Source organism: Humulus lupulus, chromosome 6 (assembly GCF_963169125.1).
Source record: "Humulus lupulus chromosome 6, drHumLupu1.1, whole genome shotgun sequence".
NCBI lineage: Eukaryota > Viridiplantae > Streptophyta > Magnoliopsida > Rosales > Cannabaceae > Humulus > Humulus lupulus.
Window position 1 is genome coordinate 6,721,829 of NC_084798.1, and position 144,179 is coordinate 6,866,007.

A 144,179-nucleotide genomic window follows, 5' to 3' on the forward strand; every position below is an offset into this window, starting at 1 on the left:
AGAAACAAAGGAATGTGTAGCACCAGAATCAATCAATACAATTGTTTACCGAGATTTTCGGAAACTATATTAATGAAAAATAAGTGAGGTTAATGATATGGAATTTAGAAGATAAAAATAGGATTTTTACGTGGTTGGGGCATTAATGAGCCTTAGTCCACGAGTCAGTTGTATTAGAGCTTGGAAAGTCTCTTACAATGGAGTTTTTCTCTATGTTTTGACAGAGTAACTGTATATAAGTCGAAGAGAGATCCCTTCTCCAGTGCTCTATCACCTGTATTTATAGTCTCACAGGAGCACTGGGCTTGGGCCGGGCATGACCCAGGCCCATCAAGGATATGAGTACCATTGGCTTCTCTGTCGGAAGCCCAATACAAAGGACAAAAATACAAAAGACTAAGAATTATCAAGGCCCAATGGGGCAGCCCAAGAACTATATTTCGCCCGACAAAATAGGGCTTTTGGTCTGGGCATTCCGAGTTACGAGGCAGATTTAGGGGACAAAGTCAGTCAGTGCACTGGCAGCACAGGTTTGAACCAGCGGCGTGCAATCCCGAGGTGGCCTTTTCCGCAGGTGAAAAGTGGGGACAACCCCCGCGCGTCATGGGGCGGCTTCAGGGTCACGGATGCTTTTTCCTGCCAACCAGGAGGACTTGACCCGGGTTCGTTTACCTCTGTCCCTCTTCATTTACCGCAGGCCCGGATTGGTTACCAGGATCCGGGACCATTTTGCATACACCTCTACTGTAACCCCCAACTGTCTATACGTCTCCCGGACTATCGTCCTAGATCATCTATCCTGGACACTGTCCGGGTCTGGACCCATACTTGGGCCATCGTTCTCAGTCATTTCCCTGCTAAGTCCAATTGCCCAGAATGTGGGCCTGGACCACCGTCCTGGGTCCAAGGTAGGAAATGGGGATAACAACAGTAAAAGGAAAGCCAGGGCTAGAAAGCTAACCTGTCACTACCGAGGGACTAGCCTCGGCCTCTGCCTGCGTCAAAGTGAATACTTGAGCTAGAGTCAAGCTATCCACTTTCCCTGCTTCACCTTTCTTCACTGTTTGGCAGTCTTTCCTGCGATGCCCCACTGTTCCGCACACAAAACAAGCTTTGGCCCGACATTCACCCAGGTGACTCCTTCTACACCTCGGGCACTCTGGATAGGTCCGCCATGCCTCGCCGCCACCCTGACGGCCACCCCGACCCCTCCTATCAGGACCAGCAGTGGTCGAAGTGTCAGGAGTCTTTCTCTTGAAGTCACTGGGGCCTCCGCCCCTACCTGTCTCTGAATAAGGAGGCATCACTCTGCGGCACTCGCGCCTCACCGCACTTTCCTTCCAAATCTTGTTCTCCGCTTCCTCAGTGGTAAGAGCCTTCTCAACGACCTAGGCATAAGTTGTTCCTCCAGGTACCGTTGTAATCCTAACATCCCGGGCTATCATAGCATTAAGCCCCTTGATAAATCTATCTTGCCTAGCAGCATCAGTAGGCACAAGTTCTAGTGAAAACTTCGCAAGCCTGTCAAATTTTAGGGCATACTCTGTAACAGTCATATTTCCTTGCACCAAACCCACAAACTCATTAACTTTTGCTACCCTCACAGCAACAGTGTAGTATTTCTGGCTAAACAAGTCTCTGAAGCCTTCCCAACTCAGAGTAGTGACATCCCTGGTCTGTGAAGCCACCTCCCACTAGATGCGGACATCCTCTCTCAACATATACGTGGCACAGGCCACTCTGTCATGTCCCTCTATCCTCATAAAATCTAGGATAGTAGTAATCATAGTCAGCCATTGCTCGCCCTTCAATGGATCAGGTCCCCCCCTCAAAGATTGGAGGTTGTTGTTTCCTGAACCACTCATATAACGGCTCCCACCTATTTCCAACCTCTCCTGACTGTACAACCAGTACCACTGCAGGTGGGACAATAGGGGCAGCACTCCCTGATGGAGCCTGTTGACACAGTAGACGAATATGTTCATCTTGGCTCTGTAATCGAGCTTGCATATCTGCCATGAGTTGCTGCAAGTTCTCAGGCACTGGCGGAGGAATCTGGCCCTGGTCATCATCCCCGGTCCCAGACCTAGTGCCGGCTAGTCGCATATATTTTCTTGGACGCATAGCTATTCAATTCAATCTGCAATCAACGACTCGGCAGTCAGACCATGATGACAGGGCAAAAGCTTCTCCAAAATCCATTAAAGGAACATAACCAATCACAAACATTCAAAATATAGGCACTCATCCACATGCACCGGTTGCTGATAAGCATGCCCCAACATTACCACACCACAGCTAAGATAAAAGCATTCACCAATACACAATATAAAGTTAATCATTCAAATATTCATTTACATGCACTGCGATGCTGATAAGCATGCCTTAATATTTTCATACAGCAGTCAAGAGCCAGGCTCTATCAGTATCTCATGCTTCCTATTAATCCAATAAATAACAACATTCATAACTCATTTCAGGCATATAAGCATATAAGCACATATACACATTACCAAACCCTGAATCGAGCTTGTCTCTAGCAGCGAATGTACATGCCCAGCCTGTCTTCAGGAACCCTTAAACCTAGGACGCTCTGATACCAAGTTGTAATGCCCTGGATAGCCAAGACCGCTACATTGTGTACTTATAAAGGTGCAGGACTTGCTAATCAAGTCATTTAATTAAAAAAAATGTGTCACTGACCATGAATGTGCTAGTGTTAAAAAGGGTTTTGGTCTCAAAAGATACCGTTATCCAATAAATTAGCATTTGTGACGTGGAGAGTAATCTCTTGACACGTGGCTGACACCTGGAGCGTCTGCTAGAGTATCGACCAGGAGACACACCAGAACCATGACAGACCTGTCTTTACCACGACTAGACTGGTCGGTGGTTCCGCTGGCAAAGCAACATTTATAGAAGATCTTATGAATCCCGAACTTATCTCATGCAATCTTCTTAATATCCCATGATTCAGGGGATAATATCTGTAACAATATTGGGCAACCCTCCATGAGCCTATAAATAGCAAGAGATGGCTCATGGGAAGGGACTTTTGGAGCCCGGAAATCATAGAGATTATAGAAATTATCTGAGTAAACTTGTATTGTTTATGAGGAGTGTTGAAACTCATTGAACCCAAGTTCTCTGATCACACTTTTGATCCCATATCAATATCATTCTAAGTGGACGTAGGCCATTACCAGATCCTGGGGCCGAACCACTATAAATTACTGTGTTTTCTTTACTTTTGTCATTACGTTATTATCTATATATATTCGTCTATATCATTCATATTTTGACTCCGTGTCAGTTGGCTAAATCGTGGGTCAACATTCTGGTGCTTTCATTGAGAGGACGATTCATCGTTGTTGATAAAACTAATGGCGAAAGCAGGGAAGAAAGCTGCTCAGACCGCCGCCGCTGCACCGTCGAATCCGCCACCTCCTCCTCCCCCTGCAAGCATGGCGGAAGATGAGCCGCAACTAGATTTTGAAGAGGAGGAAATGGACGATGCGACTTTGAGGAGCACCTTGGGCACGTTGCAGGAAGAGTTGGCTAGTCTGAGAGCCAATCAAGAGACTGCCGCAGAAGCTATGGCAAGGCAGCAGCACGAACTTGATCGTCAGCGGGCGGAGTTAAGCGAGAGACAAGCGGAGGTGGATCGCCGCCAGACCGAGGCCATGGCAGCCCTTGAAGCGGCCTTGCTGTTGGCCAGAAATCAGGCCGCGCCTGCCTCGCAGCCTAATCAACCTGAAAATGGGCCACCCCAGGGAGGTCCCAATCCTAGCCCACCGGTCCATCCTTCAAGTCCGCAAAGGCCTGAACAGCCCCAGATGCCCCATGACGACGTTCCACTGGACCCTGAGGCAGATCCTCCATCCCACGCTGCTCGAGGTAACCCCCCGCAGCAAAGGCAGAATAGGGCCGAGCGACAGCCTCGTAGTCCTAGACGCCGCGAGAATGATGGGCCACACCAAGCGAACAGGGGTCACTACCCTCCTGGTAACAGGAGAGACTCGGAGTTAGGCTCTGCGGTCCGTGGATCCCAACGGCATGATAATGCACGGGGACATCGCGACCAGCGCAGGCCACCCTCTAACGCTCGGGGTGTTTCTGCCAGAGACGGGAATAGAGGGAACAACCAGTCTTACCACAGCCAGTCAAAGTTCAAAGATGGCCACGGCTACAACGAGGCTGACTCAGGCAAGGACAATGCTGATGGGAGGAACGGAAATAGAGGTAAGAGCAGGAGCCAAATACCTCAAGATGATCAACCAAATAGACAAGATGCTAGGGGGCAACCCAGGCAAAATAATGTCTTCAACCGGCTCGGAGGTAGCGAGCAACGGAGAAGAGAGGAAGATCTAAGAGACATACTCAATGATCGTCGAGAGAAGCATGGTGAGAACATCCCCCCAGCAGCAGAGACCATAGCTATTCCTACTGCGTTGCAAGCCCAGATAGACGCACTAAATCAGGCTGTGCAACAGCTGGTCAGAGGAAGGACCTCTTACATCGACCACGATAGAAGAAAAGGCACTCCATTTATCCAAAGAATAGCCAACGCAGAGACTCCCGGCAAGTTCAAGATGCCTACGCTCCCAAACTTTGATGGATACGGGGATCCCATCTCGCATGTGAATAAGTTTGAAATCCAGATGGACATTCAGAAAGTGTCCGAAGACGCTCGGTGCAGGATCTTTCCTGCAACACTTTCTGAAGCCGCACAGGAATGGTTCTTTAAGTTCCCACCTGCAAGCATAGTTTCCTGGGAAATGTTCGTAAGGGAGTTCTACAGACAGTTCTACGCAGGTCGTGTCCACCCGACCGAAGCAAACCAACTGGTTGAGATCCGCCAGCAAGATGGAGAATCACTAAAGGATTACATCCAGCGCTTTATGCGAGCGGCAGCCAGAGCAAAGACAGTCGGAGACGAAGGAAAGATGATGGCTATAACCGCGGGAGTGAGGCGCCGTTCGCCCCTATGGAAAAGTCTTCGTAAGGATGGGGTTAGAACCACCCCAGGAGTTCTTAGACCGAGCTGATCGGTATATCAAGCTCGAAGAAGCCATTGCCGATGATGGAAAACCCTCGAACAAGGGTAAGAAGGCTGCCGAACCCGCCAAAGCCGCCAATGGCACCAAACCAAATGGCAACGGCAAGGGCAACAGAAACGGCAACGGTAATGGCAAGAATGGTGGGAAACAGCCACACAATGAGCCTTCCACCTCCGACAATAAACGAGCCAAGGGTAATCGTTATGAACCTAGGTTCACTAACTACACTGCCCTCGTTGAGTCTCGAGGAGAGGTTTACCAGGCCACAAGCTCTACTGTGCCCTACAAGAAACCTGGGCCCATTCGAAAAGACATTTCAAAAAGAGACACTACCAAATTCTGTCGTTACCATAACGACTACGGACATGACACTAATGAATGCAACCAGCTAAAAGACGAAATTGAGTTCCTCATTAGACAAGGACACTTGAGAAGGTACGTACGGGCCTCGGGAACTTCCCAACGAGAAGCTCCAGGTGGCAACGAGCAGACGTCCACACGCCAACGCTCGCCACCATTACAGCCTGCCCCCGTAGCCGGAACACTTTTAACCATCTGTGGAGGCCCACACCTCGCAGGAAATAGCGGAAAGGCTAGAGAACGATATGCTCGAACTCTACGCCACGACCAGGATATCGAGATGATGACTGTGGAGGACTGAGCGCCGAAAAAGGCCCGCTCAGAGGAGTGCGGGATAACCTTCTCTGAGGGCGATGCCCAACACGTCCGGTTCCCACATACCGATCCGCTGGTCGTAGATATCCAAATGGCTAATATGATGGTAAAAAGAGTATTGGTCGATACAGGAAGTTCAGTGAACATCCTGTATAAATCAACGCTGGAACGCATGAAGCTGTCCGTGAAGGACTTGGAGCCCTGCAATCAAACCATATACGGCTTCTCGGGAGAAGGACTCGCACCAGCCGGAATGATCAAACTCCCAGTGACAACGGGTACAGCGCCTGCCTCAAGGACATTACTCGCCACTTTTGTAGTGGTCGACTGTCCTTCAGCATATAACGCCGTTATTGGAAGACCCATACTGGTTGAGCTAAGGGCCATCATCTCCATGTGGCATCTAGCCATGAAGTTCCCAACGGACGCAGGGGTAGGATGCGTTTTGGGAAACCAAAGGGAAGCCAGGGAGTGCTATAACGCCTCGATCACAAAGGCAAAAAGTGGAGCATCGAGGAGCGCTACCCCAGAACGATTGCAGATGACGGAAGACAGACAAACCCAATCAGGTGGAAAAGTCACCAAATAGGGTGTTGCCCAAAGTGAGGATATAGATTTGGATCCTCGCTTTGGGGATTTTGAAGAAAATGTTGGACCCGTCGAGGACCTGGAAGAGGTCCAGCTCGATGAAAAAGACCCGACCCGAATCGTAAGGGTTGGGAATAATTTAGAACCTACCGCAAAGCAGGCGCTGGTGGAATTCTTGCAAGAGAACCAGGAAGTTTTCGCCTGGTCTCATAAAGACATGGTCGGAATAGATCCTGCAGTGATCAGCCATGTCCTGAACATAAACAAAGTCTTTCCACCGGTGCAACAAAAAAGAAGGCTGCTCGATAAAGACAGATCAAGAGCCTTGAAAGAAGAAGTCGAAAGACTTAAAGAAAATGGGTTCATCAGGGTGGCGTTTTATCCATCGTGGGTCTCCAATCCGGTGCTGGTCCCCAAGCCTAACGGCAAATGGCGGACCTGTGTGGATTTTACAGACCTCAATAAAGCCTGCCCAAAAGACTGCTTCCCACTCCCGAGGATCGACCAGTTAGTCGATGCAACTGCTGGGCATGAGATCCTTTCGTTCATGGATGCGTATTCAGGCTACAATCAGATCAGCATGCATCCCCCTGATGAGGATCATACCAGCTTTCGGACCGATACGGGCTTATATTGTTACAAGGTAATGCCTTTTGGACTAAAAAACGCAGGTGCGACTTACCAACGACTGGTCAACCACATGTTCAAGGAGCTGATCGGAGTAAGCATGGAGGTATATGTGGATGACATGCTGGTAAAATCCAAGAAGGCTAAAGGACATGTGAGGGATTTGCGAAGGTACTTTGATGTGTTAAACAAATACCATATGAAGTTGAATCCCCTCAAATGTTCCTTTGGAGTCGGGTCAGGAAAGTTTTTGGGGTTTATAGTGAATTCAAGGGGAATCGAGGCCAACCCCGACAAGATAAAAGCCCTGATCGATATGAAGTCGCCAGAAAAGATCAAGGATGTCCAAAGCCTGACCGGAAGGATAGCTACCCTTAGTAGATTCATCTCAAAATCAACTGACAAGTGCGTTCCATTCTTCAATCTACTTAGGGGAAATAAGAAGTTTGAATGGACAGAAGACTGCGAGCAAGCATTCCAGACAATAAAGGCTCATATGTCGCAACCTCCCATCCTATCAAAACCAATCGAAGGAGAGACTTTGTATATTTATCTGGCGATTACCGAAGTTGCTGCTAGTGCAGTACTGATACGGGAGGAAGAAGGCGTGCAGAAAGCTGTTTACTACGTCAGCAAAAGGCTTATTGGTGCAGAATTGAAATATCCACCGATCGAAAGATTAGCATATTGCCTAATTCTAGCCTCCCGAAAGTTGCGACCGTACTTCCAAGCCCATCCTATCACGGTTCTGACCGACCAGCCCCTTCGGCAAGTCCTCCAAAAACCCGAGGCGGCTAGACGACTGTTAAAATGGGCGGTCGAATTGGGACAGTTCGACGTAACTTATTCACCGCGAGCAGCAATAAAAGGGCAAGCCTTAGCCGATTTTATTGCGGAGTTCACTGAACTCCCGAGTAACGAGCTGTGCAAACAGCCTGAAGCTTCCATGCCTCAAGACAAGACTCCTTCGTGGAAACTATTCACAGATGGATCATCTAATGAATCTCACGCTGGAGCGGGAGTGATATTGATAACGCCCGATGGGCATCGATTTCACTGCGCAATCAGGTTTGACTTCGCAGCGTCAAACAATGAAGCGGAATACGAAGCACTCCTCGCTGGACTGAGAATGGCCAGGGATATGAACATAAAAGCGCTCGATATTTACAGCGACTCTCAGCTGGTCGTGAATCAAGTCCTGGGAGAATATCAAGCGCGAGGGTTAAAAATGATGGCCTACCTTAACAAAACAAAAGATTTGCTAGCACAGTTTACAAAATACACCCTCCAGCAGATTCCGCGAGACCAAAATTCGAATGCAGACGCCTTGGCCAAACTTGCAAGTGCTAAAGATGCTGACACCTTGAGCATAGTCCCAGTAGAGAGATTAAGTGAACCAAGCATTGATGCGACCGAAGTCAGCATGGAAATTCGAATAGAAGATACATGGATGGCGCCTTACCTGGAATATCTGACAAATGGGACATTGCCAGCAGATAGAAACAAGGCCAGAACTCTGCAAAGACAAGCTGCTAGGTACATACTGCTCGACGGTGTTATGTACCGAAGAGGATATTCAATGCCACTGCTCAGGTGCATTACATCAGAAAAAGCTAAGGAACTCATGAAAGAGGTGCATGAAGGCTTTTGCGGAGATCACGCTGCGGGGCAGAGTTTGGCGAAAAAAATTCTCCGACAGGGCTATTTTTGGCCAACGATGAACGAGGATTCAATGGAGTACGTACGAAGGTGTGATAAATGTCAGAGGTTCTCCAAAATCCCACGAGCAGCTCCAAACGAGCTAAAGCAGATGCAGAGCCCGTGGCCTTTCGCAATATGGGGAATAGATTTAATTGGATCACTGCCAACAGGAAAAGGAGGAGTAAAGTACGCAGTTGTGGCAGTCGATTACTTTACAAAATGGGTCGAAGCTGAACCACTCGCAACCATCACAACCAAGAAAGTTCTCGACTTTGTCATCAAGAACATTGTGTGCCGGTATGGTTTGCCCAGAAAAATAGTATCAGACAACGGAACCCAATTTGACAGCGACCTGTTCACCAATTTCTGCGAAAGGCATGGGGTAATTAAGAGCTTTTCTTCAGTCGTACACCCCCAAGCGAATGGGCAAGTCGAAGCTGTAAACAAAACCCTCAAGGACACCCTGAAGAAAAGACTTGAAGAAGCTAAAGGAGCATGGCCAGAACAACTACCTGAAGTCCTCTGGTCGTATAGAACATCTCATCGAACAGCCACAGGACGTACCCCATTTTCCTTAGCTTATGGGTATGAGGCCATGTTACCCGTCGAGATAAATCCCCCCTCACATCGGCGTTTAACGTACGATCAAGAGCAAAACAGCCAGCTAATGCTGGAGTCCTTAGACTCAATTGATGAGATACGAGAAAAATCTCAACTCCGAGTTGCTGCTTATCAGCAAAAAGTCGCCCGGTACTTTAACTCCAAAGTTAAAGAAAGAAGATTCAACATCGGAGACTTGGTGTTACGATGAGTTTTCTTGAATACCCGCGACCCCACTACTGGCGTGCTCGGACCTAACTGGGAAGGACCTTACCAGATTGAAGAAGTCCTTCACCCAGGCACCTACAAACTTGCACGCTTAAACGGAGATCTCGTTCCACGTTACTGGAATGGAGAACACCTGCGCAAGTATTAACAATAAACAGCCCTTCTTAAAGGACTGGCTTGTTCAAATTTTTCTATTAATTTTTACAAGTTTTGCAAAGAGGGATAGCCACGGTGTATGGCTAACTGCTCGTATATGTAAGATTCTATTTCAGAATCATTCGTAAAGACATGATTAGTCTATTTTTAATACGAAATTATAAGGGACTGTGCTCAGCCAGTCGTTCTTGCCAACCTTTGTGAATTTACATTTACAAGTATTTGTTCATTACGTGTGTTGTTTTGCTGTATTACAAGTATCATTTTTCCGCACGAACAGGAATGTTCGGACAGGCCATGGTCAAGGCAAGTGACCAAGGACCTAAAGCTCCTCGATCACTTGGGGGGCATATAAGGCACATCGATAGCAAAGCATACTCTCAAGGTATGTAAACACATGAACAAAATGAGTGAAAGCATGCTTCAAGTACTTAGAGTATTTTTTCAAAATATATGTTTTGGTAAATCATGCCAAAGTACTATGCTAAGTTCGGTCATACGGACAAACGTTATAATAAGTAAAAATATTATAGCACCAAGAGTTAAGCTTTTACACCGCAAGCATTGCTGCTTGAATGTAATTGTTCAAACAAAAAGATTTACTGCCCGTGCAGCAAAGTTTAAAAAGAAACTATTGTTTTTACATTGCGACCCGTGGGTCGCATGTTCAAAAAGAAAGAAAGACAGTTAAATAAATTAAGAGGCATGGGGGGCAGGAGGATCCTGGGCAACAACCTGGTCAGTCTCTTCCTCGATGGTTTCTTCATCCAAACCAACGACGCTTGGGGTTGCAGGAGTCGCAGCTCTTGCCTCCTCTTCAGCCAGTTGAGCAGCGCACCGAGCCAACTCCGCAACTCTGACTTCCTCTGAAAGGTAGCTAAAGTCAGCACCCTGATTGTGTTTCCAGAAGTTATAGAAACATCGGAGTGTCGTCCTTTTGTACTTTTCCAGATTCTTGGAGTTGTCAAGCTCCGACTGCTGCACCTTGCCCTCGAGAGTGGCAATAGTCTCGTCCTTAGACTTGACCACCCCCTCCAGATGCTTGATTTCGCGGAGATGAGTTTTGTTGTACGACCGGTACTCTTCCCTCAGCTTAACCGCTGCATCTTTTGCAGCTTCAGCCGCGGACAGTTTGGTCACCGCTGCATCCCTCTCTCGGACCACCGTCTCCAACTCCTTAGCATGTTTGGCCTCAGCAGCCGAAAGCTCCTCAGCCGCCTTCACCTGATGTTTCTCGAGAACTTTAGCCTCAACCTGCTCAAAGTAGGCCTGGGCTCGGGTACGAGCAGTAATGGCAGAAAGTAAGGCCTATAAACGAAAGAAAAATAAGTCAAGACTTATCACGAGGGCTGAAAAAACAAAGACTCGAGGAATAAAGAAATACTTACGCTGGAGATCTCGTTCAGAGCCCTGTTCAGGATCTGATCGACTGGTAGCTCTTCAACTTGGATCATAGCGGCCCCAACACGCTCACCTTTGCCTATGCGTTCAATTCGATCCTTAGCGGATCAGATGGTACGGCTCACGAGCCTGGCCTCATGAGCCTCTTCGCGAGAAAGATGCTCCCTAGCAGGCGCAGGTGGAGGGTTGGACCGAGCAGGGGTGTTTTGCTGTTCAGAAGGAGCTGGAGGAGGGGTAGGAGTTCGCCCAGTTGGCGCAGGACTTTGCCCGGTTGTTGTGCCTTGACTGGTTTCACCAGTTCGTTTCTTTGTCCTCCGTTGAAGTTGAGGGACTTCCTCTTCCTCTTCGGCCTGGTACATGTCAAAGATATTGGGAGTCGACATATCTGCATGAAAATAAACACAAGAGGTTAGTAAGGGAAGAAAAAGGTGAAAGTAAGTAATACAACAGAAAGAAGATAATAAAGTGAATACTCGAGCTACAACTACTGGTCGCTATACTATTGACTCTATTAATCATATACTCATTTTCTGGCATGAAGAAGTTTGGCCCTAGATTTGGAGCATATGTAAAGTTACCATCCCCGTCAAACATGTGACAGGGGATTGGCAGACCATTTAAAAGCGAAATAACGTTACCATTGTCATCAGAAGACTCTTCCAAGTCAACAACTGGTTCTGTGGCCTTTTCTTTCCCCTTGCCTTGGGGAGCAGAAGGCCTTTCTGCAGAAGGGCTGCCTGTGGGTTCCCTGATCGTAACTCCTGTTGGCCTCCTCCTTGGAGAGGGCACAGGAAGTTGCTGCTCGGGAACCCCCCCGGCAGTGGGTTCGTCCGTTTCGGACCCTCTATTGTCATGGCGAGGAGCCAGAAGGCCAGACGACCTCAAATTCTTTTCTAGTGTCAAGGTCTTGACACATTTGGTTGCGGCAGACATCTTGGCCAGAGTATCAGACCTCGACACCATGTCTGGTGTTGGGGTCGGGCGCAACCAGGGGCCTGAAAAGCAGATCAAGTTTGAGAAATGACGAAAGGAAATACTCTATGATAAAGTATCGATCAAGGCAAAGACAAATTTGTACCTCCTCTCGCGAAGGCCAAGTTGTTACTGGATATATCCGGAGTAAAGAAGTACTCCTTGTTGTAATGTCCCACGTTTGATATATGGGTAGTGCCACTCAAAAACGTCCGGCCAGTTTCCTGATGGCAGAAGTGAAAAAAGCCTGTCCCGTTGTGTTGAGGATTGGACTTGAGGTCAAAGAGGTAGTTAACCTCATGAGGTGAAGGTTCTGGCCATTTGTTAAGTTTGTACAGGACATAGAGTGCAGCCAACATCCTATATCCGTTAGGGGTTATTTGAAAGGGAGCGACGCCGAAATAATTGGCCACCCCCACAAAGAAAGGATGAAGAGGGAGATAAGCCCCCGCTTCAATGTGATACCGGGACCAGGCGCTGTTTGCTCCTCCTGGACGATTAGCCCTCTGCTCCGCAGTAGGACGTGTAATGGTTACCCCCGTTAGGGGGTATTTTCTGAAGCAGTTGGCGACCATCCGAGGGGTCATCGAACTGACTGGAGGAGTGTACCACTCGACATCAGGCGGATTGCGATGACGAGGACGAGCCCTAGTTTGGATATTGGGGTCAGGAACAAGATTCTCTCGGCCACTGGTCGAGGGAGCCCCCGCCTGCGAATCAGGCTGGGCAGAAGAAGAAGGGTTACTTTCAGATTCGGGCCTTTTCTTGCCAGAGGATTTTGAACGGGCCATTGAAGGAGAAGGGTGCGGTCTGGAAGAGGCTCGTGAGAAAGGTATCTGGTGGATGCGATCGGCTGGTTGTTCTTCTCCCTTGAGCAGTTGGGCGAGGAGGTCTTCGTCGATGGGTCTCTCACCTCCCCACAAATCTAGCATTAAAATCTGCAAACAGAAGAATGGGGAGGCGAGGTCAGAGGAATCTAGGAGATTCTTAAAGTAGCGTTGGTCGAGTATAAAAGCTAAGCCTTTATATAACAGCATTCTAACTAAGTCTCTCTGTGCAAACAGTTTAAAAAACGGACCAAAAGAGTGAAAGTGAAAAGTTTTCCTGAAAAGCTTTTTCGACTCCCCTTACGGCGGGAAAAAATTATTTCTAACTGGCTTAAAAAATCGAAATGCTACTTCGATCCTACGTCCTACAAAGCACTGATCCTGGGTTTTAAACCTACTCATAAGCCTACTTTGCCTACAAAAACATCTTATCTACAGGCGTTCAAAAAACCAGAAACCAAGAGATTCAAACAGTACACCATTTAAAATCATGCACCACGAAAGGTTAGAAGCGTGGAGTTTCAAAGTAACTTACCAAGGAAAATGGTCGTGAAGATGGAAGTGAGAGTTTCATGAGTCAATGAGCCCACCGTCTGATCCTACAGCACAAAGGAAGGTTCGCCGGAGAGAGTAAAGCTCTGGTTTTTTAGGGTTTTTGACAGAGAGGTGGCGTGCGTAAAAAGGAAAGAAGTGGTTCAAGTAACCTTATATAAGTTTTTCTTTGGTATTCAAAGGGCGTGATCATTAGTTTTCCATTTTCGAAGTATGGGGAAGCGTGATGGCCGTCAAAATTGTTTCTGGGAAACTGAAAAGCCTTGATTAGACAGGAGTGGTTTGCTTTTTTCAAGAACGCACGAAGGGCTCTGACACGTCAGGAGGGGTTACCGAAGGGTCGTTCGTTCAAAGTTTATTTACTGTTCGTGGTAAATAAACTTTGGGGGGCAAATGTTATCCAATAAATTAGCATTTGTGACGTGGAGAGTAATCTCTTGACACGTGGCTGACACCTGGAGCGTCTGCTAGAGTATCGACCAGGAGACACACCAGAACCATGACAGACCTGTCTTTACCACGACTAGACTGGTCGGTGGTTCCGCTGGCAAAGCAACATTTATAGAAGATCTCATGAATCCCGAACTTATCTCATGCAATCTTCTGAATATCCCATGATTCAGGGGATAATATCTGTAACAATATTGGGCAACCCTCCATGAGCCTATAAATAGCAGGAGATGGCTCATGGGAAAGGACTTTTGGAGCCCGAAAATCATAGAGATTATAGAAATTATCTGAGTAAACTTGTATTGTTTATGAGGAGTGTTGAAACTCATTGAACCCAAGTTCTCTGATCACACTTTTGATCCCATATCAATATCATTCTAAGTGGACGTAGGTCATTACCAGATCCTGGGGCCGAACCACTATAAATTACTGTGTTTTCTTTACTTTTGTCATTACGTTATTATCTATATATTCGTCTATATCATTCATATTTTGACTCCGTGTCAGTTGGCTAAATCGTGGGTCAACATATACACTTTATATAATTAAACAGTTTTACACATGGGATCCCAAAAAAAGAAACAGTGTTGAAAATTTGGTTTGCAGAATCTCCAAAATACAAACAACCATTAGCCATTCTAAGGCAAAATAGACATTTCTGGTTCTCCTGTTCCTGCCTTCCCCTCAACCGTGGCGGCTGAGCAGCTGGTCATGTACATTCAGCTCTCAGAGCTCTCCAAGTCAGGGCTGATCAAGTTTGCCCTTGTCTTTACCTACACCACGTAGCACCTGTGAGCTAAGGCCCAGCAAGAAAACATAATATACATCACAAACAACAATAGCAGATAATTAATCCTTTAAGCATGATCAAACGTTTAACACTCATATTAATCATATATGATACTCAGAATCAAGGATGCAATTATACATTAATAACAATCAAGTTTCATGATTATCAGGGCCAACAACTTAGGCTGCACCCTCTGTTTACCCCACTGACTCTGGCCCACTTAAACTAAGCTCAGTGCATAATAAGCTGTCCTCGACTACTAGTGGCCAAGCCGCGCCCTGTGCGCTAGTGTAACCTTGGCACTCTTAGGCCGTTGGTTTACTGTTTACATGGCGTAATACCATCCTTTCAAAGCATACATATTAGGGAACCCTTAGTCCCATTACAATTATACAACCCGGTCCAGTTTCCTTACCTTTAATTTCTACATTCACTGACTACGAGCGACGTCCCTCGAGCACGATCTGTTTCCCGAGCCCTAGCTTTAACACCTAGTCACAACCAAGGTAATAGATTCCATTAATATTCAAATAAATGTTTCCGGATATAATGCTAACTTACGGGATATCGAATTCCACTAAACACGGTGGTGAAATCGATCCCGAGCACCCTAGGTTAGATTCCCGCGCTTAAAATCCCCAAAAGATCAAGAATGCACCTGAGGGCTGCGACCCTTGAAACCTAGCCGCGGCCCACCCCTAAAACAGAACCCAAGCCACTCAGTGGGCAGACACGCGCTGCGGCCCTGCCCTGTGGCGCCGTGGCGCTCCCCTTTGGCTGAGCCTCCCTAGCTTCCTTGCTTCGTAAGGCCGCAGCCCACCCCTTCGTGCCCAGAAAATCCACCATTTCTAGCATCCTAACCTCATTCAAAACCACCCCAAAGCACCCCTAATTCAAAACCCATTAATCACAAAACTTTTAACTTGATTCTAACAGCATAATCCAATAGAAATCCAGCTTAAAAACCTACTAAAATTCCATTTTGATTCCTGAAACCGAGCAAAACACCAAAAACCAGTCATGCAAACTCAGATTTTAACCTCTAAATTACGAATTGAAGCTTACCTTCTTTGTTGAACCACTTCCTTGACAACTTTTGAGCTAAAACCCAATCTCTTAGCTTCAATTCAGCCCTTAAACATCAAAACCATAAACACCTTAATATTCAGCCAAAAACTCAGAGTTCTTGTAACGCCCTGGATAGCCAAGACCGCTACACTGTGTGTTTATAAAGTGCCAGACTTGCTAACCAAGTCATTAAAGTAAAAACGTGTTACTGAAACAGTAGAGGAACTAGGGTTAAAAGTGTTTTGGTCTCAAAAGTTACATTTTCATTACAAAACATTGTTTCGTTACATGGGATCCCAAAAATGACAGTTTAAAGGTCATTTACAAAATTTACAAGGTTTAAATACATTAACAGCCATACTAAGGCAAAATGAGCAGTTAGGTAAGCTCTGTCCTGACACACTCCTCGATCATGGTGATCGAACGGCTGGCTATGTACATTTCACCTCGGAGCTCTCCACCTCAGGCCTGGTCCAGCTTGCTCTTGCCTTTACCTGCACCACGTAGCACCCGTGAGCCAAGGCCCAGCAAGAAAACACAACAATAATAGAGCATGCACATCTAGCTGTCAAGTCAATTACACATATAGCATCTCATAAACTCAAGCATATCAATAGTCAAGTATTTCATATACTAAGCATCCCAGCTCATAATACACAACGCACAGACGATAACCAGGGCTAGCGCTCACAGGCTGCTCCCTCTGTTATCCTATTGTTTCTGGCTCCCAGTGGCCAATTCGCGCCCCATGCGCTAAATTCATGAACGGTACTCTTAGACCGCTTATACGTGTCCCTTGGCATAATACCAACGATGACACAATACACCTCTCGGGAGCACTTAGTCCCATTCACAACCATACATTCGGGTGCAGTGTTCTTACCTTTCAATTCACTGGTTTTCGATGCCACGTAGCCGCAAGCACGGTCCTCTACCCCGAGCCTCTCCAAAGTCCTTAATCAGAAATTCGACTTGAGCTTCCTCCAATCCAAGCTTGAGCTAAATTCCACCTTAACAAACCAGCTGAATTCCATACAAGAAAAACCATGGCTATCTCTCAATTCTTTCAAAAAAAAAAACCAAATTCAGAACTTAACAAAACAGAGACCAATCCCTTACCTCAGTATAAACCTTGATATATGCTTGATTCCACACCCTTAAGCCCTTCACTAGCCTCAAAGAACTCAGTTCAGTCCCTCTCCCACTTTGCTTCTTAGGTTCTTGATTCTCCCTTTCCTTCTTGCCCTTTCTAGCCTTCCAAGACTTAACTTCAGTTATACTTAGCATAAATAAATCGTACATATCCTTTTCCCTCAGCCAAAGACTTCTATATCACTGCCAAAAGACCTTCTTAACTTTCCCCAAATATCCTTTTCTAACTAAACCTCAAGGGTACACTTGTCTTTTCACCAGCTTTGCAATTCTACCACTCTCCCCATAAAACTTGTTACTCTCTAAGGTTACTAATAGTTACGCAGGTTACCAAATTACCAGTTACCAATATCTAGCCTTCTAGGACCGTCTCGGCACGTGCATCACATTGGTATTACAGCACCCACGTGATACGATTCACACATCACAGTTATCACATAACATAATTCACACATTCATATAACATGCTTAAAATCATAATAATCATACATAATTCCCATCATGCCCTCCCGGCACACTAATCAAGGCCCTTAAGCCTTATTAGTGAATTTGGGTCGTTACAGTTCTTAACACCCAAAAACAAAACTCAATTCTTACCTTGATCCTGGTTGAGTGTCCCTTAGTTAGAACTAGGCTAATCCTTCATAAATTCAGCTCAAACACAGAATTTCCAGTTGAGTTATCCTTAGATTTTTTGTAGTTTCCTTAAGAGAGAAAAGAAAGAGAAGAGAAGGAGGAGATATGTTAAAGGGTCGGTTGTGCCTTTTGTTCTACTGCTTTCCATTAACTTAGTCTAATCTTAGCCAGTTAATTCAATCCCGAGGCTCGGGGTATCGAAAACGTCCCCGAGGGCAAAATGGTAAAATTCCCCAATATTCCCGCCTAAGCTTCCTATCCTCAAATATATCTCCATATATTTATTTCCATAACCCAATAACCCAAATAATCATCTAGTACCCGAATTACCCCTTGACTTGCCCCAATTCAAGTATTTAGCCCCGTTGTGACTTCCTGCTAACTAGCTCCCTAGGATCGCCTCAACTCGCACACTACAGATCTACCCACATAATAATGTGGTTCTCACAGATATAACATTTAACCACATTTACATTCATATAATCATACAAGCATGCTTATCATATATTCATGCATTAAATCAATAAATTCACACATAAACCAATTATGCCTTCCCGACGCACTAATCAAGGCCCTTAAGCCATATTAGTGATTTTGGGTCGTTACACTAGGGTTGTGTTCCACCAATGAAGAGGGTTCCATACTGAGCTTGAGGTAATATTCTAACCATAGAAACTCTGGTTCTTGCACTGTTTTCCATTTGATTTTCAGCAGAAACTTTGATTTGGATAGTTAGAATTGATGGGAGTTTTTGGTCAAGATTGGTTGGGTTGTGATGCTTAGGACTTGTAGAGTGGATATTTGGGTTCATTTGGGAGTTTGAATGAAGTTTGGAATCAGGTTTTGAAGGTTAGAAACGGAGAATTCAAAGGAGGAAAAAACCAAGGCTGATCATCCTGGTCTTAGCGCTACAGCGCCCAAGGGAGGGCGCTACATCACTAGCCAGAGCCATTCCTCCCTGCTTGTAGTGCTATGGTGCTAGGGGGGCAGCACTACCCTGTTTTTCCAGGTTCCTATTTTGGGCACTTTTGATGGTTTTTGGCTCGGGGCTTCAATTCCTAAGGCTCGGGATCGAATCTACTAACTGTTTGGGTACGATTCGAGGTCCCGGGAGTGAAGTTTAGGTCAAGAACCTTTTATTGTTCATTTTCATTGATGAAAGTTATATTTGGTTATGACTAGGTGACCGCTAAGGAATCAAAGGATCGATCGTTTTCAAGGGTTGTTCTTTTACTATTTCACGCTCGAACCATAGGTAAGAAAACTACACCTAGTATGTGACATGCATGGTTATTAATGAGGCATGTTGAGTGCTATAAATGTTGACATTGATTGCATATTAAATGCTTAGCAATCTTGCTTATCTGTGAATGGAACTGACCTATGAGTCAGGAATCGGCAATGGTGTCAGTACTGACTGTGAAGTTGTGACTTATTAGTCAAGTTTGGCAGTAGTACTGAGCACTGGTCATATGGCATTGGCTTATGAGTCAAGAACGGTACTAGCGTGTTTAACGTAAGCCGAAAAGATTAGATCTAATCAACATAAGCATTATCATCATAAGCATGAAATGCTTGACCGACCTTAAGTTTGATGAAAACAAAAGCTCTTGTCTAGTCTAAATGCTAGTTACCTAAAGCCAGAGCCAAAAGGCTAAGGTGACTGTAACGCCCCACGTCACTATGGCTGCTTCCTGGAATGAAGACTGGCCCTAAAAACCAACACGAATCTTTCCAGCTACATGGGGCGTTTGAGTGACCGACATGTCACATGGCTTAGGGAGCGGATCCCCAGATATAGACTTATTAACCATCTATTTAAGGAGCAGAACCCTAGAGATGGACTTATTAGCCATCTATATAGGGAACAAATCCTTAGAGGTTGACTTATTAGTCACCTGCCCAAGGTTGTGACTCCATGGTCACTCATCTGGTTTAAGTTCGTGACTTACTCATCAGTCACCATCTGATTAGGACTATACGCCCCAGCATGATTATTAAAATCTCGATATTATTTGATTAGGGTTATACGCCCCAGCATGATTATTAGAATCTCAACATTATCTGATTAAGGCTACAAGCCCCATCATGGTTACTAGAATCTTAAAGTGATATTCACTCATCTGATTTGGGCTACAAGCCCAATATGATTATCATAATCATCAATTGATATTGTATACATGCAGTAATGAGTTTTCTTGCGGAGCCTTGGCTCACGTGTGCTATGTGGTGCAGGTAAAGGGAAAGAAAAGCTCACTCAGCCTTGAGTTGAGAGCTTAGGTGGCGATGTGTACATATGCGACCACTTGACCACCACGGCCAATGTGTTTCTCAGAGGAACTAGGGATTAACCCTATATTTTGCCACTTAGGTTGGCGGGTTGTAATTTTTACACTGTAATGATGTAACGACCCAACTATTCTAAACTTTGGACCATTAATGGCTACTATACTAATCTTAAGAAAACGTACATATGAATTAACCATAACTTTATTTAAAAACTGTAAAGTAAAGGTTAAATACATAAAAATTCATTTAGGATATGGTATCCCATTGTTTTGAAAACAAAACATAACTTAAATAAATTGGTTATAAAATTAAGTGCGGAAAAATAATACATAGAAATCATAACTAAAAGACTTAAAAACTTCATCCTCGAATTGAACGCGCAATCCACCGATTCCATCCTACCTCAATACACATCCTCAAGCTGCCAAGAATCTTTCCGCCGCCATAACTATTTTCCTGCATACATAAACATAAAGGAATGAGCCTAATGCCCAGCAAGGAAAATCTACTACAAGCATGAAACATAATCATACACATAACTATAAGTTATAAACATATAACATATATCTATAAAGACGTGCATCATATAAGACTATACTATTAATGGCCATTAAAATATGTGATAAACCATCTACGTCCCCTTTCTAATATCTGAGGTAGGTTAGATCACATGGTAGGTTTATGATAACCCATCTACGTCCCCTGTCTAATATCTGAAGTAGGGTAAATCATAACCATAAAACATAAGAAAACATAACATAACATACTATAGCATAACTTATCATAACATATCAACATAACATATAAGCATATAAAACTATCATATTTTCCTTACCAAAATACCAGGATAATGAGAACAAAGTCGGGATTTTGGAACACTCCTAAAAACCATAATAGAGAGGTGAGTATACTAAAGAAAAGGGATGAAAAGAATGAATTACACCATCGAAAAGATACTTACCAATAAGAATCTTACGTTCAAGATCTTAGATGCCTAACCAAGAATAGAGAATACGAGTTAGGATTTGAGTAGAAAAACTATAAGAACAATACAGAAAGGAACTAGAATAAGGAATACCTTTAATGCTTCTATGACCGAACTATACCTCGAAACCGAAATACACTATAACCTTACTTCCCAAGTGTTTATTAAGCTTATAATGATTAAGTTTATAACCTCAACCCAAGTGTTTATCACTCTATAGTCTCACTAGCACCTGGAAGGCTTTGATTAATGCTTGAAGAATGAATGAAAAGGCTTGGTGCTAGGTCCTATTTATAAAGTTCTAGGAATAAAAATCTTCCTTTTGGCTTTGAATAAAAATAATGAATTTAATTGAAAATATTTGAATATCCTTCAGCCAAAGGCTTAGGACTTGGTCAAATTGTTCAGAGAGATTTAAGGAGTCAAAACTTGATTTTTAAACAAAAATAATAAAAACAAATAGAATCCAAACTTCTAACTCCCTAAATCTCGTATCTCTAAACTCACCTGCAGTAAAATCAACATATCTAGAGCTGTAGAACTCCGATATAGACTCTCTTTATACAGTTAGAAAGCTAATTCAATTATCTACAACATTCTAGAAATACTATTTTTTGAAATTCATAACATAACTGGGTAAAAAATAGGTTGGAAGTTACAGTATCCTAAAGTTACGAAAAATCTATTTAATTATCTAAATAACAACCTAATAAAATTGTAACAAATGTGATGCTCCTAACAGATTCTGGTGAAGACTAAGTCTTATATTTCTCTTATTTTATCATTAAAATAATAATTCCTTAATAACCATGCATATGACAAGTGTCATATTCCTATTGGTTCTATCTAAACTGTAATGCCCCAAATTTCCTAATAAGGTTTAGGACCTTGATTAGGAGGTCGGGAGGGCCATAATTGATTTATTATGATATCTAATGATCATATGCGTGTTAATGTGAATTATATTATTATATGATGGTAAATGCATGCATATGGGTGTATTTATAATGATAAGGGCATTTTGGTAATTTGGCCTGATGAGGGCATATTTGAAAATTGGGTGCATATTGTAATTTGTAAATGAGATTTCATTATTATGGAGATATATTCGAGCTATGCGGCATGAGACGATCTTAGATTATGAGTTAGCGGTTTTATCATAACGGGGTCAATTTTGGGGTAATAGAAATGTTTATTTGCTGATAGATTGGGAATATTTGATACCAGGGTGAAATTCTGGAAGTTTTGACTATAGTGTCCCCGGGGGTGTTTTCGGGACCCCAAGCACTAGGTTTTATTTGAGGTTACTTAAGCTTGAAGTAGCTTGACAGATAAGAACATACGTTAGAAACTTCTCGTTCTCTCTCAAAACAGTCCGTTTTACCGTTTGAGCCTTTTTGAGGGAATCTTGAGTTCTGGGAGTCGGAATCAAGCGAGGGTCAAGACATAGCGATCCTAGGAAGGATTAGAAGTTTCTTAGCCGAAGGATTTGATGAGAAACAACCCAATCGAAGGTAATCTAAGTTTGAAGTTTTAAGTTTTTAAAGTTTCTAAGCTTAGAATTGGACTTTGTTAATTGTTGAGTTTTTGGTCGGTTTGAGCTTTGGGTTTTGAGGGTTTTGGAGTATTGGGAAGCTTGGGAACTTTGATTTGATGATTGGGGAATGTTTGGGTATGTTTTTGGAGGATTTAGAGTGCTTGAAACACGGTTGGTAATGGCCCAGGGTTGGGGGCCGCGGCCCTGTTCTTGTGCGCCGCGGCCCTAGTTCGATGAAGCAGGTGTCAGGAATTTGTGCTTGCTGGGCGCCGCGGCCCAAGGTGCTAGGGCCGCAGCCCTTGCCCTGTTTTCACCCCGTTTGCTCGTTTTGACCCCGGGAACTTAGCTATGGGCCTCGGGAGTGTCCCTACTACTTGGATTAGTTTGGATTGATATCTTGGGGGCTAGATATTGGTGTGGAACCTTTGATTATCATGTTATTAATGGTGTTCCATATTTGGTTATGATTAGGTGACCGCTAAGGGTTTAAAGGTTGATCGTTCTCAAGGATCGTTCTTATATTGGTACTAGCTCGAATCTGAGGTAAGAAAACTGCACCCTGTGTATATGAGACATGCATGGTTATTATTGATGCATGTCGGTTGATTATTATGTATGAGACATGCATGGTTATTATTGATGCATGTCGGTTGGTTATTATGTATGAGACATGCATGGTTATTATTGATGCATGTCGGTTGATTGTTATGTATGACATGCGTGGTTATTATGATGCATGTTGGTTGATTAATGAGTATGACATGCGTGGTTATTATTGAAGCATGTCGGTTGATTACTATGTATGACATGCATGGCTATTCTTGACGCGTGCTGGTTGACTATTAAACGTGACATGCATGGCTGTTATTGGTGCATGTTAGATTGCTGGATTTATTGCATATGATGCATGAGAAACATGTGATTAGGACATGCCTCATATACTGAGTATGATATCGTTCAGAGCTTGAGTCTCTGTGTTGATGCATGGCCCTAATAGTACTAATACATGTTTAGTAAGCATGCTAAATACCTCGTTTATGGATATGGAATATGTGATATGTGATTGGTGGCATGTCTTACTAGTGAAAGACACTGACTAGTCAGAGACCGACTCTAAAGTCGAGAATCACGCATTGAATGGCTCTATGACATTAATGCTAGACCGACCCTAAAGTCGAAGAACTTATAAGCGCTTGCCTGGTCTACGACCAGATGACTATAGCCAAGGTATATGACCCCGGTGACCGTTTGTCACATGGCTATGGGACGTTGTCCATAGTTTCGACTCTAGAGTCGTGAGGAAGGTTATGTTGGTGACTAATCACCTTGCACCTGTCCTAATCAAACTTAAGAAAGAATCACTTATCGGTAAAGCCCTGGTGACCCTATCGTCACATGGCTAGAAGGAGCGATGCTCATTATTGTGACTTTTGGCTATTGTCACCTATTTGCTTGGACTGATAGTCCTGAATGGTTATTATGATCATTGTTGATATTATATCATGCTTTATTGGGTTTTCTTGCTGGGCTTCGGCTCACGAGTGCTACGTGGTGCAGGGAAAGGCAAGAGGAAGCTGGACCATCCTTGAGTTGGAGAGCTTAGGTGATGACGTGTACATATGCAGCTGCTCGTCCGCCACGACCGAGGTTTAAAATGGAACTAAGGTTGAACCCTGTTTTGCCGCTTAGAACGACCTGTTGTAAATATTTTCTGTAATAGACTCTGAGATTATATTTTCAGGATCCCAATGTATATGTTAAACGTTCTAGTGAAACGTTACATCTTAACCAAAGTTTTTAATCCCTAAACCGCTAATCATACTTAGTTCACGATTTTGGCCAAATGACTCGATTAGCGAGTTTAGCACTGTTTACAAGGCACACCGTAACGGTCCCTGGAGTTTGGGGCATTACATAAACCTTAGGAATAACCATGTTCATGACAAGTGTCATATTCTTATTAGCTCTATCTAAACCTTAGGTTATAATAATTATCATATTAATAACCAGCAATATTAATCAAACCTTATGTTATAATTAATATTCTTAAACTATAGGTTAAACTTATAAAATCCATAACTATTGCTAGGAGTTTCCAACTAAGTCCCAGCTTGAACCAAAATCCACAGTCATAAACATACTACAACTACTACTAGCTATTACTATTACTACTACTATCTAACTAGCTAAGTAAAGTTCTTGGACTCTACAAATGACAATTTTGGAATGTAAATAACTTGTAAACGTTTTTATGGGCCCATGTACAGTTTTATGTTTTTAAATAAAATATATAATTTCCTTTTGATCGAGATTTTTCATCTTAGCCTATTAATAACACATAGATGCACGTTTATAATTAAATGACTCGGTTAGCGAGTGAAGCACGGTTCAAATCTCACAGTAACAATCTTGGAGTAACCAGGGCATTACAATTATGAACAACATTGAGTTCGTGATAATCAAAGATATTCTTATTTTTCATATGCAACGATCATCAAATCCTTCAAGGAGGATTATTGATGGTGGACCGAGCAAAGGAAATAAGGCTAATACTACCAAACATGCTAAAGGAGAAGCTGCCTTAAGCTTCTTCTTCTACTTCGAAGAGAAAATGAGAAAGAAATTCAAACAAAAAGAACAAGAAGTACATTGGCAAGACACCAATGTAACGACCCTAAATTCGCTAATGAGGCTTAAGGGCCTTGAATAATGTGTCGGGAGGGCATAATCAGGTTAATGTGATTTGAATGATTTTATTGATTTAAATGCATAATTGTATGATTAGAATGCTTGTATGATTATATTGATGTTGATGTGGTATATATATGGTATTCGTAAGAACCATATTATTATGTGGGTAGGTTTGCAGAGCACGACTCGAGGCGATCCAAGGGCTAGATAGCAGGAAGAGTCACAGCGGGGTTTATGTAGAGTCCAAGAACTTTACTTAGCTAAGTTAGATAGTAGTATTATAGTATGTATAGTATTATCTTTGTTACTGTGGATTTTTGGTTCAGACCGGGAATTATTTGGACACTCATAGTAGTACTTATAGACTTTCTAAGTTTAACCTATAGTTTAAGAATATTAATTTTAATCTAAGGTTTGATTATATAGCTGATATTAAGAATAATATTTATCATACTATAAGGTTTAGATATCAACCAATAGGATTTTAAGCACATGTTATGAATGGGTAATTAAAGATTAAGTATTTTGGAGGATTAAATTTAAAAAGGAGTAAAGTTTGAATGCAATAGGGTTAGTCAGCAGCTTTGAATACGTTGAGGGCTTAGTCAAGGCTGTTTACTCCATTCAAACTTAGCTAAAAATGTGTAATTTCATATTTAATTAATCAGCGTGTGCCGATATATCGCAGCTATAGGGGGCGATATATCGCAGCACATAGATACGGAAAACACGAGACGATGCACGGTCGCCTCGGGCATACTGGCCCAGGCGATATATCGCCTACAGGGGGCGATATATCGCCTCCTTCAGTGTATATTCAAATGTTTTTGAATTATCTTCCCTTTCAACCATTCAACTTCTTCATAAGTCCAGCATCTTTTGAACGAGTCTTCAGCCTCTGCTGAACGATTATTCAAATTATTTTCACCTAAAAAGCTATTATTTTTATTCAAGTAAAATTAAGATTCCTTCATTCCCAAACTCTATAAATAGGACCTAGTACCCAGCCATTATTCACCTTTTACTCTAAGTTCAGAAGCTGTAAGTGCTAGGAGAGTGTGAGAGTTAAACACTTGGGTGGGGAAATCATAAGCTTAATCATCATAAGCTTATCAAACACTTTGGGAAGTAAGGTTCTATAGTATTTCGGTTGTGGTGTAGATTGGTCTTACAAGTCTTTGAGGTAAACCAAAACTTTAGTTCATTTGTTTTATGTTATGTTTCCCTTCTCTTAGTCTTCTACTCAGTCTTCTAACCTCATTCTCATTTTGGTTAGGGAATCTAAGTTCTTGAGCACATAAGTTTTGGTAAGTGTGACTTTCAATGGTTTAGTCTTTCCATTCCTTTCATTTCTTCTTCTTCAAATCTACTCACCCTTTATATATGGTTTTAGGAGTGTTCCAAAAGTCCCAACTCAGTCCACATATCCCGGTAACTTTGGTAAGGAAAATAGGATAGAATCTATATGTTTTATGCTTATGTTATCTTATGTGTTATGTTATGAAATATGTTATAAATATGTTATGAATATGTATGTTTGTTGGCTTGGGCATATGACCCATATGACTAACAAGACCCCAAATGGGTTATGGGCATATGACCTACTTAGCTAGTAGGACCCCACTAATCCCATGGGCATATGACTTGTTTAGTCTATGGGACCCCAAATAATAATGGCCATTATAATAAGTGTATGTATTAAGTATTATGATATGTCTTTACGTTTATTACGAAATTTATGTTTATGACTATGTGTTAGATTTTCCTTGCTGGGCATTAGGCTCATTCCTTTATGTTTTATGTGCAGGAAAATAGCTTTAGAGGCGGTAAGATTCGTGGACGCTTGGAGAATGTGTATCGATGGTGAATGGAGTCAAGGAGCCGAGCGTTATTCGATTCGAGGATGTAGTTTCTGTTTTATGTCTTTTTACATGTATTTTCCGCACTATTTATGTAATGTCTTTTTATTTTAAACCATGTTTTGTTTTTAAAGACAATGGGATCCCATATCCTTCTTGGTATTTATTTTGTAAGTAACTCTTATTTTTTTACCAGTTACTTAATAAAATTATGGTATTTTCGCAAATGTGAGTTCTATTAAGGATTGTAGGTATAGTTTCGTTAATGGTCCAAAAGTCTAGATTAGTGGGTCATTACAGTTTAACAGTTGACTTTGGATAAGTCAGGGGTATTTTAGATATCGGGTAGTTATTTAGACTATCAGGTTATGAAAATAAATATATGGAGATATATTTGAGGTTAGGAGGTCTAGGCGGGAATATTGGGGAATTTTACCGTTTTGCCATCGGGGGACGTTTCCAGCACTCCAAGCCTCGGGATTGACTAAATGGGATAAATGATAGACATAGTTAAACAGAAGCTAGTGGAAAAGAAAATTAGACCGACTCTTCTTCTCTCTCTCTCTCTTCTCTTTCAAGGAAACTAGGAAAAACACAAGAAAACAGAGAAAAATTGGAGGATTTGAGCTAGGATTTCAGTGGGGATTTAGAAGCTTAGCTCAAGAATTATCCAAGGAACATTTAATCAAGGCCAAGGTGAGAATTAATTGTGTTTTTAAGGTTAGAAACTCTGAGTTTTTCTGAGTAGTGAGATAATTGTGATTTGGATGTTTAAGGTTGAATTGAAGCTGGAAGCTTGGGAATTAATTTGGATTTTGCTTAGAGAAGGGGTTCAGCAGAAGAGGTAAGCTTCAATTTGTGAATGAGAGGTTTAAATTCGAGTTTTGCATGGCTGGTTGGGTGTTTTGAAGTTCTTGAGTTAGTAGGATTTCAATGAGTTTTAAGTTAGGTTTTCAGTTGAATTAAGTTGTTAAAGTCATTCTAAAAGTGTTGGGATTAATTGGTTTTGAATTAGGAAGCTTTGGGATGATTTTTGGGTAAGTTTTAGAGGTTGATAATGGTGGAATTTCTGGGCACGAAGGGAAGGGCCGCGGCTCTGTTCTAGAGCGCTGCGGCCCTAGGATGCAAAGGAGCCAGGGAGGCTCGGCCAGGGGTAAGCGCCGCAGTGCCCAAAGGAAGGGTCGCGACGCGTGTCTTCTTTCAGGGGTGGCCTTGGTTCTATTTTAGGGCAGGGCCGCAGCTAAGCTTCAAGGGTCGCAACCCTTAGGTGCACACTTGAACATTTGGGGATTTTAGGCACGGGAATGTAGTCTAGGGTGCTTGGGATCGATTTCCCCACCGTGCTTGGTGGAATTCGATGTCTTGGAAGCTAGTATTGTACCTGGAAACCTTTACTTGAATATTAATGGAATCCAATATCTTGGTTAAGGCTAGGGCTCGGGAACGGATCTTGCTCGAGGAGCGTCGCTCGTAATCAGTGAACGCAGAAACTAAAGGTAAGAAAACTACACCTGGTTGTATATCTGTAATGGGACTAAGGGTTCCCTAATGTGTATGCTTGAAAGGATGGTATTATGTCATGTAAACTAAACACTGAACCAACGGCCTAAGAGTGCCAAGGGTTACACTAGCGCACAGGGCGCGGCTTGGCCACTGGTAGCCGAGGACAACTTAATATGCATTGAGCTCGGTTTAAGCGGGCCAGAGTCAGTGGGGTAAACAAAGGGTGCGGCCTAAGTTATCGGCCTTGATTATTATGTGACCTAGTTATTATGTGATTTGACTGTTAGTACGATTAATTGCATTGTTGATTATGAATATGTGTTAAGTGATTAATGTGGAATAACAAGTGTTTGGTCATGCTTGATGAATTTACTATCTGTTGTTATTGGTTGTATTGCCTGTTGTGTTTTCTTGCTGGACCTTGGCTCACGGGTGCTACGTGGTGCAGGTAAAGGCAAGGGCAAACTTGATCAGCCTTGATTTGGAGAGCTCTACGAGCGGAATGTACATGACCAGCTGCTCAGCCGCCACGGTTAAGGTTTAGGCAGGGACGCGAGACCCAGAAATGTTCATTTTGCCTTAGTATGGCTGACAGTTGTCTGTACTTTAGGGAGTCTGTAATCCCACTTTTTTTTTAAACTCTGTTTCTTATGGGATCCCATGTATATAACTGTTTTGATTATATAAAGTGAAACTTTTGAGACCAAAACCTTTTCAACCCTAGCTCATACATGTTTAGTGACACGTTTTTAAATTAATGACTTGATTAGCAAGTCTTGCACCTTTATAAGTACACAGTGTAGCGATCTTGGCTATCCAGGACGTTACAACCAAATTCTGCAAAGCATCTTAGAGCATGACCTGATTATAAGTACACTAAAGGGGGAATGTTTCCAACTGCAATGAGACTAGGAATCGGGACAAGATTGTCAGGTATTCAAGGCAAATGGAACCCAAGATAATGAAATATTTGTCTTGGATGCATGTGATTTTTGATGATGAATCTTCGGTTTTATATCGTTGGACCAAGATCTACTAAACATGCATTTACCTTTTTACAACATTTTAGCATTGGGAAAGCCATGAAGGATGAAAAGCTAAAGCTTGGAATCCGACAAGGGTTCGTATGAGATAAGGCAAAATGATAAGTTTGAATGAATTTTGAAAATAAATCTATTGTTTTAAGACAATGTTTATTTTATTCTGATTTTCAATGGAAATTTAAATTTCAAGTTTCCTTATTACATCAATGTTGACCCGCGATTTGGCCAACTGACACGGAGTCAGAATATGCTTGATATTAATGAAAGTAATGAGAAGAACGTAATGACAAAAGTAAATAAGACACAGTGTTTTATAGTGGTTCGGCCCCAGGATCTGGTAATGACCTACGTCCACTTAGGTTGATATTGATATAAAAATCAGATGAGTGATCAAAGAATTTGGGTTCAATGAGTTTCACTAATCTATCAAGAACAATACAATATTCCTCGGATAATTACTATAATCTCGAATGATTCAAAAGCCAAAAAAGTCCCCTCCCTTGAGCTATCTCTTGCTATTTATAGGCTCAAGGGGGATTACAAAAGATTGTTACAGATATTCTTTCCTGAATAATCGGATACTCAGGAGATTGTGTGAGATAAATTCGGGATTCATAAAGATCTTCCCATAAATGTCGCCTTGTACACAGAACTATCGACCAGACTAGTCGCGGGTAAGACAGGCTTACACTGCTTCTAATGTGTCCTCTGGTCGATACTCTAGCAGAACGTTTCCAGGTGTCAGCCACGTGCCTAGGGATTACTTGCCACGTCACCAATGCTAATTTTATGGATAAAATTTTCCCCCCAAGTTTATTTATCACGAGCAGTAAATAAACTTTTGGACGAACGACTCTTCGATAACCCCACCTGACGTGTCAGAACCCTTCGTGTGTTCTTGAAAAAAGCAACCTACCTCTGTCCAATCCCATCCTTTCGGTTCCCCAGAAAAGATTTGGACGGCCATCCCGCTTCCCCATACTTTGAAAAAGGGAAACTAATGATTATACTTTTTACTATCAGAAACAAACTTATATAAGACCTTCGAAGCCTTTATTTTCTTTTTACGCACGTCATCGTCTTCACAAGAAAACCTAAAATCCTGAGCCCTTAACGTTCCTGAAGACCGCTCCGTCTGCACTTTCAGGACCCCATTCGAGAGCTTCTTGATCTTTGAAGATCTTTCTTCCATCTCCACGATCACTTTTCTTGGTAAGTTTTCGAGTTCCCACGCTTCTAATTTTTTGTGATGCATGCTTCTGACTGCGTACTGTTTGAGTTTATCTGCTTCTGGTTCGAGACGCTTGTAGACAGAATATTTTGTAGGCGAAATAGGGTTACGAGTTAGTTTAAAATCAGAGATCATGCTTTTTAGGACGTAAAATCGAAGTAAAAATTCGATCTTTAGGCTAGTTGAAAAATAAAAATTTTCCGCCCTAAGGGGAGTTGAAAAAGCTTTCTCAGAAAAACTTTTTACTTTCACCCTTTGATCCATTTTTCAAACTGTTCGTGTAGAAAGATTTAGCTTTTCGTTAGAATGCTGTTGTATAAAAATTTGATTTTTATACTCGACCAGCGTTATTCTAAAAAGCTTTTAAAAGTTTTCTATCCTCACCTCCCCATTCTTCTGTATGCAGACTTTAATGCCAGATTTGTGGGGAGGTGAAAGGCCTATTGATGACGACCTTCTCACCCAACTGCTCGAGGGAGAAGAACAACCAGCTGACCGTGTCCACGAGATCCCTTTCTCACGATCTTCTTCCAGACCCCATCCTTCTCCTTCAATGGCCCGTTCCAAATCTTCAGGCAAGAAAAGACCCGAGTCTGAAAACAATCCAAATTCTCCTGCCCGGCCTGATTCGCAGGCAAGGGCTCCCTCGACCAGTGGTCGAGAAAATCTTGTTCCTGACCCTAATATCCAAATTAGGGCTAGCCCTCGCCATCAGAACTTGCCTGATGTCGAGTGGTATACTTCCCCAGCCAGTTCAGTAACTCTTTGAATGATTGCTAACTGCTTCAGGAAATTCCCTCTCACAGGGGTTTCCATTATACGTTCTACCGAAGACCAGAGGGCTAACCTCCCCGGAGGTGCAAACAGCACCTGGTCTCGGTATCATATTGAGGCGGGATCTTATCTCCCTCTTCATCCCTTTTTCGTGGGGGTGGCCAATTATTTTGGTGTCGCCCCCTTCCAAATAACTCCAAACAGATATAGAATGCTAGGCGCACTCTATATCCTGTATAAACTTAAGAAATGGCCAGAACCTTCACCCCACAAGGTCAACTATCTCTTTGACCTCAAGTCCAACCCGCAACAACACGGAACGGGTTTCTTCCATTTTTGTCACCAGGAAACCAATCGAACATTCTTGAGTGACACAACGCATATCTCGAATGTGGGGCAGTATAATAAGGAGTACTTCTTTACTCCGGATGTAACCAGCAACAACTTGGCCTTCGTACGAGGAGGTAAGCGTCGTTTCTGACTGGTCGATACTTTTACTTAAGGTGCCTCCTTTCGTTTTTCTCAAATTGTAATCTGCTTTTCAGGCCCTTGGTTACGTCCGACCCCAACACCAGCCATGGTGTTGAGGTCTAATACTCTGGCCAGGATGCCTGACGCAGCAAAAAGCGTCAAGACCCTCGTGACTGAAGAAAACTTGAGCCTGTCTGGCCTCCTGGCTCCTCGCCGTGAAACGAGAGGGTCCGTGGTGGACGAAGCCACTGCCGAGGGGGTTCCCGAGCAGCAACCCCCCGTGTCTCCTCCTCAGAGGAAGCCAACGGGGATTATTATTAGGGAGCCCACGGGCAATCCTTCCGCATAAAGGCCTTCTGCTCCCCAAGGCAAGGGGAAACAAAAGGCCAAAGAGCCAGCTGTGGACTTGGGAGAGTCCTCTGATGATAATGGTAACACTATTTTACTTTTAAATGGTTTGCCAATTCCCTGTCATTTGTTCGACAGGGAAGGTAATTTTACGTATACTCCAAAATTAGGGCCAGACTTCTTCATGCCAGATAATGAGTATATGACTAATAGAGTCAATAGTGTAGCGACCAGTAGTTGTAGCTCGGGTATTCACTTTGTTGCCTTTCTTCTGTTGCATATAATATATTTTCATCTGCCTCTTATTCTTATCAGTTTCCTGTGCTGACTTATTATGCAGATATGGCCACTCCCAATATCTTTGACATGTACCAGGCTGAGGAGGAAGAGGAGGTTCCCCAACTCCAGCGGAGGTCCAAGAGAAGAACTGGCGAATCCAGCCGAGGCCCTCCAGCCAAGAAGGGTCGAACAGAAGACCTTCCCAGGGACGCGCCAACTGGGCAAACTCCGGGGCCAACTGGGCAAACTCATCCACCAGCTCCTACTAAGAAGCAGACTCCTCCTGCCCCACCAAACCCTCCGGCTGCGCCTACTAGAGAGGAAATTAATCGTGAAGAAGCTCTCGGGTCCAAACTCATGAGCCATGCCCTTCGATCAGCCAAGGATCACCTTGACTGCATTGGTAAAAGTGACCGCGTCAAGGATACAATGGTCGAGGCTGAAAGCATGGGGGCTGACCAGGTTCTGAACAGAACCTTGAATGAAATCTCCAGTGTGAGTACTTCTTCACTTCTTAAGCCTTAGTCTTTTATTCTTCATAGCAGGCTCTAACTCTTTCCTTTGTTCACAGGCCTTGCTATCTGCTATCACTGCTCGTACCCGTATCCAGGCTTCCATCGAGCAAGCCAAGGCAAAGGCCACTGAGGGGCATCAAGTGAAGGCGGCTGAGGAGCTTTCGGCTGCAGAGGCTAGGCACGCCAAGGAGTTGGAGGCAATGGCTCGAGAAAGGGATGCTGCAGTGACCAAATTGTCAGAGGCTGAAGCTGCAAAAGATGTCGCAGTAAAGTTGAGGCAGCAGTATCGAGATTCCAACCAAACCCATCTTCGCGAGATCAAGCATCTGGGAGAGACACTCAAGTCCAAGGACGAGGCTATTGTCACTCTTGAAGGCCAGGTAAAGCAGCTGGAGCTCGACAACTCCAAAAATCTTGAAAAGTACAAGAGGACGACGCTCCGATGTTTCTACAACTTCTGGAAACATAATCAGGGTGCCGACTTTAGCTGTCTTTCGGAGGAAGTCAGGGCTGCTGAGTTGGCTCGCTGCACCGCCCAACTGGCCAAGGAGGAGGCAAGATTGAGGATCCCTGCCTCTCCAAGCATCGTTGGTGTGGAAGAAGAAGAAGTTGTCGAGGACGCGACCAACCAGGATGCTGCCCAGGACCCTCCGGCCCCAAATGCCTCTTAAACTTTCTCATTATTTTTTCTTTCTTTTTGGCTATACGACCCACGGGTCGTGATGTAAAGACAATAATTTCTTTTTAAACCTTGTTGCATGGGCAGTAAACCCTTTTTTCCTTTACTCGAACAGTTCCATCCAAGCAGCGATGCTTGTGGTGTAAAAGCTTAAATCTTGATGCTATAATATTTTTATTTATTATAACATTTGTCCGTATGACCGAACTTAGCATAGTACTTTGGCATGATTTAACAAAACATAAATTTTGAAAAATACTCTAAGTACTGTAGCATGCTTTCACTCATTTTGTTCATGTGTTTACATACCTTGAGAGTATGCTTTGCTATCGATGTGCCTTATATGCCCCCCAAGTGATCGAGGAGCTTTAGGTCCTTGGTCACTTGCCCTGACCATGTCCTGTTCTAACATTCCTGTTTGTGCAGAAAAATGATACTTGTAATACAGCAAAACAACACACGTAATGAACAAATACTTGTAAATGCAAATTCACAAAGGTTGGCAAGAATGACTGGCTGCGCACAGTCCCTTATAATCTCGTATTAAAAATGGACTAAATATGTCTTTACGAGTGATTCTAAATAGAACCTTATATATACGAGCAGTTAGCCATACAACGTGGCTAACCCTCTTTGCAAAACTTGTAAAAATTAAAAAAAATTTAATACAAGCTAGTCCTTTAAAAAGGGCTGTTTACTGATAATACTTGTGCAGGTGTTCTCCATTCCAATAGCGGGGAACGATATCTCCATTTAAGCGTGCAAGTTTGTACGTGCCTGGATGAAGGACTTCTTCAATTTGGTAAGGTCCTTCCCAATTGGGTCCGAGCACTCCAGCAGTAGGGTCGCGGGTATTTAAGAAAACTCGTCGCAACACCAAGTCACCGACGTTGAATTTTATTTCTTTAACTTTGGAGTTAAAGTACCGGGCGACTTTTTGCTGGTATGCAGCAACTCGGAGTTGAGATTTCTCTCGTATCTCATCGATTGAGTCTAGGGACTCCATCATTAGCTGGTTGTTCTGATCTTGGTCGTAAGCCAAACGTCGATGTGAGGGGGGATCTAACTCAACAAGCAACATGGCCTCATACCCATAGGCTAGGGAAAATGGAGTATGTCCTGTTGCTGTTTGGTGAGACGTTCTATACGACCACAGGACTTCAGGAAACTGCTATGGCCACGCTCCTTTAGCTTCTTCAAGTCTTTTCTTCAGGGTGTCTTTAAGAGTCTTGTTTACGGCTTCGACCTGCCCGTTTGCTTGGGGGTGTACAACTGAATAAAAGCTTTTAATAACTCCATACCTCTCGCAGAAATCGGTGAATAAGTCGTTGTCAAATTGGGTCCCGTTGTCTGAAACTATCTTCCTGGGCAAACCATATCTGCATACAATGTTCTTGATGACGAAGTCAAGAACTTTCTTGGTCGTGATGGTTGAGAGTGGTTCAGCTTCGGCCCATTTGGTGAAGTAATCAACTGCCACAACTGCGTACTTTACTCCGCCTTTCCCTGTAGGCAGGGATTCAATTAAATCTATCCCCTACACTGCAAAAGGCCACGGGCTCTGCATCTGCTTCAGTTCGTTTGGAGCTGCTCGTGGGATCTTTGAGAACCTTTGACATTTATCACATCTTCGTACATACTCCATTGAATCCTCATTCATTGTTGGCCAGAAGTAGCCTTGCCTTAGAATCTTTTTTGCCAAACTCTGCCCCCCAGCGTGATCCCCGCAGAAGCCTTCATGCACCTCCTTCATGAGTTCCTTAGCTTTTTCTGGTGTAACGCATCTGAGCAGTGGCATTGAGAATCCTCTTCAGTACATAACACCATCGACAAGTATGTACCTAGCAGCTCGTCTTTGTAGAGTTCTGGCTTTGTTCCTATCTGTTGGTAGCGCACCATTTGTCAGATACTCCAAGTAAGGCGCCATCCATGTATCCTCCATTCGAATCTCCATATTGGACTCAGCTGCTTGTATGCTCGGCTTACTCAGTCTTTCTACTGGCACAATGTTCAAAGTGTCAGCATCCTTTGCGCTCGCGAGTTTGGCTAAGGCGTCTGCGTTTGAATTCTGATCTCGCGGGATCTGCTAGAGGGTGTACTTCGTGAACTGGGCTAGCAGGTCCTTTGTTTTATTTAAGTAGGTTACCATCTTTAATCCTTGCGCTTGATATTCTCCCAGGACCTGATTCACCACCAGCTGTGAATCACTGTAGATATCAAGCGTCTTTATGCTCATATCCTTTGCCATTCTCAATCCAGCGAGGAGTGCTTCGTATTCTGCTTCATTTTTTGATGCAGTGAAGTCGAACCTGATGGCGCAGTGAAATCGATGCCCTTCCGGCGTTATCAATATCACTCCCGCTCCAGCATGGGATTCGTTGGATGAACCATCCGTGAATAGCTTCCATGAAGGAGTTTTGTCTTGAGGCTCGGGCGCATCAGGCTATTCGCACCGCTCGCTGTCTGGGAGTTCGGTGAACTCTGCAATAAGATCGGCTGAGACTTGTCCTTTTACTGCTGCTCGCGGTGAATAGGTTATGTCGAACTGTCCTAGCTCGACTGCCCACTTTAACAATCGCCCAGCCGCCTCGGGTTTTTGGAGGACTTGCCGGAGGGGCTGATCAGTTAGGACTATGATAGGATAGGCTTGGAAATAGGGGCGCAGCTTTCTAGAGGCAAGGATTAAGCAATTTGATAACCTCTTGATTGGCGGATATCTCAATTCTGCCCCGATCAGTCTCTTGTTGACATAGTAGACTGCTTTTTGTGCACCTTCTTCCTCTCGCACTAGCACCGCGCTGGCAGCCACTTCAGTAATCGCCAGATAAATAAACAAAGTTTCTCCTTCGATCGGCTTTGATAAGATGGGAGGCTGTGCCATATGAGCTTTCAGCGCCGGGAATGCTTGCTCGCAGTGTTCTGTCCACTCAAACTTTTTATTCCCCCTAAGTAGATTGAAGAATGGGACGCACTTGTCTGTTGATTTTGAAACGAATCTACTTAGGGCTGCGATTCTTCCGGTTAAACTTTGTACATCTTTGATCCTTTCTGGTGACTTCATGTCGATCAGGGCCTTTATCTTGTCGGGGTTGGCCTCGATTCCTCTTGAATTTACGATAAACCCCAAAAACTTCCCTGATCCGACTCCAAAGGAACACTTGAGGGGATTTAATTTCATTTGGTACTTGTTTAACACATTAAAGCACTCTTGTAAATCCCTCACATGCCTCTCTGCTTTCTTAGATTTTACCAGCATGTCATCCACATATACCTCCATGTTTACACCGATTTGCTCTTTGAACATGTGGTTGACTAGCCGTTGGTAAGTCGCACCTGCGTTTTTCAGTCCGAAGGGCATTACTCTGTAGCAATACAAGCCCGTATCGGTCCGAAAGCTGGTGTGATCCTCATCAGGGGGATGCATGCTAATCTGGTTATAGCCCGAATATGCATCCATGAATGAGAGGATCTCATGCCCTGCAGTAGCATCGACCAGCTGGTCGATCCTTGGGAGTGGGAAGCAGTCTTTTGGGCAGGCTTTATTGAGGTCTGTAAAATCCACACAGGTTCGCCACTTGCCGTTAGGCTTGGGAACCAACACCGGATTGGAGACCCACGACGGATAAAAAGCCACCCTTATGAATCCATTCTCCTTTAGCCTTTCGACTTCTTCTTTTAAGGCTCGTGATCTGTCTTTATCGAGCAGCCTTCTTTTTTGTTGCACGGGTGGAAAGGTCTTGTCTATATTCAGGACATGGCTGATTATTGTAGGATCTATCCCAACCATATCTTTATGCGACCAGGCGAAAACTTCCTGGTTCTCTCGCAAGAATTCCACCAGTGCGTGCTTCGTGGTAGGCTCTAAATTTTTCCCAACCTTTATGACTCTGGTTGGGTCTTCTTTGTCGAGTTGGACCTCCTCCAGGTCCTCGACGGGTCCAACATTTTCTTCAAAATCCCCAAAGCGAGGATCCAAATCTTCATCCTCACTTTGGGCAACACCCTATTTGGTGACTTCATCACCTAATTGGGCTTGCGTATCAACTGCCATCTGCAATCTATCTGGGGCAGTACTCTTTGACGTTCCACTTTTCGCCTTTGTGATTGAGGCGTAGCACTCCCTGGCTTCTCTTTGGTTTCCCAAAACACGTCCTACCCCCGCATCTGTTGGGAACTTCATGGCTAGGTGCCATATAGAGATGACGGCCCGTAGATCAACTAGTATGAGCCTTCCAATAATGGCGTTGTACGCCGAAGGACAATCGACCACTACAAAAGTGACGAGTAATGTCCTTGTTGCAGGCGCTGTACCTGTCGTTACTGGGAGTTTGATCATTTCGGCTGGGGCGAGTCCTTCTCCAGAGAAGTCGTATATCGTTTGATTGCAGGGCTCCAAGTCTTTTACGGACAATTTCATGCGTTCCAGTGTTGACTTATACAAGATGTTCACTGAACTTCCTGTATCGACCAGTACCCTCTTCACCATCATATTAGCCATCTGGATGTCCACGACCAGCGGATCGGAATGTGGGAACCGAATGTGTTGGGCATCGCCATCAGAGAAGGTTATCTCACCATCCTCTGACCGAGCCTTTTTTGGTGCACGGTCCTCCACAATCATCATCTCGATGTCCTAGTCGTGGCGCAGAGTCCGAGCATATCGTTCTCTGGCCTTTCCGCTATTTCCCGCGAGGTGCGGGCCTCAACAGATGGTTAAGAGTGTTCCAGCCACGGGGGCAGGCTGTAATGGTGGCGAGCGTTGGCGTGTGGACGCCTGCTCGTTGCCACCCGGAGCTTCTCGTTGGGAATTTTTTGAGGCCCGTACGTATCTTCTCAAGTGTCCTTGTCTAATAAGGAACTCGATTTCATCTTTTAACTGGTTGCATTCATTAGTGTCATGTCCGTAGTCGTTATGGTAACGACAGAACTTGGTAGTGTCTCTTTTCGAAATGTCCTTTCGAATGGGTCCAGGTTTCTTGTAAGGCACACTGGAGCTTGTGGCCTGGTAAACCTCTCCCCGAGACTCAACGAGGGCAGTGTAGTTAGTGAACCGAGGTTCATAACGATTACCCTTTGCTCGTTTGTTGTCGGAGGTGGAAGGCTCGTTATACGGTCGTTTTCCTCCATTCTTGCCATTACCGTTGCCGTTCCCGTTGCCTTTGCCGTTGCCATTAGGTTTGGAACCATTGGCGGCTTTGGCGGGTTTGGCAGCTTTCTTGCCCTTGCTCGAGGGTTTTCCATCATCAGCAATGGCTTCTTCGAGTATGATGTAGCGGTCAGCTCGGTCTAAGAATTCTTGGGTGGTTCTTACTCCTTCTTTTCGGAGACTTTTCTAGAGGGGAGAGCAACGTTTAACCCCTGCGGTAATGGCCATCATCTTGCCTTCGTCTCCCACTGTTTTGGCTCCAGCCACCACTCGCATAAAACGCTGGACGTAATCCTTCATTGACTCCTCGTTCTGCTGGCGAATTTCGACTAGCTGGTTTGCTTCGCTTGGGTGCACTCGACCAGCATAGAACTGTCCGTAGAACTCCCGTACGGACATTTACCAAGAAACAATGCTCGCGGGAGGAAACTTGAAGAACCACTCCTGCGCAGCTTCAGAAAGTGTTGCAGGGAAGATCCTGCACCGAGCGTCTTCGGACACTTTCTGAATGTCCATCTGAATTTCAAACTTATTGACATGCGAGACTGGGTCTCCATATCCGTCAAAGTTTGGAAGCGTAGGCATCTTGAATTTGCTGGGAGTTTCGGCGTTAGCTATCCTTTGTACGAAAGGAGTGCCTTTCCTCCTATTGTGGTCGATGTAAGAAGTCCTTCCTCCGACCAGCTGCTGCACAGCCTAGTTGAGGGCGTCTATCTGGGCCTGCACTGCGGTAGGAATCGCTGTGGCCTCTGTTATCGGAAGGATGTTCTCGCCGTGCCTCTCGCGGCGATCATTGAGTACATTTCTCAGGTCCTCTTCTCTTCTCCGCTGCTCGCTACCCCCGAGCCGGTCAAAGACATTATTTTGTCTGGGTTGCCCCCCAGCTCTGGCTCCTGCCTTTACCTCTTTCTCCATTCTTCCCACCGGCATTTCCTTTGCCTGAGTCGGCCTCATTGTCTCCGTGGCCATCTCTGAACCTCGACTGGCTATGGTGAGATCGACTGTTCCCTCGATGTCCGTTCCTGGCTGAACCATCCCGAGCGTTAGAGGGTGGCCTGCGCTGGTCGCGGTGTCCCCGTGCATCATCGTGCCGTGGGGGGCCCCGGACCGCAGAGCCTAACTCTGAGTCTCTCCTGTTTCCAGGAGGGTACTGACCTCTGTTCGGTGGGTTCGGCTCATCATCCCTACGGCGCCTAGGGCTGCGAGGCTGATGCTCGGCCCTATTCTGCCTCTGTTGCGGGGGATTACCCCGAGCAGCTTGGGATGGTGGGTGTGCCTCAGGATCCAGTGGGACATCTTCATGGGGCATCTGAGGCTGCTCGGGCCTTTGCGGACTCGAAGGCTGGATCGGTGGGCTTGGACTTGGACCCCTCTGGGGTGGTCCATTCGCCGGTTGGTCAGGTTGCGAGGCAGGTGCAGTCTGATTTCTGGCCAATAGCAAGGCTGCCTCAAGGGCTGCCATGGCTTCGTTCTGGCAGCGGTCCACCTCCGCCTGTCTTTCGCTCAATTCCGCGCGCTGCCGATCAATCTCCTGCTGCTGCCGTGCCATAACTTCAGCGGCATTCTCCTGATTGGCCCTCAGACTAGCCAGCTCTTCCTACAACGCGCCCAGGGTACTCTTCAGCGTTGCATCATCCATTTCCTCCTCCTCAAAGTCCAGTTGTGGCTCATCCTCCGCCATGCTTGCAGGAGGAGGAGGAGGAGGTGGCGGGTTCGACCGTGCAGCGGCGGCCGCCTGTCCAGTTTTCTTTCCAGCTTTCGCCATTAGTTTTCTCAACAACGTTAAATCAAGCTCTCAATGAAAGCACCAGAATGTTGACCCGCGATTTGGCCAACTGACACGGAGTCAGAATATGCTTGATATTAATGAAAGTAATGAGAAGAACGTAATGACAAAAGTAAATAAGACACAGTGTTTTATAGTGGTTCGGCCCCAGGATCTGGTAATGACCTACGTCCACTTAGGTTGATATTGATATAAAAATCAGATGAGTGATCAAAGAACTTGGGTTCAATGAGTTTCACTAATCTATCAAGAACAATACAATATTCCTCGGATAATTACTATAATCTCGAATGATTCAAAAGCCAAAAAAGTCCCCTCCCTTGAGCTATCTCTTGCTATTTATAGGCTCAAGGGGGATTACAAAAGATTGTTACAGATATTCTTTCCTGAATAATCGGATACTCAGGAGATTGTGTGAGATAAATTCAGGATTCATAAAGATCTTCCCATAAATGTCGCCTTGTACACGGAACTATCGACCAGACTGGTCGCGGGTAAGACAGGCTTACACTGCTTCTAATGTGTCCTCTGGTCGATACTCTAGCAGAACGTTTCCAGGTGTCAGCCACATGCCCAGGGATTACTTGCCACGTCACCAATGCTAATTTTATGGATAACAATCAACAACAATTTGTAGTTACTTTCACAAGTAATAAAATCTTATTTCTTTAAGTGGATGTAAAATGTGGGGTGGATGTATGGAAAATGGGTTATACCTATTGAAACCAAACGAACTCTATATACTAAATAATGAGTTGTTTAAGATAGCTAAACCTAGGACCGTTAAACGACAAAAGGTCAAAAATGTTAGAAATGACGTACCTTTGGCATTAATATTAATAAAATGAATTAAATAAATGTCAAAATTATAATTGGTTAATTTTGACAAGTATTTAATTAATTATAATTATTAAATAATTAAAATAAAATGGGTAACTAAAACTTATTTTATGTCCTAGCTAATTGCCTATATATACTAGTGTTATAGAATGCATTTGACAAGGTAAAAATTCACTACTAATATTCTATACCTAGCTGCCCACTATCTCTTGGTTTTCTCTCTAGGAAATCTCTTCTCATGTGTTGAGACTTGCCCACACAAACACTAGGTTGTTTTAGAGAAATACTTTGAAGATTGTGGTCTTGTTTCAAAAAACGGTTTGGATTCCTTGCAATACCTAGCATTCAACAAGGACAAAATGTTAGGAAATCTGAAGGGTGTAGTCATTGTTTCGCTACGCATCTTGTAAGTACTCTAATAGTTTTATTGTTGTATTTACGAATCTCTATATGAAAATCACTTCTATGCATGCATTTATGTTTTCTATTGTACGTTATTTTGTGCAATAGGGAGCATGCATATAGACTTATATAAATGAGATCATACATTTGAAATTTTTTGAATAATTAAAGTCCCGAAAACAAAGTTTAAAAATACTTGTTGTATGTGTGTTTTTATTTATTATTTTTTTTATACCCTTTGCGTGGTTTTTTTTTTATAAAATGTCTAAATTATGTATAAGAAAATTTATATTTTGTAAGACTTATTTTGGCTGATTACCCGTTTGAACCTTTTTGTTATACCCAAAAATTGGAGAATGCATCCTAGGAGGCTAAGGAGAATGCATTCTAGAAGAGCTAAGGGGAGTGGTCCTAGGAGACCCCAAGGAGGATGTGGTCCTAGGAGACCCCAAGAGAGTGGTCTTAGGAGAAAGTGGTCTTAGGAGACCCCAAGGAGGATGTGGTCCTAAGAGACCCCAAGGGTGTGTAGGAGGCAAGCCTCCCAAGGTTTCCTAAGTGTTGGCTTGAACGTGTCCAAGGTAAGTAGCTAAGGAGGAGGAGTCTCATGCAAGAGGAAGGAGACTTAGATTTTGATAAGGAGAGCCTATACAATGTTCGATCGAACATGTTTGGAAGATGTTAAAGGAGAATGCCTTGATCTTGTCCAAGGTGAGATGTTATGGAGGAGGTTGCCTCAATGTTGTCCAAGGTAAGGTGCAAAGGAGGTTGCCTCAATGTTGTCCAAGGTGAGGTGCCAAGGAGATTGCCTCGGACCACCTTGGTCCAAGGAGAAGCCAAGGAGATTGGTTCAAGGAGGAACATGGCATGCTAGAGGAGAGTGCCATGTTAGAGGAGAGAAGTGCATGTCCTACCACCATGCACGTTCAACCCCCGAAAACATGTCCTACCACCATGCACGTCCGACCAACACTTGCATGAGTGGTCAGTAGAAGGTGGATCAATTAGCTAGAGGAGACTAAGTCAAGGTTCCCAGAGACAGCTTCAACAACATACGCGGGAATCTCTCATTCCTCACTCAAATTGAGGAATTAGTTATATTTTAAACATTTATTGTAATATAAATATAAGATGAATAATAAAATATCTCGATTGTAAGGGGATATCAGTTGAGGATCCCAGGCCTATAAATAGAGAACTTATGGGATGAGAGAAGGGCTTTTTGAGCTGCTTATTTCTAGAGAGAGAAAATCGGGACTGTCTATTCTAGAGAGAGAAAGTGCTGAAATAAGAGAGAATTCTTGTATTTTTGCAATCTGTACTGAGGAAACTCAGTTGGCACAGTCCATCTGATCTAGAGTACGGATCTATAATCATAACTCTAAGTAGATTAGGCTATTACCGACAATCGGGGCTGAACCACTATAAAAATCTCCTGTGTTATTTACTTTTCTTGTTTATACCGTCTGTTGTCGTTTTTATTTCTCTTGAAGGCTTGTCATTATTGACGTTCTCACGTCGTTGGCTAAAAACGCAGTCAACACTTTTATTTTTAAAAATTAACTTTTATACTTCGTGTTTTGTCAAAAGGTTAAAAATAGGAATGGATAGATCAATTATTGAACATTGTATTTTGGACGATTACCTGTTTTGATTCTTTATTTTTTAAAATTAATATTTGGACCATGCATTTATTCAAAATGTTTAAAATTCTTTATAAAAATTAACATTTGGACTATTTATTGTTAATAACTAACTTTGGGACCCCGTATTTTGTTAAAATATTCAAAATATAAATAGATAAATTGTTTATTATTATATATAGATATTTTTAATTCACATCTATTATAATTAATATTAAAATAAAAATGAGAAAAAAAGAAAATAGATAGAGCTTTCCCCTTAATTGATTAATATTCATAAATTAGAAAAGTAGAATAAATAATGAGAAAAAAATGACATTTATTGTTATATTTATATTTATAATTTAATTAAACTATTATCGTAATTAAATATTTAATGAAATTTGAATTCAAATTATATATGTTGTTAAGATATATTTTTATAAAACCAATTATGTTTAAATAAAAATGATAAATAATTTGAATAAACATTTATTATTATTATTATGATCGTCCATAAATTAGAAAAAATACAATAAAATATGAGAAAAATAACAGAAAAACTTTTTGCTCTTATTTGTTTATGCACATGATTATGTATAACTTGACAATAATTTATTGAATTTTAATTGTTTTAAATTAATTAATTAATGTATATTTATTATAGATATGAAAGGTTGCTAAAAAATAGAAAAAAGGAGAAAATGTTAGAATATAAATACAAAAATAAGGGTGTTATCCGTATTTTCACCTCCGACACGTGGCAACCTCCAGTGACTGGCTCGGACGCTCATAGACATCATGAGGGTATGTTACTCGCCGAGACCTCTAACCGGGGCAAGGGTCCTCCTAGGTGAGACCTTGTCTTTGATTGTAGGTTGTGAGTGCCTTATTAGATTACTCTCCAAGGTTTACCCTCGAAGCTTGAGGTTCTCCAGCTCAGACAATTAACGCGAGGGCTCTCCTCTCCCAGTCGTCTCCTAGGTTTGAGGTTCTGATTCTCGGACCTAAGATTAGGCGCAATGTGTCAGCAAATGCGGGTTTGCAGCGCCAAAGGATCGTTTGACAACCTTTTTGGGCAATCCGTCAACAGTGTTGTCGAGTGTACGACTCGATAATTCGCATTCCCACTACGTCGTCTGACATGGAGGTACTTACAGCACGCCCTGACAGTACCTGGGGCATGTTCCCCATAAAGTATGTGCTTTTCTACAGTGGGCCCGCATATCTCGCTTGGGTCATGATCTCTATTCAATGTAGCCCAATGCATTGAATTGATATTAATCCCCCAATAATGGAAAGAATATGTATTAATTACTGACGATTAGTATTAGTGACCCCAGCATTTATAAATAGAGCTGGGAGTCTCATTGTAAAGGGTTCAGTTTTTTGGAGAGATAACACCTTATACTCAAAGCAATCTACACGCTGTCTGAGAATACACCATTGGAGCTTGCCATCACATGGTTCCAATCATCTTAATACTAGAGACTCGTGGACTAAGATTCTTTTATAACTTGAACCACGTAAAAATCATTGTGTCTATATTGTTTGTTTCTTTCATTTCTCTTCTTAAGATTGATAGCGAAAAATGCAGTCAACAAAGGGATTTGACTTTAATTGATTTAATTTATATATATATGACAACGATAAGTAACGTTTTCAAAAATTTCTTGTGTAACTGTCTTTGGAGAATGAACCAAAATTATATATGTTAGCTAAAAAAATAACATTAAATACATGCATACCCAATAAATCTAAAGGGAAAGAAATGCATACAAAAAGATAGTGTCATCTTGAAATTCTATAAAAAAAAGTGAATCAATAATAAAATTCGAATGAAAAAAACAATCAATTATAAAATTATTTAAACTTAAGTTAAATTAAATAAAATAACATATAAATTCAATAAAATAATACTATTATCTTATAAAATAATATATTTGAATTTTTTTTAATTATTAATTAATTAATAATCATAAATATATATTTATTTTTTATTTTTTTCTAAGTTAAATGACCCATTTTATTATATTATTATATGGATAAATATTCATTATTATTGTTACTAGTGTTAATAATACTGGTTTGTAAACAATTGTTAAACAATATTATATGAATAGAACATGTGGTTAGAAAGGAGTTTCATTGTAGTGTAGAGACATTGGTGGTTTTTAAAAAAGAAAATGTATTAGTATTTCTCAAGAAGTGATTTATTAAACCTGCACAATAACATGGGGCAATCGATTAAAAACTACTCCCCTAAATTCATTAATAATAGCAAAATATCCTTTATCATCTAGACAATGTCTCTCCAATCCCAGATCTATAGCAAAACACTAACTTTTAAGCCCTTCACAAAAACATCATTTGTGATAGGGTATAAAAAAAAACCTCACATTTCTTCTATATATATTAAGTGTGTAGATAATAGAAATTTTTAGTTTTAACGGTTTTTTATTTTTTTAATGTTAACTTTAACGGAATATTTTTATATTTAATAGAATATTCTTATATTTAACGATAGTTTGTAAACACTTAAACTTAAATAAAATAAAATAAATAATTAAAATAGAATATTTTTGAGATATTTTATAATGATAATTATTTAAAAATAATAAATAATTAAACAAATTAAAATATAATATTTTTGAAATATTTTACAATGATAATTATTTTAAAATAATAAATAATTAAATAAATTAAAATATAATTTTTTGAGATATTTTACAATGATAATTATTTAAAAATAATAAAATCTTACGTTTTATAACTTAAATAAAATTTAATTAAATTTAAATTCGCTTATTAGAATAATCATATTAAATATATAATATAATCTACTGTGAATTAGCAACAAATTGTTTTTTAAAAAAAATAGCAAGAAACTTAAATTTAAAATTCAAGTATAATATTTAACATTACATTAAACATGTAATATATAATCTCTTGTTGTCACTCCCAAATTCGAACAAACATAAAGTTAAATAAAAATAAATAAATTATTTAATTTAAATATGATATTTATTTGAAATTTATATGATATTAATATAAATTTAATAAAAATAATTAATAAATCATATAAATAACTAGAGGTAATACATACACAACAATTTTAGAGTTTGCATATAAAAAAATTGATGAGATATATATACATATTAAAAAAATAGTTATATAATAATTTTATTTTTGAAGTTTTCAAAAATAGCAGAAGAGAACATACAGATGTATTGTATACATAGGCTGAGACAACTTAAGCCTAACAAACTAAAAACAATAATGATAAACCGCCTAGTAAATGACCACAATCCACCGTCTATATATTTAAGGGTTTATACTTATTTTGTACGAGTGTTTTGTCACATTATTTATTTAAATTAAATTTTGGATTCTATATTTTATAAATTATTCAAATATATAATTTTAAACCTAATTGGTCAAAGTTTTCTCAACTAAAATCACAAATAATTTACCAAACTAATAATTCATAACAAAAATAAAATCATTCTGCTTAAAAACGGTGTTGTTATATTCAATTTTTTTTCATCAAAATTGAGTTTAGGGGTCTATTTGAACTATTTTACAAAATATAAAGTCCAAAAATAAATTTTTTTAAAACACAAAGTCCAAACAGGTGATAAAAAAAATACAGAGTCCAAAAAAATATAAACTCCATATTTAATATAAAAAATGCATAAAACCAATTCTGAGAATGCACACAGATCCTGTAGCTTCATGGTCGATGAAAGTCTTGTAGCTTCATGGTCGATGATTGGATGTAAACAAACTTTAATGAGAAAATGAAAGCCTATATATTTATATATATACTAGATACAATCAAGGTGCAATATGCACGTTTCCTTAATTTTATTTATAAAATTTATTAGTTATTTTTATTAAATTTATATCAATGTCATATAAATTTTGAAATAGATATTCTATTTTAATTAAATAATTTATTTATTTTTGTTTAAGTTTATGTTTGTTCTAGATTTTGAATTTGGGGTGACAATAAAAAATTGTATATTATATGTTTAATATAATATTAAATATTATACGTGGATTTTAAATTTAAGTTTCTTGCTAGTTTTTTTTTTAAAACAAGCAATACAATAGATTATATTATATGTTTAATATGATATTATTTTAATAAGTGAGTTTAAGTTTAATTAAATTTTATTTAAGTTATAAAACGTACGATTTTATTATTTTTAAATAACTATAATTGTAAAATATCTCAAAAATATCATATTTTAATTTGTTTAATTATTTATTATTTTAAAATATTTATTATTGTAAAATATCTTAAAAATATCTTATATTAATTTTGTTTAATTATTTATTATTCTAAAATAATTATCATTGTAAAATATCTCAAAAATATCTTATTTTAGTTTTTTTAAATATTTATTTTATTTTATTTAAGTTTAAGTGTGTACGCCCTGATTTTCCAATGGGCTATTAGCGAGCTGAGATATGACCTAATTATATCAGCCACGTGAATACCCCGTGACCGGAGCTACCGTCGTCAGGTCCTACCTCTTTATCTCGAGGTAGCCAAAGGTTCGCCAAGATTACTCAAGGGTCGAGCCAGGACTATGAAGGTCGTAGGTCGAGAAGGCATCCAGTTCGGGATACGAGCTGGATGTGGAAGCTATGACCTTTTATAAAGTCAACCACGCAATGTAAACGTGCATATATCAGACATCACGTGTCTGATATATCCCTGAATTCTCGGACACGCAACATGAACGTGCGTATTCAGGTACCCACGACTGGGTTGGGCCGTGCGGCCCATTATCCCCCTTACCTGTTGATTAGACCACATTTCATTTGTCAGGTTTTAGGAATTAATCATGAATGTCACAGAAGTGACATGATGGGTAAGAAGGTCACGGGATGACCCCCCTTACCAACTCCCATGTGCCCTCTCCTATAAATATGGAGACCCTGAGAGTTGCAAATGGTTGGATTCTATTGTGTAATGAAATATCATGTAAAGAATACCAGAAATATAGCAATAATATTGGCTGGTGGAGTAGAAGGATTTTAACCTTTGAACCACCTAAAAACGTAGTTGTGTCATCAGTCCATTTAAAGATCATTTATCTATTTCGGTTCATTATTAAGTACTAATCTCTTTCTCTTATTTTCTTAATTACTTGTTGGCGAAGAACCGCGTCAACAAAGTGTTTAATAGATTATATTATATGTTTAATATGATATTATTTTAATAAGTGAGTTTAAGTTTAATTAAATTTTATTTAAGTTACAAAACGTACAATTTTATTATTTTTAAATAACTATAATTGTAAAATATCTCAAAAATATCATATTTTAATTTATTTAATTATTTATTATTTTTAAATAATTATCATTATAAAATATCTCAAAAATATCTTATTTTAATTATTTATTTTATTTTATTTAAGTTTAAGTGTTTACAAACTACCGTTAAATATAAGAATATTACGTTAAAGTTAACATTAAAAAAATAAAAAACCGTTAAAACTATGAATTTCCGTTATCTACACACTTATTATATAGAAGATATATATGTATATATATATACAAATTATTAGAATGTTTTAGATATTTTATTATTTTAATTAATTAATAATCATAAACTAAAAAATACAATAAAAAATGTAAAAAAATAGATAGAGTGCTTTGGAACAATTTTAGAGTGTCACATCATCTCATTGAAGCTCTTTTTTATATAAATATATAAATTGGTTAAGATTATATTAATCAATCACCAGTATAAGAAAAAAAATTGTTAGACAAATCAAAGTGAATGAAAAAAAATACTTTATTTATAGCCTCAAGTATAACACCCCAATGATTTGTAAATAATGCATATTTGCTTAGTTTTATTTATGTAATTTATTAATTATTTTTATTAAATTTACATCATTGTTATATAAATTTCAAATAAATAAATAATATTATATATAAAATAATAACATAAACATATTAACCTCGTGCATTAATTCGTTTTAATTTATTGTGCATTTTAAATCAAAACATTGGTTATGATTTTTTTAAAATATATATATATATAATATGATAATATTTGTAAACATAAATGATAATTTTTTTAATAAAAATTAAGATTGTGTATTATATATTATTATAATGATATTTTATAATATTTAAATTTGAATAAATAGTATTTATGACATCCGAACTATGACAATTATATGATTGTGCCCCTTAAATGATTCGCGATATTAAAAAATTCCCCTCGAACTATTCATGTTACTGAAATATGAGACTTCCGTTAGATTTTGTCCTAGGTGGCTAACAGATTGATCATGTGGCATTTTGATTGTTGATGTGACACTGTCATGTGTAGAATAATTAACAATTTTGCCCCCCAAACTTTGACCACTACCAAATTGTGTCATTTTTATTAAAACTAATTTTTAAAAAAATTGCTAATTATTCTAAAAAAAAAGAAAAACTAAAACTAAAAAAAGATATTTGTTATTAATTAAAATTTTAATTTTTTAAGGATTTAATTATTATTTTTAGAAAAAAATTAATTTTTTTTAATAAAATGAGTATTATTTGATAGCGGTCAAAGTTCGGGGGGCAAAATTGATAATTATTCTACACATGACAGTGCCGCATCAACAGACAAAATGTCACATCATCAATCTGTTAGCTACTTAGGACGAAATTTAACATAAGTCTCATATTTCAGTAACGTGCATAGTTTAGGAGAATTTTTAACATTACGAATCATTCGGGGGCACGATCATATAGTAGTTATAATTCAGGACAAAAATACAATTTATTCTTTGAATTTATATTATTATAAATATTAAACTTTAAGAAGAATATTTGGATCAATTGCGTTGCTTGTAACAACCGACAAAATTATTTACTCTAACACGAAAAGAATATTTCTTATCTCATTCAATAAAAATGATAGAAATTGTGATTGTGATGGCAATCGAAATTCTTTACTTTATTTTCTCACTCAACCCAAAAGAAAAGAAATTTCAGGTTTGTAATTGTTCTTTAAATATTCCAAGTTTAATCAAGGAAGGAAAGTGATTATTCTGCCTCCATATAATATACAAACGAAAAAGTCACTAATATTTCTATAATTATTTGATTCCATTAGCTCTTTATCTTTGCATTTAGTTATCTTGCTTAATGTATCGTCATTGCATATATTTCTGAATTGTTCTAATTTGTCTTTGGGTATTTCTTTATATTCCTTTTTTTTTTCTTCTTCCTACTCCTTATCACACCTTTTTTTTAAAATGTTAATACAAAATAACACATTTGTAAATAATTTATTTTTAAAATTATGCATTTTCCACCACAATAATTTATTGTAACAAAACATTAAAACATCTTTGGTACTTTTAATAAAAACTAATATTTTTTTAAGAATAAAGAAGGTTAATCACAATTTTTTTTTTCGTTTTTTTAGTCAAAAAAAATATATCAACATATACATGATTTAAAATTTAAAAATGATATCAATATAGAATTAAAATCATTATCAAAATATGAAAGTTTATTTTTTTATGAGCAATGTACTAAATAAATAAATATTTTTAAAAAAATTTAAATAATTAAAATGTATATTTTAATTGATTTAAAATTTAAAAAAATTAATCATTTTTTAATTTTTAAAATTACTTTAGGATTTAAAAAACGGCAACATAAATTATTTTTTAATTATTTAACATTTTGGTACTTTCATTATCAAAAGAACTAAGTTTTGGTATTTACTCGTAAGTAAACACAAAATTTTGGTATTTTACCTCCAAATTTCCTAGTCAAAAGTAAGATTTAGTAGGTGTACCTACATAATGGGAAAAAAAAAGTAACGTTTTAGTACTTTTATTGCTAAAAAATGGATATTTTTACGTAAATAAACACAAAATTTATATATTTTAGGAGCAATTTTCCTAAAATATAATTACTAGCAATGATAAAGTTTTCTTCCATTTAATATATTTTCTCTGATAAATCCTTGATCCTTGTGTAAATGCTTCCAGTAGCCATTATTGTTTATTACTTTAGAAAACTTTGTTTATTTTATTTGTACAACACACTTCTTATATTGACACATGAGAATGTCTTGACCGAAGTTCTTTTTTCTCATGATAGTATTAATTATATAGCGAAAACCTCCTACAAGTTATCAATATATTCTTAATTATTAAAGTGCAGAAAGTTCAAACGGTTTGTTGTACATATGTTGTTATTTATTATTATTATTTTTTATATATAGATTTTGCGTGGTTTTTTTTTTATAATTTTTTTTAACTATGTATAAAAAAATTTATGTTTTTTGTAAGCGTTATTTTTTTTCTGGATGGCCTATTTAGAGACTTCTAGCAATTTGTTGTTGTTTTGTATTATTATTATTATTGTTGTTGTTATTATATTCAAGTGTTTAAAAAGCAAGCCAAAAACAATTTCATAGCAACATGTTTTACAATAAATTGATACCACAAAAGTAGAAAAGGAAAGTGAAAAACATTCACTAAAATATATAATGTACAGCGGTGACAAACGTCATCCTTAATTAGCTCAAAATTTCATATAGAGTTAAATAATGTATTTCAGTTTTAAAAAATAGAAAACAAATGTATTTAAAAAAAAAAAACTAATTCGAATCATTTAACAAAAGTAATCAAATAAAAAATTATATATGACGATTAATATAATCTCGAATGCAAATTTATAAACAAAAAAAAAGATAAAATTACTTTTATATCATATGATTTTTTGATGAGAAAAGTTTATAAGAAATTTGGTGCACTATAACTAATCTTAAGAAATTTACAAATAATAGAATTAAAGTTTTTAAGTTTCAATCTAGAGAAATTTGTAAAAATAACTTTTTTTTAAGTAATTTTGTACTCTGACATACTTTTAATAATTTTATGTAAAATTGTCATTGTCTAAAATTCGATCAGTTGTCTAAATTTTTCGACTGACTGTTTGAATTTTTCGACCACCTCTAAATTTTGAGAGATCATTTTACAAAAAATTATTAAAACTAGGCTATAATGCAAAATAAATTTAAAAAATAGGTCATTTTGCCCCGAAATTTTTAATCAAAGTAATATTTTTTTTTTATTCTCTCTTACAATTCATATATTTCAGGATTTGTTCCCATATTCAACCCAAAAGAAAAGAAAAGGAATTTCAGGTTTTGTGATTGTTCTTTAATTATTCCAAGTTTAACCAAGGAAGCAAAGTGATTATTCTGTTATCTTTTGCATAAATAGTTACCTTTACTCCTTTATTCTATTATTAACTGATTAATCCTTTACTCTTTTATCTTTCCATATGTATAGTCACCTTGCTTAGTTTCTGGTCATTGCATATATTCATTTCTGAGCTGTTTTCACACCTTTTATAATATATTTTTTTTATACAAAATAACATATTAAGGAGGGCCGGCCCAGAAGAATTTTGGGCCCTAGAAAAAATTGGAGGTTAGGAGCTTTTTATAAAAAAGTTCTAAAAATTTATGATATTTTAAAAAGAAATGTTAAAAAAATGGACCCTCTCTCGGACTAAGGGAGTCCTAGGCGTGGGTCTAGCCAGTCTTAGCTCAGAGCCGACCCTGATATTAGTAAATAATTTATTTTTTAAATTGTACTTTTCACCACAATAATTTATTGTAACAAAACGTTAAAACATGTTTAATTGATACTCTTAATTAAAATAAATAAACTTTTTAATAATATAGTAACTTAATAAAAAATATGTATTTTTTTTTTAACTCAAAACAATATGATCATTAAATTTTTGTCCAAAAAATGATTTGATATTCAAAAAAATTATCTCTATATAGAATCAAAATCATCATCAAAATTATTCAAATTTTATGCATGTAAAAATCAAAATATGTACTTAATTTTTATGCGCAATGTGCTAGATATTTCATATTTGGGAGTGTGCTAATTATTTTTTATTTCTTAATATTTAATAAAAATTATATTAATTTATCTCCAGAGAAAGAAGAATAATTCTTCCCATGCTTTTGTTTAAGTTTTGATGAACAAAACTCAATTGGTTTCATGGAGTTGCTTGAACTCAATTCTTCCCATGCTTTGTTTAAGTTCTTCTTCCTTGCTTCTCTACAAGAGAAAAAGGTTTTAATATGATCTAAGATGATAAAAATTAATACAAAATAAAACAAAATCATTGAATTTTGAAAATGAGATTTACTTAGGCAAGAACCGTTGTTAATTATTCTATTAATTTCGATTTTTTTAAATGACATTTAACTATCTATGGAATGAATCATGAGAAGGAATGGAAAGGGAATCCTAAAATGAATTTTATATAATTTTTTTCATTATTTAATTAAATAAATGTGTAACCGCCATGTCTCAGGGTAGTCTTTCCAAAAGTTTAAAAAAATTATGATTTAATATTGAAAATATTAATAATTAACAACTATAATTATAAATCATTATATCTTGATCTAATGATTAAGATAGAATAATCATCCATGGGTAAAAAATAAAGTAACTATTAAGAGTGTGCCTACGTATATATATATATATATACAATCTCATATTAAGAGTGTGCCTATATATATATATATATATATATATATAATCTCATATCTTCATCCGCAATGATTATTGGCAAGACTAGTTTTGAGTGTTGGATTTGGAGAACATTAGAGAAGAAGATAGTTAGTGGAGAGAAATGGTTGAAGCATCCTACGATTTTCTATTAGAGCAAACCACTTAATTCTCATTATTTTATTTTAACAGACCGTTGGGTCTAAAAAGTATATCATAAAAAATGCCACGTGGGCCTTAGAGAAAATCTGATTTGATTACCAAAAAAGAAAAAAGAAAGTTGTATATTTTTCTAAACTAAAATAGCAACATATATATGGTCCAAAACAGAAGCCCAAGAGAAAACAACCCAATAACAAACAAACCCAACCAAATAACAACTCAGCCATTTTGTATTTTCAAATACTCCCTCTCAAGATGGGGCAAAGATGTTGTGAAGACCCATCTCTTTGCCCCATCTTGGAGACAAGAGTGTGAAATTGAGTTGTTAGCAAAGCTTTTGTGAGGATGTCAGCGAGTTGGTTATTGGTGGAGACATGTAAAGTTTTGATGATGTCTTGGTTGATTTTGTCGCGAACTAAGTGACAATCTATCTCTATGTGCTTTGTTCGTTCGTGGAAGATAGGATTGGAAGAGATATGAAGAGCTGTTTGACTGTCACAATAGAGAAGAACTAGTTTTGTTTGAGGAAAACCAAGTTCTTTGAGTAAGGAGAGTAGCCAAATAACTTCAGTGGTGGCATTAGCCATGGATCTATACTCAGCTTCAGCAGAAGAGCGAGAGATGGTGTGTTGTTTCTTTGATTTCCAAGAGACCAAGGAGTTGTTGAAAAACACACAAAAACCTGAAATGGAACACGGAGTGTCTAGGCAAGCAGCCTTATCAACATCACAGAAAACTTTGATGGAATGTTCTAAGGGGCAATGAGTGGTAGTGATGGAGTCCTTGCTGATTGGATCATAGAGACCACGTCCGGGAGTGGTTTTGATGTAGTGTAGCACTTTGAGGGCAGCTTGATAATGGGGTTGCCGTGGCAAACAAAAAAATTGGCTCAATCTATTGATGGCATATGAGAGATCGGGCCGTGTGATGGTCAAGTAGATGAGGCGGCCAATGAGTCTTCTATAGGCTTTTGGGTCCTCAAGTAGCTTGCCATCTTCAGCGGATAACTTGAGGTTGACATCCATTGGTGAAGATGTTGTTTTGCATCCAAGTGTGCCACTGTCTTCGAGGATTTGGAGAGCATATCCTCACCGACACCGTTTTTAGCTGGCGTGTGGCGACTTTCGACAACGGATGACGGCGAAACTTCAGTCGAAGCTTCGTCGGGGGCTGCTTTTCCTAGTGGTCTAGCGCGTGTATGGAGCAGGTGCTTTGTTAGTTGGCAACATCTCTTTGATAGTGAGGATAGAAAAGAAGAAGAGAAAGTGTGTATTAAGTTAAAAAAATGTTAAATGTGTAAATAAAAAAAGTAAAGATAAAGTTAAAAATAAAATACAAAAATCAATACCAAATGTAATTTTTCCAAAAAAAAACCCATATTTTTTTGGAATTTTTCATAAATGTGACTTTTTAGCTATTACTTTGCAAAAATATGGGAATTAAACTTTCCTTAATTTGTATGAAAAAATTTAATTAATAAAAACTCAATTTATGGAAAAACTAATCACATATAGGAACTCAAAATTAAACAAAAACACATCAACAAAAGGAGGGGTACTATACTAATTAACATAGCAAAACCTCATCTGTTGATACTTGAGTCCAAACCTCAGCCACACAAACATGTTCTTTGTGTGTATATTTATGGGGGTAACTGGTTACCTTCCCATTCTTTGTGTGTATATTTCTGGGGGTAGCTGGTTACCTTTATATTATGATGTGTGTATATTTATGAGTTCTTTATGGTAACTGGTTACCTATGTGACTAAAATCATAGTTACTTCTTCTTCCTTTTTTAGTGAAGTGTTATTCATCTTTTTCATTCAAATTTGATGTTTATTTTCATATTTAATATGAGTAACCCGTCACCCCTCTTACAGTAACTGGTTACCCTTTTATGACAGAATGTTCCTCCTCTCAGGATAATTAGTTACTCCTCCTAGTGCATGTTATTTAACCTAGCTCTATGGTTTTTTTTTTAAGATCAATCAAATAACTGGTTACCCTACCCAGGATTTAAAAAAAAAACGTACAATCTTAAAAAAAACATGTTTATAATAAATAAATAATAATTTTAAAAACAATTCATATTACAAAAAAAAAATTTTAAGTAATATTTTGGTTACTTATAATGGTAATAAGAGACCAACTGGTTACTTTTTTCATAAAAAAATGTTTATTTTTAGAGCATGTAATTTCATATACATTTTGGTTACCTCCAAAACTTGTTGAAACTTTTTTATCTTAAGATATTGATTAACCATTTTTAGGTTATGTTAGACCATCTCCAATAGATGGTGCATATTTTAGTCAACTTTTTGCATTTGTACTCCATGCACAAGGTGTAAATTAGATAAAAAAAAGTCAATAAAACTATTCATGCTTATTGAATATATACAAAACAATTAATTTTTTTTATTAAAAGATAAATTAAAAACCTTTTTCAATTAATAAACCGTGTTAATGAGTAATTAAAAATATGATATTTATTGTGGGCCAAATTTGGCACAACTTTTAGCATGTGCCCAAATTTGGCACACATTTTAGATCACCATTGTAGTTCCATTTAATGAAGATGGGCTAAAAAATGGCTATACACCACTTTCATAGCACTCCATTGGACATGCTCTTATATTGTCTTATTATTTAAGATATTTTTACGTTATTTTCAAGTATATTTTGAAAACTAATGAGTTACAAGAAAGTATAACAAATTACAATATAGCTTATCATCAAAAGTTATTTTTAGGCCTTACTTGGATCTTGAATTTTAGTAAGGAAAAATTTTATGAGGGAAAATACAATTGAAAAAATAGAGGAAAATGTTTTCCACAAATTTGATAAGAGACTTTTCATAATATATATTATTTTTGTAGATATTTATAATTGTTATAAATTTTAAAAAATTATACTACATTTACGTTTTAATTTTTCTAGAAAAATAATTATTAATTTATTGATTTAATCCAAACATGAGAAAATGGAATCCCTTGGATTTCATTTTTTTCCCTCTTAAAATCTAAGGTCCAAACAAGGCCAATATACTATATAGTAACTTTTTTAATGAAATTTTTTAATTTACTTTTTAGTCACTAGTATAATTTACATGAAAATAGTAGTGATTTTAATTATTAATCAAACAAAAAACAAACTTAAAAGTTACTTTCTAATTATAATAATCGTTGTACCCTAAAAATACGAGCTAAATTATCTTGTTTGAGGTACAACTGTCAAGCAATAGATGAATGTTACAAGACTCTAAAGACATTTCATTAACTCCATATTAAATAGCTCGATATTACATCATCGAGTTTGGCTATCCTGAGATCCTCAAGATCGCTCTAAATGTCTGTGATAGAGATAGAATAACACAACGTCTAGATCGCCCCCTTCAGTCTTGGAGCAATACTGGGGGTGAGATCGCCCTGGCGTATAACCTTCAGTACGAGGAATACAATTAGCTCGCGGCAGTCCTGTGACGCGCATAAGGGTGAATCCCCATAGACTCAGAGATTCTGTATACGCAATTAATACTTGTAATCCTTATATAATAAATGTCCGATATCATGACAATTAACATATTTAACATATTTATGTATTTGGGAAATTACTCATTCTTGTAAGTTACCGTATATTATATGGTTACCCAATATTGTCCACCAAATTTCCCTATAAATACAGAGGGAATTGACAGTAAAAGGGACCAAATTTTGTATGCAAAATATCTACAGAAATTGTCTTAAACAATTCATCCAAGAGTTAATAAACATAATAATATAGACTTATTGACTAGGTGAATTTTAACCACTGAATCACGTACAAATTTATTTGTTCTAATTTTACTGTTTACAAAAGCCTAATCTCCTTTATTTAGATTTCTTAATCTATTATTGGCGAAAAACTGCATCAACAATAATAAATACACATTTTGGTCATTTTTCATTAATTTTTGTTTAATCAAATTAAAAAGCAGCTGCATAGTTACTTTTTAAACATAGAATGCTTATTACAATTATTGAAGATACCTTTTGCGTTTTTTTTTTAAACAAAGAATAAATGAAACTTAAAAGTCACTTTTTCAAACACAACATAAAAACAACCCTTCTCTAGTGACAGTAAGAAACTCATGCTTGCCAATTACCAAAATGACCTCCTCAAAGAATAAGTCGCAATGGTACCACTTTTGAGTCTAAATGACCATGGTGTTGCCGGAAAAAGCTTCTAAAGCTGCGAATATACCCACAAACTCGCTGGAAAACATCTATGAAATAGGCGAAGTGAGTGGCTAGGTTTTGTTCTTCTCGAAAAGCTCGATCCAATGGTACCACTCCTTGGGTCCACTATGGTTAAAGATTGTTAGAAAAACGAGTCAAAATGTCACCGACACCGTTTTTAGCTGGTGTGCGGCGACTTTCGACAACGAATGACGGCGAAACTTCAGCCGAAGCTTCGTCAGGGGTTACTCTTCCTAGTGGTCTAGCGCGTGTATGGAGCAGGTGCTTTGGTAGTTGGCGACATCTCTTTGACTGGGAAGATAGAAAAGAAGAAGAGAAAGTGTGTATTAAGTTAAAAAAAAACGTTAAATGTGTAAATTAAAAAAGTAAAGATAAAATTAAAAATAAAATACAAAAATCAATACCAAATGTAATTTTTCCAAAAAAAAAAACCATATTTTTTGGGAATTTTTCATAAATATGACTTTTTAGCTATTACTTTGCAAAAATGTGGGAATTAAACTTTCCCTCATTTGTATGGAAAAATTTAATTAACAAAATCTCAATTTATGAGAAAACTAATCACATATAAGAACTCAAAATTAAACAAAAACACATCAGCAAAAGGAGGGGTACTATAGTAATTAACATAGCAAAACCTCCTTTGTTGATACTTGAGTCCAAACCCCGGCCACACAAACACGTTCTTTGAGTGTATATTTATGGGGGTAACTGGTTACCTTCTCATTCTTTGTGTGTATATTTCTGGGGGTAGCTGGTTACCTTCATGTTCTGATGTGTGTGTATATTTCTGGGTTCTTTATGGTAACTGGTTACCTATGTTACTAAAATCATAGTTACTTTTTCTTTCTTTTTTAGTGAAGTGTTCTTCCCCTTTTACATTCAAATTTGATGTTTATTTTTATATTTAATATGAGTAACCCGTCACCCCTCTTATAGTAACTGGTTACCATTTTATGGCAGAATGTAACTCCTTTCAGGATAATTGGTTACTCCTCCTGATATATGTTATTTAATCTAGCTCTAGGATTTTTTTTACATAATTGTAAAAAATCAATCAAATAACTGGTTACCTTACCCAGAATTTGAAAAAAGAAACGTACAATCTAAAAAAAAGAAAAAATATTTATAATAAATAAAAAATAATAATAAACACAATTTATATTAAAAATTTTTTTGCAAAATAACCAAAGAAAAATTTAATGTAAAATTAGTTATATAAAAAAACAAATAAGCTAAAAAAATAATAATCAAATTACAAACATACTTTCCAAATTAATAAAACTTGATTAAGAGTAAAACTATGACATAAACCATTTTTTATACAAAAATATGAGAAAATAAATCCATAAAAGTGAAAATTCTTAAAAAAAGGCATAGTTTAACTTTTAATTTTTTTTTTTGGGAAAAAACCATATTTTTGTCACCCTATTAAAAATCTCATATAAAATGTAATTTCATTTATTTTTTTTAAGAAAGACCCCTTATATATTTTTTTTTGAGGAAATTACATTTTATATGAGCTTTTTAATAAAGTTTGCAAAAATATGATTTTTTTCTTAAAAAAATTCTCAAAAAAAAGTTATTCTATGACTTTTTCTAAGAATTTTCATTTTTATGAGTTTAGTTTCTCATAATTTTGTATAAAAGTTGTTTTATGCCATAATTTTACTCTTAATCAAGTTTCTCATATTTAGTTAGTTAGCAATTGTGTTTTTTTCTTTAATAAATTTTCCCATATAAATTAAGAAAAGTATAATCTCCATAGTACAATAATAGCATAAATGCCATATTTATAAAAAATCTTTTTTTTTTTTTTATAGTTTGCAAAAATACAATGTTTTAGCCCAAAGTTAAGCCCAATCCAGAAGCCCAATAACTTAAACTAGGGTTTGATAGTGTTTCCCTCTCTCCCATCTCTGGTACGGTTCACTCACTCCGCCACGCTCTCTCTCGCCGGCTCCCACTCTCTCGCCGATTGGCCACTCCTTGCCACCTTCTCTCTGGCCAAATCACATCCTCATTCAAGGTACACAAACTTTTCTCACCACTGGATCTTAATCGGAGTAACTGAGGTGTGGGTTTAATCTTAATATTATTTTGAATATTAGGGAAAACGACGCCGTTTAGACGAAACACAAAACCTCGAGGTTTAAGCCTCTCTATTCCTCCTCTTCGTCTCTTCCATTGCCACCATCTTCATTCGCTGCCGTAACCTGGTAGTGCTCTGCTCATCGCTCGGCCAAGCTAAGCTGCTCAAGGACTTGCATGCTGCTCTGTCTCTTTGGGTAGCCATTAAGTTTCGACAATGGGGTCCTCCAATATCAGAGACCTCTTGACGGCGTTTAGTCCTTCCAAGGACTTGTTCGCCATTAGCACAGGCGATGGCCGAATAAAGGTATTTTTTTATATAAATTTTTTATGTGGGTTTTGTTTATTTGTTCGGTTGGGGCAGTGGAATTGAATTGTTTTAGAACTTGATATATTTGGTTTATGGGGTTTATAGATATGGGACACAGTGAAGGGTCAGGTCCAGACCGAGTTTACGGACATGGTGGCTTCTGAAGAGAGTAGCTTACTAGCGAAACCTGAAAGAGAAAAAGGGCATCTTTCAGTTGATTATACGTGCATGAAATGGCTCTCTTTGGAAAGAAAGGTTTTTACTTTTTCTTCTATTTTTAAATGTTTTTGTTCGTGTTTGAGTCCTGGAAAGAATTATTTGGTTTGTTTATGTAATAAGCTCATTCGAGTTTTTAATGATGGGGATGGTTTAAGCAGAAAAAAAGGAAGCTTGGGTGCTCTATGTTGATCTTAGGGACTGGTAGTGGTGATGTTTTGGCACTCGACGTGTCTGCTGGCCAGTTGAAATGGAGAGTCAGTGATTGCCATCCTGGGTAAGCTCTCAAACAATTTTTAGGCTTTTTAAGTTTGTGTTTTTTTTTTGGTTGTTTTACTAAGCTCAGTGTTCCTGTTATGCAGGGGTGTTAGTGCCGTATCATTTTCTAGAAATGCTTCATGTGTCTACACAGCCGGTTCTGATGGGATGGTATGCCAAGTTGATTCTTTGACAGGAAATCTGTTGGGGAAGTTTAAAGCTTCCACTAAAGCAATATCATCAATGTCTGTTTCTCCGGGTGTGTATCCTATAATATTTTTCTCTATGATTGTCTTAGAAAACTAATGTAGTAAGTAGTAATATCTGAGAGTGTGTTAAGTTAAGTTGCAGTGTTTTGGCTTAGCTGGATGTACACAATTAGCTGTAGTTTTTCTGAATTGTGATAAAAAAACAGTGATGAAAGTCTTCAGCAACTGAGAGACTGACTGATTTGGCATATTGATAGTTTGAAAATTTTAGCTGAGATTTATGGAGACTATTTTTTATTTTATTTTATAGAAAGTTGCAAATTCAAGTGTTGCTTTGCTAATTCAATAAAGGGTTCCGTATTAATAGGCCTTAGTTAGATAGCGATTTATTGCTTATGGGGATTTGTGATCCCTTTTCTTTGCATTCTGTATAGTTAATGTCAGACAGAAAGTCTGATAGAAATATTTATTCTTAGAGACTGGCATTTATTGCTTTGCTGATACTCTTCTCACTCATGCTTTCTTCAAATCAGATGGAAATATTATAGCAACTGCAGCTGGGCAATTGAAGATTTTCAAATCTTCTGATCACAAAAAAATGCAAAAGTTTTCTGGCCATCCTGTGAGTCTTATTCAATTATACTTACAACTTGGAAAAATCTATACACACAACACACATGCTATTTACTCTTTTATTCTTCAAGTTTTGAAGCATACTTTCTTTACAGTCTACGCAGATTTGCTAACTGTTTTTTTTAATAATTCAATAGGGAGCTGTTCGCTGTTTGATTTTTTCTGAAGACGGTAAGTACATTCTTTCATCTGCAGTTGGTGAAAGATATATTGCAGTATGGAATGTTGGTGGTGGAAAAAAGCAATCGGCAAGCTGTGTTCTTGCAATGGAGCACCCTGCTGTCTTTGTGGATAGTAAGTGCGTACGTAATGGAGAAGCTGATGATGCCGGTGTATATGTATTAGCCATTTCGGAAGTTGGTGTTTGTTATTTATGGTTTGGAAAAAATATTGAAGAATTGCAAATTGCCAAGCCTACAAAAATATCAATATCGTCTGATGACATTTCTGTTAAGAATTACAAGGGTGCATTACCTACAATATTCGCTGCAAGACTACAAGATTCTACTAAACCTGCTTCCGGTCAGGTGTTTGCTGCTTATGGATTACTAGTAAAGCCATCCTTTCAGAAAATTTTGGTGCATCATGGCACAGACATCAAGTTGAGTACCTCCCGTGATGGGGTCCTTTTACCAATGACACAGTCATTTGTGAAATCTAAGAAAGGTCGAGATGCGCAAAATGGAGGTAAGCATATTCATGATTGTTTCTTTTAAAACTTTTTCACAGTACTCCTCTGTTTCACAAGCTTTCCTGTGTATTATATCTAAAAACATTTGTTGTTTATGTGCATATCTACCGGAATTTTCTTTGTTATCGGTCTTTACTATTTTTGTTATCTTACATTTTCTTTTGTAAAATATTATTTATGTGTGAGATTGTAATATTTGTAGTTCTTGTATTGTGATAATTAGTTTTGATCTTGCATTGTAGCTAATTTGTTTTGTCCAATGATTAAGCAGTTATTGCTTTGGACCGCGCACATGCTGGGGATGCTTTACTCTCTATTCCCAAGGTGTTTGATTCTCATGATGAAAAGAACAAACATAAAACTTTGAGTACCGGCATTGATGACAGAATGGAAGATTTGGTTGACAGTGGGTTTCAAAAGGGCAAAGGTAATGATCTGGACAATAACATTCTCTCAAGAGTGTCATTTAATACCTGCATTTACAAGGTGTGCAATTATTGATTTGATAATTTGGCTCTTTGGCTGTATTTGTTTATGTCCTTGTGGGTTTGTGCAGATGATGCTTTAGAGATGGAAGCAGAGTCTGTAGCAATTTGCATGGAGGACCGTCTAAGATCATCAGGATTGCTCAGTGAAGCAGATGATATTACTTCAAAGTCAAGACAAAACTCTACTATACTCGAAGGCATTGATCTCAAAGCTCTTGTACCGCAAAAGAAGGTATGTCTTCTTCTCAGCATTCTTGGCAACAATGTGGCATCTCGGCACTATATCAACTTACTACTGATGTGTTGCTAATTTTGTTTTGCCAGATGAAGGCAGTAGTGCTATCAAAAGTACCTGGCGACGCATGCAAGTTACTTGGTGTCTTGATGGCTTTGTGGCAATCAGGGTAAGTTCTTTTACTTCCATTTTTTCATATTCGAGCATATTTAAATGTATAGCTGGTACTGTTGTTGAATGCTATATTTCGAGAGAATATCTTGCGATTGAACTGGCTTTTATTTTCTTGTGATAGGTCGTGCAGTGGAAAGTATGTTATGCCATGGATTTACAGCATATTGGTTAATCATAATCATCATGTTTCGTCTCAAGAACCAGTGACTCAGATGCTTAATTCCTTGTTCAAGGTAAATGTTGCAAAGGTATTTTTAATTCCTGTTACTACCGATATTCTTACTTTGATCTTGCCATTATCATTCACTTCCCCAGTATTATGCTTAGGATAGATATATGAGATATACTTATGCGCCTTTTAAATAAGCTTTTAAGCTGTGTTCTTGTCTAAAAGAAGGTACACAGAACTTTTAGACATTTTTACTATATTGATTATCTTTAATGCGCCATAGCCTACTTTTACACCTGGAATAATATGCCTTTTCCACAATGGATTGTCCCAAATTAGAAAATCTTTGGATTTACATGTTTTTCTTAAGTGGGAGATTCACCCAAGATATTTCGTTAACTCCTCCGGAATTAAGACATGAACATCATGAAATCACTTACCTGACTTTTAGAATGTTTTCTCCGAACAGGTTTCCAAAAGCAGAGGAACAGCAATTCAGTCTTTGTTGCAATTGTCCGGCCGTTTGCAACTTGTTTTAGCACAGGTCAGTAAATTTACATTCTTACTATCTTCCTTTGCTCTGGGCAAACCTTATGTGATCTTATTGTTGTTTATTTAAATTCTTTAATATCCTTTTGGTGGACAGATTAACAAGGCAGCACATCCCAAAACACCATTACAGCAAGAACACGACATAGATGAAAGCGACGACGACGATGATGAAGATGTAGATGACGTTATTTATAAAGAAGACGATGATGAATCCGAAATAAGTAGTGATGAAGACAGGTATGCAATGTTCGTGTTATAATTTGCTACTCTTCACAGTACAGTTTGATCTCAGTGCACTGTTAATCTTATTTTATATGTTTTATTTTTTGCAGTTAAAGAAGTTGCACTGCTCATTCTTATTGAGTGGTTAAAGTGGCTCAGTCTGCTATTTTAGCAGGGTGTCCCTTCCAATGTAAACCTACAATTTTGTTCTCAAATTAAATTTTTTTTGCTTGGTTAATTGGTTTTTTATTATTGCCTGTAATTTAAGGCATAAATAGGTTGTATTGCTGTATATTACTTGTAGAAGAACAAGCCATTTTGAAACAACCTTTTGCTGTCATTTCTATAATACAAATTGTTCTTTTATAGCAACATCAACGTTGAACATCAATTATAGAATCCCCAATAAAGAAGTCAATTATATTAAGATAAAATAATCTTGTATCTTTTTGCTTAAAAAATTATAGCTAATCTTTTTAGTTGTCAATATCCACTGAATATTTGACTTGGTGGGGAGGTCATACCAAAAGCGTTTCCCACCATAACATTTTATGCCTAAGATGGATCTTCAACTTTCTAGTGATGTTCCATAAAAGCTTACCAGCATAAGTGTCTTCCATTTGTAAGTATATTATTCGTGATTGAAAAATTGTATTTTCAAAAAGTGTGTTTTTAAAATAAAATTTGAATTTATAGTTTGAAAATATGTTTTTGAAAATGTGATTGGTTAGTATCTGAAAGCTGTTTTCGATTTTAAAAAACTGAATATGTAATTGATATAGAATCTAAATATATAATAAAGTAATAAATTTATAGATTTTAGGATACAATGATTTTGAAATAGAGAAAAGGTAATACCGATTTGAATTTTATTTTTAAAAATATCTTAACAATCACTTATTCTTATAGGTTTCATTATTTTCAAGTTTTTAAAATGATAAAATTAGATTTGGATAATCTACCAATCACACCCTTAAATTCTCAAGCATTGAGAATTTTCCATAAGCTATCCTTATTGGAAGCACCAAATATCCATAACAAGGGTCCAAACCATTGTATTACAAAACTTTCTTCTCTCCATTGTTATCTTCTCCATATCTTTTATACTTAATTTTAAAAGTATTTTCCAAATCAAATTTAGATCCATCATCAGCCAATTTTCTTGTCTTTTTCTTTAGTACTTTTTTTTAGCTTTGACAAAATTTATCAAAGAGAATAAAAGTTGTAAAAAATAGAGAAAAATTCTATAAAATATAACATATGTGAGCCAATAAGGTTGAGAATCTAATTGCTATAAAATAAATGTTGTAGATCTAATTGATACAACTTGTAAATCATGGTTCCAAGTAGGGGTGCTAAGGATTCAAACCAATCCAATTACCCCGAACCAATCTAATTATAAAAAATTAGATATCCAAATACAATTGGATTTGATTGGATTTGAAAAGTTGGATATTAATTGGATTGGATCGGTTGTTGGATGATACTCTGAAAAATTAATTAGGAACCAATCTAATCAAACCTTAATTAAAAAATATATATTATATTAAATATAAATATATTTAATTATGTTAGTTTATATTAGTTGTCGTTTAGTACATGTTATTATTGTTGTTGTTTTGATCCTATATTAGCACTTTGGAGATATTATTATTGTTATTTTCATGCTATATTAGTACTTTAGTTATTAGTTTGAGACTTACTAGTTTTAAATTTTAATAGTTGTGGTGTAAGCTTTATATTTAACTTGTAAATCCATCATCTTAAGGACTTAATGTGATAATTTTAAGATTTTAATGTAGTATTATTACTAAATATTGTTAGTTTTTTGTATGATTTTTTTATATTTGTTAATTTTTTTAATATTAAAATTTAAGTTAAGAGATAAAAAAAAACATGATTAAAAAAACCGATCCAATCCAATTATAATTAGATCAAATTTGATTGGGTTTTGAAGCTAAATCAGATTGGATTGGATGCTTATTTTCAACATCCAGCCTTTAATTGGATTGATTAGAAGTAAAAATGTTGAATCAGATCAGATAAACACTTAGATGTAGTACTTACCCTAAAGATAGTAAAGAAAAATTATATAAGAATTAAAATAAAACTATAAAACTTCAACTAACAAAAAAATAGTTTTGTAATTAAAATCATATTGATCTCATAAAACTGAAAATGTTTACATTATAAAAAATTACAATTCAAACTTTATTATTATTGCTAATTCAAACTTTATAATTCTTATTCAATTTTAATAATTTATAATTCTACTTTTAACATTATAGGTTTACAATAAATCATAATTCCTTAAATCCCCAACTTTAAATTCATCTTGTATGTCTTGTCAAAAAAGAAATTTTCTTCTATAAATTATTACAATATAAATGCATAATTGTTTTTTTAAAAAATTATATTTATTTTTGTAAATAATTTTGCATAGTTTTCTGGCTTAGCCACTAAATGGGTAAATATAGACGAGGCATCTTCTCCGGAGCAGTGGGTTAGTGGTTCGTACTCATACACTGAGTTTCAACACAGCACCGGAACTCAATGGGTTTGCAGTGTTGTTTGGGCGGGACAACCTTACACGCCCTCAAGTTTGCGGCGATTCCCTCTTCTTCTTCTTCTTCTCGCTTGGTGTTCAGGTCACTCTCCAAAACCTTCCTCTATCGACATAACAGTCCTGAAAGGCATTCGTTTTCTTTCCCCATTAGAGCCCTCTCCACCTCCACTGTTGAAGCCACAAAAACAACGGAAAACTCCACAGATGAAAAGGGTATTCTTATCTTTCTCTCTTATGAATGGTTTTTACTTCAATTTTGAATCTTGGATTGAATTGGATACAGACTCAACTCACGTGTATATGATTGATATATAATGCAGTTGTGAAACAACAATGGAAAGCTGCAATTGACTTTAAATGGATAAGGGATAACAAGGATGCTGTTGCTGTCAACATAAGTAACAGAAACTCCAATGCAAATTTGGAGCTTGTACTCGAGCTGTATGAGAAAATGCTTAATCTTCAAAAGGTCCATTTTTCAAGGTTTATCCTTCTTTATCGGCTCTTTTTATATCTGTTAACTTGGTTTTGTGCAGAACTATTGAATATATGAATAATAAGCATAGTGTGTGTGAGAGAAAACATTTTGAACAAGTAATGGTTCAATAGTTTTTTCTGATGAGCCTCAGTTGTGCATTTGACATGTACAATTAGTATGGGTGGTGTGTCTTGATTGAATCCTATCTAAGTTGTTTTGTTTGTTTAAATGGAGCATATTGTCGATTTTTAACGAATCGGGTTTTCTTGCTCAATTTTAGCTAATTTTCACTCACAGATAGCAGGAAGTTGAGCGGCTGCGTGGAGAGAGGAATGTGGTGGCAAACAAGATGAAAGGAAAGCTTGAACCATCTGAGCGCCAGAAGCTGATAGAAGAAGGTATGATTGATTAGTAGTGCCTTCGTTTCCCCTGTGCTAGTTACTGTTTTTCCTTGCAGGATTCTTCAATTTGTTCTTATTATTACTTGTCATTTGTTATATTTTTGCTCAGGAAAGAATCTGAAAGAAGAACTTCTTAGTTTGGAAGAAGACCTGCTTAAACTCACCGACGACCTTCAGCAGGAAGCTCAATGTATACCAAATTTGACCCATCCAGATGTTCCAATAGGCGGGGAAGATTGTGCAACCATAAGAAAGATGGTATTCTTCTTACATTTTCATCTCTTAAGGTGTCTTGGATTTTGTTTTGCTCTGCTTGCTTCCTACTTATCAATGTGCTTTCTTAGGTTGGTACCCCACGCGAGTTTAGCTTCCCTGTAAAGGATCATCAACAACTCGGGAAAGAGCTTGATCTTTTTGATTTTGATGCTGCTTCAGTGGTACCATGATGATCTTTTTTCTTTGATCCTTTTAGTTGACATGATGGTATAAATGTTCATATAATTGCTGAAGCCATGTATGTGTGTCTATATATATATATTTATATAAATAATCCCACCCCTTACATCAAACTAAGCTTTGAATCCAATCCTATATATATAATTGTTTGAGCTGTCACTTGTAATAGGCTTTTACACCAACTAAAGTCCTTATTTTCAGGTCAGTGGATCAAAGTTTTATTATCTGAAGAATGAAGCAGTTATGTTAGAGATGGCGCTTATTAACTGGACACTATCACAAGTTATGAAAAGTGGCTTTACACCACTAACAACCCCAGAACTTGTCAGGTCTTCTGTTGTTGAAAAATGTGGTTTTCAACCTCGTGGAACAAACACACAGGTATATATCTTTCTCCCTTGCTTTATTATAGCTTTAATTTTCTACTTCTTCCATAAAGATAATTTTCTTAACAAATAAAAGCTAAAATATTTTGCTGGGAGGTAAATTGTTGGAAATCACCTGAAGGTTTCAGTTACTTTACGCAGGATGCATTTGTTTTTCTTTGAGTCTTAAGGTACTTTGATAGTTCTACCATTGTACTGATCATGTTCAAGTTAAACATAGGTCTATTCTATTGAGGGTAGTGACCAGTGTCTCATAGGCACTGCAGAGATTCCAGTTGGGGGAATTCATATGGATTCTATTATTTCTGAATCATTGCTACCCCTAAAGTATGTGGCATTCTCCCATTGCTTCCGTACCGAAGCCGGTGCTGCTGGTGCTGCAACAAGGTAAATTCTCAGCACGCTATACGCCACATTGCTTTCAACAAATAAAATGCTCTGGAATATGTCATTTTTGGATTGATAATTGACCCTATACGTGTCACTCTTCTTTAGCTGCAATGTTTTTGCTAACTGGCTATGCTTACCTTCAGGGGTCTGTATCGGGTTCACCAGTTCAGTAAGGCAGAGATGTTCATCATCTGCCGACCGGATGAGAGTGAGATGTATCTTGAGGAGCTCATCAGAATTGAAGAAGACATGTTCTCGTCCCTTGGACTACATTATAAGTTAGCAATTTCAATCCAGTGGCTTCTAATTGGTTGTGTTATTATCCTGCTCTGTTTTTGATTGATCATGATTGATGAACTTTCTTGGCAGAATCTTGGATATGGCTTCTGGTGATTTAGGTGCTCCTGCTTACCGCAAATATGATATCGAGGCATGGATGCCTGGTTTAGAACGGTTTGGCGAGGTATTGCCACTTCTATTGTCATCTGATCATTTGACATTGTTAGTAGCATTTCTTAATCCCTAATGAAATCGAAATTCATCCTCAAACAGATATCGAGCGCATCAAATTGCACAGATTATCAAAGCCGTCGCCTTGGTATCCGATATCGCCCCTCGGAAACATTAGCAGGGAGCACCCCTAAAAAGGGGAAGAGTAACCGTGCACCACCACAGTTTGTTCACACCTTAAATGCGACAGCATGTGCTGTACCGCGAATGCTCGTATGTCTGCTTGAGAATTACCAGCAAGAAGACGGCTCTGTCATTATCCCTCGCCCACTGAGGCCATTCATGGGTGGCCTTGAGCTTATTACTCCCAAGTCTAGATAAGGAGGCCTCACTACTCTCTTATTCTTCGAGTATAAGTAATGAACGCAGTGTCATTTTCTTTTAGCTTCTCGCATGCATAGGCCTACTTAGACCAACACATTTTGCCTTTTTTTTTTTTTACATTATCTCTATCAATATTCTAAGGAAAATTGTAAATTAGTTTGATTCATATTTTACAAAATTGCACTGCGTATAATAACTTCTTGTCATGTGAAAAAATTTCAGTATCGTTCTTTGTTCTTTGGTCAAGACAATGAACCAAATAAAAAATTAAAAAAATATAAAGGTAACCATCAAAAATTAAAAGGGCACGGTGTAAGGCAGGGCAAACATATCAGCTTCAGGTAAGTAGTGAGCTTTTGGCCACAAACTGGAGCTCATAGAACATGACACAACATTTGCTACTTCATGTATTCTGGACTCTTGCCTGTTTTCTTGCTTTGGCCCAATAAGCCACTCGTCCTCAAAATCATTATGTTCTCTGTCAATCTTTGGAAGAACCCAATGCTCTATCAATTTTCTATACAAATAGTCCGGGCGTTGAATACTATCATCATCAACACATAAACTGGTTTTCGAGACCCTTTTGGATTCTCTTCTCTCTTGCTGTTCAAGATCGAGTTTCTGAGCTTCATTGCTCTTGGATTTATTGTTCTCTTGTATAGCCAAAGGCAACTCTCGAACTGGTTTAAGGCAGAGTTTCTGAGCTTCGCACCTCTTGCTTTCCTTGTTGCTTGCATGTGGAGCTAATGGCAACCCTTGGCGCTGTTTAAGCAACTCTTGAGACTGTTTAAGGCACAGTTTCTGAGCTTCATCACTCTTGGATTTATTGCTCTCTTGTACAGCCAAGGACAACTCTTGGGCTGGTTTAAGGCAGAGTTTCTGGGCTTCATCACTCTTGGATTTGTTGCTCTTTTGTATGGCCAAGGGCAACTCTCGAGCTGGTTTAAAGCAGAGTTTCTGAGCTTCGCACCTCTTGCTTTCCCTGTTGTTTGCATGTGGAGCTAATGGCAACTCTTGGTGTTGTTTAAGCAACTCTTGAGACGGTTTAAGGCACAGTTTCTGAGCTTCATTCCTCTTGGATTTATTGCTCTCTTGAATAGCCAAAGGCAACTCTCGAGATGTTTTAAGGCAGAGTTTCTGAGCTTCACCCGTCTTGATTTCCCTGCTGCTCGCTTGTGGAGCTAATGGCAACTCTCGAGATGGTTTAAGGAAAAGTTTCTGTGCTTCATTTCTCTTGGATTTATTGCTCTCTTGTACAGCCAAAGGTAACCCACGAGATGTTTTAAGTGGAAGTTTCCGAGCTTCGTCCCTCTTAATTTCCCTGCTGCTCACTTGTGGAGCTAATGGCAATTCCTGGCGTTGTTTAAGCAACTCTGGAGATAGTTTAAGGCAGAGTTTCCGAGCTTCATTACTCTCGAATTTATTGCTCTCTTGCATAGCCAAAGGCAATTCTCGAGCTTGATTAAGGAAGAGTTTCTGAGCTTCGTGCCTCTTACTTTCCTTGCTGCTCACTTGTGGAGCTAATGGCAATTCCTGGCGTTGTTTAAGCAACTCTGGAGATAGTTTAAGGCAGAGTTTCCGAGGTTCATTACTCTCAAATTTATTGCTCTCTTGCATAGCCAAAGGCAACTCTCGACCTTGTTTAGGGAAGAGTTTCTGAGCTTCGTGCCTCTTACTTTCCTTGCTGCTCACTTGTGTAGCTAATGGCAACTCTTGGCATTGCTTAAGAGCGAGTCCACACCTCTTCGTTTCATTTCTGCTCTCTGGTATAGCCAATGGCAATTCCCGGCAGGGTTTAAAGCTATGTTTCCCGAATCCAATATTGGGTATCCGGATACGAATCTTTCTTCCTACAATAAATTTGAATGAACAGACATAGATTGTTATCAGTGTCTAAAATCAATAAAACCATGGTGCTCACAAACACGAGTTCAAGATTAGAAAAAAGGAACTCACTTTCCTTGTCACCATCGTTAGACAAGGGCTCCACCTCATGCAATCTCCTCTTCTTGTTGTTGCTTATGGTGGGTTGCTCGTCTTCTTGAGTTAAATCACTCGAGTCAACTTGATCAGATTCCTCTACAACTGCCTTAGAAAGGTGCCCACCGTTAAAGTCATTTTTTCTCTTCTTCTTCTTCTTCTCTTGAAAATCATTCTTTTTCACTGTTTTATCACATTTTTCTGTCTCAGTACTTCTTGAGCATTCTTTCCTCAACTTTATCCTCTTCAACTTTGTTTCATCTTTATCTTTTCGAAGCTATTGAAGCACCAGAACGAGAATCATAAGACACTGTATAGAGCAGAACAAAGAACCATCCAAATCCACAAATACCCATTACACATTCAAATGTTATGTACTAAAATCTTTTTGGGTATCAGTGTTTCTCATTATTCGATAATAAACAATTTCATAAAAAAATAAAAACAGAACAACGTTCTTAACTTAACCTCGATATGTTTTAGATCGTTTAAGTTATCAATTTTACCCAAAATCCACATAAATCAAAATCAAAATCCATCGAACAGACAACAAAATCAAAATCCCTCCAAACTCGATTATTGTTCGATACGCTAGTAAAAAGAGAGGCCTTGTTGTTGTGATTAATAAAGCAAAAACCAGATTTGCTCAACGAACCTTAATCAACTCGTCCAAGGCCTCTCCTTTGTTCGCATTCGGAGGTCCATGATAAGGATAACACCGAGACATTCTTTCTTTCTGGTCCGATCTAATAATCCTGGTGATCAATGATTAGGGTTTCGATTGAAGAGAAAGCAATTTCGCAAACCCTAGAGAAGAAGAGATTGCGCTTTTCTCTTAACCCAAAAAATCTCAGTGTTTGGGCTTTATATATATATATACATATCGAGATTCCTGAATTTGCTTTAAATCGGTTATATATTTTTCTTTTATACCGATAATGCCCTTATTATAAGACCAAGCCAAACTGTTTTCTAGCAAAACGCGGGAACAGAAAATAAAATCGACACGTCGTCGTTTTAGTTTAACAAAAACAAAAACGACATGCCGTCTCTAGCAGAACTTGCGCAACAGCTGTTGTTATAAACTTTCTGTTAAATTTAATGTAAACATATTTATTATTTAAAATTGACGTAAAAATTTGAAATTTAAGGTTGTTTAATGACAATAACTTTTTCAATGTCTTTTTAATTTTTTTTTTCCTTATGTTTTGTTGGATGGTATGTATATGTGTTAATGCAAGATTTGTAGATTACACCATATGTATATATATTTTGACATTATGTATATATGTAGTATTAACTAAAAATGTTAACATGAATTATTGTATATAAAAAAGTTATTTAGGATTTTTGTCCCCTAATTATGATATATATTATTGTATCCCTGATTTTTTTCGAGCGGTTAAAACTTAGTCCGAATTATTGATACAGTTGTAAAGTGAGATTTTGGTTAAATTTGATCTTTAATAGATTGCTGACGTGACTATTTGCTCATTGACTTATCATTGACACATCAGTGCTATGTATATAATTTAATATAAGAAAATAATTTCAAATTAAAAAATGTATACATCTTATAAAAATCCCAAATAGCCTAAAAAAAAGTATTGCTAACTTAATTAAGATTTTTTTTAATAAAAACATGAATTAAGATATTTTTTTCAAACCATGCAATGTTGCAGAAGGAAAAAAGACGGGAATAGATTATATAACTTATGTAAATCAACATAAGATAGGAGGTAGAAGATGAAGATCTCAAGGCTTAAACAAGGTTCAAAATTTTTGTCCTAAAAACTATTTCTTACCTCATAAGAACACTTTTGGAATATTCTCTAGAAATGCTTTTAAGGATTTATTAAACATTCTCTCATATTCATCATAGTGTTCTTAAGATGAGCATGTCATCACAAGTGTTTAAATCTATGTAGTGTGTTTTTTCACATTCACACATTACATCCAAGTGAGCAAGATGATTTTTATTTATAGTGTTCTCGTGAGAATTACAAAACTTATGATCATTATTTCTTAAGAATTGTAACTCAACTCTATATGTTACAAAATTTATTATGATCATTATTTATCAAATTATAACTCCACACAATATATGTTACATTTGATAAAATAACCTTTGTCACACTCTATTATTTGTCATATTATTCATTTAATCAAAATATAATATTATTTGTAAAATAATATAAATCAACTAAGACCGAAGCCGATAAAGCACATTTTTATATTATCTAACAGAAGTTTCATATTTCAGTAACATGTATAGTTTGGGAGGAATTTTTAACATCGTGAATCATTCATGGGACACAATCATATAGTAGTCATAGTTCGGATGACAGAAATGCTATTTATTATAAATCAAATCCTATAGTAATTCATTTGCACAGAATAAAATATCTCATAAAAATGATTTTATTTCACCAAAAAGCCTTCTTTTCCAAACAAGGGAAGATATATTTTATTTAAAGAAATTATTTCTATAAATAAAAATAATCTTTTCAGTTGGAAAATTCATTGTATAGTCGAATTGCTAAAGGAAAGAATAACAAGCAAATTTCACAATTTAATTCTTTAAAAAATCTTTTTCTTAAGGCAAGAAAATAATTTATTTATTTACAAAATATTTTTTAAAAATAAATAATTAGATCTTTCATTTTTTCAATATGAACACAATATATGAATTAAACATGCCTTTCATATATACCAAGATTTAAAGAAGACACACTTTTAAATAATAATGATATTGTCTATTAAGATAGTAAATGACTTTATATATGAGAATAATTCGAATTTTGGATCATTAAGACTTATTGATCTTTCAAGCAATAAATTGACAGGAAAAATTGCAGAAGAACTAACACATCTTGTGGAATTAATTCAACTTAACCTATCCTAGAACAATTTGTGTGGAACAATTTGTCCAACAACAAGCTCGATCTCGGGTAAAATTCCCTTCAGCATGGCAACAATGACTTTTCTGAACTACCTGAATTTGTCGAATAACAAATTGTCTGGAACCTTAGGGCCTGACTGGTTTGCGATTGGAAAATTATATTTTCAAAAAGTGTGTTTCTGAAATAAAAATATGAATTTATAGTCTAAAAACATGTTTTTGAAAATATGATTGGTTCAGTATCTGAAAACTATTTTTGGTGGGTTTTAAAATACTGAATATGTAATTGGTAGGAAATCTGAAAATATAAAAAAAGTGATAGATTTGTAGGATTTTATGATACAATGATTTGAAATAAGAGAAAACATGATTTTTTTATTTTTTTTATTTTAGAACATAAAATTAGAATACTGATTTGAATTTTATTTTCAAAACCATCTTACCAATCGCTTATTCTTGTAGGTCCCACTGTTTTCAAAATTTTAAAATGATAACATTAGAGTTGGATTCTATACCAATCACACCCTAAGACTTTGTTGATCTCCTCTAACATGCTCAAGAGAAGAGACTTTACAAAGTCATTGCGATTCAAACAGTGATGAAATATGATGGTTTATGAATTTGGGATAAAGAAAATAGTGATGATTTGTAGTTGTTTAGAATATTTGATGAGTAGTAGTAGTAGCTAGAGTAACGATGGGTTATGATATTATAGTTGATGTTATTGAATGGACAAGTGAAGAAACTTGAGTTTGAAGGAGTAAGGTTTATGTTTTAGAGAGTATAAGATAGTAGAAAATAGTAGAGTTTTATTGATGGCTTGTTGTTTATAGTTACACCATTTGCTACTCATGATGAGATATTTATAGTGGCTAGGTCACTTTACATTTGTGGCTAGAATTATTTGTTCTGGATTTTTCCAGGGTATTTGATTTACAAATACAACTTTTAGACTAATCTACATAATAAAAACTATTTATGCATATAGTTTCTAGGAAGTTCTAGACTATAAAGTATTTTAAAAAATGTCTTTGAAGTTCTTCTATTCTACAAATATCTAGAAAATTCTTGAGGAAAGTATTCTATAAATGTCTAGAATATTCTAGAGTATTCAAGAAATGTGTAGCAACTTATAAAGAATGACAGTTTGACAAGAATTGGTTTCATTTGGGAGTTGGAATTGGATTTGTTGGAGTTTGTGAAAATATTTTGCTCATAACATCTTGGAAACTTGCCTATTTCCTGTTCTTAAATAGACTGGGAGAATGGCTTTATGTGACAATGTCTCTGTCAAAATGGCCAAACTGAAGAGAATGTTTTCCAGTTTATTAATAGGCACTTTGGTTTTTTCTATGTTTTTAAATGGGCTAAGATGACTTGTAGTTTGCTATCTTTCTAACTTAATTTCTCTGTTTTGTATTTATGAACTGATCTGCACTGCATGCACGTACGAAGAACTTTCAAATCTTCTCATAAGTGATAGTTTAATGTGTATTATATTATAGTTAAATTAAAAATATATTCTAATTATTGCGTGTTTAAAAAAAAAAAAAATTAAAAAGTATAATAAGTACACTAATTAAAAATTTAGGTACTAAAATAAAAATTAATATAAATTATTTAAAATAAGTATCAGGTCTAATTTTTATGCATATTAGTAATTTTTTCTTAGAAGAAAATTAAAGTCGAAGGGGAGAACCCATATTATGGTTATTTGATTATTAGATTCTTTTTTATTGTTATTGATTTGATTGATGAGTATATATATTTAGTACTCTAATATTGTCGTTTTGTCATGGAATAAATTTAGTGGGTCACCCACCGTCATTCACTCCATATATTTGCAAAATTATCCAAACCAATTTGTTTGTCAAACTTTTAGTAAGAAAAATTCAGTCAACAAATACTAAATTACTAAATAAATTAAGTTCTTACTTAAAGAACTTTCAACATTTAAAAGAAAAAGCTACCCATATTTCCATAACTAACTTTAATCCATCCAAGATTGTGTATAATATAAATATTTATCTTTTATATAAAAAATGTAGATAACATAAATTTTTGGTTTTAATAATTTTTTTATCTTAAATTTAACGGAATAGTATTATATCTAACTGTGGTAAATTGGAAACACGACTTAAACTTAAATAAAAATAAATAAATAAAATATTTATACTTTTTTGGACCCCGTATTTTTTACCGATTATCTGTTTGGACCCTGTGTTTTAAAAAATTTATTTTTGGACCCTATATTTTGTAAAATGGTTCAAATAGACTCATAAACTTAATTTTAATGAAGAAAAAATTGAATATAACAGCACAGTTTTTAAGTAGAATGATTTTATTTTTGTTCTAACTTGTTAGTTTGGTGAATTATTTGTGATTTCAGTTGAAAAAACTTTAACCAAGATCGGGTTTAGGGTTCTATTTGAATAATTTTACAAAACATAGGGTCCAAAAAGTAATTTGTCAAAACACAAGGTCCAAACAAGTAATGAGACAAAACACTGAGTTCAAAAAAGTATAAACCCATGAATAAATAATTAAACAAATTAATATAAGATATTTTTTTTAGATATTTTACAATAATAATTATTTAAAAATAATAAAATAATAAGTTTTATAACTTAAATAAAATTTAATTAAACTTAAACTTAAACTTAAACTTAAACTTCACGTATAAGAATAATATCATATTAAACATATAATATAATATTAAAAAAAATAGGATTATATATTATTATCTGTTTACCCAAAAACAGACTACCTGATGATATGACAGGATTGATCTACACGTGGGATGCACGTGACAGTTTTAAGTGAGTGTATCCTGCCTGGTCATCGACCACGAGATCATTGACTCATCAGATATCAGAATTATGGGCGACCAGTCTGGTCGCATATATTCATTTATTTTCTTCAAACATGTAATCTCTCATTTATGTAATAATTGTGTTTTTCATTATTACCTAGATATGTCTGTGTTCAATGTAATTAAGGTCCATTGGTCCATGTTAACTTCCTTGAACCTATAAATAAGAATGAAATGGCTCAAAGGAGAAGACTTTTTGGACTTTTTTGGAATCTTTCTTCCTAAACTCGAGAATTCTAAGAGAGAATCAGAACCATATTTGTATTCATCCTAAAGCTTGTTAAACTCGTGAATTCGGAGTTCATAGACATAGGTCATTACTATTCTATTGGAGTCATTACCATTCCAAGGAGAGTAGCTAATTTTGAGGTGTTGGTGCAAGAATCTTGACCCAACTCATTGAGAATTTATGATGGCCACGAGCCAGTAAGGTCTTGAAACGTGTGTGTGTGTCTCTCTTTATATAAATCTATATATATGTATATAGTTTGAGTGTCACATCCATATAGATATGTATATTTTGGCATAAATATGAGTATTAGGTTGGGCATATAGTTTCTTGTTGAACCATGTAACCGTACGTATAGTAAAAGTCTGAGTATAGGTTTCCGATAAGAGACCACGTAAAATAATGATAACGTAAGTACAAAACTTAATAAACTAAATTTACTGAGACAGCGTAAATCTTAATAATATGGCACTTGACAAATAGATACACAAAATCTATTTTTTATATATATGAATTTGTGCAAATATATGGAAACAATATGTAGGGTCCTTTGTCGAGAGCAAAGGCTCAAGACTGACATTTGGGTGTCAATCTTCAAAAGGAAAGATAAAACATTTGACAAACTAGTTTGATTCCTTACTCGTAAAAACGAGACAAAGTATTAAGTCATGGAAATAAATTTGAAACACTTTAGGATTTACAATGTTTTTGAATTTTATTTCAATGAAATTCATGAAAGTCAGTCACATGTCATGAAGTATAATAATATCCACGTTTTAGTTCATATATATATTTATTTTATGAATAAGATAAGTTAAATTGTAACTTTTTTTTTTTATAGATTTTTAAAATACAAAATTATGGTGAAGATTATACTTTGCTTAATAAAACGGTCGTTACTATAGTAATACAATTACAATTATTTGAAGTGATTTGGGAATAGTGGCTTGGTGAATAATTCAGCAAGATTGTCTTGTGAAGAGACATGGATGAGCTTCAATTGTTCACTTTGAGCCCTCTCACGAACAATATGGCAATTTATGTCTTTCGTGAAACATATGATTCTCGGTGATATGAAGTGCGTCATTATGGAAAATTTCAGTTTTTATTCTTGATAAAGGCTGTTATTTAAAAAAAATACTAGGCATATTAAAGATTTCAAAATAATGCTACTTTTTGGCACTTTACCCAAAATACCCTTACCATTTCCTCCCTCACTTTTAACTTCTCATTTCTCTCTTCTCTCTTCCCCCTCTCTCTCTCTCTCACCTCACAACACCACTGACACCACCACCACCACACTAAATACTGTATTTCGAACAGATCTGGACATGATTTTTGGGTTTTTTTTGCAATTTTTTTTTCTTCAGATTTGATACTTTGAAACTTGCAGAAAATCGACCTTGCTCGATGATGGTTCGATGGTGCTCGATGCCAGCTCGATGGGGCCTTCAAAATTATGAAAAAATGACTTTGTTTGATGGTGGTTTGATAGGTGGCTCGATGGTGCTCAATGCAATTCTTGCAAGAGACATAATTTTTCACTCGGGAGTCCGTTTGAGGTGATTTTTTTTTTTTGCTTTTGGGTATTTTTTCAAGATCTACAAGTTTTTCATACTAATTTGCACATTTGTGAAGTGTAACACTTGAAAAAAAAATACAAAAATACAAACATACATCATGTTTAAGACCTCTTTTGGTATGTTTTCAAGTTTTAAACTTCCGAAATGTGCATATGAGCATGTCAAATGTGTGGATCTTGAAAAAATACACGAAATAAAAAAAAAAACCCTAAATGGACACTAGAGTGAAAAATTATGTATCTTGCAAGAATCACAACGAGCACTATCGAGCACCATCGAGCCACCATCGAACCACCATCGAGCAAAGTCATTTTTTCATGAACAATCTTGTTTTTGAAGGCCCCATTGAGCTGGCATCGAGCACTATTGACCAACCATTCATTGTGGCCTTCAAGATCAAGATTTTCATGAAAAAACGACTTTGCTTGATAATGGTTCGATTATGGCTTGATGGTAATTGATGCGATTTTTGCGATGTTTGGGGTGATTTTTTTTTTGGTATTTTTTCAAGATCTACACATTTGAAATGCTCATATGCACATTTGGGAAGTTTAAAACTAGAGAATATACCAAAAGATGTCTTAAACATGAGGTATGTTTGCACTTTTGTATTTTTTACAAGTGTTAGACTTCACAAATGTGCATATGAACATGTCAAACGTGTAAATCTTGAAAAATACCAAAAATAAAAAAAATCATCCCAGACAGACGCCCAAGTGAAAAATTATGTCTATTGCAAGAATTACATCGAGCACCACCAAGCCATAATCGAACCACTATCAAACAAAGTCGTTATTTCATGAAAATCTTGATCTTGAAGGCCTCAATGAATGGTTGGTCGGTAGTGCTCGATGCCAGCTCAATGGGGCCTTCAAAATAAAGATTGTTCATGAAAAAATGTCTTTGCTCGATTGATCAAATATCAGATGAAGATGAATCCCCTTAAATGTTCCTTCAGAGTGGGATCAAGAAATTTTTTGGGATTCATAGTGAACTCACAAGGTATCGATGCTAATCCTGAAAAAATCAAGGCCCTGATCGAGATGAAGTCACCAACAAAAATAAAAGATGTTCAAAGTTTAACCGGGAGGATTGCCGCTTTAAGTAGATTTATCTCCAAATCAACAGACAAATGTGTTCCATTTTTTAATATACTTAGGTGCAATAAGAAGTTCGAGTGGACGGAAGAGTGCGAGTAAGCTTTCCAGGCTCTAAAATCTCAAATGTCGCAGCCACCAGTTTTATCCAAGTCGGTTGATAAGGAAACTTTGTTCATCTATTTGGCGATCACAGAATATGCTGCTAGTGCTATCTTGGTAAGAGAGGAGGAACGTGCACAAAATGTTGTGTATTGTATAAGCAAAAGGCTAATAGGAGCTGAAATGCGATATTCGCCCATTGAGAAATTAGCCGATTGCTTGATCTTAGCCTCCAGAAAGCTGCGACCGTACTTCCAAGCTCACCCCATCGCGGTACTCACCGACCAGCAACTACGGCAAGTCCTGCAGAAACTGGAAGCTGCTGGTCGATTATTGAAATTGGTTGTTGATCTTTGACAGTTCGATTTTTCTTGCCACGAGCAGCAGTGATGGGACAAGCTCTAGCAGATTTTGTCGCAGAACTTACTGGGCTCCAGGACATTGAGCCGATAGAAGAGCCTGAACTCCAAAGCCAAACTCTTTCCTGGAATTTGTTTGTAGATGGCTCTTCCAACGAACATAATGCTGGAGCAGGTTTGATCTTAGTCACGCCTGAAGGACATAGATCCCATTGCACAACCAAATTCAACTTCACTTCGTCCAATAACGAAGCCGAATACGAAGCTCTGCTCGCAGGATTAAGATTAGTCAAGGACATGGATATAAAGTTGCTTGAAATCTACATCGACTCTCAGTTAGTGGTTAATCAAATCACTGGAGAATATCTAGCCCGGGGTCTGAAGATGGTTTCCTATTTAAATAAAGCAAATGATTTGTTGGCACAATTTGAAAAATATACTCTCCAGCAGGTACCTCGCGACCAGCAAGTGCAAAGGATGCTGACACCTTAAATGTAGTGCCTGTTGAATGATTGTCTGCACCGAGCATCCAAGCAAAAGAGTCCTCTCTGGTAATCCAAGCAACAGACACGTGGATGGCACCCTTCATCGAGTATTTGGAGCATGGAATACTACCAACGGACAGAAACAAAGAAAGAGCCCTCCAGAGGCAATCATCTCGGTTCATCATAGTCGATGGAGTTTTATACAGAAAAGGGTACTTAATGCCACTCCTGATGCGTGTTTCAAAGGAAAAGGCCAAAGAATTAATGCGAGAAGTCCATGAAGGTTTCTATGGGGATCATGCTGGGGGGGCAAAGTTTATTGAAAAAGATTCTAAGGCAAGGATACTTCTGGCCAACGATGAACGAAGACTCTGTGGATTTTGTTCAAAAGTGCGACAAGTGCCAAAGATTTTCCAAGATACCACGAGCAGCCCCTAATGAGCTAAAACAGATGCAAAACTCGTGGTCATTAGCTGTATGAGGGATAGATTTGATTGGGTCTTTGCCCACGGGAAAAGGCAACGTCAAGTGTGCCGTGGTTGCTATTGATTACTTCACGAAGTGGACCGAAGCTGAGCCACTTACAACAATAACGACCAAGAAGGTTCTGGATTTTGTGGTCAAGAACATTGTGTGTCGCTATGGGTTGCCAAGAAAAATTGTCTCAAACAATGGCAGTGGCACACAGTTCGATAGTGACTTGTTCACCAATTTTTGCGAAAGGCATGGGATTATCAAGAGTTTTTCTTCATTAGCTCATCCATAGGCAAACGGATAGGTTGAAGCTGTCAACAAGACACTGAAGGATACACTGAAGAAAAAGCTCGAAGAAGAAAATGGGGCATGGCCAGAGCAGTTACCTGAAGTCCTTTGGTCGTATAGAACATCCCACCGAACAGCAACATGCCATAGTCCATTTTCTTTGGCTTATGGATATGAAGCCTGTTGAATTGGATCCACCATCGCATCGAAGGTTGGCATACAATCAAAGTGTCAATAGTCAGTTATTGATGGAATCTATGGATTTGATCGATGAAAGACGCAAACAAGATCAACTCCTAGTAGCCGCTTACCAGTAAAAGGTCGCTCGGTATTTCAACTCTAAAGTACGCAAAAGAAAATTTAACGTGGGAGATTTGGTACTTAGAAGAGTTTTTCTCAATACCCGCGATCAAGCTGCTGGCGTGCTTGGACCTAACTGGTAAGGGCCATACCAAATCGAAGAAGTCCTTCAACTAGGCACCTATAAACTTGCTTGCTTAAATGGAGATCTCATTCATCGCTATTGGAATGGAGAACACCTGCACAAGTATTATCAATAAATAGTTCTTTTTAAAGAATTGGCTTGTATTAATTTCACTTTTTAAAAGTTTATGAACAAGGGTTAGTCAGCCATATGACTAATCGCTTATAAGTGTAAGATCAAAATTTTGATCACTCGTACAGACACGATTGTCCATTTATTACAAGAAATAAAAGGAACTCTACGCAACCAGTTATTCTTGCCAATTATTGTATTTATTACAAGTATTTGCTCATTACGTGTGTTGTTTTGTTATATATTCATTTTTATAAGTATTTATTCCAAGCAGTAATGTTCGAATAGGTCTTGGTCAAGGCAAGTGACCGAGGACCTTAAGCTCATCAATCACTTGGGGGGCATATAAGGTACTAGGAAAGCAAAGCATATCAACAGGCATATGTAAACGCACGAGCAAAATAAGTGAAAGCATACTACGGTACTTAGAGTATTTTTCAAAATTTTGTTTAAATTTTATTAAATCAAAATAAAGTACTATGCTAAGTTAGGTCACGTTTACAGATGTTATAATAAAGTGCAAATATTATAATATCAAAAGTAAAATCCTTTTCACCGCGAGCAGTTTCTGCTCGGATGGAATTGTTAATTAAAAGAAAAAAACTGCCTGCGCGGCACTTGACATCACAAATCGTAGTTCGTGTGTCCTAAGTTACAAATTAAAATAAAAAAAAAGTTAAAATTATGAAGCAGCAGAAGGATCTTGCTAAGGCTGTTGTGGCTGCTGGTCGACTATGGCCCCAGCATCTTCATTGACGCCCTCAATGCCTGTTGCCAAAGATATTTTAGGGGATCTCTGAGCCTTCTCCTCTTCTTCCAGGAGAGCAATACACTTCGCCAACTCAGCCTGCCTTATATGGTATGGTAGATAGGTAAAGTCCGCCTTAGGTTGCTTTTCCAGAACATATAGAAGCAATGGAACACCGCTCCCTTATACTTCTCCAAGTTGCGGGCGTTGGTCTCCTCGAGGTCGACAGTCTCTTTTTGACTGATCTCCAAGTCCGTTTGAAGTTTGTTGGCTTCTCAATAGTTTGTCAGCGAGGCCTCCTTATACTTCTCCTTGAAGACAGTGATTCTGGCAACTGAATCCCCCTTCTTCTTCAGTTCCTCCTCGAGCTTGGCAATTTTAACCTCAGTTGTTCACAACTCCTCAGCATGCTTGGCCTCGACCACCTTGTGCTGCTAGGCGAGCCTTTCCTCGACCGCTTTGATCTCATTAGAATGCTTTGCGACCATCTCCTCTGAGCGGCGCCAACTAGTACTCACGGTCAGAATCCCTTGCGATTAGAGAAAAAATAAAGCTGTTAGTATTAATCAAAGAGATAAACAATCAAACCACAGTGAAAGCGGCGACTTACAGTGAATAGTTCGTTCAGCGCGCGACTAAAGATCTGGTCGACCGACGTGGTGGGAGCGTAGCTAAAGGATTCCAAAATGCGCCAGTGTCTGGACAGTTTCTTCAGCATGTCGCTGGCCGAAGTGCAGGCAGAGTTCAACATAGCCTCAATCAGAGTTCTATCTGGTCGAGCAGGAGGACTTGGGTCGATGGGGGCTGGAGGATTCTGGTCGGTGGGAGAAGGAGGATTCTGGTCGACATGACCTGGAGGAGGAGTTGTCTCTTTTGAGGGAGTTGGTGCAGGAGGGTCCTCTGTTCGAGCCCTTTTTACGGAAGGGTCACTGCAGCCTTCTCCGGGCTGACGTCGGTTCAATTTTTTCCTGTTCGCAGGAGTTGTGGTAGTGGGATTGGTGTACAAATCAAATGCATCTTCGGCAGGCATGTCTGCAGAAAAGAAACATATGATCAGTCAGGGCAAGTTGTCATGCAAAAAAGACAAGGAAATGGAGAGAAAAGAAATTATAAGTAAAATACTCGAGCTAAAACTACTGGTCGTTACATTATCTATTGTACTACAACTACACTCACTCTTTGCCTTGAATTAGTTTGAATTTAAACTAGTCGCATATTTAAAGTTGCTGTCCCCGTCAAATAAATGACATGGAATGGGAAAACTGTCTAAGAGTGAGAAGTCAGTACCGTTCTCATACGATGACTCAAGTATGGGCTCGAGGTGTGCAGGAAGTTTCTACTTGCCTTTCCCATGTTGGGCAGGGGCAGCAGCTGCTTGCGGAGTGCTGGAAAGTTCCCTAATGGTCACTCCTGTAGCCATTCTCCTCGGGGGTTGTGACACATCTTGGTGCTGCTCGGGAACTTCTCCCACAGTAACACTTCCCCTTGTCGATTCCCTCACATCCTGGTGAGGTGCAAGAAGGCCGACCAGCCTTAGGTTGTTCTCCGTGACCAGCTCTTTGACACTTTTCTCAATGTTTGTCATGCTGGCTAGGGCTGCTGCCCTTATGTCCATTTCTGGAGTAGGATCTGGTCGATGCCATGGACCTGAACAACAACGAAAAGATCTAAAGAATGTATAAAAGAGCTGAAAGAAATCAAACGATCAGTGAGTAAAAGATTTACCTCCTTGAGTGAAGGCCAGGTTATTGGCGATCAGGTCTGCTGTAAGGAAGTACTTCCCTACATTGGACTTGTGGGTGATGTCGCTCAGGAAGGTGCGAGCAGACTCCTAATGGTAGAAATGGAAGAACCCCATGTTGTTATGGTTGGGGTTAGACTTAAGATCAAACATGTAATTGATCTCATGTGGCGTAGGAACGGGCCACTTCTTATGGTTATAGAGGATATAGAGTGCAGAAAATACTCTATATCCATTAGGGGTGATTTGAAAAGGGGTGACATCGAAATAGTTGGCTACCTTCTTCGTGCTTCGTTCTGTAGTGTTCTTGAGGAAAAAAAGGAAAGTAAAAAGTGAATTTGAAGGATTATTTATATTGATAGAGGCACGATTAATAAAGTAAAGATGGGGGATGATTTTTTGAAGCGTGGGAAAGTGTGTTAACCGTCAAATTGATTTTTGGGAAACTGCAATGACATGATTTGTTACCTTTTTCGAAAAGGCATTGACGACTCTGACAGGTCACGAGGAAGGTCGATCGTTTAAGTTTACTTTATGCTGGTCACAGTAAAATAAACTTGGGAGGCAAATGTTTACCCAAAAATGGCTTAAGGGAGATGACTTTTTGGACTTTTTTGGAATCTTTCTTCCTAAACTCGAGAATTCTAAAAGAGAATCAGAGTGTTTTTATTCATCATATTTGTATTCATCCTAAAGGTTGTGAAACTCGTGAACCCGGAGTTCATTAATCACAGTTCTTGAGATTTTATATCAATAAGAACACTAAGTGAACGTAGGTCATTACTATTCCATTGGGGCCGAACCACTATAAATATTTCTGTGTCGTTTATCTTTTCGTTTTGATTTCATATCATTTTTATCCTTTACTTGACTCCGTGTCGTTGACCAATTCAATGGTCAACATTATCATAAAAATATTTTATAATATTTAAATTAAAATTTATATAATTATTACATATTTGTATTATATATTATTATAATAATGAGATTTTATAATATTTAAATTTATATTAATATTTAGAATATTCTGTTAAACTTAACAAAATAATCTTTTAAAACACAAAATTTCCTTTATCTGCGATAAGACCACCATTAATGAATTTTCTTTTTTCTTTTGAGAGAACCATTAATGAAAAACTTAAAAGTAAACAAAAGAAATTGTATTAGCAGCCCGTTGGAGAAAAGGTTTCTCAGTCACAGGCACAATTCCGTCATTTCCTGCAAGAGCTTGGTACTTGTGTTTCCGTGTAAGACTAGTGCACTCATAACAAAGAGTGGAGGCAATGCTTCTTTGTATGTAATTGGCCACCTCATGGCTTGATTTTCCTGAGCCACAAGTCAACTCCTGCGACAACTTATTCAAGAAGGTCACCTCATAAGCCGGGCTCGGGTTCATGTAGAAGTAAAATGGGTCCATCCCTTTCCATCCCCTTGCTGTGGTCCCATGAAACATGCTCATCTGATTCACCATAGCCACCGGAACCAGCTGGTCCGTCAGCTCGGCAAAAAGCGCCGAGAATCTGAGAAGGAACGGCTCACGACATGTTGTTCCCTCGGGGCAAATGGCCAAGTCACCTTCTTGGAGGAGTTTCTTGATCTTGGAACCGTCCCTAACTCTGTCCCGGGTTAGACGGACGGTCTTCAGGGGTGAGATGATCTCAGACAACCGCGAGAGTGAGTACACCACGGCGGTGATTGGCCTGCCCAAGGCTATGGAAAGGAATACCGGGTCTAGGAGGGTCTTGTGTGAGCAAACGAAGAGGATGTTAGATTTGTTGACTAGTGGAGGAGGAGTTCCCTTGACGATGATGCGGACGCCGAGGGCCCAAGAAGAGTAGTAGAGGAGGTGCATGGGGAGGAGGAAGCCAACGAAGATTCGCAAGCAGGCAAGGACAAAGCCTATTGGGATCCATAAGACTATTAGGAGAGCCACGAGTGGCGTGGGCTTGCAGGCAAGTCGACCGTCGTGGAAGATGACCGGTTTGGGGATTCTCACGGCTTTCACGTCTCTCTTGGCTGCCACCATGTAACCCTCCTGCAAGTTTGTAACAATATTTATATAATTACATCAAATATATATATTTATATAATTATTAGTATTGGGGTCTAGTTTTGTTCACTATAATATTAAGGTACTTATTTTAGGTTAGAGAATTGCTAAGGGGTGCATTATATTATTGGTGGGATCTAATCGATTCCACTTATTTGAATTTAATAAGTATTATGAAGTATTACTAACTAATAGGGTACCACCTTATGTGGTGTTGGACACTTTAAGATGCCAAATAACAACACTCTTTAGGTTAACATTGAGGTAAATATATATGAGTGTTGCTATTTGGCACGCCTTAAGGTGACCAGTTGGCACCCCATAATTGGTTAGTGATACTTTATAATATTTATTAAATTCAAATACGTGTGAGACTCGATATTGAATTACACCAATAACAGTATGCCATCTCTTTGTAATCTTGTACTCTAACGGTGCCCCTTGTATGTGGTAAGAATGATTAAAATATATTTAAATTCATATTAGTTTAATTATAAGTTTTAATATTAATTAATTTTTAAATTCTTAAAAAATTGCTGTTTGGTATTGTGAAAGAATTTTTAGTCGTTTTAAACTTCATTAATCATATGAAGCTGATAGAAAAATAAATGTTTCTAGTCTTTAACGATTATATTTAATATATATATATGACATTTTTTTAGGGGCTTCATTTCAAATTTTATTGGTGGGGCTTTCAGTGTTATCGACTTTTGAACAATTTTCGGCATGATTTTTTTATGACTGTGTATATTGTAGCTATTTAGAGCATTGACACAATTTTTAAAATATTATGAATAATTTACAGTACCGAAAACTAAGTTCAAACATGTTGCACTTGTGACTAATTTTTTTTATGCATGTGGAAAACAACATGTTTAAACCTAGTTTTCGGTACTGTAAATTATTCGGAGTTTTCAAAAAAATTACAAATGCTTTAAACAACTACAATATAGATGGTTATAAAAAAAAATTGCGCAAAAAACTGTATACGAATCGAGAACAGTGAAGAGCCCTACTAATAAAGTTTAAAGTGAGGCCGTGAAGAAAAATTGTCATATATATTACTATTAAATTCATACGTATACCTTGCATAGTGACATGTACGGAACATCGGTGAGTCGATCACCAAGCCCAACGTCAGGCCTATTAGTCTCAAAATCAAAAGCTTTCTTCAGAGCATCAGCCTCATTCTTCCCAACAAGTACTCCCGGCGGCCGAACAAACCCAGTTGCTCTTCCCTTATAACTCTCTATCTCAGTCCCCAAAACCATGTCAGCTTCAAGAAATTCCTTCAAAAAAGCTTCCACCATGACTCTGGGATTTGCAGTCAAAACGCACCGTTTCCCGCACGAAGAGAAAACTCGCCACGACTCCGGGTGAACATCCGACGAGTAAAACTTTGGCAGTACAGCTCTACCGGCCCACTCGATATCAGAGACTTTCATTCCGGCGAAAGTGACGAATATGAGGACTTGGATTCCAGCCGACTCGGACAGGAAGTAGTAGAGAAATCCAGCTAATGGCGCAGCGAAAAGCAAGAAGAGAAGCCTCAAAACCCCGCCCACTTCGAAAGCGATTAGAGCAAAGTAAGGGAAAGAGCTTCGCCCTCTTAGTAATGTCCCGTCCATGGCGGCTACCACCGTATGTTTTTCTCGTCCTGTTGATGAACATTTTTCTACCGTTGGGAACACACTACATTTCGAAGTAGTCATAGTAGACATATTATAGTATGAAACTTCGTTTTTTCTTTTTCTTATGTTAAAAAAGGGTGTTATAATGGTATGGTTATATAGAGATGTAGTTGGAGAAATACAAGCGTTGTATTTGGTGTGTGTACAGACTAAGAAGATCGGGACAAAAGAAAGTTTATAATAAAAACAAAAGAGAGTTGCGCTGAGATTTCCAAGAAAGTCTTCCGAGCGAGAAAATGTTAAGATGGGAATTATTCAAACGTTGTGTATGGTTGGTATACAGACTTTTACTTACAATAAAATGTAGAATAATATAATAGAAATAAAAATTTCATTGATTATTAAAACTATGAGAGCTGCTATTAGGTACTAACAAGCGAATAAACTTGTGACAACTTTATATGATATTGGACTTAGACATTTCTCTAGTGCCAACTCCAATGGGATTGCAAAACACCATATATCACCAATTTGAGACTCTAAATGAGACTGAAAAATGGTGTACATAAACAGTGCCACGATATTATTGACTTGACGTGTGACACGACAATTTTTTGTTGGTTTTTGTGTTTTATATTAATATTTTTTATATATAAATATATGTATATTATTTAATTTGTAAGATAAAATAATATAATAATACAATGTTTAATTTGTGGAGAATATAATAATGTTGAATATATTTTTTGGTATAATTTTTAGTGTTATGGTTGGATTAGAAAAAAAATATGGTGTTAAAATTATTTCATTGATATTAGTTCAATACTATTTTAGTGTTTAACACCATTTTAGTGTTTACAGTTGAAGTTGTCACGACATTATTGACGTGGCACTGTTCACCACGGCAAAATGAGACTCTAAATGGGACTGAAAAATGACGTACATGAACAGTGCCACGACATTATTGACGTGGCACTGTTCACTACGGTAAATTTTTTTCTTTTTTAGTTTTTGTGTTTTATATTAATATTTTTTATATATAAATATATGTATATTATTTAATTTGTAAAATAATATAATAATATAATAATATAATGTGTACTTTGTGGAGAATATAATAATGTTGAATATATTTTTTGGTATAATTTTTTGTGTTATGATTGGATTAGAAAAAAATATAGAATTAAAATTATTCAACATTATTTTAGTGTTTAACACTGATAGCCAACAAATTGTTAGTTAGTTGAGTGTATAATTCTGTTAAGCTTTCTATTGCAACAGCATATTTCATTTGTACAGCTTCGTAATATTCAGTATAAATAAAGAGTTTGTTCACCTCAGAAATCAATTAACAATTCTTGATTCTGAGGTTTTCTTTCCAATATACAGTTTTTCATTGTTTTCTTCTCTGTTTCTGTGAACTTCATCTTGGTATCAGACGCCTCTGACTCGCGTCAATGGCCTCCTCCGGCGACAACTCGTCTCCAGTAGGTGTCACTGATCCTCGGCCACCGGTTCCACCGACTGCTGCTGCGTTTCCCCATTGGAATCCTTTTTCAAATTCTTTGACTTCCTCTCTCACAATAAAACTAGATCGAGCTAATTTTCTTGCTTGGAATTCCCAAGTCGTACCCACGGTCATTGGTCATGACCTTGATGACATACACTTAAGTGATCTTCATCCTCCGCAGACACTCCTCAATGGCGATTCGAATCCGATGTATCTACAATGGCGAAAGAAAGATCAATTGTTACTATCGTGGCTTCGCTCATCTATGACGGAAGCGATTCTTGGAACTGTCTCCAGTTACAATTCCTCATATACGGTCTGGAAAGCTCTTGAGAAAAATTTTTCCAGTCAGTCAAAAGCTAGGTTACTACAGCTCAAAGGTCAATTAACCAATATTCAAAAAGGTAACCTCAGCATCTCTGACTATGTCGACAAGATTAAGTCCATTTGTGATTCTTTAGCCATTGCTGGTCACTCTGTTACTGATCTGGATTTGATTCTTCATTTGCTTAATGGCTTGGAACCGAAGTTTGATCCTGTTGTTTCTGGAATCACGTCTCGAAGCGATGCACTTACGCTTGAAGAAGTTCAAGCTCTCCACATGTCGCATGAGTCTAGACTTGAAAGGCACACGTCCATGATGGATCTTTCTTCCAAGATTGCTGCCAATCCTATTTTTCATGCCCGTTGCAAACACATAGAGATTGACTTAAATTTTGTGCGTGAGCAGATCTTGAGCGGTGAAGTTTCTGTTAGATATGTACCCAGTGTTGACCAGGTTGCTGATATTCTGACTAAGTCTCTGCCCAAAGATCGTTTTCATTATTTAAAGAACAAACTCAAAGTGATTACAACCCCTTTTCGTTTGAGGGGGGATGATAGCCAACAAATTGTTAGTTAGTTGAGTGTATAATTCTGTTAAGCTTTCTGTTGCAACAGCATATTTCATTTGTACAGCTTCGTAATACTCAGTATAAATAAAGAGTTTGTTCACCTCAGAAATCAATTAACAATTCTTAATTCTGAGGTTTTCTTTCCAATATACAGTTTTCTCTGTTTCTGTGAACTTCATCTAACACTACTACTTTAGTGTTCATAGAGTTGCCTAGGTCTTAATGGGAATAAGAGTACTCCTAAAGTTTTCATAAAATATTAAAAGCATTTTGTGACATACGTACGATAAAAAACACTTGTTGCTGACTCAGCGATGAATGACGCTGATGATGACGTGCTTGAGTAGCCATAGACTCTAATGAGGATATTGACTATGAGAATCGATTCTTCACTGCTACTCTTCATGATATTTATAGAGACTATTATAACGTTATTAATTTACATTATTTTAAATTAAAATAAACACAGAGATACTCATTTCATTGCGCAATAGAGACCCTTATTTCGGTTTACCATGAAAATTTAGAATTTATATTAATTCTTTCTAATAACAATGCTTTAGACAAGACACTCAGTATGATGTCTTCCCCACACGTTATATACCCACTTTTACGACACTGGCAATTAACTTGTCAGTAGCGACATGGAACCGAGACCTTAAGTTGACTATAGGGAGTGGAGACTAGGAGGCTTTGTTCGGTTCTCAAAACGACGAGACCACATGAGCCGAATCCGATTGAAAGATGACCAAGCGCCAGTCTTTGTCCACCACCAACCAACTAAGCAACTTTCATCACAGCTGTTTGAGCAATCCATTCTGTCTTAAGGTAGACGATACTCGAACTTGAGTTTCTCACAACCAAAGTAACCATAGAGCCATAGTCCGAAATAGCCACATCAGAAGACAAGGTTATGATCAGGTCGCCAAGTCACATTCTTCCCCTCCAAAAACTAAGGAGTTTCTTTCTTTCCAAATAATATCCATTAGAGCTGAAGCTCTAGTTAAAAACTCATCAAAGGATAAACTTGGTGGTCTATTTTGGTTCATATTGAAGTGCATCAACCAGGAAGACCACGAGGTCACACGCACCTCCGTAGTACGAATGCCCCATAAAGCAGTGAACCAAAGGGCCGACATGCCTAAAGAGATGCAAGAAGTCCTCATGGCAAGCGTTACAAAACACACAGTTGATGTTATCCCCATACAACAAGAAACTAAGAGCAGTCTTACACTATGTTTGGTAGGGAGAGAGATGAATGGAGAGGGAGAATATATTGTTTGGTAAGAGGGAGAGATGAAGGGAGAGGAGAGATGGAGGGAGAGAGTCTCCCTCCAACCCATTAAAATTCAATCATTCACTTTTTGGAAGAATTAAAAAAAAAAAAGACAACCAAAATATGTAAAATACTATTATTATTCTTTTAAAAAATTAACAAATATTTATGCTACAAAGGATAATATAGTAATTTTAATAATTAATCTCCTTTCCACCCTTCTAACTTCATCCTCCATACCAAACAACATAAACGAGAGTTACTATCCTCCATCCATCATAATCTCTATCCTTCCTAAACTTCCCATGATCCATCGAACTGCTGAGAATTGTATCCTGAAAGTATATATGTAGTAGACATTGTTTTAAAAAAAAAATTGGATTTGTTATACATATATTTTATGGACTATATTATTCTGTGATAATATAATGTAAATATCAGAAAAATTCCTAAGTTCATATCACTACAAAAAATCTTAGATTTTGTCACAATAAATTTTGTGACTACAAGTAAAAAATTTGTAACTAAAGAAAAATTATCTTACCTATTTCATCACTAAAAAGTTTGTGACTAAAAGTATTAGTCACAAAAATCACAATTTGATGTCACTAAATATATTTTTAGTCACAACAAACTTTATCACTAAAGTTAATAGGTTGTGACTAAAACTACATTAGTGACAACTTGTGATTAAGTATGAATTTTTAGTTACAGGTAATTTTTTGTTGTGATTAAAAGTGACATTTAGTCACACAAAATATATGTTGTGACTAAAAAACTGTCACTAAAAGTTACATTTATTTGTAGTGTATATGTGATCTCAACCATGTATTGGTACGAGATGAATGTGTTTGAGATAGATGAACTTGAATAATTCGCAGTAAAATAAAATTTATGAAATCTTTAGATTAATTATTGCAAGTACGGTCCACTACTATTATGAATACATGTGATCTAGATCCGGATTATTAGTGTAGTAAGACATTTTAGTGGAGGTACTTTATATATTAGAGAATATATAGAACTTGACCAGATATGTTTATTAATACTTAGTTAAATACCATTTCAAAGTATTAATTAAATATATCAACTGATGATCATATACAAATAGATCTTAATCCTGAAGTTACTATGAACTTCTGCTTATGTTATATGTGTTATTTGATTCACTCGTTAGGGCCTGTCAGAATGATTAGACTATAAACTTTTATTTTGGGAACTCATTAATGTAAATGGCTGGGGACAAAGTATACATATACATAGTCTATACATTCTCGTAAGAGATTGAATAATGGTTCTCTTAAGGGTTGACTTTTGGGACTGAAAATGTTATTGAGCTCAAATTCATAATTTAGTTATGAATTAACCTTCACTAGTAAAGTCAATGGTACTTAAGGAAACAATATATAATTAAAAGGGTAAAATAGTAATTTTATTCCTGATTAATTATGAACCATTATTAGATGATTAATTTGTATGAAATGATTATATCAATGGACACTTTATTTTATAAAGTACTCAGTAAATGAAATATCTATAATTACAATAGTGCAATCTCATATTTATAGTGGAGTAATGATGATATTAATAAATTAAGATTATTTAATTAAATAGTTTAATTAATAATCTCAAATTGATTGGAGCTTGGAATTATAGGTCCATAGGTCCTCACATCGGCTCTATCAACACTATTCAAGGCAAGAATTGATATAAATGGAAAAATGGTTGAAAGTCATATTTAAGAAGAAATTTATTCTTCGGGCCAAATATGTAATTATGTGATAATAGTGATTGATTAATTAATTACAAATTAGTTGTAATTAACAAATTAATTAATATTTAATTATTATGTAATTTTTGAAATTATATTAAATAATTAAATTTATTTTCAAAATTATATTAAATAATTAATTAATTATAATTTTTGAAATTATTATATATTAAATATTTAATTTTGAAATTTAAATTGGTTTTAATTAATTGGTAGAGTTAATTAAATATCTTTATTTGAGTAGGAGATAATAATCTGATAATTTGAATTTAAAAGATTGATATTTATTCAAATAATTAATTATATTTGATAATTAGTTAAAAAATTAATTAATTCAAATTTGAATTAATTACCAGGTTGTTGGATTTTTATTTGATAAGGTAGTTTGAATAAATAATTAAATAATTATGGAAAAATAAAAAATCCTTAAAATATAGGGTGGTACACAACACACATAGTCCATGAACTGTGTGTGGCGTGTACTACAGAGTTTTTTAGGGATATATTTTTTAATTTTATTTATTTAATAATTAATTAATGAAAAATTCAAAAGTTAGCTTTTGGATATTTTCATTAATGAGAGAATTAATTAATTAATTAATAAATTGTAAATTGGTTAAAAATTTATTTTTTAAATTTAATATTTTCTATTTAAGTTAGACTTATCAGAAAATGAAAGAGACATTATTATTCGCTCTAAAGAAAAGAACGATACTTTTCTATCTCTCCCTGAAAAAGATAAAGAACCAATCTCAGGCCTATTCTCTTGATCTCATGTGTTGAGTACATCAAGTAGAATCAGAAATTAACTATCCTTTGTTCTCTAAGTGCCCACATACTTCTTGAGGTGTAGAGAACGTTGTGAAAGATCTTGGTGTGAGTACCTGGGAGCAGCTTGGGTAGGAAGTTCGTTCAAATTACGAAAATATAGCAAGGACACTTGATAGACATCAAGAGGTATGTTTTCTATTCTTTTCTTGCTTATGATTAATGTATGTATATTAGTGGATCCACATATTTAAAGACAGTTTACATATGTTACAATTTTTTTTTGTTGTACACTAGGCCAATCGACCACCATTCCGCTGCGTATTAGGAAACTCGTTCCTAACACCTTCTCCCCATCCTTCCTACCAAACATAGCCTTAGTTTTTAACGTGTTTGATAAGACCATCCACCAAAGGTATTTGAATCCGCTATGGATTTTAGATCCCCATAAAATCCTCCAGACTGCGTCTTGCGAAGGCTTCATCTCATAGAGGCCCTGAGCAATACGAGATGCCGACTTAATAGAGAAAATATATACTAGATTTTTCAAAATTCAGAGCCAGGAATCATCCTGTAAACTTGGACCAATAGGTATATTAATAATTCTCTTAACATCATTAGCATGGAACCATTGCGAAGCATAGGAACGTCCTGTCAGGAAAAATAGTTTTCGTCTCAATGGAAATGGTAAGATAATACAACTCTATATGCAATAATATTATAAATAAATAATGATTGATTAAAAGGAGTTACAACTCTATAACTGAAAAATACAAATAAACAAAGACAAGGAGGAAGAAGAAGAGAATAGTGAGAATACAACTCTAAGAAAAATATTACAAGTAAAGTAAATGTGTTTGAAACAAAAGAAAGGAAGATTACAACTTTAAACAAAAGTTACAAGTAAATAGAACAAGAGAATAAGAAGAAAAGAAATAGTATAAAATGTAAGAACAGAAACAAAATTAAACTCTCATTTACACAACCTAAGTGAAGAGTGTTGGGGATCACCAACTTGAACAAGGTTTGAAACCTTTGTCCAAAAGCTTATTTCCCCCTAACTCAAACATTAAGGGATCTCTCTCAGATATTGGGAATGCTTTCTAGAATTATCAAGCCTCAAGGTGTTTTCAGCCAAGTGCTCCAATGGATAGAAATGTTGTATCTTTCAAGTGAGCTATAGGCTCCTATTTATAGAGTTTAGAGACACCCTTTGAATTTCAAATTCCACCAACCCCCATGCCTGTTACCAATGATTAATTGGATGTTTATGGAAGTAAAAATGAGATTTGGGAGTTATTTGGAATTTTGGAATCGTTCATCAAAAATTGGAAAAACTGAAAATTTGGTCAGAAATATGCCTGTGGCCGCAGCCAGGGACATCAGTGGTTGCGACCACTGCTCTCTGTCCCACAGGCTGCGACCACTGACCAATTTTAGCAATTGAAAATGTGCTATTTTTCAAACGGTTCCAAACCCTCCCAAATGATTTTGTAACCCCCAAAACACATTATTGGGGTTAAAATCATATCTCTAACAACCATGTCACATATGACTTTATGAAATTCATCTCAATATTGTGTAACACCAAATTTACACAATAAAGGGTAATAGTTGGAAGTTACAAATTTGTAACACCAAATATGTTACATATTTGGATATATCTCATATATCTAAATATTGTAACTCTCTATTATATGTTACAATATGTGACACTATTTGTCACATTTATTTAATCTAAAACATTATATTACAATATAATTTAATATTACATTATATTATAAAATAATATAACATTCCCCCACTAGATTAAATAGTTGTCTATTGTAAACTTATTTAATTAATCATTATATTTAAAATATAACAAATCCCCCACTTGATTAAATAAGAACTCTCTTTTATAGGAGTCATTACATTAGTGCATAGAGTAAAGTGTTTTTCTACTTGAACTTTACTATAGTGTAATTATCACAAAATTTGTCGAAAATTTGGTTGCACTAGGCGTTGAACCATCTTTTCATGATAACAAATCGGTGATAACACACACCTTTGCGATGTTCACTTGAGACCTCTATGTCTCGCTTTGCATCATTAGTGGCCATGTGCACTTTCCATTCAAGGACGTTCTTGAGAATACTCCCAATTCTCATGAGAGGCGGCATCACCCCTAGGTCCATATAAGTAGAATTCTTACAGTATTTTGTTCCCAAAAATACTTGTCTTCACAAGACTGAATTCTATTAAAAATCCTTTCGGTTTTAACCCTCAACTTGGTAACTCACAAGTACTCAATATCTCAGATGAGACTTGTTTTTGAGTACAACTAATATTCACTTGATTGACTTGTTGTTACCTATTGAACCTAACACTAGTTAAATAACTAGTGTTAAGATAGGTTATCATCAGTCGTGAATCTCTTTAGGGAGTTTAAGTCCCATCCCTCGAGATGATGTAGCCACTAAATCCCTCGTTAATGGCTTAGTGAAAGGATCCGCCAGATTTTCACTTGTTCTCACATAGGATATTGAGATGACTTCTCTTTGAATCAACTCTCTTACATATCCATGTCTTAGACTAATATGTCTAGACTTCCCATTATACACTCCGCTGTATGCTCTAGCCAATGTCGCTTGGCTATCACAATGTATCGATATAGTGGAGACATTCTCTTTGATTAGGGGTATCTCTATTAAGAGATCCCTTAACCATTCAGCCTCTTTGCCGGTAGCAGCTAGAGCTATAAACACTGCTTCCATAGTGGAATGAGATATACAGGTTTGTTTCTTGGAACCCCAAGAAATTGCATCTCCACCAAGTGTAAATACCCAACCAGTTGTGGACAAGTTGTCCCCAAGATTGGATATCCAACTTGCATCTGTATATCCTTCTAAGATTGAAGGAAATTTGGAGTAGTGAAGGCTTAGTCCTTTGGTTTTCTTGAGATAACCTAGGACTCTTCCAATCGCCTTCCAGTGATCCACACTTGGATTACTTGTAAACCTACTAAGTTTACTTACTGCAAATGCTATATCAGGTCTAGTACATTGGGCAGCGTACATTAGACTCCCTATAGCACTAGCGTACTCCAATTAAGCCACTGCTCTTCCTTCATTCTTCTATAGTTTTACACTATGATCGAATGGAGTATTGGCATCTTTAACCTTGAGATGGTTAAATTTGTTCAATACTTTCTCAACATAGTGGGCATGACCCAACGCAAAACCCCCACTATGTTTCATTACTTTGATACCAAGTATGGTGTCAACTTCTCCAAGATCTTTCATCTTGAAGGTTGATGATAGAAACCTCTTCGTTTCTTCTATCCCTTTCATGCTATTACTTAGAATAAGCATGTCATCCACATATAAGCAAACAATGATCACATATCCCTTACAAGTTTTGGAATACAAACACTTGTCTCCATTGTTATGTCTGAACCCATTAGGCATGATGGCTTGATCAAATTTCTCATGCCATTGCTTAGGAGCTTGTTTCAATCAATATAAGGATTTTACAAGTCTACATACTTTATGTTCATATTTTGGTAGGACAAACCCTTCGGGTTGTTCCATATAGACCTCCTCATTGAGGTCACCATTAAGGAATGCCGTTTTGACATCCATTTGATGGACATACAAGTTGTGTATAGAAGCTAAAGCGAACAAAATTCTTATAGAAGTTGTTCTTGCAACATGCGCATAGGTATCGAAATAATCGATACCCTCTTTTTGCCTAAACCCTTTAGCTACTAATCTATCTTTAAAGGTTTGAATAGTGCCATAAGTGTGGTATTTTCTCCTAAATACCTACTTACACCCAATTGGCTTAGACCCCGGTGGGAGGTCTACCAATTCCCAAGTGTTGTTGGAAAGAATGGAATCCATCTCATCATTGATGGATTCTTTCCAAATTGTATTGTCTCTCGATTGCATAGCTTCTCTATAAGTCTTAGGATCATCCTCAATCAGAAGTACAATAGAAATTTTCCTACTGACTTCCTCTCTATTTCCTTCTACCATGTAGAATGAAATTCGTTGAGAATCTATCTCATCCACTACTAGACTTTTAAGATTTTTAAGTCTTTGACTTCTTCGAAGTTCAAAAGGTTGCTTTACATTCTTTTGAGAATTCTCCTCTTGAGAATCAACTTTGGATGTAGAAACTTGAGAATTGTTCTCATATAACAAATTTTCCTTTAGAGATGTTGAAGCTTGAGAATTGTTGTCACATAACATATTCTCAAAAAATTCAACTTCTCTAGATTCAATCACAATGTTAGACTCTAAGTCTAATAGCCTATAAGCTTTACTATTGTTGGCATAACCAACAAAAGCACACTTTATGGCTCTTGAACCTAACTTTGTTCTATTAGGTTCGTTTTTCTTGCAATATGCAAGACACCCCCACACTTTGAAGTACCCTATGTTGGGTTTTCTTCCTTTCCATAACTCATATGGAGATATCTCATTTTTCTTCATCGGTATTCGATTAAGAATGTGACAAGTGGTTAATAATGCTTCACCCCATAAGTTGAGATTCAACTTAGAAAACACCAACATAGAATTTATCATATCTAGTTAAGTCCTATTTTTCCTTTCAGCAACACCATTGTGTTGTGGTGTATAAGGTGCGGTGCACTCATAAATTATACCATTTTCTTCACAAAATGTATTGAATTAATTAGAGAAGTACTATCCTCCTCTATCACTTCTTAACACCTTAATCTTTTTATTTAGTTGATTTTCAACTACTAATTTATACAATTTAAAAGCATCAAAAGTTTCATCTTTATGCTTTAAAAGAAACACATAGGTATATCTACTAAAATCATCTATAAAAGAAAGAAAATACCTTTTACCACCTCTAGTTAAAACACCATTTAATTCACAAAGATCACTATGGATTAAATCTAGTAAATTAGACGATCTTTCTACACTAGGAAATTGTTTCTTAATCATTTTTGCCTTAATACATGTTTCACATTTACCATAGTGTTTAATATTGCATGCAATCATACCACATTTTACTACTCTTTTCATGGTTGAAAAACCTATATGCGATAATCTAAGATGCCACAAAAATAAAGAATTATACTCAATAATATAGGCGGAATTAGTATTTTTATTGATAACATTGAAAGCTACATCATTGGTGCACAATTTAACCATACCCTCACAAGAGTACCCCTTTCCCAAAAATACATTTGATTTGGTAAGTATAAGTTTACCGGACTAAAAAATGGCTTTAATGCTGGGCTTGCCAAGCAAATCACCACTTACCAATTTTCTACTCATTTCGGGAACATAAAGTACATTCACTAATATAACTTTCTTTCCGGAGGTGAAAAATACTTCAATGGTACCTTTGCTAAGTAGCCTTTAATTGCCCTCATTGCCCTTTTGAATCTCATGGTTGCCCTTTGAATCTTCAAAGGTCTTGAACAATGATTTGTCATAGGTGACATGGATGGTGGCACATATATCATACCACCACCCTTTCTCCTTGTCTTGAGTTGCATTCACCTCACTACGGGTAGCAACTGTGTTTTCCTCTTGAGTTGCATTCACCTTAGGTCCTTGTTGGTCTTTTCTATGCCTACACTCTCTAGCATAGTGACCATTAGGTTCCAAACCCTCCCAAATGATTTTGTAACCCCCAAAACACATTATTGGGGTTAAAATCATATCTCTAACAACCATGTCACATATGACTTTATGAAATTCATCTCAATATTGTGTAACACCAAATTTACACAATAAAGGGTAATAGTTGGAAGTTACAAATTTGTAACACCAATCACACCCTTAAATTCTCAAGCATTGAGAATTTTCCATAAGCTATCCTTATTGGAAGCACCAAATATCCATAACAAGGGTCCAAACCATTGTATTACAAAACTTTCTTCTCTCCATTGTTATCTTCTCCATATCTTTTATACTTAATTTTAAAAGTATTTTCCAAATCAAATTTAGATCCATCATCAGCCAATTTTCTTGTCTTTTTCTTTAGTACTTTTTTTTAGCTTTGACAAAATTTATCAAAGAGAATAAAAGTTGTAAAAAATAGAGAAAAATTCTATAAAATATAACATATGTGAGCCAATAAGGTTGAGAATCTAATTGCTATAAAATAAATGTTGTAGATCTAATTGATACAACTTGTAAATCATGGTTCCAAGTAGGGGTGCTAAGGATTCAAACCAATCCAATTACCCCGAACCAATCTAATTATAAAAAATTAGATATCCAAATACAATTGGATTTGATTGGATTTGAAAAGTTGGATATTAATTGGATTGGATCGGTTGTTGGATGATACTCTGAAAAATTAATTAGGAACCAATCTAATCAAACCTTAATTAAAAAATATATATTATATTAAATATAAATATATTTAATTATGTTAGTTTATATTAGTTGTCGTTTAGTACATGTTATTATTGTTGTTGTTTTGATCCTATATTAGCACTTTGGAGATATTATTATTGTTATTTTCATGCTATATTAGTACTTTAGTTATTAGTTTGAGACTTACTAGTTTTAAATTTTAATAGTTGTGGTGTAAGCTTTATATTTAACTTGTAAATCCATCATCTTAAGGACTTAATGTGATAATTTTAAGATTTTAATGTAGTATTATTACTAAATATTGTTAGTTTTTTGTATGATTTTTTTATATTTGTTAATTTTTTTAATATTAAAATTTAAGTTAAGAGATAAAAAAAAACATGATTAAAAAAACCGATCCAATCCAATTATAATTAGATCAAATTTGATTGGGTTTTGAAGCTAAATCAGATTGGATTGGATGCTTATTTTCAACATCCAGCCTTTAATTGGATTGATTAGAAGTAAAAATGTTGAATCAGATCAGATAAACACTTAGATGTAGTACTTACCCTAAAGATAGTAAAGAAAAATTATATAAGAATTAAAATAAAACTATAAAACTTCAACTAACAAAAAAATAGTTTTGTAATTAAAATCATATTGATCTCATAAAACTGAAAATGTTTACATTATAAAAAATTACAATTCAAACTTTATTATTATTGCTAATTCAAACTTTATAATTCTTATTCAATTTTAATAATTTATAATTCTACTTTTAACATTATAGGTTTACAATAAATCATAATTCCTTAAATCCCCAACTTTAAATTCATTTTGTATGTTTTGTCAAAAAAGAAATTTTGTTCTATAAATTATTACAATATAAATGCATAATTGTTTTTTAAAAAATTATATTTATTTTTGTAAATAATTTTGCATAGTTTTCTGGCTTAGCCACTAAATGGGTAAATATAGACGAGGCATCTTCTCCGGAGCAGTGGGTTAGTGGTTCATACTCATACACTGAGTTTCAACACAGCACCGGAACTCAATGGGTTTGCAGTGTTGTTTGGGCGGGACAACCTTACACGCCCTCAAGTTTGCGGCGATTCCCTCTTCTTCTTCTTCTCGCTTGGTGTTCAGGTCACTCTCCAAAACCTTCCTCTATCGACATAACAGTCCTGAAAGGCATTCGTTTTCTTTCCCCATTAGAGCCCTCTCCACCTCCACTGTTGAAGCCACAAAAACAACGGAAAGCTCCATAGATGAAAAGGGTATTCTTATCTTTCTCTCTTATGAATGGTTTTTACTTCAATTTTGAATCTTGGATTGAATTGGATACAGACTCAACTCACGTGTGTATGTTTGATATATAATGCAGTTGTGAAACCACAATGGAAAGCTGCAATTGACTTTAAGTGGATAAGGGATAACAAGGATGCTGTTGCTGTCAACATAAGTAACAGAAACTCCAATGCAAATTTGGAGCTTGTACTCGAGCTGTATGAGAAAATGCTCAATCTTCAAAAGGTCCATTTTTCAAGGTTTATCCTTCTTTATTGGCTCTTTTGATATCTGTTAACTTGGTTTTGAGCAGCACTATTGAATATATGAATAATAAGCATAGTGTGTGTGAGAGAAAACATTTTGAACAAGTAATGGTTCAATAGTTTTTTCTGATGAGCCTCAGTTGTGCATTTGAAATGTACAATTAGTATGGGTGGTGTGTCTTGATTGAATCCTATCTAAGTTGTTTTGTTTGTTTAAATGGAGCATATTGTCGATTTTAACGAATCGGGTTTTCTTGCTCAATTTTAGCTAATTTTCACTCGCAGATAGCAGGAAGTTGAGCGGCTGCGTGGAGAGAGGAATGTGGTGGCAAACAAGATGAAAGGAAAGCTTGAACCATCAGAGCGCGAGAAGCTGATAGAAGAAGGTATGATTGATTGGTAGTGCCTTCGTTTCCCCTGTGCTAGTTACTGTTTTTCCTAGCAAGATTCTTCAATTTGTTCTTATTATTACTTGTCATTTGTTATATTTTTGCTCAGGAAAGAATCTGAAAGAAGAACTTCTTAGTTTGGAAGAAGACCTGCTTAAACTCACCGACGACCTTCAGCAGGAAGCTCAATGTATACCAAATTTGACCCATCCAGATGTTCCAATAGGCGGGGAAGATTGTGCAACCATAAGAAAGATGGTATTCTTCTTACATTTTCATCTGTTAAGGTGTCTTGGATTTTGTTTTGCTCTGCTTGCTTCCTACTTATCAATGTGCTTTCTTAGGTTGGTACCCCACGCGAGTTTAGCTTCCCTGTAAAGGATCACCAACAACTCGGGAAAGAGCTTGATCTTTTTGATTTTGATGCTGCTTCAGTGGTACCATGATGATCTTTTTTCTTTGATCCTTTTAGTTGACATGATGGTATAAATGTTCATATAATTGCTGAAGCCATGTATGTGTGGCTTTATGTAATATATCCCACCCCTTACATCAAACTAAGCTTTGAATCCAATCCAATCCTATATATATAATTGTTTGAGCTTTCACTTGTAATAGGCTTTTACACCAACTAAAGTCCTTGTTTTCAGGTCAGTGGATCAAAGTTTTATTATCTGAAGAATGAAGCAGTTATGTTAGAGATGGCGCTTATTAACTGGACACTATCACAAGTTATGAAAAGTGGCTTTACACCACTAACAACCCCAGAACTTGTCAGGTCTTCTGTTGTTGAAAAATGTGGGTTTCAACCTCGTGGAACAAACACACAGGTATATATCTTTCTCCCGTGCTTTATTATAGCTTTAATTTTCTACTTCTTCCATAAACACAATTTTCTTAACAAATAAAGCTAAAATATTTTGCTGGGAGGTGAATTGTTGGAAATCACCTGAAGGTTTCAGTTCCTTTACGCAGGATGCACTTGTTTTTCTTTGAGTCTTAAGGTACTTTGATATCTCTACCATTGTACTGATCATGTTCAAATTAAAAATAGGTCTATTCTATTGAGGGTAGTGACCAGTGTCTCATAGGCACTGCAGAGATTCCAGTTGGGGGAATTCATATGGATTCTATTATTTCTGAATCATTGCTACCCCTAAAGTATGTGGCATTCTCCCATTGCTTCCGTACCGAGGCCGGGGCTGCTGGTGCTGCAACAAGGTAAATTCTCAGCAGCACGCTATACACCACATTGCTTTCAACAAATAAAATGCTCTGGAATATGTCATTTTTGGATTGATGATTGACCCTATACGCGTCACTCTTTTTTTGCTGCAATGCTTTTGTTAACTGGCTATGCTTACCTTCAGGGGTCTGTATCGGGTTCACCAGTTCAGTAAGGCAGAGATGTTCATCATCTGCCGACCGGATGAGAGTGAGATGTATCTTGAGGAGCTCATCAGAATTGAAGAAGACATGTTCTCGTCACTTGGACTACATTATAAGTTAGCAATTTCAATCCAGTGACTTCTAATTGGTTGTGTTATTATCCTGCTCCGTTTTTGATTGATCATGATTGATGAACTTTCTTGGCAGAATCTTGGATATGGCTTCTGGTGATTTAGGTGCTCCTGCTTACCGCAAATATGATATCGAGGCATGGATGCCTGGTTTAGAACGGTTTGGCGAGGTATTGCCACTTCTATTGTCATCTGATCATTTGACATTGTTAGTAGCATTTCTTAATCCCTAATGAAATCGAAATTCATCCTCAAACAGATATCGAGCGCATCAAATTGCACAGATTATCAAAGCCGTCGCCTTGGTATCCGATATCGCCCCTCGGAAACATTAGCAGGGAGCACCCCTAAAAAGGGGAAGAGTAACCGTGCACCACCACAGTTTGTTCACACCTTAAATGCGACAGCATGTGCTGTACCGCGAATGCTTGTATGTCTGCTTGAGAATTACCAGCAAGAAGACGGCTCTGTCATTATCCCTCGCCCACTGAGGCCATTCATGGGTGGCCTTGAGCTTATTACTCCCAAGTCTAGATAAGGAGGCCTCACTACTCTCTTATTCTTCGAGTATAAGTAATGAACGCAGTGTCATTTTCTTTTAGTTTCTCGCATGCATAGGCCTACTTAGACCATCACATTTTGCCTTTTCTTTTTTTACATTATCTCTATCAATATTCTAAGGAAAATTGTAAATTAGTTTGATTCATATTTTACAAAATTGCACTGCGTATAATAACTTCTTGTCATGTGAAAAAATTTCAGTATCGTTCTTTGTTCTTTGGTCAAGACAATGAACCAAATAAAAAATTAAAAAAATATAAAGGTAACCATCAAAAATTAAAAGGGCACGGTGTAAGGCAGGGCAAACATATCAGCTTCAGGTAAGTAGTGAGCTTTTGGCCACAAACTGGAGCTCATAGAACATGACACAACATTTGCTACTTCATGTATTCTGGACTCTTGCCTGTTTTCTTGCTTTGGCCCAATAAGCCACTCGTCCTCAAAATCATTATGTTCTCTGTCAATCTTTGGAAGAACCCAATGCTCTATCAATTTTCTATACAAATAGTCCGGGCGTTGAATACTATCATCATCAACACATAAACTGGTTTTCGAGACCCTTTTGGATTCTCTTCTCTCTTGCTGTTCAAGATCGAGTTTCTGAGCTTCATTGCTCTTGGATTTATTGTTCTCTTGTATAGCCAAAGGCAACTCTCGAACTGGTTTAAGGCAGAGTTTCTGAGCTTCGCACCTCTTGCTTTCCTTGTTGCTTGCATGTGGAGCTAATGGCAACCCTTGGCGCTGTTTAAGCAACTCTTGAGACTGTTTAAGGCACAGTTTCTGAGCTTCATCACTCTTGGATTTATTGCTCTCTTGTATAGCCAAGGACAACTCTTGAGCTGGTTTAAGGCAGAGTTTCTGGGCTTCATCACTCTTGGATTTGTTGCTCTTTTGTATGGCCAAGGGCAACTCTCGAGCTGGTTTAAAGCCGAGTTTCTGAGCTTCGCACCTCTTGCTTTCCCTGTTGTTTGCATGTGGAGCTAATGGCAACTCTTGGTGTTGTTTAAGCAACTCTTGAGACGGTTTAAGGCACAGTTTCTGAGCTTCATTCCTCTTGGATTTATTGCTCTCTTGAATAGCCAAAGGCAACTCTCGAGATGTTTTAAGGCAGGGTTTCTGAGCTTCACCCGTCTTGATTTCCCTGCTGCTCGATTGTGGAGCTAATGGCAACTCTCGAGATGGTTTGAGGAAAAGTTTCTGTGCTTCATTTCTCTTGGATTTATTGCTCTCTTGTACAGCCAAAGGTAACCCACGAGATGTTTTAAGTGGAAGTTTCCGAGCTTCGTCCCTCTTAATTTCCCTGCTGCTCACTTGTGGAGCTAATGGCAATTTCTGGCGTTGTTTAAGCAACTCTGGAGATAGTTTAAGGCAGAGTTTCCGAGGTTCATTACTCTCAAATTTATTGCTCTCTTGCATAGCCAAAGGCAACTCTCGACCTTGTTTAGGGAAGAGTTTCTGAGCTTCGTGCCTCTTACTTTCCTTGCTGCTCACTTGTGTAGCTAATGGCAACTCTTGGCATTGCTTAAGAGCGAGTCCACACCTCTTCGTTTCATTTCTGCTCTCTGGTATAGCCAATGGCAATTCCCGGCAGGGTTTAAAGCTATGTTTCCCGAATCCAATATTGGGTATCCGGATACGAATCTTTCTTCCTACAATAAATTTGAATGAACAGACATAGATTGTTATCAGTGTCTAAAATCAATAAAACCATGGTGCTCACAAACACGAGTTCAAGATTAGAAAAAAGGAACTCACTTTCCTTGTCACCATCGTTAGACAAGGGCTCCACCTCATGCAATCTCCTCTTCTTGTTGTTGCTTATGGTGGGTTGCTCGTCTTCTTGAGTTAAATCACTCGAGTCAACTTGATCAGATTCCTCTACAACTGCCTTAGAAAGGTGCCCACCGTTAAAGTCATTTTTTCTCTTCTTCTTCTTCTTCTCTTGAAAATCATTCTTTTTCACTGTTTTATCACATTTTTCTGTCTCAGTACTTCTTGAGCATTCTTTCCTCAACTTTATCCTCTTCAACTTTGTTTCATCTTTATCTTTTCGAAGCTATTGAAGCACCAGAACGAGAATCATAAGACACTGTATAGAGCAGAACAAAGAACCATCCAAATCCACAAATACCCATTACACATTCAAATGTTATGCACTAAAATCTTTTTGGGTATCAGTGTTTCTCATTATTCGATAATAAACAATTTCATAAAAAAATAAAAACAGAACAACGTTCTTAACTTAACCTCGATATGTTTTAGGTCGTTTAAGTTATCAATTTTACCCAAAATCCACACAAATCAAAATCAAAATCCATCGAACACGAAGAACAGACAACAAAATCAAAATCCCTCCAAACTCGATTATTGTTCGATATGCTAGTAAAAAGAGAGGCCTTGTTGTTGTGATTAACAAAGCAATAACCAGATTTGCTCAACGAACCTTAATCAACTCGTCCAAGGCCTCTCCTTTGTTCGCATTCGGAGGTCCATGATAAGGATAACACCGAGACATTCTTTCTCTCTAGTCCGATCTAATAATCCTGGTGATCAATGATTAGGGTTTCGATTGAAGAGAAAGCAATTTCACAAACCCTAGAGAAGAAGAGATTGCGCTTTTCTCTTAACCCAAAAAATCTCAGTGTTTGGGCTTTATATATATATATACATATCGAGATTCCTGAATTTGCTTTAAATCGGTTATATATTTTTCTTTTATACCGATAATGCCCTTATTATAAGACCAAGCCAAACTGTTTTCTAGCAAAACGCGGGAACAGAAAATAAAATCGACACGTCGTCGTTTTAGTTTAACAAAAACAAAAACGACATGCCGTCTCTAGCAGAACTTGCGCAACAGCTGTTGTTATAAACTTTCTGTTAAATTTAATGTAAACATGGATTATTTAAAATTAACGTAAATTTAAGGCTGTTTAATGAAAATAACTTTTTCAATGTCTTTTTTTAAAAAAATTTCTTTATGTTTTGTTGGATGGTATGTATATGTGTTAATGCAAGATTTGTAAATTATGTATATATGTAGTATATATATATTTTTTGACATTATGTATATATATGTAGTATTAACTAAATATGTTAACATGAATTATTATATATATAAAAAAGTTATTTAAGATTTTTGTCCCCTAACTATGATATATATATTATTGTATCCCTGATTTTTTCAAGTCGTTAAAACTTTGCTCGAACTATTCACATAGTTGTAAAGTGAGATTTCGGTTAAGTTTTATCCTTAATAAATTGCTGACATGACTATTTGCTCATTGACTTGTCATTGTCACGTCAGCATTATGTATAGAATTTAATATAAAAAAATAATTTCAAATTAAAAAATGTGTACATCTTATAAAAATCCCAAATAGCCTAAAATAAAGTATTGCTAACTAAATTAAGTTTTTTATTAATAAAAACATGAATTAAGATATTTTTTTTTTCAAACCATGCAATATTGCAGAAGGAAAAAAGACGAGAAGAGATTATATAACTTAAGTAAATCAACATAAGATAGGAGGTAGAGGATGAAGATCTCAAGGCTTAAGCAAGGTTCAAAATTTTTGTCCTAAAAGCTATTTTTTACCTCATAAGAACACTTTTGGAATATTCTCTAAAAATGCTTTTAAGGATTTATTAAGTATTCTCTCATATTCATCATAGTGTTCTTAAGATGAGCATGTCATCACAAGTATTCTAATCTACGTAATGTGTTTTTTCACATTCACACATTACATCCAAGTGAGCAAGATGATTTTTATTTATAGTGTTCTCGTGAGAGTTACAAAACTTATGATCATTATTTCTTAAGAATTGTAACTCCACTCTATATGTTACAAAACTTATTATGATCATTATTTATCAAATTATAACTCCACAATATATGTTACATTTGACAAAATAACTTTTGTCACACTCTATTATTTGTCACATTATTCATTTAATCAAAATATTATATTATTTGTTAATAATATAACATCAACTAAGACCGAAGCCGATAAAGCACATTTTTATATTATTTAATAAAAGTTCCATATTTCAGTAACATGTATAGTTTGAGGGGAATTTTTAACATCGTGAATCATTCATGGGACACAATCATATAGTAGTCTTAGTTCGGAGGACATAAATGCTATTTATTATAAATCAAATCTTATAGTAATTCATTCAGAGATGCACAGAATAAAATATCTCATAAAAATGATTTTATTTCACCAAAAAGCCTTCTTTTCCAAACAAGGGAAGATATATTTTATTTAAAGAAAATATTTCTATAAATAAAAATAATCTTTTCAGTTGGAAAAGTCATTGTATAGTCGAATTGCTAAAGGAAAGAATAACAAGCAAATTTCACAATTTAATTCTTAAATTTTTTTTTCTTTAGGCAAGAAAATAATTTATTTATTTACAAAATATTTTTTAAAAATAAATAATTAGATCTTTCATTTTGACGATATGAACACAATATATGAATTAAACATGACTTTTATATATACCAAGATTTAAAGAAGACACACTTTTAAATAATAATGATATTGTCTATTAAGATAGTAAAAAGACTTTATATATGAGAATAATTCGAATTTTGGATCATTAAGACTTATTGATCTTTCAAGCAATAAATTGACAGGAAAAATTGCAGAAGAACTAACGCATCTTGTGGAATTAATTCAACTTAACCTATCGTAGAACAATTTGTGTGGAACAATTTGTCCAACAACAAGCTCGATCTCTGGTAAAATTCCCTTCAGCATGGCAACAATGACTTTTCTGAACTACCTGAATTTGTCGAATAACAAATTGTCTGGAACTTAGGACCTGGTTTGCGATTGGAAAATTGTATTTTCAAAAAGTGTGTTTCTGAAATAAAAATATGAATTTATAGTCTGAAAACATGTTTTTGAAAATATGATTAGTTTAGTATCTGAAAACTATTTTTGGTGGGTTTTAAAATACTGAATATATAATTGGTAGGAAATCTGAAAATATAAAAAAATGATAGATTTGTAGGATTTTAGGATACAATGATTTGAAATAAGAGAAAACATGATTTTCTTGTTTTTCATTTTAGAACATAAAATTAGAATACTGATTTGAATTTTATTTTCAAAACCATCTTACCAATCACTTATTCTTGTAGGTCCCACTGTTTTCAAATTTTTAAAATGATAAAATTGGATTTGGATTATATACCAATCACACCCTAAGACTTTGTTGATCTCCTCTAACATGCTCAAGAGAAGAGACTTTACAAAGTCATTGCGATTCAAACAGTGATGAAATATGATGGTTTATGAATTTGGGATAAAGAAAATAGTGACGATTTGTAGTTGTTTAGAATATTTGATGAGTAGTAGTAGTGGCTAGAGTAACGATGAGTTATGATATTATAGTTGATGTTGTTGAATGGACAAGTGAAGAAACTTGAGTTTGGAGGAGTAAGGTTTACGTTTTAGAGAGTATAAGATAGTAGAAAATAGTAGAGTTTTATTGATGACTTATTGTTTGTAGTTACACTGTTTGCTACCCATGATGGGGTATTTATAGTGGCTAGCTCACTTTACATTTGTGGCTAGAATTATTTGTTCTGGATTTTTCCAGGGTATTTGATTTACAAATACAACTTTTAGACTAATCTACATAATAAAAACTATTTATGCATATAGCTTCTAGGAAGTTCTAGACTATAAAGTATTTTAAAAAATGTCTTTGAAGTTCTTCTATTCTACAAATATCTAGAAAATTTTTGAAGAAAATATTCTACAAATGTCTAAAACGTTCTAGAGTATTCAAGAAATATGTAGCAACTTGTAAAGAATGGCGGTTTGACCAGAATTGGTTTCAATTGGGAATTGGAATTAGATTTGTTGGAGTTTGTGGAAACATTTTGCTCATAATATCTTGGAGACTTGCCTATTTCCAGTTCTTAAATATCCTGGGAGAATGGCTTTATGTGACAGTGTCTCTGTCAAAATGGCCAAACTGAAGATAATGTTTTCCAGTTTATTAACAGGTAATAAATTATGTACTTTGGTTTTTTCTATGTTTTTAAATGGGCTAAGATGACTTGTAGTTTGCTATCTTTCTAATTTAATTTCTCTGTTTTGAATTTATGAACTGATCTGCACTGCATGCATGCACGTACGAAGAACTTTCGATCTTCTCATAAGTGATAGTTTAATTTTAATGTGTGTTATATGTATTTTATTATATTTAAATTAGAAATATATTTTAATTGTAACGTGTTTAAGAAAAAAAAAATATAATTAAAAGAGTATAATAAATATATTAATTAAAAATTTAGGTACTAAATAAAAATTAAAAATAATAGATAAAAATTAAAGTAGATTATTTAAAAGGAATATAGATATAATTTTAACTATTTTATGTATATTAGTAATTTTTTTTTAAAAGAAAATTAAAGTTGAAGGGAAGAAGCCATATTATCGTTATCTTTTATTATTAGATTCTTTTTTATTATTGGTTGATTTGATTGATGAGTATATATATTTAGTACTCTAATAGTTGTGTTGTCATGGAATAAATTTAGTGGGTCACCCACCGTCATTCACTCCATATATTTGCAAAATTATCCAAACCAATTTGTTTGTCAAACCTTTACTAAGAAAAATTCAGTCAACGAAATACAGGTCTGATTGGTTCGTGATTGGAAAACTATATTTTTGAAAAGTGTGATTCTGAAATGAAAATCTAAATTTAGTGACTAAAAACATGTTTATGAAAATGTGATTGGTTCATTATGTGTAAACTGTTTTTGAGTTTTAAAAAACAGAATCTGTGATTGGTAAAATATTCAAAAATATAACAGAAACAAAAATATGTAATTGATTGAGCTAAATTTAAAAATATTTTATATGATATAACATAAACATAATTAAATGGTTTGTGATATTAAATTTTAATTTGCCAACAAATTTAATTAAATGAAATTTAAAATTAGTGCATTGATTGAATTTATAATACTTGTATATTCTCACAAGTTTTTTTAATCATAGTTATTTTTTTTTGATTAATTAAGCTCTATTATTATAATTAAGCCACATTTATCCAGCAATATAATTTCTGATAGTTATATTCAAATGCATGTCAATTTCTAAATATTGTTAATGTCTCTCATTAGTTGAAAACAACATTAATTATGGCAAAAATAAAAAAACTAAATTCGAAATTAATGTAGAAAAAATATATTTACATGTTGGTAACTTGCTATACCAAGTTACTATGTTGTCAAATCATCATAATTATTAGTACTAATCTATAGGTAGTAATCACTGAGAAATCTTCCATTTATATATATATATATAAAAGTTGAACTAATATAAAATCAGTCAAGAACTTATTTAAAAACAGGGACACAATATCAAACAAATTCATGATCAAGACTAACAATATCAAACATTTCTCCTTAGAAGTTAGGAAATAGAATTTGCAAAAAAAAAAAAAGTTTGGAAATAGAGAAAACTTGATTTTAACGTTTTCAATTTTACAACTAAAACTCATACTTTTGATTTGGATTTTATTTTTGGAAACACGCTACCAATCAGGAATTATAGTAGGTCCCACATGTTTTAAAATTTTGAAATCATAAAATCTGATTCAAATATACTACCAATCAAGCCCTAAATTACTAAATGAAGTTCTTATTACTCAAAGAACTTTCAAAATTTAAAAGAAACAGCTACCCATATTTCCATAACTAACTTTAATCCATCCAAGATTGTGTATAATATAAATATATATCTTTTATATAAAATGTGTATAATTTTTTGATTTAATAGATTTTTTGATTTAAATTTAACGGAATATTTTTATATTTAACTGTGGAAGATTAGAAATACGACTTAAATTTAAATAAAATTAAATAAATAAAATGTTTATACTTTTTCGGATCCTGTATTTTTTTTGATTACTTGTTTGGACCATGTGCTTTAAAAATTTTAGTTTTGGACCCTATATTTTGTAAAATAGTTTAAGTAAATCCTTAAACTCAATTTTGATGAAGAAAAAATTGAATATAACAACACATTTTTTAAGTAGAATGATTTTATTTTTGTTCTGAATTGTTAGTTTGGTGAATTATTTGTGATTTTAGTTGAAAAAACTTTAACCAAAATCGGGTTTAGGGTTTTATTTAAATAATTTTACAAAACATAGGGTCCAAAAAATAATTTGTCAAAATACAAGGTCCAAACAAGTAATGAGACAAAACATTGGGTCCAAAAAAGTATAAGCCCATAAATAAATAATTAAACAAATTAATATAGGATATCTTTTTTAGATATTTTATAATAATAATTATTTAAAAATAATAAAATCATAAGTTTTATAACTTAAATAAAATTTAATTAAACTTAAACTTAAACTTCACGTATTAGAATAATATCATATTAAACATATAATATAATATAATCTACTATCAACTAGCAACAAACTTAAATTTAAAATCCACTTATAATATTAATATTATATTAAACATATAATATATAATATCTTTTTGTCAGGGCCAAATTAAAAAACTATAACAAAACATAAACTTAAAAAAAATAAATTAAAATAGGATATTTTAAAGATATTTAATGATAATTGAAATAATTAAATCATATTTATTTAAAAATAATAAAAAATAATAAAGCCATGCTTATCATTTTTGTAATCTTATAAATTTGTAAGATAGTTTGTTTTTTATCAAGCGATTGTAGCTCTTTTTCTTCATCAAATTCAAAGAACATTGCGAGATACATTAAAAACTAAAAATAGCTGATGCATATATACTACTTTACACTATGACTTTTTCTATTCTAATTTTATTTATATTATTAATTTTTTCAAAAATATTATTGTAATTTATATATATCATGTAGCCATGTAAATATAGACAATGTTTTGCCCTAATTTTTTAATACATTCATGTTATACATTATATTAAATATCTTTTATTTATTTTTATGATATTGTTTATTTATTTCAAAATTATATAATAATTAAAAAAATATAATAAAACTAAATACATGTTTGAATAAGCATGTTTACAACTTTAAAACTAAACAAACGAGCATTGCACGTTGCTTCTACCTAGTATATATATAAATATATATATATATATATGATACGTGCACGTTTGCTTAGTTTTATTTATAGAATTTTTAAATTATTTTTATAAAATTGTATCATTGTCATATGAATTTCAAACAACTAAAAAATATTATATATAGAAGATTGACATAAACAAATTAAATGAAAAATTAAACCAAAACATTGTTTATAATTTTTTAAAATATATATATAATATGATAACCTTTTTAAACATAAATGATATTTTTTTTAATAAAACTTAAGATTATGTATCATATATTATTATAATGTTATTTTGTAATATTTAAATTTATATTAATGTTACACCCAGATTTCGAGACCTGAGGTTGTGACCTCGAAAGCTGGATTCGTCAGGTGTGAGCTCGCAATACCTAAAGTGCATGGGTCGTGGTCCAGGTGCCAAACCTCGAAGCAAGGTGGCAATCTCGAAGATATGTAACCTCGAAGTTATTTCTAAGCTCGAAAGACATAGTATCGGAGTATGTCTGTTGTTGGGTGTCTTTGGATCGAGTAGCCCGAGCTTGGCAAGGGTGCAAGCTCGGAATGTAATGACCTCGGTGGTATTTACCCACTCCAAGCTGGTCCTGAGGAAAGTTATACAGCTCGTAACTTACTTAGAGACCTAGACTGACACGATGCTGATTGCTGACCTCGAACGACATAGTGAGTCATTTGATGAGACGTAGTCCGTGCATTCAAAAGATATTTATTGTTGTAACTTCCCTACATTAAAGGGATATTAAATAGTCTGTTATATGTCTCCTGGTCTTCAGAGACGTTTCCTTGTATATAGGAGTTACATAATTTAATGCCATTATTCCCATTAATAAAGATGAGAATCTTCCCAAACTATGTGGGAACGAACTCTGAAAAACCTCTATAAATAGAGAGGTCACGAACACTTGAAAGGGACTGAATTTTGGTTATCTTGAGAGAATCTCTGGAGAATTCATCCCTGAAGGATTTCCAGAAAATTCTAAAGTCCTAATAAAAAAGACTCGTGGACTAGGCAGAGTTAACTGCTGAACCACGTAAAAAATCCCCATTGTTCTATTGTATTATTCACCTTTGCCATAGTTTTATTGTTTACGTGCTCTACATTTTAAGTTGACGAAAAACGGCGTCAAAATTTTGGTGCTTTCATTGAGAGCCTTAAGCAGTGCAATCCCTGAATAGCTATGGCCGCGAATGATCAGAATATTCCTGAAGAAAACTATCCATGACGCCCTGGGAAATAGCCAATGGTAAATCCAGAAACTAAAGAGAGAAGTGAGTCTTCTGATTCTCGGGGACCTCTAGCACCTCTGGCTCCAAGGGATAATGAGGACATGTACTATAATCCTGAACGGTACGTCCCCATTGTGGAACTTGAAAACTGACAGTTAAGAAAACAGTTGGCTGAGGCCAATAAGCGGAACGAGGAATTGGCTAGGTAAGCTGCGGAGGCCCAGGCGGCTCAGCCCCAATCTCCACGGGAGAACCAAGTCCCACCTCTGCGGGGCGTTCATGTTCCTCCCCGCAGGCCTCGTGGGCGACCTCGGAAAACGCTGCCACAAGGAGACCGGAGCAACCTCCGCCACCAGCAGAGCAACTTGCTCCCTCAAGACCCTGAAGAAACACTCGAGCTAAAGCCCCAGTTAACTCAACTGTAGAGTTACCAGCAGAAACTGGGAATAACCGAGCCCCTGCAGAGGCTCGGACTCAGACTCCTGGCGATCCACATAATACAACCGAGCTGGCGCGAGCAAACTCAGGACCATCCAGACCCCGAAATGGGTGGCAACCACCATCACCCATACGGTTCCCGCCATCGCCAATAAGATATCCCTCACCACCTCGGAGGAACGTGAGGCCAACTCAGAGTGATGAGGAAGGGCGGGTAGGACAGAAACACGGTTATAAGGGAGCTGCAAGGGAACGGAGAGACGCCCAGCCTACGAAAAGTGTAACGACCCCAAATTCGCTATTAAGGCTTAAGGGCCTTGATTAGTGTGCCGGGAGGGCATAAATGGGATTAGAATGAATAATGCTTATTTGAATGTGATATTATGTGATTAATAGTGTTTAAATGATATTATATGATAATTGATGATATTATATGATAATATGAAATATTTATGTCATATATGTGAGAGCCACATTATTATGTGGATAATTCTGTAGCCGGCGACTCGAGGCGATCTTAGGGCTAGATAGCGGGAAAAGTCACAACGGGGCATTATAATTGACTTTGGACAAGTCAGGGGTATTTTAGGTATCGGGTAGTGATTTAGACTATCGGGTGATGAAAATAAGTAATTGGAGATATATTTGAGGTTAGGATGTTTAGGCGGGAATATTGGGGAATTTTACTATTTTGCTCTCGGGGACATTTTTGGTACCCCGAGCTTTGGGATTAATCTAATAACCTAAGGATATACTTGGAAAGACTTAGAAAATACTAGACAGAAAGTGTAAACCGACCCTCTCAGCCTTCTCTCTCTTCTCTCTCTTAAGGAAGAAGAACAACTCTGAATTTTCAAGAGAAACAAGCTGAATATTTGGGAATTGAAGGGAATAATCTGGAGGATTAGCTCAAGAACTGATCAAGGACTGAAATAGAGCCAAGGTAAGCTTTGAATTTTCGTTTATGAGGTTAGAAATTTTGAGAAATGGCTGAGTTTTGAATATTTGTGGTTTTGGTATTTAAGGTGGAAATTGAGGCTTGAAACTTTGAAGATAGGTCAGGGGATTCTTGGAGGAACGATTCTACAGCTGAGGTAAGTTTCAATTCAAAGTTTGATGGTTGAATTTTAGAATTTCCATGGCTGGTTTTGAGTTTTTAGGTTTGAAATTTCAGAAATTGGAATTGGGATTTTGGTGAGTGTTAGGCTGGATTTTTGGTTGAATTGTGTTGTTTAAATCATTCTAAGGATGTTGTTATTGATTGATTTTGAGTTGGGAGATTTGGGATGGCTTAAGGTGAGGTTTAGAGATTGAAAATGGTGGATTTTTCTGGGCATGAAGGGTCGGGCCGCGACATAGTTCTCGGTGAGCCTTGGCCCTTGAAGGCTGAGTTTTGCTGAGGAAGGAGGGCGGGCCGAGGCATGGTCCATGTAGGGTCGCGACCCTTACCTGTTTTTATGCTTTAGGATGGTTTTGCTTGGGGCCATGTTGCGACATGGGAGGTCTATGTCGGGGCCCTTAAGGGATTTTGGGATTTTGAGATTTTAGGCTTGGGAATTTAACCTAGGGTGCTCAAGATTGAATCTTTTACCATATTTGGTGAAGTTCAATGTTCCGGGGCCTAGAACTTGGTTTAGAAACTCATTTAAGATGGTTGACGGTATCTTTTATCATGGTTGTGACTAGGTTCTAAGCTAGGGCTCGGGGATCAGATCGTGCTCAAGGAGTATCGCATGTAATTAGTTCATCTAAAAGCCAAAGGTAAGAAAACTACACCCGGTTGAATATTTGAACGGGACTAAGGGCTCCCTGATATATATGATTGAAAGAATGGTATTATGCCATGTAAATTGTAAACCAAAGGCCTAAGCGTGCCACGGTTAACTTGTGCAAATGGCGTGGCTCAGACACTGGTATCCGAGGACAGCTTATTATGCATTGAGCTCGGTTTAAGCGGGCCGGAGTCAGTGGGTTAAACAGAAGGTGCGGCCTAGGGTGTTGGCCCTAGTATTTGTGTAAATTGAATATTGTATTTGGCTATAAATGTTGATTAATGAGATTGTTGAGTAATCTAAGTGTAGATGAGGTTGTTTGTACCTTGAAGTATGCTTACATGCTATGGATTGAATATTTGAACATGCTTATTAGAATATCTGTTTGATATTACTGTATATGTTGTGTATGTTGTTTTCTTGCTGGGCCTCGGCTCACGGGTGCTGCGTGGTGCAGGTAAAGGCAAAGGCAAGATCGATCAGCCCTGATTGGAGAGCTCTGTTGGGTGAATGTACATGACAAGCCGCTCAGCCACCACGGTTGAGGAGATTACAGGAACGAGAGTACATAATCACCTGTTTTTCCTTAGTAGGGCTAATGATGTCTTTGACTTTTGAATTTTTTTAAATCAACTTGTAAACACTAAAGTTTTGAGGATCCCTTCTGTAAACTGTTTATAATTTATAAAATGTATCTTTTGAGGCCAAAGTATCTTTTAACCCTAGAACACCTTAACTAATGACAAGTTTTGATTAAAATGACTTGATTAGCGAGTCTTGCACTTTTATAAACACAGTGTAGTGGTCTTGGCTAACCAGGACGTTACAAAAAGTCACATGTCTCGGTCTCGCACTGCAGAGACGAGGTAGCATGAAAGAGATCCATCTCAGAATAATCATGCCACAAGCCTTGCCAGTGACGACTCAGAAGACACTAGATCAGTCAGCATGTATGATCAAGGTCGAAGAAAAACTGGAAACCATAGGAACCACTCCGACCTGCGGGAGCACCTGAATCAGAATCGGGGTAATGGTAATCCATCGAACCTAGACCTGAGAGATCGCCTAAATGGGCGCAAAGATCCCCTGCAGGGGCGCGAGCCTAGAATTGTGATCAATGATAGCCAATTTCAGGCAAGACCCCCTGCAGACCCGGTTCAAGAAAGAATTGATCAACTGGAAAGGGCCTTTAGGCTCTTGCGAAATGAGCGAGGTCGGAGTCGGGATGGGGATTCATATGAGGAGCTTGAACCATTCGCTCCCTATATTTCCAACACTCCGTTTCCTCAAGGGTTTCAGATTCCTCATGTCCCGCCTTTTGAAGGGAAGTCCGACCCGTACGGTCATCTGAGTACATTTAACACCATAATGAGAGCAAGTAATGTGGGTTACGAGCTCAGATGCATGTTATTTCCAGCATCGCTTACAGGACCAGCAAAAAGTTGGTTCGAGAAATATAAAAGACATTCAATCACTTCTTGGGATCAGCTATCAAAGGATTTCAAGAAGCAGTTTAGAGCCATGATCGGGGTAAGGCCCGAGGCATCAACTTTGACCAATGTTCGGCAACAGCCAGGCAAAACGTTGAAAAGCTACCTTACAAGGTTTAATCTGGAGGTTGCCCGAGCTCGAAATGTGGATGACAACAGTCATCTAATGGCTGTCCAAGCTGGGATAATGCCGGGAAGTCCTCTCTGGGATGATATGCAGAGAAAACCTGTGAGGTCCTTAACCGAGTTTAATAGGCGAGCTCAGAGGTTTGTCAATGTAGAGGAGGCAAGGTCAACACTGAATATGACTTCTTAGCCCGTAACTACAGCGATAAACGTAAACTCTGCCTCGACCTCGGCAGACCCATCAGCCTCAAAACCCCCTGCAGAAAACCCTTCCAAAAGGAAGAAGAACGAAGGAAGTAATCCCGAGGCGGAAGGGGGAAAGAAGAAGAAAGGGGAAAGGTATTTCTCCGTGTACAAAATGTATACCAAGCTCAACAAGTCTTGGGAGAAAATATACCTGGCCAATGAAAACAAGGTCCCTTTCAAGCGTCCAGACCCCATGAGAAATCAGAAGTCCAAAAGAGACTCCAGCAAGTACTGTCAATTTCACAAAGACACTGGGCTCACTACTGATGAATGCAAGCAGTTGAAGGACGAGATCAAAACTGATCTCGAGAGGATATTTCAGACAGTATGTCAAAAACTAGAGTATTAATCAGGCCTCAACTAGCCAGAGGGCAGCTGTGCAACAACCTGTTCAAAACAATAGTTCTTGAGCAAGGGAAGAAGAAAGGCCCCCTCCGATTGATGGAGAAGACGTGATGACCATCTCGGGCGGGCCTCATCTCACAGGGACAGGCAAGAATGCCCAAAAGTGGTATGTGAACGAGCTAAAAACTAGGGATGGGTCCACTTATGAACCCAAACCTAGAGCTCTAAAGTGCCAAAAGATTGAATCTCAGCCGATAACCTTTACCGAGGACGATGCGTCCCATGTTCAGTTTCCCCACAATGACCCACTGGTCATCACTCTCCAGCTCACGAATAAGAGAGTTCAACGAGTTCTCATAGACAATGGGAGCTGAGTTAACATTCTCTATAAGGCCACCTTAGAAAAGATGGGACTTGCGCTTCGAGTCCTAAAAGCCTGTGCAACGACCTTGTACGATTTTTTAGGAGAGGGGATTGCCTGCATGGGTTCCATTGAACTCCCGGTAACCTTGGGAGACTACCCAGTCTCAGCAACCAAAGTGATGGAGTTTTTAGTAGTGGACCTGCCATCGGCCTACAATGTGTTGCTCGGGAGACCCGCCCTAGTAGGGCTGGGGGCAGTCTCGTCTGTAAGGCATTTGGCCATCAAGTTCCTGACTTCTAGTGGCATCGGGACGCTGAAGGTAGACTAGTTAGCTGGAAGGGAATGCTATAGCATTTCCATAAGAGGAAAAAAATAGGCGAGCACACAAGCACTCATCGTTATTCAGACTAAGGACGGGGTAGTCTTGGAGATAGATGAAGAGATCGATCCAAGAGTGGAGGAAAGCGCTGATCTCGAAGAAATCAAGCTCAAAGAATCAAATTCCTCGAAAACGGTAAAGCTCGGGAAAAATCTTCAGGAAGAAACTAAATAGCAATTAATTTGCTTTTTGAAGGAAAACCAGGATGTCTTCGCATGGTCACATTTGGACATGGTAGGAATAAGTCCAAGTATAGTGATCCACGTGCTGAATATTGATAAAAGCTTCCCGCCGAAGCAACAAAAGCGAAGACAATTGGACGACGACAGGAAAAAGGCCCTAAAAGAGGAAGTTGACATGTTAAAGGCAAACTGATTCATTAGGGATGCTTTTTACCCCGATTGGGTAGCCAATCCGGTACTGGTCCCGAAGCCCAATGGGCATTGGCGAACCTGCATTGACTACTCGGACCTCAACAAGGCCTGTCCTAAGGACTGCTTTCCCTTACCACGAATTGATCAGCTCGTGGATGACACGGCAGGGCATGGACTAATGTCATTCATGGATGCCTATTCTGGATATAACCAGATTGCCATGCATGCCCCCGACCAGGAACATATGAACTTCATAACAGATAAAGGGTTGTATTGTTATAACGTCATGCCATTCGGGCTCAAAAATGCTGGAGCCACATACCAGCGGCTCTTAAACATGATGTTCTCCGAGCAAATAGGGAACAACATGGAAGTTTATGTTGACGATATGTTAGTCAAGTCTTAACTTAATGATAACTATGTCGATGATCTCGAAGAATGCTTTGCCATGCTCCTAAAATATAACATGAAGCTTAACCCTCAGAAATGCTCATTTGGAGTATCCTCAGGAAAATTCCTGGGTTTCATTATAAATGCTCGAGGAATAGAAGCTAATCCAGACAAGATCCAGGCCCTGATCGATATGCCCTCACCCCAAAAACACAAATAATTCTAGAGTTTGACCGGTATGATGGCGGCACTAAGTAGGTTCATCTGGAAATCTACAGACCGTTGTCTTCCATTTAGGCAGGAAATTTGAATGGACAGAGGAATGTGAGTTTGATTTTCAGGAACTCAAGAAACACCTCGCAGAACCCCCTATACTGTCAAAACCCATTACGGGAGAAATTCTATACTTATATCTTGCTATGACCGAGCACGCCATAAGTGCAGTGCTCGTGCGAGAGGAAGAAAAGGTGCAAAGGGCTATGTATTACGTTAGTAAAAGGTTATTGGGGTCAGAGTCGAGATATCCTTTGATGGAGAAGCTAGCTCTCAGCTTAATTCACTCATCTCGAAAACTTCGACCCTACTTTCAAGCGCACCCAATCCATGTACTAACTGATCAACCACTAAGACAAGTCTTGTCTAAGCCAGAAGCGTCATGTCGACTTCTTAAATAGGCAGTTGAACTCGGGCAATTCGAGATCACCTATCATCCAAGGACGACCATTAGGGCGCAAACCTTGGCAGACTTCATAGTGGACCAACGATGAAGTTATAACCCCGACCCACGAGCTGTGGAAACTTTACATTGATGGGTCATCTAATGAAAATGGATCAGGGGCAGGAGTAATTTTGATCACTCCTGCAGGAAGCATATTTCATTCTGCCTTGAGATTTGACTTCAACGCATCAAATAACGAGGCCGAATACGAGGCTTTACTGGCGGGACTTCACATAGCCAAAGATCTCAAAGCTAAAGCAATACATTGCTACATCGACTCCCAGCTAGTGGTTAACCAAATCACTACTACAAAAAAGGATTGTTAGGACTAGCATTGCGAGTCCTAAAAAAGTTTTTAGGACTCGCGCCCTGTTAAGTGCCTTTAAGAAATTTTTTAGGACTCATGCTGCGAGTCCTAAAAAATCAGGTTGAGTGCATTTTAATAAGTTTTTAGGACTGGTAGTAAAAGAATGCACATAAAAAATTAAATTAATTTAACATTGGTAACATTGAATTTATGTTTGATTAGTTCTAACACCTTCTAATAGAAGAAATAAAATTTTTTATTCAAAAATTTTATAAATTTATTACAACAACAGTCAACAATAAAAAAATAAACCAAATTTACATATTACAAAGACAAAAATTACATAGCAAACTTAATCAAAATATATTTCATCAGATACAAATATAATCTCAATTATGAGTAATCAATTTTGTGCAACATGAACAAGTTATAAGTATACTCGAGTATTCTTATACGAGTTGTTCAACTTTATCTTGTATTTCTCAAGTTTATGTTGAAGTGACTTGAGTGCAGCAGCTGTTGTGCTCTTTCTCTCTAGTTCCTAAAACACTAAAAGTTGTAGCTCTTTATTAAAAAAATGCACACACAATGATACAATATACAACAATTTATTCTGGAACAACGAATTCATCAAACCCAAATTATTTAAGAGAAAATCCTGAATGCATTATAAATCATGAATACATAATAATGTTGTACTAATGATGAAAAGCCACTAAAAACTAAATTTTGACATAACTTTACTAGGAAACATATAAAGTTGCATTAAAGCTATACTCGACTGACTAACAAAAAATAACGACCTTTGTCCTCGAAAGAGATCATGTAAAAATTAAAATATTTACCTCAAATTTATGAAGCAGTTTGATCTGCTAAGTAGAACCCTAACTTTGTAAGTGTACCACAACAATAACATCAAAATTGGTTAAATCCTTTATGCCAAAACCTGCAACAACACCAGTGAAGTTCTCTTATTTTCTGAAACTGACGCTCTTTCAGCCTAAAAAAACAAAGCATGTTCAACAAGTATAAGTACCACTACTAAGTAAGATTGCAATCATCACATATTAAACTACAAATTCTATCAAATCTCGTTCAAAAATCCATTGCCTTAAGTGGTAAGTACATGATCTAGCTCCTCTTGTCTTAAGAAGATCACGAAAGAACTCGAGCCTTCCACTTCTTCTGTAATATTTCATGATCTAGAGCACATGAATATTGCAGAAGAAATAGAAGGCTAGGCTCTTCCATGATCTTCTTAAGACAAGAGCCAATAGTCTTTAAGTAAATTGATATGGGCTGACACTAATTTAAAAATGACATGCAACACACACATAAAACTTGCTAACCAAATCTGACATCACTATCTATCTAGTCACAGTTAAGGCACACACATATTTAATCACAATTATGATGATACATACATGATACAATAGTATATATATATGTATAGAGTAAGGCACGCATATATGTAGGGATAAAGAGAAAGCTTAATGAAACTAAAGTACTAGAAATTAGTAATAGATTTAGACCAAGAAATCTTTAGTGGGACTAAGAATCATGGTACTAGAAAATCAAGTAACTGCTATAACATACAATTAAAAATCTCAGCACTAGAACAATCAAAACCATTTGAGCAATAAGGAATGAATTTTAATAGGTAAAAAAAGAAAAAGAGAATATATAAACTTTAGAATGAATGAATCACTAAGATGATCTTATCATTGATTCACTATAGCATCTGGTTATAACTATAGCATATATATAATTAGTCATCATGATTTGTCCTACTTGATGCATAAATTAAAGCAAGGCTTTTGGAATGATTATTCATTGAAATTTGGAGTGTCCCACTAAAATAATTCCAATTAGTACTAATATTAAGGCTAATTCTGAACCAAATCCATTTAAATAATCTGCTTTCAAAACAATAGAAAAAAGAAACAATATCTCATGATAGTAAATTAGTTTCCTAACAGAATATTACCTTCTGTTGTTAAAAGAAATGACAATTCCTCCATCCCTATTGCCAATAAACTATTGATTTAGTTCTTTCTAGAAAATGACATGAAACTAAAAATATCAATGGACAGTTGAAGCTAAAAAAATAACCTACTATTATTATTTTTCATGAAAGTGAACCTTTTAATGAGTAGGGGGCGCTAAAATGTATTCGATAAACAACCAGCCAAGAAGAAACAAAGAGAGAGACTATGAACCAAACTTGAAACCTGTTTAATCATAACTTGCAAGCTAGCTTCTCAAGTCCCATCCTCAATTTTCTGAAATTAGAAAGATTATACAGAAACAATCAGAAGAAAATTACTACACTTAACTTTCTTTGATAATATTTTCTCTAATTAATCCGCTAGACAACTACATACAAGTATATTAGAGCATTAAATCATATATAAATCTTTATGATTACAGTTATTATATTAAAACTACCTATTCATGCTATTTTAGATCATATAACTATAAACCCAGCTACACAATTTATTATCCCTTTATGCTTTCTTTAGTTCTCAAGAAAGCATATTAGAATCAATCAAGTTTTACATAGTCTGTAGCAATACTATGGGAAGCAGCCATTGTGGAAAACTTCTCAGTAATTTCTAAAACTTGAAGACTAACAGAAGCACTCAAGTTTTCTTCCCAGAGCTCCTGAAAATGGTAAAGTTATTAGCCATCTAAAAGTAAAATATGACTGAACAAATTCAGAATGGGGTTGAAGTACTTTGCTACACAAAACAATCTGCTATTGCAACAATTTGTAATAAGATAGGCTCAGTTTTTTATTATTGATTTTTACTATGTTTGTTTTCTGTTTCAAGCTATATTTTAGCTTACTGAGATCGTCCATTGATCTCTAATCTTTGTATTTTTTTCCCATGATTAATACAAAGATTTTTTTTTTTTTTAAAAAAAGATAGCATATATAGAATCCTAGCTACCCATATTAACAAATAGTTGTTCAATTAGACAAATCATCAAACAGTTGGAGTGCAATACCAAAATGAAGCAATATATAAAAATTATTTACCTCTACATGGATCCATTGAGCAGTTTCATTGAAAAAACTTGCTGCAAACCTGCCAATACATACCTATTAAATAGTACATAAATGGGGCATTGAACATTACTTACAGACACATGGAATATGTGTATATATATATAGATAGATATAATTATGGACAGATTTTACATATAAAGGGTTGTCTATAAAGTTTCATAAATTTGGGTGTGTATATATATACATAAACAATTTCATATATATTATGTATACATTACAACAGTGTTAGGTGCTGGAGCGTCCGAGAACCCCCCACGTCGCTGCTGCGTGCTGAGGTGTTAGGTGCTGGAGCATCCGAGAACCCCCACGTTGCCGCCGCGTGCTGAGGTGTTGGAGCCGAGGAGACCGTCGGCGCCGTCGCTGCCCTGCCCCCGTCGCCCATCTTCTCTCCAGCAGCCGATCCTCTTAGTCTCTCCTCTTATTTGTGTGTGCTGAAAATTTTATATGTGAACCCTAACTCTAAAAAAAACCCATTTCGAAAATATTAAGTGTATTTTTCAAATTGTAATTAAAAGTTTTTAGGACTCATTTTGGGAGTCCTGAATACTCTTTTAAGACACCCAAAATGAATCCTTAAAAGTCATCACTCTTAAATTTTTTATTTAGGATTTTTAGGACTCACATATGTTTTTAGAACTCTCATTGCGAGTCCTAAAATATGATTTTTAAGGACTCTAAATGAGAGTCCTAAAAACTCTAGAAACATTTTTTAGGACTTACATTTAAGTGCGTGTCCTAAAAAAGTGTCCTATAAAGTGTATTTTGTAGTAGTGAATTTTGGGAGAATACCAGGCTCGTGGTACAAGAATGGCAGCATACTTGGAAAAGACAAAATCAACATTAGAGCATTTCGAGTTCTATGTGAAAGAACAAGTCCCCCAAGAATAAAACTCGAATGCGGATGCCTTAGCCCGGCTCGCTACCTCTACCGAGAATGACGAGCTGAATGTTGTACCAATTGAACATCTCACAACACCTAGTATTAACGAGCTAGAGCAGGAAGATGTGTGTATGATCGATTCCGAGCCTACCTGGATGACTCCGATAGTTGAATATCTCGAGACCGGCGTCCTTTTGAAAGATCGTAACCAGGCTCGAAAGTTGATGTATCAAATCCCTTGTTATACCATTATGGATGGAAGGTTGTATAGAAGAGGGTATTCCATGCCATTACTTCGGTGCGTATCTTCACCCGAAGATATGGGATGCCAAGGAAGATTGTGTCCGATAATGGAACCCAGTTCGGCAGCTATCTGTTTACCAACTTTTGCGAAAAAAATGGAATAATAAAGAGCTTTTTGTCAGTGGCCCATCCCCAGGCGAATGGCCAGGTCGAAGCTGTGAATAAGACTCTAAAAAGTTTGCTGAAGAAAAAATTGGAAGAAACAAAAGGAAGATGGCCCGAAGAATTGCTCCGAGTCCTATGGGGATATAGGACTACGACCCGTACATCGACAGGACATACCCCGTTCTTTTTGGCGTACGGTTGCGAGGCTATGTTACCAGTTGAGGTCGAAATTCCCACAATTCGAACCCTCTCTTACGATCAAGCCTCGAACCACTCTCAGCTTGAAGAAACTCTTGACTTGATCGAAGAAAGAAGGAACGAAGCTTAGCTAACAAATGCTGCATACCAATAACGAGCTACCTGGTACTTCAACAACAGAGTTCGGGATCGAAAATTCGGTGTGGGAGATTTAGTGTTAAGGCGTGTATTCTTGGCAACGCGGGATCCAACAGCTGGCATGCTCGGGCCAAATTGGGAAGGAACCTACCAGATAGAGTCAGTCATCCGACCCGGTGTTTACAAGTTGGCGAGATTGGATGGAAATCTAGTACCGCGAGCATGGAATGGCGAACACCTACGACCGTACTATTAATAGTATAGAAAGGATGTTGCCTGTAACAGTGCTTGTTTATCTTTACTGTTTTTCTATTTTTGGATTCTGCCAAATAAAGGTTGATTTCATTTAATATGCTATATTTTTTGCAATCTCTCTTAATTTAATAACCTACGGTCACATTCATAGGATATTAAGGGGGTATTAGTGGTACATATACCATCCGCTTAAAAAATAATATAACATATACGAAATACATACAACTGTTTGGATATAACCAAATACGCGAGCTAAGAATGTTTGGATATAGCCAAGCTGGCAAAAAGATAAAATGTTTGGATGTAACCAAATATGCAAACTAGATTAAAATGTAAGTGTATGGATTACAAACCTAACACGACCTTAATAGGTTTGGAATAAACCAGCTAAAACTAATCGGCAGTAAGTTGGAGCATAACCCACTTTGTGTTAAGCCGAGATTGAGGCTGGAGTATCTTACAAAACAATAGTTTCGACCTCATGACCTCAGAGAACTAACCGAGGACGAGAAAAAGTAACTAAAAAGTAAGATATAACTAAACCGTTTGCATTACACACCATATAAGTACTTTCGGGTGCATGGTTAAAGTAATATCCGACCTTGATAAATAATGAGATCAGAAGCGGATAATTCGAGCAAACTGTGCACGAGTGTATTGAACCTTGAACTTAAATCCAAACTATGTTTGTGTGATTAAACAAGCATATATGACTCTTTAATATAAAATGTGCAAAATATTTCAAACTGAGAAATGTAAAGCATATATATTAAAAAGAAGTCAAAAAAGAAAGAAAATTGTACCAGCCCTATGGGCATAAAAGAAAACAATTACAAAAAAAAAGGGACGCAGCCCCGAGGTAAGATTTATGAAGGAGCAGTCTCCTTAGCCTTCTCAGCATCAGCAACACTAGACTCACTAGGATGAATAGCATGACTATTCTCCTGAGCCTCCCAAGTAGCGTCCTCCGCTTCAAGCCGAGCATGCCATTTGGCGATGAATCCTGCCTCGAAAGAGCCTAGGAAGCTGGTGTCGAGGTTGGCGTTGCTGGCCCATATCCTATACATGGATAGATCAACCGCCTTGTCCTTCTTCTCTTTAAACTCGGTAAGGAGACGAGCCTTTTCATTCTCCATTATCTCAAAAGTGGCGGCCTTCTCCTCCTCAAGCTTGGCATTGGCCCTCTCCAGCTCCGCAAGCCTTGTATTCACCTTTTCAAGCTCGACTGTCTTAGCCTCCACCTCTATCTTTGCAGCCTTGAGCTCACCAGCCATTGTAAGCTGAAGATTCTTCGACTCTTGGGCAAAAGACATGCTTGAATGCACCTCTTTGGTCAGCTTATAATTAAGCTGAGTTGAGTCAATAAGAGCCTGGCACACAAAGAGATTGAATTAGAACATATGCTAAGGCACATAAACAATTAAAAGAAAGTTGTGAAAAGTTACCGTGACAGTAAGTGTAATGACCCACTAATCTAGACTATTTGGACCATTAACAAAACTATACATAAACTTACATTTTTACGAAAATACCACAATTTTATTTAGTAACTTGTAAAATAAGAGTTACTTACAAATAAATAAAATTCTAATAAGGATATGGGATCCCATTGTCTTTAAAAACAAAAGATGATTTTAAATAAAAGACATTACATAATTGGAGCGGAAAATACACATAAAACCATAAAAACAAAAAATGAGACTACATCCTCGAATCGAATAACGCTCGGCCCCTTGACTCCATTCACCATCGATACACATCCTCTAAGCGTCACGAATCTTACCGCCTCTAAAGCTTATTTTCCTGCACATAAAACAGAAAGGAATGAGCCTAATGCCCAACAAGGAAAATCTAACACATAGTCATATACATAATTTCATAAGAAACATAAAGACTTAACATAATACATACAACATACACTTATTATAATGGCCATTATTACTTGGGGTCCCATAGACTAAACAAGCATATGCCCATGGAATTAGTGGGGTCCTACTAGCTAAGTAGGTCATATGCCCATAATCCATTTGGGGTCTTGTTAGTCATATGGGTCATATGCCCAAGCCTACAAACATACATACATATCATAACACATTAATAACATAAAACATATAGATAACATAAGCACATAACATATTGATTCTAGCCTATTTTCCTTACCAAAGTTACCGGGATATAATGGACTGAGTTGGGACTTTTTGGAACACTCCTAAAACCATAAGAAAGAGTGAGTCTAAAGAAAGGAGATGAAATGAAAGAGATGGAAAGACTAAACCATTTGAGAAACACGCTTACCGAACTTATGTGCTCAAGAACTTAGATTCCCTAACCAAAATGAAGATTAAGGTTAGAGATTGAGTAGAAGACTATGAGAAAGAAAATAACATAATACAGAAAGGAACTAGCGTTTTGGTTACCTCAAAGACTTGAAAGACCAATCTACACCTCCACCGAAATACTATAGAACTCACTTCCCAAAGTTAGAGCAAAAGGCGAATAATGGCTGGGTACTAGGTCCTATTTATAGAGTTTGGGAATGAAAGTATCTTGATTTTACTTGAATAAAAATAATGGCTTTTTAGGTGAAAATCATTTGAATAATCGTTCAGCAGAGGCTGAAGACTCGTTCAAAAGATGCTGGACTGTTGAAGGAGTTTGAATGGCTGAAAGGAAATGAATTAAAAAACGTTTGAAAACATACTGAAGGAGGCGATATATCGCCCCCTATAGGCGATATATCGCCTGGGCCAGTATGCCCGAGGCGACCGTGCATCATTTCGTGTTTTCCGTATTTACGTGCTGCGATATATCGCCCCCTATAGCTGCGATATATCGGCACACGCTGAATAATTAAACACGAAATTACACATTTTTAGCTAAGTTTGAATGGAGTAAACAACCTTGACTAAGCCCTCAACGTATTCAAAGCTGCTGACTGACCCTATAACATTCAAACTTTACTCCTTATTAAATTAAATCCTCAAAAATCTTTAATCCTTAATCACCATTCATAACATGTGCTTAAAATCCTATTGGTTGATGTCTAAACCTTATAATATAATAAATATAATCCTTAATATCAGTCACATTAAACAAACCTTAGGTTATACTTAATATTCTTAAACTATAGATTAAACTTAGAAAATCTATAAGTACTACTATGAGTGTCCAAATAATTCCCGGTCTGAACCAAAAATCCATAGTAACATAGATAACACTAAACATACTATAACACTACTAAACAATTAGCTAAGTAAAGTTCTTGGACTCTACAGTAAGATCAATACTCTTATCATAAAGAGTATTGCAGTCCTGAGCTTTATTCCAAAACTCCCAATGCGCAGTGTCCAAACCACCAAGGCTCTGACCCACCCGAGACAGGATATCTGAGCCGAGTATAGCTCCGTGGGCCCCAACAGCATTGTCAATCACGAACTCATCAACATGAGTACGGATCGACAGCATGCGTGACTTAGAAGTTGAGGGTTTCTTCGGGGGTGGGCCGAGTGCTGGGTGAACTGTGATAGAAGGAGGCATGGAAGAAATGGCCGAGATGGACGCTTCGACCTGGGCGATCGGTTCCTCGGCTGTGCTCGCAATAGTTGGAGCTGATGGAGGAGTCTTCTCAGTGCGCTTGAGGACCTTGGAGGGTCGATCCGACCTCCGCGAGCCTCTCGGGCGCTTACTTTTTTGAGCTCCCTCGTCACTAGCGAGCACGACATCAAGATCGGAATCCATGGCACCTGCACAATTACAATGAAGGTTTAGCATGGTGCTAGTAGACAAAGAATAAAAGAATAAGTAAAGAAAAACCTAACTGGAACTCTCCCCCGAGCTCGTGCTCGGTGACCAAGAAATCCCTCTATCTTCAGAGGAGGCTGGGGGAGTACCTTCCCTATAGGTGGAAGTCAATCTCGAAAAGTCCCTATAGTCATTAGTTCCGTACTAAATGGATACTCCATCCCACACCTCGTTCAGGCTATACATGGTGTCGTATTTCCCGAGCTAGCTATCAAACCTATGTACCCTATCATCTACCCAAGACCATACATAAAAATGGTCCCGATCATCCTTACATAATACTAACCTATCAAGTCTATGTTTTAGTAGTGAGGGAGACCACATATTCGAGCTAAGGATGACTGTACCTTGCTCATCGGAGCCCGAGCTCAAGGCCTTGTTGTTGGCCTCATTCCCCGATTGTGGACTCTTATGGCGAGCTGGAGATGAGGACCTTGCATCTCTCCTCGGGGGAAGGTTGCCGGTTGGCCGAGGAACGAGCTCCCACCAGTCGTATTTCTTATTGGACTAGTCCGATGTAGACTGATCCTCCCCTAAGAGCCCACATGCCTGGAGCTTGTCTTCATGCAGGAGATATGAAATGGATCTCCTGCCATAAGGAAGTTGGAGCAGAGTCTCTCTGTGCTCCCTCATCTCCTTGGTAAGGGTAGGGCGATGATAGTTGGATGGAAAATCAAACGTATTTCAACTATGTACGGGCCTAAAAACAAAGTTCGAGCATAGAAAAGAAGGAGGTTGAGATACTTACGAATCCGTCTGAACAAGTAGTATCGAGACGGGGCTAGGTCATCTGTCCAGAAGAAGGCCTTTTTGAAGTCAGGAGGATGATTGGGAAGATCCTTGAACATCTTCTTCTCCTTGGGATAGCTCGAGAGATAGTAGAAGGCATCCCCTCCCCGAGCTCGGGAGGGATTTCTTTTCAAACAAAAGAGATATAAGATCTCTTCAGGCGAAGGCCCTTCCCATTTCAGCTCGTGGTAAAGCGACCTTAGGGCGGTCAGAACCCTATAGGAGTTAGTGTTGAGTTAGAAGAGAGCCAGCCCAACATAGTCCAGGAAGCCTTTAAAGAAGGACTTAAAGGGAAGGACAACTCCCGCCTTCATGTGCTCTTGGCTCCAAGCTGCATACCTCAGCTTGCTTTCAGGGTTTCCATCCCCGGAGCATGGCAACTCCGCTCGTGGGCAGTCAGAGCTTGGCACCTAAGCGAGCCCGACAGCCCTAAGCTGTGCAGGGCCAGAATATCAGATATCTGTCCCAGCGACGTGACCGAACTCCAGTAGTGTTCGACCTCGATGAATTCCCTCCTCGGCTGCGAAGTGGAAGGTTCTCCCATCAGTGAGAATCGAAGATCTCTCGGTTTGTACGCGACTGTCACTTTCAGCCTGGGATCAAGGGGGATCGGTCTAGGCTCGGATTCCAAATCTGGATAAAGAGCCTCTCAGAGGATTTTTCTTTTCTTCTCTATGACCTCGATGATTTGGCGTCGGTAATGAGCTCGGGTTTCTTCTTGTTCACGATCTAGCTCGTGTTCGTGAATCAGACGCTGGTTCCGGGTAAACAACGACTTCGAGCTCGGAGTTTTTGGCGAATATGGGATTGCAAGCAACGACCCCCACCGTCTTTCCAGATTCTGTGACATCTGGCAAGAAAGAAAAAATGGTGAGGGCCATGCACGCAAGGAATCAAGAATAACGATCTAGATGGTTCAAGATCGAAAATGTTTGGATACAAAATGAGCTCGATCATGGGGATCCGATTGGTGTCATGACATGTATTTCACAAAAAAGGGAGGAAAGTGGATTTAATCTTTGAAAATCCCAAAATATCAGGGAAAAAAGGTGGCGGTTATTCAAAAGCGGTATTTTTGGGAATCGTCCGTTCTTTAAAACCCAGATCTTGTACCCAATGTCTTGGTATACAAGATATCTCCTCCAAAAATTGGGAAACCCAGAAAAAAGAGAGACCATATTTGGGTCTTCCTACACATGAACTAGGTTTAGAACCAGTAAGTGTAGAAACCTAAATCTAATATCAATCAGTCGAAGCATCCTAGTGCATTAAACTAAAGAATGAACCAACACAGTTCCAGTGACTAAAATGCAACAGAGGCAGAAACACTCGTAAAAAAGGAAAAAATATATAAAGCCAAGAACAGATACTTACACAATGTAATCGGTGGAAACAGAGAAATGGATGACTGAACGAGCGGTTGCAAGTACGATCTCACCGATTCAAAAAGTCCAACCGTGTTTTGTCCTCTCGGCTTGGAAAACATGCAAGAATCGGACAAGAATGGCTTTAGTATTTTCTCTCTAAAATTTTTGAATGTAAGGGAACAATGAAGAAGACGACCGCAAGCTTATTTATAGGCCCATGGAGATGTTGAAAGTCGAACTAATCTAGACCATTGGCCAGATTCCGTGTCAAATCCGACGGCCAGGGATAAGTGACATGATGGTACCGTAAAGGTGGCAGGCGAATGGTTGTGTGCAGATTTTCAAGGTACTCAAGTACCTTGAATAAGCAATACTCAACTGACGCGTGTCCATACTCAAGTGTGTGATGGAACGGTTCCCGAAGAAAGTAGTTCAAAAGTTTCCTTCTCATAGGATTCGAACTAATACTTTTGAGGGGGCAAAATGTTACACCCATATTTCGAGACCTAAGGTTGTGACCTCGAAAGCTGGATTAGTCAGGTGTGAGCTCGCAATACCTAAAGTGCATGGGTCGTGGTCCAGGTGCCAAACCTCGAAGCAAGGTGGCAATCTCGAAGAAATGTAACCTCGAAGTTATTTCTAAGCTCGAAATACATAGTATCAGAGTATGTCTGTTGTTGGGTGTCTTTGGATCGAGTAGCCCGAGCTTGACAAGGGTGCAAGCTCGGAATGTAATGACCTCAGTGGTATTTACCCACTCCAAGCTGGTCCTGAGGAAAGTTATATAGCTCGTAATTTACTTAGAGACCTAGACTGGCATGATGTTGATTGCTGACCTCGAATGGCATAGTGAGTCATCTGATGAGACGTAGTCCATACATTCAAAAGATATTTATTGTTGTAACTTCCCTACATTAAAGGGATATTAAATAGTCTGTTATATGTCTCCTGGTCTTCAGAGACGTTTCCTTGTATATAGGAGTTACATAATTTAATGCCATTTGTTGACCCAAGATTTGGCCAACTGACACGGAGTCAGAATATGCTTGATATGAATGAAAGAGATGAGAAGAACGTAACGACAAAAGTAAATAAGACACAGTATTTTATAGTGGTTCGGCCCCTGAATCTGGTAATGACCTACGTCCACTTAGACTGATATTGATATAAAAATGAGATGAGTGATCAAAGAACTAGGGTTCAATGAGTTTCACTGATCTCTGAAGAACAATACAATATTCCTCGGAGAATTACTATAGTCTCAAATGATTCAAAAGACAAAAGTCCTCTCCCTTGAGCTATCTCTTACTATTTATAGGCTCAAGGGGGATTACAAAAGATTGTTACAGATATTCTTTCCTGAATAATCGGATACTCAGGAGATTGTGTGAGATAAATTCGGGATTCATAAAGATCTTCCCATTAATGTCGCCTTGTACACGGAACTATCGACCAGACTGGTCGCAGGTAAGACAGGGTTGCACTGCTTCTAATGTGTCCTCTGGTCGATACTCTAGCAGAACGTTTCCAGGTGTCAGCCACGTGTCCAGGGATCACTTGCCACGTCACCAATGCTAATTTTATGGATAACATTTGCCCCCTAAGTTTATTTATCACGAGCAGTAAATAAACTTTTGAACGAACGACTCTTTGGTAACCCCGCCTGACGTGTCAGAACCCTTCGTGTGTTCTTGAAAAAAACAACCTACCTCTGTCCAATCACGTCCTTTCGGTTCCCCAGAATAGATTTCGACGGCCATCCCGCTTCCCCATACTTTGAAAAAGGGAAACTAATGATTATACTTTTTACTACCAGAGACAAACTTATATAAGACCTTCGAAGCCTTTATTTTCTTTTTACGCACGCCATCGTCTCCACAAGAAAACCTAAAATCCAGAGCCCTTAACGTTCCTGAAGACTGTTCCGTCTGCACTTTCAGGACCCCATTCGAGAGCTTCTTGATTTCTGAAGACCCTTCTTCCATCTTCACGATCACCTTTCTTGGTAAGTTTTCGAGTTCCCACGCTTCTAATTTTGTGATGCATGCTTCTGACTATATACTGTTTGAGTTTATCTGCTTCTGGTTTGAGACGCTTGTAGACAGAATATTTTGTAGGCGAAATAGGGTTACGAGTTAGTTTAAAATCCGGGATCTTGCTTTTTAGGACGTAAAATCGAAGTAAAAATTCGATCTTTAGGCTAGTTGAAAAATAAATTTTTCCTGCCCCAAGGGGAGTTGAAAAAGCTTTTTCAGAAAAACTTTTTACATTCACCCTTTGATCCGTTCTTCAAACTGTTCGTGTAGAAAAGTTTAGCCTTTTGTTAGAATGCTGTTGTATAAAAACTTAATTTTTATACTCGACCAGCGTTATTCTAAAAAGCTTTTAAAAGTTTTCTATCCTCACCTCCCCATTCTTCTGTATGCAGACTTTAATGCCAGATTTGTGGGGAGGTGAAAGGCCTATTGACGATGACCTTCTCGCCCAACTGCTCGAGGGAGAAGAACAACCAGCAGACCGTGTCCACGAGATCCCTTTCTCGCGATCTTCTTCCAGACCCCATCCTTCTCCTTCAATGGCCCGTTCCAAATCTTCAGGCAAGAAAAGATCCGAGTCTGAAAAAAACCCAAATTCTCCTGCCCGGCCTTATTCGCAGGCAAGGGCTCCCTCGACCAGTGGTCGGGAAAATCTTGTTCCTGACCCTAATATCCAAATTAGGGCCAGCCCTCGCCATCAGAACTTGCCTGATGTCGAGTGGTATACTTCCCCAGCCAGTTCAGTAACTCTTCGAATGGTTGCTAACTGCTTCAGGAAATTCCCTCTCACAGGGGTTTCCATTATACGTCCTACTGAAGACCAGAGGGCTAACCTCCCTGGAGGTGCAAACAGCGCCTGGTCTCGGTATCATATTGAGGCGGGAGCTTATCTCCCTCTTCATCCCTTTTTTGAGGGGGTGGCCAATTATTTTGGTGTCGCCCCCTTCCAAATAACTCCAAACGGATATAGGATGCTGGCCGCACTCTATATCCTGTATAAACTTAAGAAATGGCCAGAACCCTCGCCCCACAAGGTCAACTATCTTTTTGACCTTAAGTCTAACCCGCAACACAACGGGACGGGTTTCTTTCACTTCTGCCACCAGGAGACCAACCGGACGTTCCTGAGTGACACCACCCATATATCAAACGTGGGGCATTACCAAAAGGAGTACTTCTTTACTCCGGATGTAATCAGCAACAACTTGGCCTTCGCTCGAGGAGGTAAGCGCCGCTTCTGACTGGTCGATACTTTTACTTAAGGTGTCTCCTTTCATTTTTCTCAAACTGTAATATGCTTTTCAGGCCCTTGGTTACGTCCGACCCTAACACCAGCCATGGTGTTGAGGTCTAATACTCTGGCCAGGATGTCCGACGCAGCAAAAAGCGTCAAGACCCTGGTGACTGAAGAAAACTTGAGGTTGTCTGGCCTCCTGGCTCCTCGCCATGAAACTAGAGGGTCCGTGGTGGACGAAGCCACTGCCGAGGGGGTTCCCGAGCAGCAACCTCCTGTGTCTCCTCCTCGGAGGAGGCCAACGGGGGTTACAATTAGGGAGCCCATGGGCAATCCTTCTGCAGAAAGATCTTCTGCTCCCCAAGGCAAGGGGAAACAAAAGGCCAAAGAGCCTATTGTGGACTTGGGAGAATCCTCTGATGATAACGGTAAAGTCATTTCGCTTTTAAATGGTTTGCCAATTCCCTGTCATCTGTTTGACGGGGAGGGTAACTTTACATATGCTCCAAACTTAGGGCCAGACTTCTTCATGCCAGATAATGAGTATATGACTAATAGAGTCAATAGTGTAACGACCAGTAGTTGTAGCTCGGGTATTCACTTTGTTGCCTTTCTTCTGTTGCATATAATATATTTTCATCTGCCTCTTATTCTTATCAGTTTCCTGTGTTTACTTGCATGCAGATATGGACACTCCCAATATCTTTGACATGTACTAGGCTGAGGAGGAAGAGGAGGTTCCCCAACTCCAGCGGAGGTCCAAGAGGAGAACTGGCAAATCCAGCCGAGGCCTTCCAGCCAAGAAGGATCGAACATAAGACCTTCCCAAGGACGCGCCAACTGGGCAAACTCCTGGGCCAACGGGGCAAACTCATCCACCAGCTCCTACTGAGAAGCAGACTCCTCTTGCTCCACCAAATCCTCCGGCTGTGCCCCCTAGAGAGGAAATTACTCGTGAAGAAGCTCTCGGGTCCAAACTCATGAGCCGGGCCCTTCGATCAACCAGGGATCGCCTTGAGTGCATTGGTAAAGGTGACCGTGTCAGAGATGCAATGGTCGAGGCTGAAAACATGGGGGCTGACCAGGTTCTGAACAGGGCCCTGAATGAAATCTCCAGTGTGAGTACTTCTTCACTTTTTAAACCTTAGTCTTTTACTCTTCACAGCAGGCTCTAACTTCTTCCATTGTTCACAGGCCTTGCTGTCTGCTATCACTGCTCGCACTCGTATCCAGGCTTCCATCGAGCAGGCCAAGGCAAAGGCCACTGAGAGGCATCAAGTGAAGGCAGCTGAGGAGCTTTCGGCTACAGAGGCCAGGCACGCCAAGGAGTTGGAGGCACTGGCTCGAGAGAGGGATCTGCGGTGACCAGACTATCAGAGGCTGAAGCCGCAAAAGATGCTGCGGTGAAGTTGAGGCAGCAGTATCGAGAGTCCAATCAAACCCATCTTCGCGAGATCAAGCATTTGGGAGAGACACTCAAGTCCAAGGACGAGGCTATTCTCACTCTTGAAGGCAAGGTGAAGCAGCTGGAGCTTGACAACTCCAAAAACCTTGAAAAGTACAAGAGGACGACACTCCGATGTTTCTACAACTTCTGGAAACACAACCAGGGTGCCGACTTTAGCTATCTTTCGGAGGAAGTCATGATTGCTGAGTTGGCTCGCTGCACCTCTCAACTGGCCGAAGAGGAGGCAAGACTGAGGATCCCTGCTTCTCCAAGCATCGTTGGTGTAGAAGAAGAAGAAGTTGCCGAGGACGCAACCAACCAGGATGCTGCCCAGGACCCTCCGGCCCCAAATGCCTCTTAAACTTTCGCATTTATTTTTTCTTTCTTTTTGGCCACACGGCCTACGGGTTGTGATGTACAGACAATAATTTCTTTTTAAACTTTGCTGCACGGGCAGAAAATCTTTTTTTTCTTTTATTCGAACAGTTACATCCAAGCAGCGATGCTTGCTGTGTAAAAGCTTATATCTTGATGCTATAATATCTTTATTTATTATAACATTTGTCCGTATGACCGAACTTAGCATAGTACTTTGGCATGATTTAACAAAACATAAATTTTGAAAAATACTCTAAGTACTGTAGCATGCTTTCACTCATTTTGTTCATGTGTTTACATACCTTGCGAGTATGCTTTGCTATCGATGTGCCTTATATGCCCCCCAAGTGATTGATGAGCTTTAGGTCCTTGGTCACTTACCCTAACCATGGCCTGTTTGAACATTCCTGTTCGTGCGGAAAAATGATACTTGTAGTACAGCAAAACAACACACGTAATGAAAAAATACTTGTAAATGTAAATTCACAAAGGTTGGCAAGAATGACTGGCTGCGCACAGTCCCTTATAATCTCGTATTAAAAATGGACTAAACATGTATTTACGAGTGATTCTATAATAGAACCTTACATGTACGAGCAGTTAGCCATACAACGTGGCTAACCCTCTTTGAAAAACTTGTAAAAATTAAAAATTTAATACAAGCCAGTCCTTTAAAAAGGGCTGTGTAACACCCCAACCCCTGGGACCGTTACGGTGTGCCTTGTAAACAGTGCAAAACTCGCTAATCGAGTCATTTGGCCAAATCGTGTAACTAAGTATGATTAGCAGTTTAGGGTTTAAACATTTTGGTTAAGATGTAACGTTTCACTAGAACGTTTAACATATACATTGGGATCCCGAAAATATAATTTCAGAGTTTATTACAGAAAATATTTACAACAATCCGTTCTAAGCGGCAAAACAGGGTTCAACCCTAGTTCCACTTTAAACCTCGGCCGTGGAGGATGAGCAGCTGCATATGTACACGTCATCACCTAAGTTCTCTAACTCAAGGATGGTCCAGCTTCCTCTTGCCTTTACCTGCACCACGTAGCACCCGTGAGCCGAAGCCCAGCAAGAAAACACAATGAAGCATGATATAATATCAACAACGATCATAATAACCATTCAGGACTATCAGTCCAAGCAAATAGGTGACAATAGCCAAAAGTCACAATAATGAGCATCGCTCCTTCTAGCCATATGACGATAGGGTCACCAGGGCTTAACTGATACATGATCCTTTCATAAGTTTGATTAGGACAGGTGCATGGTGATTAGTCACCAACATAACCTTCCTCACGACTCTAGAGTCGAAACTATGGACAACGTCCCTTAGCCATGTGACAAACGGTCACCGGGGTCATATACCTTGGCTATAAACATCTGGTCATAGACTAGGCAAGCGCTTATAAGTTCTTCGACCTTAGGGTCGGTCCCGCATTAATGCCATGGAGCTATTCAATACGTGATCATCGACTTTAGGGTCGGTCTGGCATTAATGCCATAGAGCCATTCAATGCGTAATTCTCGACTTTAGAGTCGGTCCCTAACCAGTCAGTGTCGATCACAAGTAAGACATGCCACCTATCACATATTTCATGTTCCATATCCATAAACGAGGCATTTAGCATGCTTACTAAACAGGTATTAGTGCTATTAGGGCCATGCATAAACACAGAGGCTCAAGCTCTGGACAATATCATACTCAGTATATAAAGCATGTCCCAATCACATGTTTCTCATGCATCATATGCAATATATCCAGCAATCCAACATGCACCAATAACAGCCATGCATGTCACGTTTCATAGTCAACCAACATGCATCAAGTATAGCCATGCATGTCATACATAATAATCAACCGACATGCATCAATAATAACCCCGCATGTCATACTCAATAATCAACCAACATGCATCATAATAGCCATGCATGTCATGCATAATAATCAACTGACATACACCAGTAATAGCCATGCATGTCTCATATACACAGGGTGCAGTTTTCTTACCTTTGGTCCAAGCACAGGTTACCAACAAACGAGCCACAAGAACGATCCCGATTCCAAGCCTCTAGTGATGACCTAGTCACAACCATAATATAAAACCTCATCAAAATGAGTAATTAAATACTTCCAAACCCAACCCAAGCCTCCGGGACGTCGAATCCCACTCAACTAGGTAGTAGGATCGATCCTAGGCCCTTAGATTTAAGTTCCCATCACAAAAACCACCATTTAGTATTTTTTTTCCCTTAAGGGCCGCGGCCCTACATGGACCATGCCGCGGCCCGCCCCCCTGGCAGAGCCTCCTCCACCTTCTTCAAGCTAGGGCCGCGGCGCACAAGAACAGGGCCGCGGCCCAACCTCGAACCAGCCATTTTTTTTTCTTCGTTTTCCACTTTTAAAACCTTCCAAAGACCTATCCAAACATCACCAAATCCCAAAATCAAAGTTCCCAAACATCCCCATGATCCAAAACCCATAAAACCCAAGTCTCAAATCACCCAAAACACATCGAAACACAAAATCCAATTCAAGCTTAAAAACTTTTAAAAACTTAAAACTTAAAACTTAAAACTTAAATTACCTCCGATTGAGTTGTTTCCAACTAAATCCTCTGGCTAATAAGCTTCTAATCTTTCCTAGGATCGCTATGCCTCGATCCTCGCTTGAATTCGAGTCCTAGAACTCAAGTTACCTTCGAAAATGCGATCGAGAGACGAAAAGGGAACTTTTTGAGAGAGAGAACGTACAGAACGTTCTTTTTCTTAAAAAGGTTACTTCAAGCTTAAGTAGCTTCCAATAAAACCTAGTGCTCGGGGTCCCGAAAACACCCCCCGGGGATATTATAGTCAAAACTTCCAGAATTTCCCCCTGATCTTACTAACTCCCAATTTATCACCAAATATTTATTCTCATTACCCAATAACCCGGTAATGCTCTAAATACCCCTTGACTTACTCTAAGTCAAGCTTAAATCCCGTTGTGACTTTCCCACTAGCTTACCTCCTAGGACCGTCTTGTGCTGGGTAACCCTGGCATAACCAAGTAATAACAAAGCACCACGCTCATTTCACATATATGCCAAGAATGCACGAAATGGCCAAAATATGACAATCACCCAATTACCCAGAAATGGGTTCACATGCATATTTAATACACCTAAACATGCATATTATCATTTAATAACACAATAAAGCAATTATGGCCCTCCCGGCCTCCTAATCAAGGTCCTTAAATCTTATTAGGAAATTTGGGGCATTACAGGCTGTTTACTGATAATACTTGCGCAGGTGTTCTCCATTCCAATAGCGTGGAACGAGATCTCCGTTTAAGCGTGCAAGTTTGCAGGTGCCTAGAGGAAGGACGTCTTCAACTTGGTAAGGTCCTTCCATATTGGGTCCGAGCACTCCAGCGGTAGGGTCGCGGGTATTTAAGAAAACTCGTCGTAGCACCAAATCTCCGACGTTGAATTTTCTTTCTTTAACTTTGGAGTTAAAGTACCAGGCGACTTTTTGCTGGTATGCAGCAACTCGGAGTTGAGATTTCTCTCGTATCTCATCGATTGAGTCTAGGGATTCCATCATTAGCTAGCTGTTCTAATCTTGGTCGTAAGTTAAGCACCGATGTGAGGGGGGATCTAACTCAACAGGCAACATAGCCTCATACCCATAGGCTAAGGAAAATGGAGTATGTCCTGTCGCTGTTCGGTGAGACGTTCTATACGACCAGAGGACTTCAGGCAGCTGTTCTGGCCATGCTCCTTTAGCTTCTTCTAGTCTTTTCTTCAGGGTGTCCTTAAGAGTCTTGTTTACGGCTTCGACCTGCCCGTTTGCTTGGGGGTGTGCAACTGAAGAAAAGCTTTTGATAACTCCATGCCTCTCGCAAAAATCGGTGAATAAGTCGCTGTCAAATTGGGTCCTGTTGTCTGAAACTATCTTCCTGGGCAAACCATATCTGCATACAATGTTCTTGATGATGAAATCAAGAACTTTCTTGGTCGTGATGGTTGCGAGTGGTTCAGCTTCGGCCCATTTGGTGAAGTAATCAACTGCCACAACTGCGTACTTTACTCCGCCTTTCCCTGTAGGCAGGGATCCAATCAAATCTATCCCCCATACTGCAAAAGGCCACGGGCTCTGCATCTGCTTCAGTTCGTTTGGAACTGCTCGTGGAATCTTGGAGAACCTTTGACATTTATCACATCTTCGTGCATACTCCATCGAATCCTCGTTCATCGTTGGCCAGAAGTAGCCTTGCCTTAGAATCTTTTTTGCCAAACTCTGGCCCCCAGCGTGATCTCCGCAGAAGCCTTCATGCACCTCCTTCATGAGCTCCTTAGCCTTTTCTGGTGTAACGCACCTGAGTAGTGGCATCGAATATCCCCTTCGGTACATAACACCATCGACCAGTATGTACCTAGCAGCCCGTTTTTGTAGAGTTCTGGCTTTGTTCCTATCCGTTGGTAGCGCACCATTTTTCAGATACTCCAAGTAAGGTGCCATCCACGTATCCTCCATTCGAATCTCCATACTGGACTCAGTTGCTTGTATGCTCGGCTTACTCAGTCTTTCAACTGGCACAATGTTCAAAGTGTCAGCATCCTTTGCGCTCGCGAGTTTGGCTAAGGCGTCCGCATTTGAATTCTGATCTCGCGGGATCTGCTGGAGGGTGTACTTCGTAAACTGGGCTAGCAGGTCCTTTGTCTTATTTAAGTAGGCTACCATTTTCAAACCTCGCGCTTGATATTCTCCTAGGACCTGATTCACCACCAGCTGTGAATCACTGTAGATATCAAGCGTCTTTATGCTCATATCCTTTGCCATTCTCAATCCAGCGAGGAGTGCTTCGTATTCTGCTTCATTGTTCGATGCAGTGAAGTTGAACTTGATGGCGCAGTGAAATCGATGCCCTTCCGGCGTTATCAAAATCACTCCTGCTCCAGCGTGAGATTCGTTGGATGAACAATCTGTGAATAGCTTCCAC

The 144,179-nt window shown here is 37.6% G+C and overlaps 5 protein-coding genes and 1 long non-coding RNA gene across 13 annotated transcripts; 2 read left to right on the plus strand and 4 right to left on the minus strand.

Annotated features, from left to right (window-relative positions):
- Positions 1-60,361: 60,361 nt before the first annotated feature.
- On the plus strand, positions 60,362-65,077 carry LOC133781549 (uncharacterized). Of its 2 annotated transcripts, none has more exons than XM_062220586.1 (14): positions 60,362-60,486; positions 60,569-60,855; positions 60,964-61,113; positions 61,236-61,351; positions 61,437-61,591; positions 62,075-62,163; positions 62,312-62,861; positions 63,137-63,292; positions 63,422-63,585; positions 63,678-63,757; positions 63,884-64,010; positions 64,401-64,475; positions 64,578-64,720; positions 64,816-65,077. In XM_062220586.1, the coding sequence occupies exons 2-14, from the start codon at positions 60,766-60,768 to the stop codon at positions 64,817-64,819; spliced, it is 1,899 nt and encodes a 632-aa protein (XP_062076570.1). In that variant the 5' UTR covers positions 60,362-60,486; positions 60,569-60,765; the 3' UTR covers positions 64,820-65,077. The 2 variants fall into 2 exon arrangements, with proteins under 2 accessions (XP_062076570.1, XP_062076571.1); XM_062220587.1 differs by having other exon boundaries at positions 63,884-63,995.
- A 2,050-nt stretch (positions 65,078-67,127) lies between these two features.
- On the plus strand, positions 67,128-106,083 carry LOC133781552 (serine--tRNA ligase, chloroplastic/mitochondrial-like). Of its 7 annotated transcripts, none has more exons than XM_062220591.1 (10): positions 67,128-67,484; positions 103,245-103,393; positions 103,706-103,799; positions 103,912-104,060; positions 104,147-104,239; positions 104,453-104,632; positions 104,857-105,023; positions 105,173-105,307; positions 105,399-105,492; positions 105,582-106,083. In XM_062220591.1, exons 1-10 carry the CDS (start codon positions 67,259-67,261, stop codon positions 105,858-105,860), a joined length of 1,566 nt encoding a protein of 521 aa, XP_062076575.1. In that variant the 5' UTR covers positions 67,128-67,258; the 3' UTR covers positions 105,861-106,083. The 7 variants fall into 7 exon arrangements, with proteins under 7 accessions (XP_062076575.1, XP_062076574.1, XP_062076577.1 ...); XM_062220590.1 differs by lacking the exons at positions 103,245-103,393; positions 103,706-103,799; positions 103,912-104,060; ... (4 more) ...; positions 105,399-105,492; positions 105,582-106,083 and adding exons at positions 67,592-67,740; positions 68,054-68,147; positions 68,260-68,408; ... (4 more) ...; positions 69,752-69,845; positions 69,935-70,437 and having other exon boundaries at positions 67,146-67,484; XM_062220592.1 differs by lacking the exon at positions 67,128-67,484 and adding an exon at positions 102,812-103,137.
- On the minus strand, positions 70,385-73,038 carry LOC133781550 (uncharacterized). Its single transcript, XM_062220588.1, has 3 exons — positions 72,852-73,038; positions 72,173-72,473; positions 70,385-72,066 (listed from the first exon to the last, which is right to left on the minus strand). The coding sequence occupies exons 1-3, from the start codon at positions 72,921-72,923 to the stop codon at positions 70,514-70,516; spliced, it is 1,926 nt and encodes a 641-aa protein (XP_062076572.1). The 5' UTR covers positions 72,924-73,038; the 3' UTR covers positions 70,385-70,513.
- LOC133783585 (glycerol-3-phosphate acyltransferase RAM2-like) lies at positions 86,771-89,422 on the minus strand. The gene is made up of 2 exons (XM_062223239.1): positions 88,768-89,422; positions 86,771-87,667 (listed from the first exon to the last, which is right to left on the minus strand). The coding sequence occupies exons 1-2, from the start codon at positions 89,401-89,403 to the stop codon at positions 86,771-86,773; spliced, it is 1,533 nt and encodes a 510-aa protein (XP_062079223.1). The 5' UTR covers positions 89,404-89,422.
- On the minus strand, positions 106,031-108,539 carry LOC133781551 (uncharacterized). The gene is made up of 3 exons (XM_062220589.1): positions 108,327-108,539; positions 107,639-107,939; positions 106,031-107,532 (listed from the first exon to the last, which is right to left on the minus strand). Exons 1-3 carry the CDS (start codon positions 108,396-108,398, stop codon positions 106,160-106,162), a joined length of 1,746 nt encoding a protein of 581 aa, XP_062076573.1. The 5' UTR covers positions 108,399-108,539; the 3' UTR covers positions 106,031-106,159.
- Positions 108,540-123,892: 15,353 nt separating this feature from the next.
- Positions 123,893-126,735, minus strand: LOC133783745 (uncharacterized). Its single transcript, XR_009870939.1, has 3 exons — positions 126,229-126,735; positions 125,173-125,467; positions 123,893-124,131 (listed from the first exon to the last, which is right to left on the minus strand). It is a non-coding gene; the product is annotated as an uncharacterized LOC133783745 (long non-coding RNA).
- Between the last annotated feature and the right edge of the window lie 17,444 nt (positions 126,736-144,179).

Coding starts and splice junctions, on each gene's coding strand:
- LOC133781552 (XM_062220591.1), top strand. CDS start 67,259: ATGGGTTTGCAGTGTTGTTTGGGCGGGACAACCTTACACGCCCTCAAG. Junction 104,061..104,146: donor GTGCAACCATAAGAAAGATG/GTATTCTTCTTA, acceptor GTGCTTTCTTAG/GTTGGTACCCCACGCGAGTT. Junction 105,493..105,581: donor GTTTAGAACGGTTTGGCGAG/GTATTGCCACTT, acceptor ATCCTCAAACAG/ATATCGAGCGCATCAAATTG.
- LOC133783585 (XM_062223239.1), bottom strand. CDS start 89,403: ATGTCTACTATGACTACTTCGAAATGTAGTGTGTTCCCAACGGTAGAA. Junction 87,668..88,767: donor CGTACATGTCACTATGCAAG/GTATACGTATGA, acceptor ACAAACTTGCAG/GAGGGTTACATGGTGGCAGC.
- LOC133781550 (XM_062220588.1), bottom strand. CDS start 72,923: ATGTCTCGGTGTTATCCTTATCATGGACCTCCGAATGCGAACAAAGGA. Junction 72,474..72,851: donor CCTTGGACGAGTTGATTAAG/GTTCGTTGAGCA, acceptor GTGCTTCAATAG/CTTCGAAAAGATAAAGATGA. Junction 72,067..72,172: donor TAACGATGGTGACAAGGAAA/GTGAGTTCCTTT, acceptor AATTTATTGTAG/GAAGAAAGATTCGTATCCGG.
- LOC133781551 (XM_062220589.1), bottom strand. CDS start 108,398: ATGTCTCGGTGTTATCCTTATCATGGACCTCCGAATGCGAACAAAGGA. Junction 107,940..108,326: donor CCTTGGACGAGTTGATTAAG/GTTCGTTGAGCA, acceptor GTGCTTCAATAG/CTTCGAAAAGATAAAGATGA. Junction 107,533..107,638: donor TAACGATGGTGACAAGGAAA/GTGAGTTCCTTT, acceptor AATTTATTGTAG/GAAGAAAGATTCGTATCCGG.
- LOC133781549 (XM_062220586.1), top strand. CDS start 60,766: ATGGGGTCCTCCAATATCAGAGACCTCTTGACGGCGTTTAGTCCTTCC. Junction 61,114..61,235: donor GGCTCTCTTTGGAAAGAAAG/GTTTTTACTTTT, acceptor TGGTTTAAGCAG/AAAAAAAGGAAGCTTGGGTG. Junction 63,758..63,883: donor ATGGCTTTGTGGCAATCAGG/GTAAGTTCTTTT, acceptor TTCTTGTGATAG/GTCGTGCAGTGGAAAGTATG.